The sequence below is a fragment of the Anolis sagrei genome, chromosome 8, assembly GCF_037176765.1.
Source record: "Anolis sagrei isolate rAnoSag1 chromosome 8, rAnoSag1.mat, whole genome shotgun sequence".
NCBI lineage: Eukaryota > Metazoa > Chordata > Lepidosauria > Squamata > Dactyloidae > Anolis > Anolis sagrei.
The window spans coordinates 7923232-8036623 of NC_090028.1; the positions used below are offsets into that span (position 1 = coordinate 7923232).

At 42.7% G+C, this 113392-nt stretch overlaps 1 protein-coding gene across 1 annotated transcript; it reads left to right on the top strand.

The window, feature by feature from the left end:
- The first annotated feature begins 4082 nt into the window (after nucleotides 1-4082).
- On the top strand, nucleotides 4083-80887 carry MBTPS1 (membrane bound transcription factor peptidase, site 1). Its single transcript, XM_067471017.1, has 23 exons — nucleotides 4083-4233; nucleotides 12388-12933; nucleotides 16236-16493; nucleotides 18089-18292; nucleotides 23268-23378; nucleotides 23628-23737; nucleotides 25436-25552; nucleotides 28119-28186; nucleotides 30891-30993; nucleotides 32639-32790; nucleotides 34059-34220; nucleotides 36425-36569; nucleotides 38572-38760; nucleotides 43501-43673; nucleotides 46713-46828; nucleotides 49655-49811; nucleotides 52317-52441; nucleotides 55317-55394; nucleotides 58575-58715; nucleotides 69001-69132; nucleotides 70866-70992; nucleotides 75480-75610; nucleotides 80100-80887. Exons 2-23 carry the CDS (start codon nucleotides 12747-12749, stop codon nucleotides 80291-80293), a joined length of 3180 nt encoding a protein of 1059 aa, XP_067327118.1. The 5' UTR covers nucleotides 4083-4233; nucleotides 12388-12746; the 3' UTR covers nucleotides 80294-80887.
- Nucleotides 80888-113392: the final 32505 nt, after the last annotated feature.

The following is a 113392-nucleotide window of genomic DNA, read 5'->3' on the forward strand; positions in this document are numbered from 1 at the left end:
ATTCTGGTGTTTTTAAATACTGGTAACCAGATTGGATAGCCTTGCAATTTCAAAGCCTGGCTCTTCCTGCCTGAGGGGATCCTTTGTTGGGAAGTGTTAGCTGGCCCTTATTGTTTCCTATCTGGAATTCAACCTGGACATCATATTATGTGAGAACACAGAAATGCTGGACCACCCTCACAACCACCATGTCAGGCGATGCAGAGAAGCCACTGAAATCCACAAACATGTGGACAATTTCAACAGAAAGGAGGAAACCATGAAAATGAACAGAATCTGTCTACTGGTATTTAAAAAGCATCAGAATCGAGACAGTAAATAGAGAGCAACACTTAAAAAACAGGGGAATTCCAGAACAGGAAACAATCAGGGCCAGCTAACATTTGTATTACATTTTTAACAAAAACAAACAAACAAAACACAGAATTTGCAATCTTGGTAGTTGATTAAATGTCCTTTGACCAGTATCTGGCCCCTTGGAGTGCCTCTGGTGTTGCCGCAAGAAGGTCCTCCATGGTGCATGTGGCAGGGCTCAGGGTGCATTGCAGCAGGTGGTCAGTGGTTTGTTCTTCTCTGCACTCGCATGTCGTGGATTCCACTTTGTGGCCCCATTTCTGAAGGTTGGCTCTGCATCTCGTGGTGCCAGAGCGCAGTCTGTTCAGCGCCTTCCAAGTCGCCCAGTCTTCTGTGTGCCCAGGGGGGAGTCTCTCATTGGGTATCAGCCATTGATTGAGGTGCTGGGTTTGAGCCTGCCACTTTTGGACTATCACTTGCTGAGGTGTTCCAGCGAGTGTCTCTGTAGATCTTAGAAAACTATTTCTTGATTTAAGTCGTTGACGTGCTGGCTGATACCCAAACAGGGATGAGCTGGAGATGTCTCTGCCTTGGTCCTTTCACTATTGGCTGCTACTTCCCGGTGGATGTCAGGTGGTGCAATGCCGGCTAAGCAGTGTAATTTCTCAAGTGGTGTAGGGCGCAGATACCCCGTGATAATGCGGCATGTCTCGTTAAGAGCCACATCCACTGTTTTAGTGTGGTGAGATGTGTTCCACACTGGGCATGCATACTCAGCAGCAGAGTAGCATAACGCAAGGGCAGATGTCTTCACTGTGTCTGGTTGTGATCCCCAGGTTGTGCCAGTCAGCTTCCGTATGATGTTGTTTCTAGCACTCACTTTTTGCTTAATATTCAGGCAGTGCTTCTTGTAGGTCAGAGCACGGTCCAGGTATTTGGGTGCACTGCAATTCTCCAGTGGGATTCCTTCCCAGGTGATCCTCAGAGCTCGTGATGCCTGTCTGTTCTTAAGGTGAAAAGCACATGTCTGTGTTTTAGATGGGTTAGGGATCAGCTGGTTTTCCCTGTAATAGGCAGTAAGAGCACATAGAGCAGTGGTTCTCAACCTGGGGGTCAGGACCCCTGAAGGGGTCGCAAGGGGGTGTCAGAGGGGTCACCAAAGACCATCACAGACAGTATTTTCTGTTGGTCATGGGAGTTCTGTGTGGGAAGTTTGGCCTAATTCTATCGTTGGTGGGCTTCAGAATGCTCTTTGGTAGTAGGTGAACTATAAATCCCAGCAACTACAACTCCCAAATGTCAAGGTCTATTTTCCCCGAACTTCACCAGTGTTCACATTTGGGCATATTGAATATTCGTGCCAAATTTGATCCAGATCCATCATTGTTTGAGTCCACAGTGCTCTCTGGATATAGGCGAACTACAACTCTAAAACCCAAGGTCAATGCCCACCAAACCCTTCCAGTATTTTCTGTTGGACATGGGAGTTCTGTGTGCGAAGTTTGGTTCAAGTCCATTGTTGGTGTAGTTCAGAATGCTCTTTGAATGTAGGAGAACTATAAATCCCAGCAACTACATCTCTCAAATGACAGAATCAATCCTCCCATTCCAACCCCACCAGTATTCAAATCTGGGCATATTGGGTATTTGTGCCAAATTTGGTCCAGTGAATGAGAATACATCCTGCATATCAGATATTTACATAATGATTCATAACAGTAGCAAAATTACAATTATGAAGTAGCAACGAAAATAATATGGTTGGGGGTCACCACAACATGAGGAACTGTATTAAGGGGTCGCGGCATTAGGAATGTTGAGAACCACTGACATAGAGCTTCGGAGAGCTTCTGTTCTACCATCTCAAAGCTCCCTGCTTGAGCGGTGATGGCATGATCATCAGCATAGATGAAGCTCTCCATCCCTTCTGGCAGTGGCTGGTCATTTGTGTAGATGTTGAACATGGATGGAGCAAGCACGTTCATGGATGGAGCAAGCACGAGACAGGCCGTTCTTCTGTTTCCGCCATCTGCTTCTCTGGCCCTGGAACTCAACAAAAAAGCTCCTGTTTTGTAGCAGGTTTCCTATGAGGCAGGTGAGGTGGTAGTCTGTGTTTTAGATGGATTCATTCAACCTGGGCAGTGCTAAAGGTCTTCTGCGGCAATGCCAAAATACACTCATAAGAGAACATTGCACAGAGCCTTCTGGTTTTTTTCTCCTACGGATTACTATCCGTAGTTGGACTTTGCTCCAGAAATCAATAAAAAAGCCTGATGGGAATGAGTTCTAGAACAGCCTTTATTTATTTCCTGCCGGATGTGATTGAGAGAATTGCTTTCCCTTTCGCAACGTGCCTTAATGCAGAACTATAGTGTTTGGCAATTCAGCTGAAACTTATTGTATATTGTATTTCAATCCTAGTTTTCAGACAATTGCAGGCTCCTTTTAAATATATATATATATATTTAAAAGGAGGCTTCTTTTCTGCTGCCTTGAAGACTAGGATTCGGAGCAATGGGTTCAAATGATGGGAAAGGGGATTCCAATGAACATTAGGAAGAACTTCTTGACCATAAGGAGAATGTTCAGCAGTGGAACTCTCTGCCTCAGAGGCTTTTAGGCTGGGTGGTCATCTGTCAGGGGTGCTTTGATTGTGCTTTTCCTGCTTGGCAGAGGGTGGGTTGGGACTGAGTCTAAACTACGACAAGACTCGTATAACCCAGTTCAAATGTGGATTATCATCTTTGATTATCTGGATTATATGAGTCTGCTGGGGAAAATGGAAGGAAAAAGGAAGAGGGGGCGACCAAGGGCAAGATGGATGAATGGGATCCTTGAAGTGACTGGCTTGACCTTGAAGGAGCTGGGGGTGGTGACGGCCGACAGGGAGCTCTGGCGGAGGCTGGTCCATGAAGTCACGAAGGCTCGGAAACTACTAAACTAATGAACAACAACATGAGTCTACACTGCCATATAATCCAGATTATCAATGTGATAATCCACATTATCTGATTTGAACTGGATATTAGTCTACACTGCCTTATAACCCAGATTATCAAATCCGATAATCCACATTTTCTGCTTTGAATTGGATTATATGCGTCTACACATTGCCATATAATCCAGATTATCAAAGGCGATAATCCACATTATCTGATTTGAACTGGATGATATGCGTCTACACATTGCCATATAATCCAGATTATCAATGTGATGATCCACATTATCTGATTTGAACTGGATGATATTAGTCTACACATCATCATATAATCCAGATTATTAAAGGTGATAATCTACATTACTGATTTGAACTGGATTATGAGTCTACACCACCACATAATCCAGATTATCAAAGGTGATAATCCACATTATCTTATTTGAATTGGATTATATGCATCTACACATCACCATATAATCCAGATTATCAAAGCATACACTCCACATTATCTGCTTTGAACTGGATTATATGAGTCTACACTGCAGATAATCTGGATTTTATATGGCAGTGTAGAAGGGGCCAGTTCAAAGCAGATCATCTGTATTCAGGAGATGGATTATATGGCCATTCAAGCCACTTGCTTTTCCCTTCTGGCTCGCTCTCCCCACTGCACACAATCCCCTTTCCCTATGTTGACAAAAAAACAATAAGTCTTCGCGAATTGAGTCCTGGCGGTTGCCGTATTTTCGTTCGACTCGCGACAAAAACAGCTGCGCCGAAATGCCGCCTGGGAAACCGAGTCCCCCTGCCGGCCACTTCCGCGGAGAGGGAGCTCTCAAAGACTACGACTCCCAGCACGCCTCGCGCTGAATCGTCGCCTGTTAGGGGAAAGCGGCTTCTCTTCAGCGAAGCAGGCCGGAGAGGCGAAGAGCGACCTGAGGCGCCTGCCGAGGAGGAAGGCTGGCAGCTGGCCGGTCGGGGAGAAGCTTGGAGGCTTCTAGGTGAGGCCTACTCTGGTTTGCCGGCCTCGGGGTTTATTTATTTTGTGGGGGAGGAGATGAAGGAACGGGGCCTTCCCCGCTGGCCTCTTCCCTTCAGGCCTGTTGGAAGTGAAGGCATTAAAGAGTGTGTATACCCGTGGAATAATGTCCAAGTGTGACTGCTGCAATGAGCCAGCTTGATTGGCATTGAGAAGCCTTGCAGCTGCAAAGTCAATCAGTGAGGGTGTCTGCCTAGAGGTAGCCTGGCTGTTCTTGCCTGGAGGCACCCTCTGGAATAATGCCCAGGGTGGGAGGAAGAAGCAAGTGTGAATGCTGCAATGAGCCAGCTTGATCGGCATTGAGAAAGCCTTGCAGCTGCAAAGTCAATCAGTGAGGATGTCTGCATAGAGGTAGCCTGGATGTTGTTGCCTGGAGGCACCCTCTGGAATAATGTCCAGGGTGGGAGGAAGAAGCAAGTGTGACAGCTGCAAAGTCAATCAGTGAGGGTGTCTGCATAGAGGTAGCCTGGCTGTTCTTGCCAGGAGGCACCCTCTGGAATAATGTCCAGGATGGGAGAAAGAAGTCAATCAGTGAGGGTGTCTGCATAGAGGTAGCCTGGCTGTTCTTGCCAGGAGGCACCCTCTGGAATAATGTCCAGGATGGGAGAAAGAAGTCAATCAGTGAGGGTGTCTGCATAGAGGTAGCCTGGCTGTTCTTGCCAGGAGGCACCCTCTGGAATAATGTCCAGGATGGGAGAAAGAAGTCAATCAGTGAGGGTGTCTGCATAGAGGTAGCTTGGCTGTTCTTTCCTGGAGGCACCCTCTGGAATAATGTCCAGGATGGGAGAAAGAAGTCAATCAGTGAGGGTGTCTGCATAGAGGTAGCCTGGCTGTTCTTTCCTGGAGGCACCCTCTGGAATAATGTCCAGGGTGGGAGGAAGAAGCAAGTGTGACTGCTGCAATGAGCCAGCTCGATTCGCATTGAGAAGCCTTGCAGCTGCAAAGTCAATCAGCGAGGTGGCCTGCATCAAGGCAGCCTGGCTGTTCTTGCCTGGAGGCACCCTCTGGAATAATGTCCAGGGTGGGAAAAAGAAGCAAGTGTGAATGCTGCAATGAGCCAGCTTGATTCGCATTGAGAAGCCTTGCAGCTGCAAAGTCAATGAGTGAGGGTGTCTGCATAGAGGTAGCCTGGCTGTTGTTGCCTGGAGGCACCCTCTGGAATAATGTCCAGGGTGGGAGAAAGAAGCAAGTGTGACTGCTGCAATGAGCCAGCTTGATTCGCATTGAGAAGCCTTGCAGCTGCAAAGTCAATCAGTGAGGGTGTCTGCATAGAAGTAGCCTGGCTGTTGTTCCCTGGAGGCACCTTCTGTGGAATAATGTCCAGGGTGGGAGGAAGAACCCATGTCCGTTTGAAGCAAGTGTGAATGTTGCTATTAGGTGGAGAGTGTTTTATTTTTTATTAATTAATAATTAATAATATCCCACTTTAGCTGTCCATACGGAGACTCAAAGCGGCTCACCATCAAAAACATTGCACCTTAAAATATACTAATATACAACAATAAAATAATATATCATTATATGATGTTATATATTATCAGTAGTACCATATATATGAAAATTTTAGTTACATACAATAACAATTTACAGTGTAAACAAAACACAAAACAGTGAACATTTTACAAACACATTGCCCCACCACCAAGGCCTGGACAAATATCCTTTCCTTCGCCATATATTCATAAATCAACCATTAATCAAATGTCATATCCAAAATTCCTGACCAACAAGGTTATATTGGGTTGTTGTAGGTTATTTCGGGCTATATGGCCATGTTCTAGAGGCATTCTCTCCTGACGTTTTGCCTGCATCTATGGCAAGCATCGTCAGAGGTAGTGAGGTTTGTTGGAACTAGGAAAAAGGGTTTATATATCTGTGGAATGACCAGGGTGGGACAAAGGACTCTTGTCTGCTGGAGCTAAGTGTGAATGTTTCAACTGACCACCTTGATTAGCATATAATGGCCTGACAGTGCCTAGAGCAAACTTTTGTTGAGAGGTGATTTTTTGTTTGTTTCCCCTCTGTTATTTTGCTGTTGTAATTTTAGTTTTTAAATACTGGTAGCCAGATTTTGTTTATTTTCATGGTTTCCCCCTTTCTGTTGAAATTGTCCACATGTTTGTGTATCTCAATGGCTTCTCTGTGTAGTCTGACATGGTGGTTGTTCGAGTGGTCCAGTATTTCTGTGTTCTCAAATAAAATGCTGTGTCCAGGTTTGTTCATCAGGTGCTCTGCTATGGCCGACTTCTCTGGTTGAAGTAGTCTGCAGTGCCTTTCATGTTCCTTGATTCATGTTTGGGCAATGCTGCGTTTGGTGGTCCCTGTGTAGACTTACAACATACAAACTATCTACAGATCCACCAAGGAAATCCAACATCTGCTACATTCAGCAAAGGACAAGAGGGATCCTCTCACTTCTGCAGGAGTCTACCGTCTACCATGCAGCTGTGGACAAGTCTACATAGGGACCACCAAACGCAGCATCGTCCAAACACGAATCAAGGAACATGAAAGGCGCTGCAGACTACTTTAACCAGAGAAGTCAGCCATAGCAGAGCACCTGATGAACCAACCTGGACACAACATATTATCTGAGAAAACAGAAATGCTGGACCACTCTCACAACCACCATGTCAGGCTACACAGAGAAGCCATTGAAATCCACAAGCATGTGGACAATTTCAACAGAAAGGAGGAAACCATGAAAATGAACAAAATCTGGCTACCAGTATTAAAAAACTCTAAAATCACAACAGCAAAACAACAGAGAGGAAACAAACAAGGACATCTAATCACCTCTCAACAAAAGTTTGCTCTAGGCACTGTCAGGCCATTATATGCTAATCAAGGTGGTCAGTTGAAACATTCACACCTAGCTCCAGCAGATAAGAGTCCTTTGTCCCACCCTGGTCATTCCACAGATATATAAACCCTTTTTCCTAGTTCCAAGAGACCTCACTATCTCTGAGGATGCTTGCCATAGATGCAGGCGAAACGTCAGGAGAGAATGCCTCTAGATCATGGCCATATAGCCCGAAAAAACCTACAACAACCCAGTGATTCCGGCCATGAAAGCCTTTGACAATACAAGATTATATTGTTTTCCATTTTCACTCACTAAAGCATATTTAATAAAGACAGACCAGTATGCCTCAAAATCTGATCTGTTAATTTCCCTCCTGAATACCATCATTTCCATTGTTAGTTTATCATTTAAGGCTACGCTCCATACCTCCCTATACTATGCTTCCGGTGTTAGATTAGTTACTATTTTCCAATTCCTTGCTATTATAATTCTTGCCACTGTGTGCTTGTGAGGCAGGTGGGATCAAGAGCAGGGCCTCCCCAAATGATCTTAAATTCCTGGAAGGTTCGTAAAGGGAGGCACATTCAGATAGGTAAGTTGGGCCGGAACCGTTTAGGGCTTTATAGGCTAAAGCCAACACTTTGAATAGTTACTTGTGTAATGAGGGTTTTTTAAAAATGGAAATAGGAAGGATGGAAGGTTCTTACTTCCACATGTGGTGGTTGTGCCAAAGAGTGAAAATATACTGGAAAAAAATCCATGAAGAGGTCCAAGAAATATTACATATAAGAATCCCATTTAATGTATTGTCGAAGGCTTTCATGGCCGGAATCACTGGGTAGTGACCTCACTACCTCTGAGGATGCTTGCCATAGATGTAGGCGAAACGTCAGGAGAAAAATTGCCTCCAGAACATGGCCATATAGCCCGGAAAAACCTACAACAACCCAATCCCATTTAAACCGGAGATATTTTTATTAGGCATAACAGATCTAAAAATAGATAAAAATACAGATAAACTTCTTTTCCTACTGAGTACAGCAGCAAGAATTTGCTACGCAAAACTTTGGAAGAAAGAAGACACTCCAGAAATTAAGGACTGGTCAGAAAAAAATATTGGACATTAGAAATATGGATAGATTAACATATCTGATTTCAAAAAATAAAGGAACCCCAATAAAAGAAACTGATTGGACTAAAATGATAAAAGGTCTGGAGAACAAGCCCTATGAGGAGCGGCTAAAGGAGCTGGGCATGTTTAGCCTGAAGAAGAGAAGGCAGAGAGAGGATATGATAGCCATGTATAAATATGTGAGAGGAAGCCACAGGGAGGAGGGAGCAAGCTTGTTTTCTGCCTCCTTGGAGACTAGGACGCGGAACAATGGCGTCAAACTACAAGAGAGGAGATTCCTGACTGTGAGAGCCGTTCAGCAGTGGAACTCTCTGCCCCAGAGTGTGGTGGAGGGTCCTTCTTTGGAAGCTTTTAAATAGAGGCTGGATGGCCATCTGTCAGGGGTGATTTGAATGCAATATTCCTGCTTGGCAGAATGGGGTTGGACTGGATGGCCCATGAGGTCTCTTCCAACTCTTTGATTCTATGATTCTATGAAATGTGACAAATTATTTAAACCAAAGAAATAGAAACACAGCAATATAAGTAGAAGAGAAAATAGAAAAAGAAAATACAGACAGAAGAAAGAAAAGGAAAACCCACTTTCCATCTGAACATGAGGAAGAACTTCCTGACTGTGAGAGCCGTTCAGCAGTGGAACTCTCTGCCCCGGAGTGTGGTGGAGGCTCCTTCTTTGGAAGCTTTTAAGCAGAGGCTGGGTGGCCATCTGTCAGGGGTGATTTGAATGCAATATTCCTGCTTCTTGGCAGGGGGTTGGACTGGATGGCCCATGAGGTCTCTTCCAACTCTTTGATTCTATGATTCTATGATTCTATGACTTGGAAGATACGAAGGAAGTCAACGAGGGAGATGCACACCATCTGTCTCCAGAGTCTTCTTTTTTAAACCTTTCACTGTCTCTATATTCTATTTCTTTCTTTTTCTTTCTTTCTCTTTCTTTCTCTATTTTCTTCTTTCTTTCTCTCTCTTGTCTTTTCTTTCTCATGTTATTATTTCATTTTATTATATTTTTCATTTTTTTCTCTTTTTTAAATTATATTTTCTCAATTCTTTCATATTATGTGTAACAAAAGGAAACTTTCAATAAAGATGATATTTTAAAAAATGGAAATAGATCAGAAACCAAACCTGTAATTGCACAGTGTGGTAATTACTTCAAGAAAACTATTTTCTTCTTTTATTGACTATTTATATCTCACCTTTCCCTAGAACGGGACATGAGATGGCTCACGACATGTTCTGTATGATTTTAACCCAAGTACAAACTGTTCCTTCAGATAAAGGCAAAAATACTTTAACAAAAATGTGGCCTAACTTGAATTTTTTTCTAGCAACTTCAAAGGATGTGTTGGTGCTGTGTTTTTTTTTACCCCAATCAGAAATACCTAGCTAGTTCAGGTTGTGATTTGTGACTCATTGCCGAAAGTGTCTATAATAATTTAACGAAGCAAGAGATATTGGTTAAAGGAAGACTTGCAAGTCTTGATCTCTATCTGGATAACTTTATAAGTAAACTTTATCTTTATAAAGACATGAAAAGAAGGACATAGGGATTGCATGGTAAATATCACCAAGGTATGTCACTTTCAGCTTTCTCTTTTCTTTAGCAGACTTAACTGGCCTGGCTGATACTATAGCATTTTTGGGGCATGCGGAGAGAAAAAAACAGATCTAATTTTCAAAATTGGATTATTATATTTATTTATTTACGACATTTATATGCCGCTCTTGTCACCCCGAAGGGGACTCGGAGCGGCTTACTATATATATATATATATATATATATATATATATATATATATAATATTATATTATTTGCATAGTGCAATATCAGTATTAAGTACTACTATATTGTATTATATCCGCCTAGTCAAAGCCATGGTATTCCCTGTAGTAACCTACGGATGTGAGAGCTGGACCTTGGGGAAGGCTGAGCGAAGGAAGATCGATGCTTTTGAACTGTGGTGTTGGAGGAAAGTTCTGAATGTGCCTTGGACTGCGAAAAGATCCAACCAGTCCATCCTCCAGGAAAGAAAGCCCGACTGCTCATTGGAGGGAAGGAGACTAGAGACAAAGCTGAAGTACTTTGGCCAAGAGACAGGGCCTTCTCAGTGGTGGCCCCTTGGCTGTGGAACGCCCTTCCTACAGAAATTAGATCGGCCCCCTCCCTAATGGGATTTCGGAGGAAAGTGAAGACCTGGTTGTTCGAGCAGGCAGTGAATGAACATAGGAATACGGAACAACGGATGATGAGATTGGATCTTGATTTTACTTGAGACGCTAATGAGATGTTATATTGATGTTTAACTGTTTATTATGTTATTATTTTAATAGTTTTTTAAACTGTATTTATGATGTTGAGCATTGAATTTTTGCTATTGTTAACCGCTTTGAGTTGCCCGTGGGCTGAGAAAAGCGGTATATAAATGAAGTAAATATATATATATACTAGCTGTGCCCTGCCACGCCTTGCTGTGGCCTATAGTAAAACTTATCAAAGTTGAGGTAGATATCTGGACTATTATGAAAGAGAGGTACCTACCTATTCCTTCCCCCTTTTCCTCCCCCTTTCTCTCCTTTCTTCCTTCTCTACCTCTTTCTTTCTTTCCTTCTTTCACTACTTGGTTTCATCCTTCTCTCTTTCCTTCATTCCCTCCCCCTTTCTTCCTTTGCCTTTCTTCCCTCCCTGTTTGCTTCCTTCTTTCACTTTTTATTTCCTTTTATTTCACCACCATCATAACAATAACAATAATGCAGTGCATTGCCTCTGGGACCTGACACCTCTCCCATTCCCCCTAAAAGGGTCTCATCGGAATAATAGCATAATAATAATAGAAATAACAACCTTTACCCGCCACGTGTTGCTGTGGCCAACCTCCCCTCTTTCTCTCCTTCTTTCCCTCCCTCCTTCCTTCCTTCTCTCCCATCTTTCCTTCTCCTCTTCCTTCTCGATCTCTTTCCTTCCTTCCCCCTTTTTCTTTCTCTTCTGATCTCTTTTCTTCCTTCTCTCTTTCCTTCTTTCCTTCCCTCCCTCTTTCTCTACATCTTCGCCCTTCCTTCACTCCCTCTTTCCTTCCTTCATGTTGCGTGTGTGTGTGCAGCGGCAGGGGGAGTGATGGAGCATGGGGTTGCGTGTGTGTGTGCGGCGGCGGGGGAGTGATGGAGTGTGGGGTTGCGTGTGTGTGTGCGGCGGCGGGGGGAGTGATGGAGCGTGGGGTTGTGTGTGTGCGTGTGGCAGGGTGTGTGTGTGTGTGCAGGAAGCGGCGCGGCGGGGCTTGGAGTGGGCATGGCTTCCCTGGAGGGAACGTTGGCCGGAAGGCTGTGTGCGCACCCAGGGAACTTGCGGCTGGGCGCCAATGCGCATGCTCAGTTGTTTTGCCGTATTGTGAGTGTGTTGTTGTGTTGTTTTTCATTTTGAGTAGATATGTTTGTACCTTGTGGGTTGTGTTATGGGCATGGGAATTTTGGTTAAGTTTCGTTGGGGGTTTTGAGGTTTGTTGTTTTGCCGTTTTGTGAGTGTGTTGTTGTGTTGTTTTTCATTTTGAGTAGATATGTTTGTACCTTGTGGGTTGTGTTATGGGCATGGGAATTTTGGTTAAGTTTCGTTGGGGGGGTTTTGAGGTTTGTTGTTTTGCCGTTTTGTGAGTGTGTTGTTGTGTTGTTTTTCATTTTGAGTAGATATGTTTGTACCTTGTGGGTTGTGTTATGGGCATGGGAATTTTGGTTAAGGTTCGTTGGTTTTTTTTAGTTTTGTTGTTTTGCCGTTTTGTGAGTGTGTTGTTGTGTTGTTTTTCATTTTGAGTAGATATGTTTGTACCTTGTGGGTTGTGTTATGGGCATGGGAATTTTGGTTAAGTTTCGTTGGGGGGTTGTGGAGTTTTGCTGTCCCGTTGAACCAACCTAACAGATTTATATATATAGATATATATATATATATACACACACGCACACATACATGTATGTATGTGTGTGTATGTGTATATATATATATAGAGAGAGAGAGAGAGAGAATACAAGTCATATAAGACCTATAGAACTCTTCCAAACTTCATATATAGGTTTTACTGCTTCTTATACCTATCTAGAGAACAGAATCACATTTTTGTTTAAATCATTTTGTTGTTTGTCCTTATACTGTAGTAGAACTAATTGATCGATGTAATTTGTATATTTTACAGGTTTTGTTGGACGACAGCAATCCAGCAGGAAAATGCTTCTTGCCTAATTTTATTGTGGATTTAATTTAATCTATCCAAAATGGAGTACAGGACTCAGCTGCTGAATCCTGAGTGACTGGATCTTTTAATCAAAAGATGGAGAAGAAACGTAGAAAGAAATGAGCCTGTTTCCGGGGCTTCATTGGAAAAGACAATGAAGGCACGGCTTTTATTTATCCTGGACAAAAACTTAAGACTATCTGCTTAGCACTTAAAAAGACGGTTTTCTGAAAGGAAAAAAAGAAAAAAGAAGAAGGAAAGTGAGACCTGATCCATGGCAAAGCAACATATTAATTAATTGAATCCATGCCATTTGGGAAATGAAACCGCATCCGTTCAGGACCATGAGGCTTGCAAACACCTGGTTGTTTTTGGCTGCGATCCTACTGTGTGGCAAACAGTACCTGACAACCAAACCTGGCAATTCTTCTCATGACAGTCACCTGTGTCCTGAATGCTCTCGTCTGACCCTGAAAGTGGAGTTCTCTTCTACAGTTGTGGAGCATGGTAAATATTCTTTTTTTTTTTTTTTGAGTGACATGTTTTACTGTAATCATTGGAAATTGCCAAAGTATTTATTTATTTACAATATTTTTACCCTGCCTTTCTCAAACCCAAAGATGACTCAAGGCAGCTTTACAATGCAGGCAGCTATTCGATGCCATTAAAACAATGTAAACATTACGACAAACATTTAAAACAGAATTATAAAATACATACATTAAAACCTTTAAAAACATATAAAACCACTAACTTCACTATTAGCCTCGTCGTCCAAAAATATCGTCTAAGCCGTTCTAGTATTCGATTTCACATAGTTCCGTGTTTATCTATTGTACTAGGTTTCCAAAGGCTTGCTCAAAAAGCCATGTTTTCACTGGGTTGTTGTATGTTTTTTGGGCTATATGGCCATGTTCTAAAGGCATTCTCTCCTGACGTTTCGCCTGCATCTATGGCAAGCATCCTCAGAGGTTGTGAGGATGCTTTCTATAGATGCAGGCGAAACGTCAGGAGAGAATGCCTCTAGAACATGGCCATATAACCCGAAAAAACATACAACAACCCAGTGATTCCGGCCATGAAAGCCTTCGACAATACATGTTTCACTTTTCTGCAGAAGGTCAGGAGGGAAGGAGCTGTTCTAATATCCCTAGGGAGAGAGTTCCACAGCCGAGGGGCCACCACTGAGAAGACCCTCAGTATTCCATCCTCCTTTTAAAAAGGAGTATAATAATTAAAATAATTGTAATATTATTATATAATAGCCCACCTGTCCAAATGTATCTCCTCCTATGAACCATTACGGTCATCTGGGGAGGCCCTGCTCTCAGTCCCACCATCCTCGTAAGCATGACTGATGGGGACAAGAGAAAGGGCCATCTCAGTGGTGGCCCCTCATCTGTGGAATTCCCTCCCCAATGAAATAAGAACAGCCTCCTCTATCCTGTCTTTCAGGAAAAAACTTAAGACATGGTTATGGGACCAAGCATTTGAGCAGTCACTATAGCAATTCAATACCTGAAATTTCTTAAAGTGATGGACTAATGGACCGATTCTGGACTACAATTTTGAACTTGCGTTATTTTAATTGCTATTTTAACAATTTATGTTTTACTAGCCATCTCCTGCCACGTGTTGCTGTGGCCCAGTCTGTGTATATGTGTTTTGTGTGTTTATGTATATGCATATATGTGGTTTTGCACATGCGTTGTAATTTATTTTTTTCTTGGCTTTTAAAGTCTCTTCCACTGTGTTTTTCAGTGTTTTTATGAGTGATGGTCACTTGTTGGCCTGATAGGTGTATTGTGTGCAAATTTTGTGTCAATTGCCCACTGGTTTTTGAGTTATGTTAATCCCATGAACTAACATTACATTTTTGTTTATATAGATTGCTGGTTTCAATTGTAATTGTCATTTTTTTGGAATCTATTTGTTTCTGGGCATCGAATTGTTGCTGGTTGTGAGGCCACCCTGCGTTCCCTTTGGGGTAAAAAGGGCAGGGTACAAGTGTGGGGAAAAAATAAATAATAACACTCATCCTTCATGTTAATGGGAGTAACAATCCAGCAATATCTGAAAGCAGGTTCCCTAAGCTTGCTATGAGTGCTAACTCTTATCAGTAGTCAAAATGGAAAGGTTTTCCCAGAAAATTAATTTCCATTTTTTCCTAGTTATTTTTCCCTAAACAGCTTATCAGATCATTACATTGGCCTCCATAGTTTTATTTCAATGGAAGCAGAGCAGTAGATTCGGAACTTGAATAATCCACAGTGAAGGTAGTCTGGTTCTGATCAATACTGACACCAAGAAAATACAGAGAAAAAAAATCAAACTAAATGAAAATGTGAATGTAAATACAATAACAACAACAACACTATTATATGGAAATTGTCCGATATGTGATCCAATACAAAAGCCAGCATAATGATCTTGTTTGCTGTGTACTAATCTTGTTGTGTATCAAATAATACTATTAAAAATAATATAACAATAATATTATGTAATACTAGCTGTCCCTTGCCACGCGTTGCTGTGGTCCAGTCTGTATATATGTACTTTGTGTGTGTGTATATGTGTGTTTGTGTATATATGTGTGGTTTTGCACATAAGTTGAAATGTATTTTTTATTTTTTTGGCTTTTTAAGTCTCTTCTGCTGTGTTTTTCAGTGTTTTTATGAGTGATGGTCACTCACTGGCCTGATACGTGTCTTGTGTCCAAATTTGATGTAAATTCGTCCAGTGGTTTCTGAGTTCTGTTAATCCCACAAACGAACATTACATTTTTATTTATATAGATTGGTACAGAATAATACAGGGTGTCCATAAAGTCTCTTTACTATTTGAAGTTTCTGTACCATTTAAATGGTAAAGAGACTTTATTAACCCTCTGTATAATTCTTAAGCTAAAACAGTCAGTCAATAAGTAAACAATGTAAACAAAGCTTTAAGGACTGTAATCCTTGTATTTCCTTTATATTTACTTTCTGACAATCATCTGCTCCTTTTGCAATGTTGTATATATTACATTCAGTTTCATAATGTAATTGTTGTATTGTACAACATGTGCTTTAGTTACATTGTTTACTTACTGACTTTGGCTGTTTAGTTCTCTTGAGTTTGTGTACAGTTCTTTTCATATTATTGTATTATGGGACATGAGAGAAGCCTCCCACAAGGATGATAAAAACATCATATCATCCGGGCGTCCCCTGGGCAACGTCCTTGCAGACGGCCAATTCTCTCACACCAGAAGCGACTTGCAGTTTCTCAAGTTGCTCCTGACACACACACACACACACACATTGTATTTATATTCACTTCTTTGGTTTGACTAACTTTTTCTCTCTTTCCTTTTTTTTTGGTCTTTTGAATCTTTTTGAGACTGGCCTGTATTTTTGTTGTATTAGTATCTGATCAGTGCCAGTCACCTGCAAGACTGATGTCAATTTTTCTGTGAATTGCCTCCATCCCATATGCAAGTTTCCTGTATTGTGTATCTCTGAGATATTTACCCTAAGCTAAGCTAAATATGGACCAATTGGATGATGAGATTGGATCTGGATTTTAACTATGAGACGATATGAGATGTTATATGATGTTTAATTTATTGTTATAATGCTATTTTTAATTGTTTTTAACTGTTTTATGATGTTTTAAGCATTGAATTTTGCTATTGTGAACTTCTCTGAATCGCCCAAGGGCTGATACAAATATAGTAAATAAATAAATAAATAAATAAATATTATTATTATATAATGCTATTTGTCTTGTTCTGTGTTTCATCTGGCTTTTCATCTATTTCCTTGCAGAATACATTGTGGCTTTCAATGGCTACTTTTCAGCCCAAGCAAGAAGCAAATTTATTTCAAGGGCACTGAGAAGCAGCGAAATTGAGAACTGGAGGATCGTGCCCCGTAACAACCCAGCCAGTGACTATCCCAGTGATTTTGAGGTGATCCAGATCAACGAGAAGCAGAAAGATGGCGTGCAGACTCTTGAAGACCATCCCAATATCAAACGAGTTACCCCCCAAAGAAAGGTCTTTCGCTCACTCAAGTACTCTGAAAGTAAGCATATCCATTCTTTCAGTGTCACAGACTGGAACAGTCATATAAAGTAAACCTTTCTGTTTTTAGATATTGAGTAAAATAATAAATGTACTAATTATAATAAATAGAGTAAAATAATACATGTAATAATAATAATAATAGAGTAAAATAATGGGTTAAAGCACTGAGCTGCTGAGCTTGTTGACCGAAAGGTCGCAGGTTCGATTCCGGGGAGCGGTGTGAGCTTCTGCTGTCAGCTCTAGCTTCTGCCAACCTAGCAGTTCAAAAACATGCAAATATGAGTAGATCAATAGGTACCGCTCTGGCGGGAAGGTAACGGCGCTCCATGCAGTCATGCCGGCCACATGACCTTGGAGGTGTCTATGGATAACGCCGGCTCTTCGGCTTAGAAATGGAGATGAGCACCACACCCCAGAGTCACACATGACTGGACTTAATGTCAGGCGACAACCTTTACCTTTTAACCTTTAATAATGGAGCTCCCGGTGGCGCAGTGGGTTAAACCCCTGTGCCGGCAGGACTGAAGACCGACAGGTTGCAGGTTCAAATCCAGGGAGAGGCAGTTGAGCTCCCTCTATCAGCTCCAGCTCCTCATGCGGGGACATGAAAGAAGCCTCCCACAAGGATGATAAAAACATCAATTCATCCGGGCGTCCCCTGGGCAACGTTCTTGCAGACAGCCAATTCTCTCACACCAGAAGCAGCTTGCAGTTTCCCAAGTCGCTCCTGACACAAAAAAAACCTTTAATAATTATAATAAATAGAGTAAAATAATAAATGTAATAATTATAATAACAAATAGAGTAAAATAATAAATGTAATAATTATAATAACAAATAGAGTAAAATAATAAATGTAATAATAATAATAATAACAACAGAGTAAAATAATAAATAACCTTGACTCAAGTATAAGGCAAGGGGGGCTTTTTCAGCCTAAAAAAGGGCTGAAAAACTCTGCTTATACTCGAGTATATACGGTATATTTTCCATATACTTGTGGGAGCTCTGACAAATTGTACACTGATTATATTTACAGAAATGTCTTATGAAAATTGCATTTTTCTTATTATGTTCGCTAAACAATATAATATTAAGCAATTTTTTATTGATTTGTATTTTTGTACTTCTGCAGTATCTAGCTTAGAGCTATGCTTTGGAATCAAAAACAATGACAGAGCAAATTAGATGAACAAAAAGGACACATTCAAGGAAACATGGTTCTCATTTATCTTTTACGTAAATTAAACCAACAAGGAAAACAGCTGCTGTAACCCATGAGTCTGTCCAGAAAGGATGTATGCATTAGAACAAATAATTACAAAGGGATTCACTTGCATTTCCAGACCATGAAAACATAGCTCCTGCCCTGTGTAAACATTGTTAGTGTATTTGTTTTCGTTCTACTTTTTGTCATGTTAATCTCTGTTCAATAAAAATAATGCTTAATTTAGGTTAGGGCTTATATTAAGAACCTCCTGAAAAACCTTGCTAGGGCTTATTTTGCAGTTAAGTCTGATTTTTGGGGAAACAAGATAGTAGAATACTTCTTTTCACGTCTAAAATGTATTTCTGTGACTTTCCTGACTCTAGCTGATCCGGCGTTCCCCTGCAATGATACCAGATGGACACAAAAATGGCAGTCATCTCGGCCTCTGAGAAGAGCAAGTTTGTCTTTGGGTTCTGGATTTTGGCATGCGACAGGCAGGCATTCGAGCAGGCGCTTGCTGAGAGCGATACCACGACAAGTTGCTCAGACACTTCAAGCGGATGTCCTCTGGCAAATGGGCTTCACAGGTAGTCTTTGGTTTGTGGAGCTTATTACCCATAATCATGGAAAAGATGCGGTTGATATATTTTTCCCAAAGTGGTAATTTTGTTACAAGAGTTCAGGAATTCAGTTTCAGTGGATGGTCTAGTATTATGGAAATGGTCCACGCTCTTGTTACATCCCGAATGGATTACTGCAATGCACTCTACGTGGGGTTGCCTTTGAAGACTGTTCGGAAACTTCAATTAGTCCAGCGGGTGACAGCCAGATTAGTCACTGGAGCGTCATACAGGGAGCATACCACCCCTCTGTTATGTCAGCTCCACTGGCTGCCGATCCAGTTCCGAGCACAATTCAGAGTGCTGGTCTTGACCTACAAAACCCTATACGCCTCCGGCCCAGCGTACCTGTCCAAACGCATCTCCCTCTACGTCCCACCTCGGAGTTTGAGATCTTCTGGGGAGGCCCTGCTCTTGACCCCACCTCTATCACAAGTGAGATTGGTGGGGACGAGGAGTAGGGCCTTCTCAGTGGTGGCCCCTCACCCGGGGAAATTAGGTCATCGACATCCCTCCTCTCTTTCAGAAGGAAATTAAAAACATGGTTGTGGGACCAGGCTTTCGGGCAATCTGGCGGTTAGATAAGGACAATGACGACCAGAATCGATAGTACTTGACAATGTGGAATGAATTTACGGACTCTGAGATGGCGAACGTTGAGCATTAGATTGTTTTTATCGTTTTATTGATTTTGATGTATAAACTGACTGTCTTAATTGTTATAATTGCTGTTTACATGTTTTATCCATTGTTATGTTTATGCTGGCATCGAATTGTGTCTTTGTAAGCCACCCTGAGCCCCCCCTCGGGGGTTGAGCAGGGCAGGGTAGAAATGCGCAAAATAAATAAAATAAATAAATGACGATAGTTCATAATGATAGGAAAGGGAATGACTTTATGTCAGGGATCCTCAAACTTTTTAAACAGAGGGCCAGATCACAGTCCCTCAAACTTGGAGGGCTGGATTATAATTTGAAAAAAAATTGAATGCATTCCTATGCACACTGCAATATCTTATTTGTAGTGCAAAAAACACTTTAAAACAATACAATAATTAAAATGAAGAACAATTTAAACAAATATAAACTTGTACCAGAAGCATTAGTGTGGGCCTGCTTTTGGCTGATGAGATGGGATTGTTGCTGTTGTTGCTGTGTTCTTTCAAGTCTTTTCAGACTTAGGTTGACCCTGAGCGAGGGCCGGGTAAATGACCTTGGAGGGCTGTATCCGGCCCCCGGGCCTTAGTTTGAGGAACCCTGCTTTATGTGCAGGTCTGGAGGTTGGGATAATCACTTGTAAATCTATATAAATAAAAATATAATGTTTGTTTGTGGGATTAACAAAACTCAAAAACCATTGGGCGAATTGACACCAAATTTGGACACAAGACACCTATCAGGCCGACAAGTGATCATCACTCATAAAAACACTGAAAAACACAGCAGAAAAGACTTAAAAGGCCAAAAACACAGCAGAAAAGACTTAAAAGGTCAAAAAACAAAGAAATACATTACAACACATGCGCAAAACCACACACACACACAAACATATATACAAACACAAATATACACAAATATAAACACACATATATACACGCACGAAACACATATACACAGACTGGACCATAGCAACGCATGGCAGGGAATGGCTAGTGTTAAATAAAAGCAAACAATTTGCTGGATATAAAGTAGAAGAAAAAATGATATATTTATACAGAAACTAATAAAAAAGAAGCTGGAAATCCAAAACGAATTTATGTATATGTTGGTATTTTTAGTTATTGGTAGGAGATGTATGCCTAATATGTTGTTGAAGGCTTTCATGGCTGGAATCACAGAGTTGCTGTGAGTTTTCCGGGCTGTATGGCCATGTACCAGAAGCATTCTCTCCTGACATTTCACCCACATCCTCAGAGGTTGAGGGGAACGTTGGAAGCTAGGCAAGTGGGTTCATATATCTGTGCAATGTCCAGGGTGGAAGAAAGGACTCTTGTCTGCTTGAGAGAACTGTAAATGTTGCAAATGGCAACCAGAGAAGAATCAGGGCCAGCTAATCACTTCCCAACAAAGGATTCCCCCATCCAGGAATCAGTCAGGCTTTGAAGCTGCAAGGCCATGAAATGGTAATCAAGGTAGCCAATTGCAACATTCACACTTGTCTCAAGAAGACAAGAGTTCTTTCTCCCACCTGGACAGATATATAAACCTCACTTGCCTCGTTTCCAACTGACTTCACTGTTGCACTCCAGGACATGAAAAGCCCTCTGACTTTAAACACCTCACGTTTAATAGGAAAACAATCCTTTTATTGGAGATAATTAAAAAAACAGCAAAGTAAAAAGCACTTTAAAGAAATAGGTAAATCCAATTAGGTAAGAAGATAAGCAGGAACAAAATAGTCCAGGGTAAAGCTCAGCAAAGTCCATGAAAATGAAGTCCATGCTTCTCTAACATAATCCAGAAAACCAGGAAACATTAATCTAATGCATGAGTATGTAGTCATAAAATTCAAGAATCAAAACAATGAAATAAAAAATACTTAAGCATGAATCTTCCAAGCTAGGGTTGCATGAAACAAGGACGAGAACTTAACTTGATTCCAAACGATGTTTCATCTGGCTACATTTCCCATATTTGGGACTTTTATCCCCTTGTTAAGCTATCCCAAGCACTCAGAAATTGGTTTAGATTTAATTGAGATTCCCTTATCTTTTTCTTTTGGAGCCTGGCAGAGCGCCGAAGCCACTGCTCGGCTTGTCTGTTTTGACTAATCTCCTGCTGTCTATTTGCTCATTAACTTCTGCAGGTGCCAAGTTGTTTTCAAGCCCCAAATCCTGGGAACTCTCTGGTAGCAATTCAGGGAGTGCACTACCAACCCCACACCCTTCAGGGATATTATCTTGGGAAACTACACTTTGAACAGGGATCTCCCGATCATTTTCTGCATCAGTATCATTGACCAAACCATTGCCATCTTGAAACTCATTGACATCACTCCCCACATCCAAAGAACCCTGATCCTGAAACACAATCACAGGCTGAGCTCCAACACTCACAACTTCTTAGGAAGCCTGCCATAGATGTGGGTGAAACGTTGGGAGATAATGCTTCTGGAACATGGCCATGCAGCCTGAAAAACTCACAGCAACCCAGTGATTCTGGCCATGAAGGCCTTCGACAACAAATATATAGCTTACATTAAAAGATGTTAGAGGAACAAAAGGGAGCTTGAATGTATTGTCAAAATATTATATTATTAGGTGAAAAAACTAGCCATCCCCTGCCACGCGTTGCTATGGCCCACATGGGGGTTATGTGTGGGAGGCTTGGCCCAATTCTATTGTTGGTGGGGTTCAGAATGCTCTGTGATTGTAGGTGAACTATAAATCCCAGCAACTACAACTCCCAAATGTCAAGATTCTATTTCCCCCAAACTTCACCAGTGTTCACATTTGGGCATATTGAGTATTCGTGGAGAGTTTGGTCCAGATCCATCATTGTTTGAGTGATCTCTGGATGTAGGTGAACTGCAACTCCAAAACCAAAGGACACTGCCCACCAAACCCTTCTAGTATTTTCTGTTGGTCATGGGAGAACTCTGGGTCAAGTTTGGTTCAATTCCATTGTTGATGGGGTTCAGAATGTTCTTTGATTATAGGTAAACTATAAATCCCAGCAAATACAACCCCCAAACGCCACCAGTGTTCACATTTGGGCATATTGAGTATCAGTGCCAAGTTTGGTCCAGATCCATCATTGTTTGAGTCCACAGTGATCTCTGGATGTAGGTGAACTACAACTCCAAAACCAAAGGGCACTGCCCACTAAACCCTCCCAGTATTTTCTGTTGGTCATGGGAGAATTCTGTGTCAAGTTTGGTTCAATTCCATCGTTGATGGGGTTCAGAATGTTCTTTGATTATAGGTAAACTATAAATCCCAGCAACTACAACTCCCAAATGACAAAATCATTTTTTTTTTGAGTGAAGGACATACATTGGGTTGTTAGGTGTCCAGTGGTTTTTGAGTTCTGTTAATCCCACAAACGAACGTTACATTTAGTTCTTGTGGGTTTTTTCGGGCTATATGGCCATGTTCTAGAGGCATTTCTCCTGACGTTTCGCCTGCATCTATGGCAAGCATCCTCAGACCGGACCTCACCTCTGAGGATGCCTGCCATAGATGCAGGAGAAATGTCAGGAGAAATGCCTCTAGAACATGGCCATATAGCCCAAAAAAACCCACAAGAACTGAGTGATTCCAGCCATGAAAGCCTTCGGCAATACATTGAACGTTACATTTTTATTTATATAGAATTATTTCCTATATTTATACCCTGCCCTTCTCCCCCCGAAAGGGGACTCATGCTTACATACTCCAAAAACCACTTTCAAAAAGACAGAAAATAGAATGTTTTCCTCATTTTAATTGGAACTATTTTATCTTCAGAAATGCTAAAACTATGCTTTATGTTCAGATTGTAACAATAAAAATGCATCCTGCATATCATTGTTTGAGTGATCTCTGGATGTAGGTGAACTACAACTCCAAAACCAAAGGACACTAGTGCCCACCAAACCCTTCCAGTATTTTCTGTTGGTCATGGGAGAACTGTGTGCCAAGTTTGGTTCAATTCCATCGTTGGTGGGATTCAGAATGCTCTTTGATTGTACGTGAACTATAAATCCCAGCAACTACAACTCCCAAATGACAAAATCAATTTTTTTTTGGAGTGAAGGACATACATTGGGTTGTTAGGTGTCTTGTGTCCAAATGTGGTGTCAATTCGTCCAGTGGTTTTTGAGTTCTGTTAATCCCACAAACGAACATTACATTTTTTATTTATATAGATAAGTAAACAAAGTATAATATTAATAATTATTTATTTATTAGCCTTCTCTCCTAAGTAACCGCATTGTCTGTTTACCATGTGATTTCATATAGGAGCTGGGGTGAAAGTGGCTGTCTTTGACACTGGGCTGAGCGAGAAACATCCTCACTTCAAAAATGTAAAAGAGAGAACAAACTGGACAAATGAGAGAACATTGGATGACGGTGAGTTTCATTATTTAGTTTGCGTCGCTCAAAATGAAGTATAGTATTATGATTTAATGATGAGTGGGTGAAGGAAGAATCACAGTATCTCTTCTTCTACAAAGTTGGTCTCGTACAAGACCTTGAATGCTCTCAAAAGTTAAGTAAACACGTCTGTAAATCTCTTAAAATGTTAGTTGGCACTAGCAATTGGCTGCAAGCCACCGTGTTGAGCTTTTGTTGTAATCTGCTTTATATTATGTTCAATAGGTCTGGGTCATGGGACTTTTGTAGCAGGTGTGATCGCAAGTATGAGAGAATGCCAAGGTTTTGCTCCAGACTCAGAGCTGCACATATTTCGCGTTTTCACCAACAATCAGGTATACTGCATATGTTCCCCTCAATAAAAATCTTATGAAATGAGAGATACAATTGGATTTGACTCTCTAGAGCAGTGTTTCTCAACCTGGGGGTCGGGACCCCTGGGGGGGTCGCAAGAGGGTGTCCTAGGGGTTGCCAAAGACCATCAGAAAACATAGTATTTTCTCTTGTCATCTGGGTTACGTGTGGAAAGTTAGGTCCAATTTTATTGTTGGTGGGGTTCAGAATGCTCTTTGATTGTAGGTGAACTATAAATCCCAGTAACTACAACTCCCAAATGCCAAGGTCTATATCCCCCAAACTCCATTAGTGTTCACATTTGGGCATATTGAGTATTTGTGCCAAATTTGGTCCTGATCCATCGTTGTTTGAGTTCACAGGTGTAGGTGAACTACAACTCCCAAACTCAAGATCCATGCCCACCAAATCCTGCTAGTGTTTTATGTTGGTCATGGGAGTCCTGTGTGCCAAGATTGGTTCAGTTCCATCATTGGTGGAGATCAGAATGCTCTTTGATTGTAGATGAACTATAAATCCCAGCAAGTACAGCTCTCAAATAATAAAACCATTCCCTCATAGAATCATAGAATCAAAGAGTTGGAAGAGACCTCATGGGCCATCCAGTCCAACCCCATTCTGCCAAGAAGCAGGAATATTGCATTCAAATCACCCCTGACAGATGGCCATCCAGCCTCTGTTTAAAAGCCTCCAAAGAAGGAGCCTCCACCACACTCCGGGGCAGAGAGTTCCACTGCTGAACGGCTCTCACAGTCAGGAAGTTCTTCCTTATGTTCAGATGGAATCTCCTCTCTTGTAGTTTGAAGCCATTGTTCCACGTCCTAGTCTCCAGGGAAGCAGAAAACAAGCTTGCTCCCTCCTCCCTGTGGCTTCCTCTCACATATTTATACATGGCTATCATATCCCCTCTCAGCCTTCTCTTCTTCAGGCTAAACATGCCCAGCTCCTTAAGCCGCTCCTCATAGGGCTTGTTCTCCAGACCCTTTATCATTTTAGTCGCCCTCCCCCAACCCCACTAGTATCCAAATTTGGGCATATTGGGTATTTGTGCTAAATTTGGTCCAGTGAATGAAAATACATCCTGCATATCGGATATTGACATTATGATTCATAACAGTAGCAAAATTACATTTATGAAGTAACAATGAAAATAATTTTATGGTTGGGGGTCACCACAACACGAGGAACTGTATTAAGGGGTTGTGGCATTAGGAAGGTTGAGAACCACTGCTCTAGAGAATCTTTCTGGGATTTTCAGATTCATGTTTTGAAAATGTCTGTATTTTGCAATTTTCAAATAATAATAATAATAATAATAATAATAATAATAAATTGTTTATACCCCGCTTTTTCTTATAAAAAAGAGACTGATACAATACTGGTACAATGCAATGTAAAACCCAAAAAACATACAAGCATTAAAATAGAATTAAATATTACTAGTATTAAAAATAAACAGTTAAAGCAATCAAATGAGATGCTCTTTCTTAACATACAGTTTGAAATATTTACTCCAAAAGCCCTATTTGGAAATGTAAAATTTATGATCAGGATATATATATTGCCTCAATTGAAACATTCTTTTGTGAGGTGGAGAGGTGGACGTTATGTGTATAGTTTTTTTTAATGTTTTCCTCCTTAAATATTAATCAGTATTAACATGATTCTGCCTCATATAGGTCTCATACACCTCTTGGTTTCTGGATGCCTTTAACTATGCCATTTTGAAGAAAATAGATGTATTAAACCTTAGTATTGGAGGGCCCGACTTCATGGACCATCCCTTTGTTGACAAGGTCAATATAATTATTTGTTGTATGTCAACCTGTTCAGTGTGTGATTGTGTCTGATGTTTCTGATGTTCATGATGGGAATGGGGATGTTGTTCCTGATGGTGGCCCGGGGCCTGTTGTCTTTGGGGACGAGGGTTCACTGGGTCCTGAGTTAAGTTCAGATGAGAGACCCGAGCTGTCTCAGGAAGACTCACAAGGCCACATTCTGGGGAAGGGCCCTTCACAGCTTTTCTCAGAGCAACTGTCTGAAGATGATTGATTTACTATATTTGTATACTGCTCTTCTCAGCCCTGGGGCGATTTGTCAGGTGCAGAAGCTAATGAGAGAGAAGATAATGAAAGCTTAGATACAAAGCAGAGTTTTAATAAACAGAGGCAGAGTCTTCAGAGACTGAGACGATCCGTTCATCTACAGCAAAAGAGAGATAACAAACATTTATCTGGTGGGAAGGTCAAGAGAAGTGCTTTCCTTTATAATGTTTCATGGGAGATAAATGCCTCAAGTCAGGTCAACGTTGGAATTTGATCTTGCTTCCAAATGCTCTTAGTTTCATGTACCAAGTTTTTGCCAAGTTTAAGATTTGTCTATGAGATTTTTCATGCTGTCTTGTTCCATGGATTCAAGTGCTAGTTTCATGGATTTTTATGTACTTATGTTTTCCCTTGAAGTTTATGGGCTATTTTAGTTTACTAAGCTGATGTGGTGTTTAAGGTCCTGCTTTGGTGTACGACATTATATTTGATAGATTACTTATCACAGGTGGTAAAGGTCTTCATACTAGTTGATTTTATGTTGATATGCTGCTTTGGGAACACAGCAGAAATACAATGCTGAACTTGATAGATCAGTACATCTCGCCTTGTATCTCTAAGGTTTTTGTAAATGTACTAGCGGTCCCCTGCCACGCGTTGCTGTGGCCCAGTCTGGTGATCTGGAAAATAAAGTAACAAGAAAGTGTTGGTTTCTAATATATGTAATGTCTTTATGCTTGTGGGTAAACAGTATTTCTTGCTGTTTCTTTGCCAGTGTTGATGTGGAGATTGCCTGTTTTGCCTACTCTGGAACATGCCACATATCATTGTCCTTCTTTAGGGGTCCCTTTCAAATCTTTGATACTGCATCTGTCATATACGTATATGTTTGTGTGTGAATGGCTGGATGGCCCTTTGTCAGGAGGGCTTTGATTATGTTTTCTTGCCCTGGTGAAGGGAGTTGGACTGGATGGCCTTAAGGCAGCATTTCTCAACCTGGGGTTTGGGACCCCTGGACGGTTGCAAGGGGGGTCAGAAGGGTCACCAAAGGCCACCAGAAAACACAATATTTTCTGTTGGTCATGAGGGTTCTGTGTGGGAAGTTAGCCCCAATTCTGTCGTTGGTGGGGTTCAGAATGCTCCTTGATTGTAGGTGAACTATAAATCCCAGTAACTACAACTCCCAAATGCCAAGGTCTATTTCCCCCAAACTCCATCTGTGTTTATATTTGGACATATTGAGTATTTGTGCCAAGTTTGGTCCAGATTCATCATTGTTTGAGTCCACAGTGCTCTCTAGATGTAGGTGAACTACTACTCCAAAACCCAAGGTCAATGCCCACCAAACCCTTCTAGTGTTTTCTGTTGGTCAGAGGAGTCCTGTGTGCCAAGGTTGGTTCAATTCCATCGTTGGTGGAGTTCGGAATGCTCTTTGATTATAGGTGATCTATAAATCCCAGCAACTACAACTCCCAAATGACAAAATCATAATTTTTGAGTGATGGTCACTCCTTGTGTAGTGAGACGTTTTGTTGCCAAATGTGGTGTGATTTCCTTCATTGGTTCTTTTGTTTTTAAGGTACTCATTATGCACAGAGCATTTATATACAGATAGATAGATAGATAGATAGATAGATAGATAGATAGATAGATGTGGGAGCCCCCTGTGGCACAGTGGGTTAAAGCACGGAGCTGCTGAGCTTGTTGATCGAAAGGTCGCAGGTTCGATTCCGGGGAGCGGCATGAGCTTCCGCTGTCAGCCCTAGCTTCTGCCAACCTAGCAGTTCAAAAACATACAAATGTGAGTAGATCAATAGGTACCGCTCCGGCAGGAAGGTAATGGTGCTTCATGCAGTCATGCCGGCCACATGACCTTGGAGGTGTCTACGGACAATGCTGGCTCTTCGGCTTAGAAATGGAGATGAGCACCACACCCCAGAGTCAGACATGACTGGACTTAATGTCAGGGGACTACCTTTACCTTTTTAGATAGATGTGTTGCCTTTTATATATTCAATGCATAATGCTTATGCAAAATCAGACCATTAAGACAATTACTTAAATTGTGCCTTTCCTTTTCATAAATCGTAGGGTTCTTTCTATTCACCTGCCTGTTTGAAGAAACTCTGAAAACTTAGATGAAAGCTAAAATATAATATTGCTATGTTTAGGTTATTTGGTTTGGAAAAAAGAAAAGTTACGGGGGGGGGGGGGGGTTATTATCAAAGTGTATAAAATGTGGAGAAAGAGGAGAAATACTCTTCTCTCCTACTAGTAGAACTAGAAATCATTCAGTAAAGCAGTTCTAATTTTCTAGGTGTGGGAACTGACAGCCAACAATGTGATCATGGTTTCTGCTATTGGGAACGACGGCCCTTTATATGGGTAAGTCCCTCTGTAACCTTCTGCTAATGATGTGCCCCTGCGGAGTAACTTCCATTGATTACATATTTTTTTCTTGTTCATAAATAATGTAAGAAGACCTCCTCCTCCCCTCAAATAACACTAATGGTGGCAAGAGTGCCTTCCCTCTAAGTAAATTGGTACTTTGACTTCTCTTCAGGAATATTGATCCTTCAGATGTGAGCTTAAACTGCAGCATGGATAATTATTAATTAATTAAACTGTTCAACGGAGAAAAAGTTTCGGGCCTGAAAATAGCTGTTCTTTTATGATTTTGGGGTGCTGAAAACGAAAATGACATTTAAAAATGTATATTGGCTCTAGTTTTTATGATATAAGCAATCACGTGATCACGTACGGTTGAAAAAATGCACTTTGCGACTTACACTATGGAAGATTCTAGAATACTCTAGAAAGTTTGATTAGTGCCGTGTGCAAAAGCCAGAAAGCCCTGTCTAAGGCCAGACTTTTGAATGGTGAGGGTCAGTCAGTTGAAGACTGAGACAGTATCGTTAAACATCGTTTTACATTGTTCTTTCTATTGTAGTTATGCCTCGCACGTGTGTAAATAAAGCACTATGGAAAAAAGATATCAAGGCAAATGGACTCCGTCAATGCTGTCAGACTCCTGCTGGAGCATTGGAAGAGGGAATCCTTTCCTTGAATACAAAAGAAAAGTCAAGAGAAGCAAACAGGATAGAAACTAAAGTCATGATTAAAGCGACATTTAAACTTTCAGACTTTTCAACTGCATTGTTGTTGTTCATTCGTTCAGTCGTCTCCGACTCTTCGTGACCTCATGGACCAGCCCACGCCAGAGCTCCCTGTCGGCCGTCACCACCCCCAGCTCCTTCAAGGTCAGTCCAGTCACTTCAAGGATCCCATCCATCCATCTTGCCCTTGGTCGGCCCCTCTTCCTTTTGCCTTCCACTTTCCCCAGCATCATTCCCTTCTCTAGGCTTTGCTGTCTCCTCATGATGTGGCCAAAGGACTTCAACTTTGTCTCTAGTCTCCTTCCCTCCAATGAGCAGTCAGGCTTTATTTCCTGGAGGATGGACTGGTTGGATCTTCTCTCAGTCCAAGGCACTCTCAGCACTTTCCTCCAACACCACCGCTCAAAAGCATCTCTCTTCCTTCGCTCAGCCTTCCCTAAGGTCCAGCTCTCACATCCATAGGTGACTACAGGGAAGACCATGGCTTTGACTAGGCAATGGATCTTGGTTGCCAGTCTGATGTCTCTACTCTTTACTATTTTATTGAGACTGGACCTTGCTCTCCTCCCAAGAAGGAAGCGTCTCCTGATTTCCTGGCCACAGTCTGCATCTGCAGTCATCTTTGTGCCTAGAAATACAAAGTCTGTCACGGCCTCCACATTTTCTCCCTCTATTTCCCAGTTGTCAATCATTCTTGTTGCCATAATCTTGGTTTTTTTGACGTTTAGCTGCAACCCAGCTTTTGTGCTTTCTTCTTTCACCTTGATTAGAAGGCTCCTCAGCTCCTCCTCGCTTTCGGCCATCAGGGTGGTGTCATCTGCATATCTGAGGTTGTTAATGTTTCTTCCAGCAATTTTCACCCCAGCTTGGCATTCATCCAGCCCCGCACATCCTCGCATGATGTGTTCTGCATACACGTTAAAAAGGTTGGGTGAGAGGATGCAGCCTTGCCGTACGCCTTTCCCAATCTTGAACCAGTCTGTTGTTCCGTGGTCAGTTCTGACTGTTGCTACGTGGTCCTTGTACAGATTCCTCAGGAGAGAGGGAAGGGGGCTTGGGATGCCCATCCCACCAAGAACTTGCCACAATTTATTATGATCCACACAGTCAAAGGCTTTAGAACAGTCAATGAAGCAGAAATAGATGTTTTTCTGAACCTCCCGGCCTTTCTCCATTATCTAGCGGATATTGGCAATCTGGTCTCTCGTTCCTCTGCCTTTTCTAAACCCAGCTTGAACATCTGGCAACTCTCGCTCCATGTATTGCTGGAGTCTTCCTTGCAGGATCTTGAGCATTCCCTTCCTGGCATGAGAAATAAGGACCACTGTACGGAAGTTTGAGCAGTCTTTCACATTTCCCTTTTTTGGTATGGGGATATAAGTTGATTTTTTCCAGTCTGATGGCCATTCTTGTGTTTTCCATATTTGCTGCAACTGCATTAGGCCTACTAATATAGTTTCTTGCTGCACAAACAATAGACTAATTAAATAAATAGTTCTCATGTATAAACTATCGGCAATATAATTTGACTAAAATTTTGTAAATATTCACGGTTTATATACATGCAGTAAGGTTAGGCGCATTATCATAATATTAACGAATTACCTATTGTGGAGAAAATGGAAATAGCTGTTGCATAAAAACCAGAGCCAATTAACACATTTAATTATTATATTTGAATTCAGCATGTTAAATTTATTAAGAAACGGCACATTTCGTTTCCGTAACTGAGAAAAACTGAAAATTTGTAGAACAGTGAATTGGAAATGTTTGCCAAAAGAATTAGTTATCTTGCTTTAGCTGTGTGCGCGCCTCCTATCTCATCTCACATCACAATCTTAAGGGTTAAAGAAAAAGGTTAGGATGGGGTGGGGGTGAGGGTGAGAATTTTGAATGTTGTCCTCATCTCCTTGCAGAAGTACAGACAGAGATATGATAAATAAATAAACAGCAAATATAACTACTTATTTCAGCACACTCAATAATCCTGCTGACCAAATGGATGTGATTGGTGTGGGCGGCATTGACTTTGAGGATAACATTGCCCGGTTCTCATCAAGGGGAATGACCACCTGGGTAAGCATTTCCACAAAACCGTTTTTTTTTTTTTTTTTTGCACCAAGCTACTGTGTAGGTCAGAAGTGATACGTACAACACAATAGCTCACTTGTACACATAAAGAAAAATAAATCAGTTCAGCCAATAATGTGACTGGTGACACTTATTATACAGTTCCAAATCATAGCATTCACTAAATAATATTATATGCGTTTGGTACAGTCACTCAAAAAAGTATCAACACTGTATGTTCTTGTGTTGCATTGAACTTAAATCCGTAGTCCACGACCGGTTTTGGCCTCACTCCAGGCCTTCCTCTGGTGGACTAAAATTATATATATACGAGCCGTCCCCTGCCACGCGTTGCTGTGGCCCACATGGGGGTTCTGTGTGGGAGGTTTGGCCCAATTCTGTCGTTTGTGGGGTTCAGAATGCTCTTTGATTGTAGGTGAACTATAAATCCCAGCAACTACAACTCCCAAATGACAAAATCCTATTTTCCCCAAACTCCACCAGTGTTCACATTTGGGCATATTGAGTATTCGTGGAGAGTTTGACCCAGATCCATAATTATTTGAGTTCATAGTGTTCTCTGGATGTAGCTGAACTACAACTCCAAAACCAAACGACAGTGCCCACCAAACCCTTCCAGTATTTTCTGTTGGTCATGGGAAAACTGTGTGCCCAGTTTGTTTCAATTCTATCGTTGGTGGAGTTTAGAATGCTCTTTGATTATAGGTGAACTATAAATCCCAGCAACTACAACTCCCAAATGACAAAATCATTTTTTTTTTGAGTGAAAGACATACATTGGGTTGTTAGGTGTCTTGTGTCCAAATTTGGTGTCAATTCGTCCAGTGGTTTGTCCAAAACCAAAGGACACTGCCCACCAAACCCTTCCAGTGTTTCTCAACCTGGGGTCGGGACTCCTGGGGGGGTTACGAGGGGGTGTCGGAGGGGTCGCCAAAGACCATCAGGATACACAGTATTTTCTGCTGGTTATGGGAGTTCTGTGTGGGAGGTCTTGCCCAATTGTATCATTGGTGGGGTTCAGAATGCTCTCTGATTGTAGGTGAACTATAAATCCCAGCAACTACAACTCCCAAATGTCAAGGTCTATTTTCCCCAAACTCCACCAGTGTTCCCATTTGGACATATTGAGTATTCTTGCCAAGTTTACTCCAGATCTATCATTGTTTGAGTCCACAGTGCTTTCTGGAGATAGGTGAACTACAACTCCCAAGCTCAAGGCCAATGCTCACCTAACCCTTTCATTATTTTGTGCTGGTCATGGGAGTTCTGTGTGCCAAGTATGGGTCAATTCCATTGTAGGAGGAGTTCAGAATGCCGTTTGATTGTAGGTGAACTATAAATCCCAGCAACTACAACTCCCAAGGTCCAGAGAATGAAAATACATCCTGCCTATCAGATATTTACATGACGATTCATAACAGTAGCAAAATTCCAGTTATGAAGTCGCAACGAAAATAATTTTAGTGTTGGGGGGTCAACACAACATGAGGAACTGTATGAAGGGGTCGCGGCGTTAGGAAGGTTGAGAACCACTATTAGAGCATTTTGAGTTAAGAGCTTGGTTACAGAATTAAGCTCTTAACTCAAGATATCACTGTAGCTGACTTTCCTGCATGGTTTTCTCCTCAAGGAACTGCCGGGAGGTTATGGCAGAGTTAAGCCGGACATCGTGACCTATGGCTCTGGAGTGAGAGGTTCTGGCATGAAAGGCGGGTGCCGTTCACTCTCTGGTACCAGCGTGGCCTCCCCTGTGGTGGCCGGGGCGGTCACGCTTCTGGTGAGGTAAGGAATCGGTGAAAATTTTTCCTTGTATAGTGATATACATAAGCCAAGCCTGTGAAATATGATCGGAGTTGGGAGTCCAACAACATTGGGAGGATCTTATCTCCCTTTTGCCTGGATTATTTATTTATTTACAACATTTATATGCCGCCCTTCTCACCCCAAAGGGGACTCAGAGCGGCTTACAAGATATATATACATACAATATATTATATTATTAGCATAGTACAATATCAGTATTAAATATTACTATATTGTACTATACCATTTTATTGTAATATTGTTAGTAATATTACATGTAATATAAATATATAATTATATCATATTATTATTAGTATTATATTGTATTACATTATAATATTATAAATATTATATGTATATACAATATATGATATGATATATTATATTCCCTGGCACGCGTTGCTGTGGCCTACATGGACGTTCCGTGTGGGAGGTTTGGCCCAATTCTATCGTTGGTGGGGTCCAGAATGCTCTTTGATTGTAGGTGAACTATAAATCCCAGCGACTACAACTCCCAAATGACAAGATCCTATTTTCCCCAAACTCCACCAGTGTTCACATTTGGGCATATTGAGTATTCGTGGAGATATTGGTCCAGATCCATCATTGTTTGAGTCCACAGTGATCTCGGGATGTCAGTGAACTACAACTCCAAAACCAAAGGACACTGCCCACTAAACCCTTCCAGTATTTTCCGTTGGTCATGGGAAAACTGTGTGCCAAATTTGTTTCAATTCCATCATTTGTGGTGTTCAGAATGCTCTTTGATTGTAGGTGAACTATAAATCCCAGCAACTTCAACTCCCAAATGGCAAAATCATTTTTTTTTTAGTGAAGGACATACATTGGGTTGTTATGTGTCTTGTGTCCAAATTTGGTGTCAATTTGTCCAGTGGTTTTTGAGTTCTGTTAATCCCACAAACGAACATTACATTTTTTTATATAGATATTATATTATATTATATTATGTTATATTATATTATATTATATTATTGTATTGTATTGTATTGTATTGTATTGTATTGTATTATATGGTCTTACTTATAATAATTTACACATTTTTAACAAGCTTTTGAGACAGGCGTATTCGCTTCCTTCTTTTCTCTTCCTCTTGTTGTTTCGACAAGTGTGGTCAAAGATTTGGAGCAGCTGCTGTTTATCTTGTTTTTTCCAGAAATAAAATCAATTATTTAAACCAGACAATGATTTTACTGTGATCGTAATACTATAATGGTTGTCATTTTTAGCACAGTTCAGAAGCGTGAAATGGTGAACCCGGCTAGCATGAAACAAGCCCTGATTGCCTCGGCCCGCCGGCTTCCGGGAGTCAACATGTTTGAGCAAGGCCATGGCAAACTGGATCTTCTCAGAGCCTATCAGATTCTCAACAGTTACAAACCACAGGCCAGGTGAGGCTTTTTCAAAAACAAACTCGGAATAAGCCCTTGCGTTGAGATGTCTTTCGTTCAAGAAGGCATCTGTGGTAACAATAAAGGAAATCGGCTTTCTGCTTTTTCCAGTTCTGGTTTAGTTCGTAATTAAAAAGGGTGTTGCTAGGATCTAAAGCAGAGACATCTGAAAGCTTTGAGAATGAAAACACAAAATGACATCTTTGGTTGTTAACACGAGAAGATAGTGGGAAGGACCTATTATATTTTTTATTATTCAGCACATCAAATCATAGAATCATAGAATCAAAGAGTTGGAAGAGTCCTCATGGGCTATCCAGTCCAACCCCATTCTGCCAAGAAGCAGGAATATTGCATTCAAATCACCCCTGACAGATGGCCATCCAGCCTCTGTTTAAAAGCTTCCAAAGAAGGAGCCTCCACCACACTCCGCGGCAGAGAGTTCCACTGCTGAACGGCTGTCACAGTCAGGAAGTTCTTCCTCGTGTTCAGATGGAATCTCCTCTCTTGTAGTTTGAAGCCATTGTTCCGCGTCCTAGTCTCCAAGGAAGCATTTTGATATCTTGACAATGATAAATGTTTGGAAAAACACTAAAAGCAAATTATTTTTTAAATTAGATTGTATAAGTAGAGTATGGAGGACTCTATAAGGGGAGTACTAAACATAATATTTTTTTTAAAAAAGATATAATGTCTAGCAAATGCTCCCACCCTTCCTCCAGATTCTCTTCCCTTTAAATTTCCTTCTACCGTATATACTCGAGTATCGGCCAACCTGTATATAAGCCGAGGCACCTAATTTTACCACAAAAAACTGGGAAAACGTATTGACTCAAGTTTAAGCCAAGGGTTGGAAATGCAGCAGCTACTGGTAAATTTCAAAATAAAAATAGATACCAACAAAATTACATGTGTAGGTTAAACATTTTTTGAATATTTACATAAAACTGTAATTTAAGATAAGACTGTCCAGTGCTGATTAAACCATTATTCTAACCTTCTTCAATGTAAATGTGCTTACGTATCCTTACAATAATAACAAAGAGAGTAAAATAATAAATATAATAATAATAATATTAATAGTAATAGAGTAAAATAATGTAAATGCAACAATAACAATAAATAGAGTAAAATAATAAATGCAAAAAATAATATTAGAGGAAAATAATGTAAATGTAATAATAATAGAGTAAATAATAAATATAATAACAATAATAAACAGTAAAATAATAAATGTAATAATACTAATAAATAGAGTAAAATAGTGTAAGTGTAATAACAACAATAATAGAGTAAAATTATAAATGTAATAATAATAGAGTTAAAATAACAAATGTAATTATAATAGAGTAAAATAATGAAATGTAATAAAATAATGTAATAATGTAATGTAATAATGTAATAAAATAGTAAAATAATGAATGTAATAAAAATAATAAAATAATAAAAATAAAAATAATAAAAAATTATACAGTAAAATAATGTAAATGTAATAATAATAGAGTAAAATAACAAATGTAATAATAATAGAGTAAAATAATGAATGTAATAAAATAATAAAAAATTATAGAGTAAGATAATGTAAATGTAATAATAATAGAGTAAAATAATAATTTTACTATTTTAAATTGTAAGTCGCTCGGAGCACTTTGGTGGAGAGCGACTAATTAAGAAATAAAGTGATGATGATGATAATAGAGCAAAATAATAAATAACTTTGACTCCACTATAAGCTGAGGGGAGTTTTTTCAGCCTTAAAAAAGAGTTGAAAAACACGGCTTATACTCAAATATGTATGGTAACTTGACTCCAGTGTCGCATCTCAATTTGGCTGAACAATTGTTGGGGCCAATTGCTGATGTTAATAGCTACCAAATCCTCTGCTTCTGTTGAGTTTGGTTATCATATTTGGATTTGATCTTTCCCTTGACATTTAATATTCTTCATGTTAACTCTTCCCATTACTTTATAGATATACAATAGCACTAGTTTAAAACTTAGCCATTTGTTTACTCATTTTAACATGCTAAATTAACATATAATCTGCCTGGTTGTATTTTATGTTGTTTTGACATCTAAGACATTTCGTTTGAGGCCCCACGTGCATTCATATTATTCCTAGGAAGACAATCATTCCTTTGTGTATGTTTTGCCTGCCCTAATCTTTTAATGGCTGCATGTTCCTATTTTTCCTGATTGTTTAGTTTGAGTCCAAGCTACATCGACTTGACGGAATGCCCTTACATGTGGCCTTACTGCTCCCAGCCTATTTACTATGGAGGCATGCCAACCATTGTGAACGTTACTATCCTTAATGGAATGGGAGTCACCGGAAGAATTGTGGATAAGGTACGCTTTGAAAGGTTGAGCAATTGAAGGCTATCCGTTGTGTTTTCCAATCTCAAGTATATTAATGGACTAGATTTTTTTTAAAGGGGTGTGCTTGCCAAACTTTTCTTCCATCCTGTCGTCCTGCCCTCTAAATAAATAAGGATATAGAAAACAACAGTGAATGGAGCAGAAAGATATGCATCAGAGCAGATCAAGGCTTCCCAGCAATGAGAATTGAGTGATGCAGCAGCACAAACCCAATTAGAAATGCATTGCAAAGGTGCTGCAGATCTTTTCTGTCTTTATTTTTATCCTGTCTTTATTATTTATTTATTTAAAACCTTTGTATTCTGCCCTTCTCACCCCGAAGGGGACTCAGGGCGGAGCACAGCATATACACAGCAAACATTCAATGTTGGGGCACAGATTCACATACAATACATAAACATTAAAAACAATTATCAAAATATTAAAATACACTATTTAAAACCATTCTAGTCTTCCGCGCCAAATCTCATTGGCCTGGTCATCTTTCCTATTGCTGCTTTATTGCCCTGTCCCGAAAGCTTGGTCCCACAGCCAAGTTTTTACCATCCTTCTAAAGGACAGGAGGGAGGGGGCCGACCTGATCTCACCAGGAAGGGAGTTCCATAGCTGGGGAGAAATCACCGAGAAGGCCCTGTCTCTCGTCCCCACCATTCGTGCCTGTGACAATGGCGGGACGGAAAGCAGGGTCTCCCCAGAGGATCTTAATAGCGGTACATAGCGGGAGATGCATTTGGACAGGTACTTTGGGCCGAGGCCTTTTAGGGCTTTATAGGCCAAAGCCAGCACTTTGAATTGTGCCCGGTAGCAAACTGGCAGCCAGTGGAGCTGGCGTAACATGGGAGTTGTATGCTCCCTGTATGCCACCCCAGTTATTAACCTGGCTGCCTCTCGTTGGATTATTTGAAGCTTCCGAGCAGTCTTCAAAGGCAACCCCATGTAGAGTGCGTTGCAGTAGTCTATCCTAGATGTAACGAGAGCGTGGACCACCGTGGCCAAGTCTGGCGCACAAGTTTTAATTGTGCGAACGCTCCCCTGGCCACCACTGCAACCTGGGATTCCAGGCTCAGTGATGAATCCAGGAGAACTCCCAAGCTGTGAACCTGGGCCTTCAAGGGGAGTGTGACCCCATCCAGCACAGGTTGTGACCCTATACCCTGTTTGGCCTTGCGACTGACCAGGAGGACCTCTGTCTTGTCTGGATTCAACTTCAATTTGCTAGCCCTCATCCAGACCGTTACAGCAGCCAGGGACCGGTTCAGTACTTGGACATCCTCCTTAGCCTCTGGTGGAAATGAGTGATAGAGTTGGATGTCATCTGCGTACAGATGGCATCGAACTCCAAAACTCCGGATGATCTCTTCCCATAAGGACTCAAGCCGACTCATATTTGATCCTCAGAAGGGAAAATCAAATAATGCTGGTCCTCTGTCCTCTGTAAAAAAAAAACAAAAAAAAAAACCAATCAGGCACATTTAAGAGATGTTCCTTTGAGAGAAAAGAATTGTGTTTCCACAGAAGATACGAGGGGCATTCATTAAAGATTTCCCCTGACCCACTTCTATTTATCACAGGATGCAGAAATTGCGCATGTGTAATGATATAAATCTCTATAGGTTATGTGCCAATTTACATTCACACCTAGCTCCAGCAGACAAGAGTTCTTTGTCCCACCCTGGTCATTCCACAAATATATAAGCCCTTTTCCCTAGTTTTCCCTCACTACCTTTGAGGATGCCTGCCATAGATGCAGGCAAAACATCAGGAGAGAATGTCTCTAGAACATGGCCATATAGCCTGAAAAAACCTACAACAACCCGGACTGAATATTATTTCTACTTTAAGTGGTATACACAAAAAATGGGTAGACGGTGCCACTGCAATTTCCACTGTCCCCCTGTTTCTAGCCCTGCTCTCCGTTTTAAATATTTGCCCATTAGTGAACTAACCTGAGTTCTGTTTTTGTTCTGCACAGCCTGAATGGCAGCCATATTTGCCCCAGAACGGAGATTACATCGAGGTGGCTTTCTCTTACTCCTCGGTCCTGTGGCCCTGGTCGGGATACCTTGCCATTTCCATCTCCGTTGCAAAGAAAGCGGCTTCTTGGGAAGGCATTGCGCATGGACACGTCATGATCACCATCTCCTCTCCATCAGAAAATGAGGTGAGTTTACCTCTTTTCCCCCCACTGCTCAATAAAACCTTCAGTCGATGGTGTTTTTTGGGCACAGCTCTAATGTGGGCCATGCTGCCTTTGGAAGTCAAGCCTTTATGATTTGTGCACGGCAAGATATTTATTTATTTAGTGTCAAAAGCATTGCATCAATAAGTATAAAACTGATAAAAATAGCAGGAGCACAAGCGGTTAAATAATTTTTGACTAAAACAGGCAACAGCGACCACATTATTTTTATTTTTATTTTATTTCGAACACTTTTACCCCACCCTTCTCAACCCCTAGGGCAGCGTTTCTCAACCTGGGGGTCGGGACCCCTGGAGGGGTCACGCGGAGGTGTCAGAGGGGTCGCCAAAGACACAGTATGTTCTGTTAGTCATGGGGGTTCTGTGTGGGAAGTTTGGCCCAATTCTAACCTTGGTGGGGTTCAGAATGCTCTTTGATTGTAGGTGAACTATAAATCCCAGTAACTACAACTCCCAATGTCAAGGTCTATTTTCCCCAAACTCCAGCAGAGTATACATTTGGGCATATTGATTTTCATGTCAAATTTGGTCTAGATTCATTACTGTTTGAGTCCATAGTGCTCTCGGGATGTAGGTGAACTACCACTCCAAAACTCCAGTGCGCATCACACCCTTCCAGTATTTTATGTTGGTAATGGGAATTCTGTGTGCCAAGTTTGGTTCAATTCCATCATTGGTGGAGTTTGAAATGCTCTTTGATTATAGGTGAACTATAAATGCCAGTAACTACAACTCCCAATGTCAAGGTCTATTTTCCCCAAACTCCAGCAGAGTTCACATTTGGGCATATTGATTTTCATGTCAAGATTCATTATTGTTTGAGTCCACAGTGCTCTCGGGATGTAGGTGAACTACAACTCCAAAACTCCAGTGCGCATCACACCCTTCCAGTATTTTCTGTTAGTAGTGGGAATTCTGTGTGCCAAGTTTGGTTCAATTCCATCATTGGTGGAGTTTGAAATGCTCTCTGATTGTAGGTGAACTATAAATCCCAGCAACGACAACTCCCAAATGACAAAATCAATCCTCCACCCAACGCCAGCAGTGTTCAAATTTCGGTGTATCGGATATTTGTGCCAAATTTGGTCCAGTGAATGAAAATACATCCTGCATTTCAGATATTTATATTATGCTTCATAGCTGGAGCAAAATTACAGTTGTGAAGTTGTCATGAAAATAATTTGCTGGTTCGGGGTCACCACAACATGAGGAACTATGTTAAGGGGTCGTGGCATTAGGAAGGTTGAGAACCACTGCCCTAGAGGAACTCAGGGCGGCTTCCAATTGGCAATAGTTCAATGTCGCATATAAAATACAAACAGCAATTTTAACAGTTAAAAACACAAACATTAAGACATAAAAATTAAAACAGTATACTTACAGTCCATTAAGCTATTGCCAGTCTGGTGGCTGTTTATCTAGCCATATACTATTGAGTACTCCGTTTAACTTATCCAAATCCATTTCCAAGCCATAGCAATTGTCCCTTAACCTAATTGCCCGAAGGCCTGGTCCCACATCCATGTTTTGACCTTCTTTCTAAAGGTGAAGAGGGATGATGATGACCTTATTTCCCCGGGAAGTGAATTCCACAGGCGGGGGGCCACCACCGAGAAGGCCCTGTCCCTCGTCCCAGCCAAACATGTTTGAGACAAAGGCAGGGCCGAGAGCAGGGCCTCCCTAGAAAATCTTAAACTCTGAGGTGGGACATAGAAGGAGATACGTTCGGACAGGTACGCTGGACCAAAACTGTATAGGGTTTTATAGGTCAAAACCAGCAGTTTGAATTGTGCTCAGAATTGGATTGGCAGCTGACACAACAGGGGGGTGGTATGCTCCCTGTATGACACTCCGGTAAGTAACCTAGCTGCTGCCCGTTGGACCATTTTCAGTTTCTGAACATTGTCTGTAGCTTTAAACAATTCTTCCTCTGTGCATGAGGCAGGGCATTGTGGACAAGCATACAGATACGAAGCTGTTTGTTCTGCTCCACAGTTGCACAAGGTGGAGGATTCTTCTAGGTCAGCATTTCTGAACCTGGGGATCAGGACCCCTGGGGGGGGGGCGCAAGGGGGGTAGCAGAGGGGTCACCAAAGACCATCGGAAAACACTGTATTTTCTGTTGGTCATGGGAGTTCTGCGTGGGAAGTTTGGCCAAATTCTATTGTTGGTGAGGTTTAGAATACTCTTTCATTGTAGATGACCTATAAATCCCGGAGCCTGGTGGTGCAGTGGGTTAAAGCCCTGTGCTGGCAGACTGAAGACCGACAGGTCGCAGGTTCGAATCCGGGGAGAGGTGGATGAGCTCCCTCTATCAGCTCTAGCTCCTCATGTGGGGACATGAGAGAAGCCTCCCACAAGGATGATAAAACATCAAAAATCATCCAGGCGTCCCCTGGGCAATGTCCTTGCAGACGGCCAATTCTCTCACAACAGGATGCTCCTGACACGACAAAAAAACAAAAAACAAAACCACTATAAATCCCAACAACTACACCTCTCCCCGGATTCGAATTCCCAAATGTCAAGGGCTATTTTCCCCAAACTCCACCAGTGTTCACGTTTGGGCATATTGAGTATCCATGCCAAGTATGGTCCAGATCCATCATTGTTTGAGTCCACAGTGCTCACTAGATGTAGGTGAACTACAACTCCAAAACTCAAGGTCAATGCCCACCAAACCCTTCCAGTATTTTCTCTTGCTCATGGGAGTTCTGTGTGCCTAGTCTGGCTGAATTCCTTCATTGGTGGAGTTCAGAATGCTCTTTGATTGTAGGCGAACTATAAATCCCAGCAACTACAACTCCCAGATGACAAAATCAACCCTCCCCCCAACCCCACCAGTATTCAGATTTGGGCATATTGTGTATTTGTGCTGAATTTGGTCCAGTGAATAAAAATACATCCTGCAGATCAGATATTGACATTACAATTCCTAACAGTAGCAAAATTACATTTACGAAGTAACAACGAAAATAATTTTATGGTTGGGGGTCACCATAATATGAGTAACTGTATTAAGGGGTCGCAGCATTAGGAAGGTTGAGAAACACTGTTCTAGGTAGTGCCATTTTGCCAGGTTGTCTTTTGATCTGCCCACTCCACTTCTGATTTTTGTTCCTGGGTTATCATTGTCATTGCCAGTTTTTATAATACAATTGGTTGTATTATAAAAACTTGAAAAAAGTTTATTAAACTGCCCAAACCTTGATTTTGCGGGAGGGACATCTTGCAGCACATTTCGCTAGTTTTTCAATAAATCTCATCGAATCTCAACTAAGCAACAAAATAAAGTTTCTGGAGCAGAACAACTACTTTCAAAATAAGTACAATGCTGCACAATTAAACAGAAAATAATATTTTCAAACGAGGAATAATAATAATAAATGTTACCTAGTGTTATCAACATAGTCTTGGGCAAAATACTCCGGAGTTTTGGAGTTGGGTGCCATCTCTATGCAGATGACACACAACTCTACTACTCTTTTCCACCTAATTCCAAGGAGGCCCCTCGGGTGCTGGACGAGTGCCTGGCCCTGTGTCTATCTGGATGAGGACGAACAAGCTGAAGATCAATCCCGACAAGACAGAGGTCCTCCTGGTTGATCGCAAACCAGGTGGCAACCTGTGTTGGACGGGGTTACACTCCCCCTGAAACCACAGGTCCGCAGTTTGGGAGTCCTCCTGGATTCATCGCTCACGCTTGAGGCTCAGGCGTCGGCGGTGACCGGGGGGGCTTTTGCACAACTGAGACTTGTGCGCCAGCTGCGCCCGTACCTCGCGAAGGCTGATCTGGCTGGGGTGGTCCATGCTTTAGTCACCTCTAGACTGGACTACTGCAATGCGCTCTACGTAGGGCTGCCCTTAAAAACGGCTCGGAAATTCCAACTGGTCCAACGGGCAGCAGCCAGGATGCTAACGGGGGCCCCTTACAGAGAGAGGTCAACCCTCCTGTTCAAGGAGCTCCACTGGCTGCCATTTATCTTCCGAGCCCAATTTAAGGTGCAGGTGCTTACCTACAAAGCCCTGAACGGTTTGGGACCATCCTACCTACGAGACCGCATCACAGTCTACGAACCCACACGCTCGCTCCGGTCATCAGGAGAGGCCCTGCTTGTGATCCCACCCGCCTCACAGGCGCGTTTGGTGGGGACGCGGGACAGGGCTTTCTCTGTGGTGGCCCCCCGCCTCTGGAATGCCCTCCCGAAAGATCTCAGACAGGCCCCCACCTTGGCGGTCTTTAGAAAAAACCTGAAAACCTGGCTATTCCAACGTGCCTTCTCAGATTAGGAATCCCCACTACCAAAGCCAGAAGCACTTTAGTAGAGCCAAGATCACTCTCAACGCACACCGCACTTATACTTTAATCTTATATCCCTCCGACACTTTTTTCAGCACTTTTAACCCTGTACCCCACCTCAGCCGGCTCAGTTTTTAATAACGTCCTGTTGTATTGTTATTGCTATTGTTTTTCTGCTTTAACTGTTTTATTTTGCTATGTATTGTATTGTTGTATTGTGTTGTGCTGGGCTTCGGCCTGTTGTAAGCCGCATCGAATCCCTTGGGAGATGCTAGCGGGGTACAAATAAAGTTTAATAATAATAATAATAATAATAATAATAATAATAATAATAATAATGGGTTCTCTTTGGGGGAAAAAATCCCAATAGACTTAATTTTTTGTTTCCTTTTTTTTTCTCAGTCAAAAGCTGGCGTTGAACAGACTTCCACCGTGAAACTCCCCATCAAAGTGAAGGTGATCCCGACTCCCCCTCGCAGCAAGCGCGTCCTGTGGGATCAATATCACAATCTCCGCTACCCACCGGGATATTTCCCGAGGGATAATTTAAGGATGAAGAATGACCCCTTAGACTGGTGGGTTTATTTCTAAGAAATGAATAGCGACAAATTATGCGTAATTGGCAAAATAGAAAGTACAGTACGACCCCTGCACCACCTGCAGGAAATGCTTTCCAGGACTTTGTGTTGATATGTGAAGCCATGGGAAATATTTATTATTTTATTAAACAGGCTGCCATAGAGTCATGCTGGAGTAGGAGGACACTTTTTCTAGACATCTCTTGAGTTGTCTATTGTGATTCAATGGTCCATTTAATGGATGGCTTTCACAGTATTCAACCTTATTTCTCTCACAGTTAGCAGCAACTTCTCGTTGCACATGGGGCGGGGGGGGGGGGGCGGTCAATGCCAGCTAGCTTATCATTTATTTTTTTATTTACTAGCTGATCCATCATTGTTTGAGTCCACAGTGCTCTCTGGATGTAGGTGAACTGTGATTCCCAAACTCAAGGTCAATGCCCACCAAACCCTTCCAGTGTGTTCTGTTGGTCATGGAAGTCCTGTATGCTATGTTTGGTTGAATTCCATCATTGGTGGAGTTCAGAATACTCTTTGATTGTAGGTGAACTATAAATCCCAGCAACTACAACTCCCAAATGTCAAGGTCTATTTCCCTTAAACTCCATGTTCATATTTGGGCATATGGAATATTCATGCCAAGTTTGGTCCAGATCCATCATTGTTTGAGTCCACAGTGCTGTCTGGATGTGGGTGAACTATAATTCCCAAACTCAAGGTCAATGTCCACCAAACCTTTCCAGTTTTTTCTGTTGGTCATGGGAGCCCTGTGTGCTAGGTTTGGCCCAATTCCATCATTGGTGGAGTTCAGAATGCTCTTTGATTGTAGGTAAACTATAAATCCCAGCAATGACAATTCCCAAATGACAAAATCAATTTTTTTGAGTGGAGGACATAAATTGGACTGTTAGGTGTCTTGTGTCCAAATTTGGCGTCAATTCCCCCAGTGGTTTTTGAGTTCTGATGGTAGCATGAACTACATTACATTTTTATTTATATAGATTTATTTGGCCAGCCATATGACCATTTTAAAATGCAACAGACCTAAAGAAAAGAGCACATTTCCTGAAAGAAGGAAAATAATAATAATAATAATAATAACAACAACATTTTATTTATTTGAGCAGTCATATGATCATTTCAAAATACAACAGACCTCAAGAAAAGAGCACATTTCCTGAAATAAGAACCAGGAAAATAATAATAATAATAATAATAATAATAATAATAATAATAGTAATAGTAATGATAACAACAACATTTTATTTATTTGAGCAGTCATATGATCATTTCAAAATACAACAGACCTTAAGAAAAGAGCACATTTCCTGAAAGAAGAACCAGGAAAATAATAATGATAATAATAATAATAATAATAATATCATTTTATTTATTTGAGCAGTCATATGACCATTTCAAAATGCAACAGACCTCAAGAAAAGAGCACATTTCCTGAAAGAAGAACCAGGATAATAATAATAATAATAATAATAATAATAATAATAATAATAATAATAATAATATCATTTTATTTATTTGAGCAGTCATATGATCATTTCAAAATACAACAGACCTCAAGAAAAGAGCACATTTCCTGAAGGAAAAACCAGGATAATAATAACAACAACAACAACAACAACAACATTTTATTTATTTGAGCAGTCATATGATCATTTCAAAATACATCAGACCTCAAGAAAAGAGCACATTTCCTGAAATAAGAACCAGGAAAATAATAATAATAATAATAATAGTAATAGTAATAGTAATAGTAATGATAACAACAACATTTTATTTATTTGAGCAGTCATGTGATCATTTCAAAATACAACAGACCGCAAGAAAAGAGCACATTTCCTGAAATAAGAACCAGGAAAATAATAATAATAATAACAACAACAACAACAACAACAATAAAAACAACTTATTTGAGCAATCATATTACCAGTATTAAAAAAACTCTAAAATTACAATAGCAAAACAGCAGAGAGGAAACAACCAGGCACATCTTAACACCTCTCAACAAAACATTCCCCCAGGCTCAACCAGGCCTTCAAATGCTAATGAAGGTGGTCAGTTGAAACATTCCCACCCAGCTCCAGCAGAAAAGAGCTCTTTGCCCCACCCAGTCATTCCACAGATATATAAACCCATTTTCCTAATTTCAACAGACCTCACTACCTCTGAGGATGCTTGCCATAGATGCAGGCGAAACGTCAGGAGAAAATGTCTCTAGAACATGGCCATATATGCCCCGAAAAAACCCACAAGAACCTAGTCATATTATCATTTCAAAATACAGCAGGCCTCAAGAAAAGAGCACATTTCCTGAAATAAGAACCAGGATATTTGTGCCAAATGTGATCCAGTGAATGAAAACACATCCTGCATATCAGATAGTTACATGACGATTCATAACAGAAGCAAAATTAGTTATGAAGTAGCAACAAAAATAATGCTATGGTTGGGGGTCACCACAACATGAGGAACTGTATTAAGGGATCACGGCATTAGGAAGCTTGAGAAACACTGGTCTAGATAATATGCAAAGTATTCACTTGAGTAATAAACATGTTTTCGTAGTTCCTGACTTTCCACAAGCATTTAATGTGCGTGTTTTGTTTTGGAATTAATTGGTCATGGAGGCAAACATGGGTTGAGTTTGCAAATCTAATTGCTGACATATGAGTATAGAAACCCTGCTGTGAGATGGCAATCTAGTTAAGGCAAGGGAATTCTCATTTGATGTTTTCCTTGATCTATGTTGTCACAAATAATGCACTTGAAAGGCTCTGTAGGCCTTGCCTCTTCTTATTTTTTGGCAGTTTATAAGCCAGGGATAACATTTCTGTATTGACACTGCACTGTAGTTGTATTTGCATATAGATAGCACAATTGCATCTCTTTTCCTCCCAGTGTTGGTGGGCTTACATGGGATGCGTGTGATAGGATTAGTCTGGAATCATTCCCAGAGCATATTTCGTATATTAATTGAAAGCAATCTGATAGAAACATAAATTCTATATTTCCTCTTAGGAATGGTGATCACATTCACACCAACTTCAGGGATATGTACCAACACCTGAGAAGCATGGGGTATTTTGTTGAAGTCCTGGGTTCACCGTTTACCTGTTTCGACGCTAGTCAGTATGGTAAGTAATTGGAAACCTCCTTGTCTTGACTCAGCTCAAAGTACATCTTCATTGTTTTGGGCTGCAAAGCTTAGAAGACTTGAGAAATGTCAAAATAGACTCTGATTTTGATTGAGTTCATCTGTAGGAACCAATACCTTCCTACAAGGTGTGGCTGATGGGTGTTGCAGTTCAGCTTTTCATTTGGATCACTGAAGTTTGCCCACTGTTGTTGTGTGGAATTGAAGTGAATACACACAGTTGTGAAATACGTAGGCTTCAAATATCTCATATTAATTCCTGCTTTCAAATCCACCTTTCATTTGTTTTGGACATGAAAGTATATCAGGGAATTATTTTGTATTAGCTGTACCAACCATGCATTGCTGTGGCCAACCTTCCCTCCCTTTTCCCTCCTTCGCTCCCTCCTTCGCTCCTTCCTTCCTTCCTTCCTTCCTTCCTTCCTTCCTTCCTTCCTTCCTTCCTTCCTTCCTTCCTTCCCTCCCTCCCTCCCTCCCTCCCTCCCTCCCTCCCTCCCTCCCTCCCTTTTCTTCTTTCCTTCTCCCTTCCTTCTCGACCTCTTTCCCTCCTCCCTTTTCCTTCCCTTGCTCTCCTTTCTTCCTTCTCTGCCTCTTTCCTTCCTTCCTTCACTTTTTGCTTCCATCCTTCCGTCTTTCCTTCCCTCCCTCTTTCTCTCCTTTCTTCCTTCTCTACCGCTTTCCCTCCTTCCTTTGCTCCCTCTTTCCTTCCTTTCATTTTTCTTTCCTTCTCTACCTCTTCCTTTCCTTCCCTTTTTTTCTTTTCCTCTTTCTCTTTCCTTCTCTACCTCTTTCTTTCCTTCCTTTGCTTTTTGCTTCCATCCTTCCTTCTGACTTTCCTTCCCTCCCTCTTTCTCCCTTTCTTTCTCTTTTTTCCTTTGCTCCCTCTTTCCCTCCTTTCCTTTTTTCTTTCCTTCTCTCCTTCCTTCTTTCTCTACCCCTTTCTTTCCATCCCTTTTCTTTTCCTCTTTCTCTTCTTCCTTCTTTACCTCTTTCCTTCCTTCCTTCGCTCTTTGCTTCCATGCTTCTTTCTTTCTTTCTTTCTTTCTTTCTTTTTCTTTCCTTCATTCTTTCTCCCCTTCCTTCCCTTCCTCTTTCTGCCTTTCTTTCTCTTTTTTCCTTTGCTCCCTCTTTCCCTCCTTTCCTTTTTTCTTTGCTCCCTCTTTCCCTCCTGTCCTTTTTTCTTTCCTTTTCTTTTCCTCTTTCTATCCTTTCTTCCTTCTTTACTTCTTTCCTTCCTTCCTTCGCTCTTTGCTTCCATGCTTCCATGCTTCTTTCTTTCTTTCTTTCTTTTTCTTTCTTTCCTTCATTCTTTCTTCCTTCTCTCCCTCTTTCTCCCTTTCTCTTTTTCCTTTGCTCCCTCTTTCCCCCCTTTCCTTTTTTCTTTCCTTTTCTTTTCCTCTTTCTATCCTTTCTTCCTTCTTTACCTCTTTCCTTCCTTCCTTCGCTCTTTGCTTCCATGCTTCTTTCTTTCTTTCTTTCTTTCTTTTTCTTTCTTTCCTTCATTCTTTCTCCCTCTTCCATCCCTCCCTCTTTCTCCCTTTCTTTCTCTTTTTCCTTTGCTCCCTCTTTCCCCCTTTCCTTTTTTCTTTCCTTCTCTCCTTCCTTCTTTCTTTACCCTTTCTTTCCATCCCTTTTCTTTCCCTCTTTCACGCCTTTCTTCCTTTTTTACCTCTTTCCTTCCTTCCCTCTCTCTTTGCTTCCATTCTTCATTCATTCATTCACTCATTCATTCATTCTTTCTTTTCTTTCTTTCCTTCTTCTTTCTTTCTCCCCTTTCTTTCCTCCCTCTTCCATTTTTTTCCTGTATTGTCATTTAGCTTTTCCTTATTTAGCTTTTGCGGGTTTAAAGTCCTTTCCACTGTTTTTTTTTTTTTGGGGGGGGGGGGTTCTGAGTGATGGTCACACACTAAGTGAAGGTGACACACAGGGCTCCCATGACCAACAGAAAACACTAGAAGGGTTTGGTGGGCATTTACCTTGAGTTTGGGAGTTGTAGTTCACCTACATCCAGAGAGCACTGTGGACTCAAACAATGATGGATCTGGACCAAACTTGGCACAAGCACTCAATATGCCCAAATATGAACACAGATGGAGTTTGGGGGAAATAGACCTTGACATTTGGGAGTTCTAGTCACTGGGATTCACGGTTCACCTACAATCAAAGAGCATTCTGAACCTCACAAACGACAGAATCGGGGCAAACTTTCCACACAGAACCCCCATGACCAACAGAAAATACTTAAGGTCATCCAATCCAACTCCCTTCATGATGGCAAGAAAACGTAATCAAAGTCCTCCTGACAAAGAGCCATCCAGCCATAGATAGATAGATAGAGATAGATAGATAGATAGAGATAGATAGATAGATATAGATATAGATAGATATGATTCACACACACACACACAGATTTAGTATCATAGATTTGAAAGGGACCCCTAAAGAAGGACGATTATATGTCGCATGTTCCAGAGCAGGCAAACCAGACAATCTCCACATCAACACTGACATAGAAACAACAAGGAATACTGTTTACCCACAAGCAGAAAGTAATTATATATATTAGAAACCATTACTTTATTTTCCAGATCACCAGACTGGGCCACAGCAACGCATGGCAGGGGATGGCTAGTAAAAGAATATATGGTCAAATGGGCCAGAAACATTGGAAAACCGATAAATTTAAGGGAATGGGACCAAATATGGAAAGTGAAATTAAAATACACATAGGCAACTTTACTGAAAGAGAGAACTGGTACAAGATGTGCTTGAGGATTCTGAATGCCTTTCCCTCATTTATACACAGGGACCCTGCTAATGGTGGACAGCGAAGAAGAGTATTTTCCCGAAGAGATCACGAAACTGAGGAGGGATGTGGACAATGGCCTGTCTCTCATAGTATTCAGCGATTGGTACAACACTTCGGTGATGAGGAAAGTCAAATTTTACGATGAAAACACAAGGTATGGAGTTTGGGAAGCCGTGCAAGCTGTTTGCATTTTGGAGACAATTTATTTTCTGGCAATTTTGGGACTAGTAAACCAAGCAGAACACTAAAGGAATGAATCCCTATAGTGCTATCTACATTTCTGAGAAGGAATGCACCTCTAATTGGCTTTGATGAATCAATTTAAAAAGCACTGTGACTATAATCAATGCCTCCAGGCAGTTTTAAAAATATTAATTATTGTATAATTCATATCAATTTGCAAAAACCGAAGATGGGAAGTTGTCTTCAAGAAGAGGCATTTTTTTTCCTGTGCAAAAGCAGGGTGAATATTTCTTCTAAAATGATGGTCTTGTTCAGACTGTGAGAGCCGTTCAGCAGTGGAACTCTCTGCCCCGGAGTGTGGTGGAGGCTCCTTCTTTGGAAGCTTTTAAGCAGAGGCTGGATGGCCATTTGTCAGGGGTGATTTGAATGCAATATTCCTGCTTCTTAGCAGGGGGTTGGACTGGATGGCCCATGAGGTCTCTTCCAACTCTTTGATTCTATGATTCTATGATTCTATGATTCTATGATTCTAGATGTGGCCACAGACCAACAAATTACATTAATCCCACAAACAAACATTGCATTTATTTATATATATATATATATATATATATATATATATATATATATATAAGCTGTCCCCTGCTACGCGTTGCTGTGGCCCAGTCTGGTGATCTGGAAAATAAAGTAATGAGAAAGTGTTGGTTTCTAATATATGTAATTCCTTTCTGCTTGTGAGTAAACAGCATTTCTTGTTGTTTCTTTGTCAGTGTTGATGTGGAGAGTGCCTGGTTTGCCTACTCTGGAATATGCAACATATCATAGTCCTTCTTTAAGGGTCTTTTTCAAATCTATGATACTATATCTCTCTCTCTGTGTGATAATCATATCTATCTATCTATCTATCTATCTATCTATATTTATGACTGGATGGCTCTCTGTCAGGAGAGCTCTGATTACATTTTCTTGCCCTGGTGAAGAGAGTTGGACTGGGTGGCTTTAAGTATTTTCTGTTGGTCATGGGGGTTCTGTGTGGGAAGTTTGCCCCATTTCTGTCGTTTGTGGGTTTCAGAATGCTCTTTAATTGTAGTGAACTATAAATCCCAGTAACTACAAATCCCAAATGTCAAGGTTTATTTCCTCCAAACTCCATCTGTGTTCATATTTAGGTATATGGAATATTTGTGTCAAGTTTGGTCCAGATCCATCGTTGTTTGTGTCCACAGTGCTCTCTGGATGTAGGTGAACTACAACTCCCAAACTCAAAGTCAATGCCCACCAAACCCTTCCAGTTTTTTCAGTTGGTCATGGGAGCCCTGTGTGCTAAGTTTGGCCCAATTCCATCATTGGTGGAGTTCAGAATGCTCTTTGATTGTAGGTAAACTATAAATCCCAGCAACGACAATTCCCAAATGACAAAATCAATTTTTTTGAGTGGAGGACATAAATTGGACTGTTAGGTGACTTGTGTCCAAATTTCGTGTCAATTCCCCCAGTGGTTTTTGAGTTCTGATGGTAGCACGAACTAACATTACATTTTTATTTATATAGATTTGTGCATATGTGTATATATTTGTACACATATGCACAAATATATTCACACACATATACGCATACACACACAAAACACATATACACAGACTGGGCCGCAGCAACATGTGGCAGAGGATGTCTAGTCATGAATCTGAATGTGATGTTCTTGATAGTGGCTGAGGGCTTGGGTAACAACGGAAAAATTTGTTTCTAAACTCGTTTCGTTTTTAGGGGGTCCATTGCGTTTTGTTTTTTTAAAAGAATTCCGAATTTTTTCTTTAAAAAATTTCGAAATTTACGAAATTTTATAAATTTCGAATTGATTCGTTAATGGCGGACGCGATTGCGCAATATGCTAAAAAAATCTCCAAATGGGACAGGGGGAACTTCTGAAGCTTCCCTCTCCCTCTGTTGTTGACTGTTGGTGTGATAAAACAAACAACAACTATATTATATTATTATATATTATTATATTATTATAATATTATTAGATTATATATTATTATATTATATTATATTATATTATATATATTATATTATATTATATATTATTATTATATTATTATATTATATTATTGTATATTATATTATTATAATATATTGTATTATATATTATATATTATTATATTATATTATATTATATTATATTACGAAAATAATTACGAAATAATTACGAAAATTGGAAAAATTGTTTCGATTCTTAATTACTCCTCACACTATTCCTGCATGGCTCAATATCGGATCGTAAGCTAATTTAAATACGAATTAATAACGAATTACGAAATTAACGAACGAAACCGCCCAAGCCTAAGTGGCTCTCTTGGCCATGGATATTGAGTGATGGAATGAATCTGATTTGGCATGAGAAAAATTGTGGGCTTTTCAGGACTAGAAAGTGGTGATGTGTTATGGATTCTCCCCTTTATTTCTCCTTTTTTTACAGGCAATGGTGGATGCCTGATACCGGGGGAGCCAATATTCCGGCCTTGAACGATCTTCTCTCCGTCTGGGGCATGGCTTTCAGTGATGGGCTTTACGAAGGGGATTTTACCATGGCGAGCCATGAAAGTAAGTAAAAAGAAGGCTTTGTGTTTATTTCACAACAATGGCTGATCATGTGGTTAAGAATTCATTTTGGAATGATAACATTTTGCCAAATTGAAGATGGGAAATTTATTTATTTTATTTATTTCCTAAAAAAGAAATATAAAAAAACAAAAAAAAATTAAAATTAAAAATTAAAAAAAGAAGGGGGAAATGTAGTGCTTGTCTTATGTATAAACTTTTTTCAGAGGTATAACACCCCCATTTATTTATTTATTTATTTGATGCATTTATTAACCGCCATTCTCAGCCCTTTAGGGCGACTCATGGCGGTGTACACACACATAAAAGACACTTTACAAAGAGGCAATTACAACAACATATAAACTACACAACAATTACAAAGCTACACTAAAAATCCGCTTCGTCTTATAGTGGAATCATAGCCAATCTCATATTCCTTGTTCCATTCCAGTCATCTTTACCACATTATTATAGCACTTAATTAAATGCCTTCTCGAACAGCCATGTCTTAAGGCTTTTTCAGAAGGACATAAGGGAGGGCGCCTGTCTGATGTCTGCAGGGAGAGTGTTCCACAGCCGGGGGGCCACCACCGAGAAGGCCCTCTCCCTCGTCCCCGCCAGACGTGCCTGTGAGGCAGGCGGGATCGAGAGAAGGACCTCCCCAGACGATCTCAAGGTTCTCGTGGGCTCGTAGGCCAAGATGCGGTCCGAAAGGTATTTTGGGCCGGAACCGTTTAGGGCTTTGTAGGCCAAAACCAGCACCTTAAATTGGGTCCGGTAGCAAATCGGCAGCCAATGGAGCTGGGACAACAAGGGCGTTGTGTGCTCCCTGCTACCCGCTCCAGTTAGTATCTTGTTCATGCCCAGCATTATTTTTTAGACTTCAATTACATTTGGCCCAGCCATAGATTTTAAATGTGCACTGTATTTTGTTTAATGTTTATGCTATTTGTGTATGAAATTTATTTTAATTGCTTTGTATTGTGTCCGTTATTGCTTGTATTGATGTATTGTGGGCTCGGCCTCATGTAAGCCACACCGAGTCCCTTGGGGAGATGGTTTGCCTTAAGGAGGCATGTTCTAGTATTGGAGGGAAAGCTAGAAGGCTAGGATTGGTTAGGAAGATGGGGGCAGAACCTAAGTGATCTGAAGGAAAAAAGTGACTTTTAAACTGAGGCTTGAGTTCTCCGTTTGCCAGTTTAGAGTTGGAGCTTGGAACGGGTGTTAGTGAGCAGTTTGAGGTTTTGAAGAAAAACTTTGTGTCAGGCTTTAGTTTAGTATTCAGAGTAGTTATAGAGAAGTATAGCTAGAATACTGTGTGGAGCAGAACCCTGCCAGTGGTCTGTTCTTTTCCTAAGGAAGGCTAGTTCAGGTTTTGGCTAGATTCCTAAAGGGGATTTTTGTGGGAGTTACTTTCAGAGATTCACTTCCTGAAGTAATCTTCTGTGTTGTAACTTTTAAGACTTGCAACCCAGAAGTTTTTAAGATCTCTTCTCAAACGTAACCACAAGCTTTGTATGCCAGAATTTTACTGAAACCAATAAGCATTTGTACCTGAATTATTCAAGCCTGTTCAATAAAAGTTCTTGTTATTTTTATCAACTTATACCAGCCTCAGTGTGAATACCTTTGTGGTCAAAGTGTTATTCAAGTCAGCTCTTAACAGCCTCAAAGAAAACTCTAGTGACACAGAGTGGGTCACAGAACAACCTCTCAATAATACCTCAGCCTGTTTATTAGTAATATGGTGGCAGCGGAAATCTTTTAAAGAATCATTTTAAAGTCTCTTAGTTCCAGTGGTTCCCAATACCTAACTTTTAAATATTCAGTTGGTCCAACAACCATACTCCCTTTATAGTTTGGTGAGCTAGTCTGTAGTGGTGGTGTCATCGTTATAATTTGGTAGGCTGCTGTGTGGTCATTATAATTTGGATGAGCAGCGGTGTGATCGTTATAATTTGGTGAGCAGCGGTGTGATTCTTTAAAATTTGGTGAAGCAGTGTTGGGATTCTTAGTATTGAATAAAGTAACCTACTTTTCCCCATGGTTCGTTATATACATCTTCAAAGTAATGATATGTATGCGCAGGGAGCATACAACTCCTCTGCTGTACCAGCTCCACTGGCTACCGATTAGCTACCGAGCCCAATTCAAAGTGCTGGCTTTGACCTTTAAAGCCCTAAACGGTTCTGGCCCTACATACCTATCCGAACGTATCTCGGCCTATCAGCCCACCAGGACCCTAAGATCTTCAGGAGAAGCCCTTCTCTCCATCCCGCCTGCTTCACAAGTGCGGCTTGCGGGAACGAGAGATAGGGCCTTTTCTGTGGTGGCCCCCCGGCTTTGGAATGCCCTCCCTACTGAAATAAGATCAGCCACCTCGCTAATGGCATTTCGGAAAAAACTGAAAACTTGGATGTTCGAGCAAGTTTTCAACTAATTCCGATGTGATGATGTTTTGATCATGGACTAGCAATCAAGGATAACGAATTGGATTACGACTTTAACTATGAGATGTTCCGGTCTGTATTGGTGGCCCAATACTATGTATGTATATGTATGTATTTTTATATTTTATTTTATATTTTTAAAGTGAATATTGTATTTTTAAATATGTTGTAAACCGTAATGAGTCGCCGCACAGGCTGAGATATTAGCGGTATACAAGTGTACTAAATAAATAAATAAATAAATATGTCCTGCCTAGGAAACTGGAAGTCAACAGAGCAGACTGGGGGAGGGGGGGGGGAGCAAAGGCACCATTACATTGCATCATATCTTGACCAAAATATGTGACATCTGCAATGCAGTTGTGGGAAAATACAATTTAAAAAATGCAATCAGAACCAGTGAAACTCCTCTCTTTGTTTCCCAGTGAACTACGCCTCAGGATGCAGTATTGCGAAGTTTCCAGAAGATGGCATTGTAATTGCGCAGACTTTTAAGGATCAAGGTACAGAATGCCTGCATTTCATTTTATATCCTTCTAGGTATGAGTATACTTCTCGATTTGCCACTACTGCTAGAGAAGGAAAACAGATAGAAATCCTTGAAATGTATGTACGGTTCAGGCCCATTCAATTAATTCATTATTCTGTGGTGTAGCTAAATCTATAGCTCTTGTTGACAGAGGCAGCCATGGCTGTCTTCCATATGTACAGAACAAAGGAACCGACTTTCTCACTTTCTATTTGACATCTGCTCTGGCCGTTGTAGACTTTGTGGTAGAGCGTTCTGAACTCCACCAGTGATGGAATTAAACCAGACTTGGCACACAGAACTCCCATGACCAACAGAAAATTACTCTAAAGGTCTGGTGAGCATTTCCCTTGAGTTTGGGAGTTGTAGTTCACCTGCATCCAGAGAGCACTGTAAATTCAAACAATGATAGATCTGGCCCAAACTTGGTGTGAATACTCAATATGCCCAAATGTGAACATTGGTGAAGTTTGGGGGAAATAGACCTTGACGTTTGGGAGTTGTAGTTACTGGGACTTGTAGTTCACCTACAATCAAAGAGCAGTCTGAACCCCACCAATGATAGAATTGGGCCAGACTTCCAACACTGAACCCCCATAACCAACAGAAAATACTGTGTTTTCTGATGGTCTTTGGCGACCCCTCTGACCCCTCCTTGTGACCCCCCTCCCCCCACAACTGTTCATCATTTAGTTGAGAGTGACCAGATGTGGCCTGCTTTTCTCCATTTCTTCCTTCTAGATATGTGGAAGGAAAAATCTTTTTGGTTGCCTTTGCTTTAGTCAGCTTCACAACCCACTGAACTGTCTTTATAAAAGCATTGTGGTTCCTTTTAATTCACAGTCTGCAGCAGGGATCCTCAAACTGTTTAAGCAGAGGGCCAGGTCACAGTCCCTCAAACTGTTGGAGGGCCGGATTATAATTTGAATATACCATGAATGAATGCCTATGCACACTGCACATATCTTATTTGTAGTGCAAAAAACCCCACTTAAAAACAATACAATAATTAAAATGAAGAACAATTTTAACAAATATAAACTTAGTAGTATTTCAATGGCAAGCGTGGGCCTGCTTTTGGCTGATGAGATAGGATTGTTGTTGTTGTGTGCTTTCAAGTCATTTCAGATTTAGGTTGACCCTGAGCAAGGGCCGGGTAAACGACCTTGGAGGGCCGTCTCCAATCCCCGGGCCTTAGGTTGAGGACTTCTGGTGTACAGGTTTGGACCAACAACAACCAGTTTTAAAGGGAAACAGATGCTTTGGATTTCTTTTTCTAGGACCAGAGAAGGGAGTGGGAAGGATGCAAGCCCAAAAGGAGGATAGTGCTGTTAGTCATCCGGCAACTTCTGATTGCACAATATTATTGGCAATCGACTGAAACGGGCCGTGGTTCGCCCACTCCTGACAAAGGTCTCCCTTGACTCCACGGTGCTGAACAATTTCAGACCAATCTCCCTTTTTTGGGTAAGGTGCTGTAGTGGGTGGTTGCCTCCCAGCTTTCAAGATGACAACAACTACCTAGATCAGTCACAGTCTAGTTTCAGGCCTGGCCATGGCACCAAGACGGCCTTGGTCGCCTTGGTGGATGACCTCCGTAGAGAGCTGGACAGGGGGAGTGTGGCCCTGTTGGTTCTCTTGGACATCTCAGCGGCTTTCGATACCATCGATCATGGTATCCTTCTGGGTCGACTCTCTGGGATGGGTCTCGGGGGCACGGTTTTGTCGTGGCTCCGGTCCTTCCTGGAGGGACGATCCCAGATGGTGAAGCTGGGAGATGCCTGCTCGGACCCCTGGCTTTTGACCTGTGGAGTCCCGCAATGCTCTATTCTGTCTCCCATGTTTTTTAACATCTACATGAAACCGCTGGGAGAGGTCATCCGGAGTTTTGGAGTTAGGTGCCACCTCTATGCAGATGACACACAACTCTAGTACTCATTTCCACCCAACTCCAAGGAGGCCTCTCGGGTGCTGGACGAGTGCCTGGCCGCTGTGTCTATCTGGATGAGGAGGAACAAGCTGAAGATCAGTCCCGACAAGACAGAGGTCCTCCTGGTCGATCGCAAATCTGATCAGGGTATAGGGTGGCAACCCGTGTTGGACGGGGTTACACTCCCCCTGAAGCCACAGGTCCACAGTTTGGGAGTCCTCTTGGATTCATCGCTTACATTTGAGGCTCAGGCGGTGTCTGGGAGGGCTTTTGCACAATTGAGACTTGTGTGCCAACTGCGACCGTACCTCGCAAAGGCTGATCTGGCCGATGTGGTCCATGCCTTAGTCACCTCTAGATTGGACTACTGTAATGCGCTCTACGTGGGGCCGCCCTTGAAAACGGCTCAGAAATTTCAACTGGTCCAACGGGCAGCGGCCAGGATGTTAACTGGTGCCCCTTACAGAGAGAGCTCAACCCTCCTGTTCGAGGAGCCTTTGGGGCGAATGCCGAGCCTCAAGGAATTGTGGGAGTTGAAGTCCACCACACCTGGAGGGCCGAAGGTTCCTGACCCCTGCCCTAAACGGTTTGGGACCATCCTACCTGCATGACCGCATCTCCGTTTATGAACCTACGCGCTCACTTCGTTCATCCGTAGAGGCCCTGCTCGTGATTCCCCCTGCGTCGCAGGCACATCTGGTGGGGACGTGAGACAGAGCCTTTTCTGTGGTGGCCCCCCGACTCTGGAATACCCTCCCCAGAGATCTTAGACAGGCCCCTACGTTGGCAGTCTTTAGAGAGAACTTGAAGACCTGGCTATTCCGATGTGCCTTTCCAGAATAGGAAAACTCCAACAACAAGTCCCAGAAGCACTTTAGTAGAAATTAAGATTGATAGCACACTGCACTTACCCTATAATCCTACATATCACCTGTCACATCAGCACTTTTAATCTGTACCCATTACTCTGGCCCGGCCCAGTTTTATTGTGTCTTGGTGTATTGTTTTATTGCTTGTTGTTTTATATTGCTTTAACTGTTTTTGATTTGCTTTAGGTTGTGTATTGTTACGCTGTTTTTTTGAGACCTTGGCCTTTGTAAGCCCCATCGAGTCCTTCGGGAAATGCTAGCGGGGTACAAATAAAGATAATAATAATAATAATAATAATAATAATAATAATAATAATAATGTTGATATAGAACCTACTTCCTCCTCTTCTTGTAGGCCTTGAAGTTCTGAAGCAGGAAACGGCAATCATCGAGAACGTCCCCATTTTGGGCCTTTTCCAAGTTCCTTCGGAAGGGGGAGGCAGAATAGTTTTGTATGGCGACTCAAACTGCTTGGATGACAGTCACAGGCAAAAAGGTATGTGTGTAATGTGCAAAGCGGACTCTCAACACACTATGTAACATGATTTTTGTTACTGGGTTTTAAATATCGCTTTGCACATTTAAAACTGGACAACGTTTTTAACAAGGAGACACTATGAATTTATATTTATTGATTTGTTTAGTTTTTATTATATGTTATGCTTTTAATTACCGTATATACTCGAGTATAAGTCGACCCGAATATAAGCCGATGCACCCAATTTTACCACAAAAAAACTGGGAAAACTGTTTGACAGTTGATAGTAATAATAATAGAGTAAAATAATAAATGTATAATAATAATAATAATAATAGAGTAAAATAATGGAAACATAATAACAACAGTAATAATAGAGTAAAATAATAAATCTATATCTATAAATTTCCTCCTGGCGTCCAACGAGGAAACAAAACTCTAAAACCCCTCCACAAAACTCTACCAAAATTGCCATGCCCCAAGAACAACCCACTAGGTACAAACTAATCCACTCAGAAAACAAAACCGCACAACAACAACCACAAAAAACGGCAGAACAACTGAGCATGCGCACTGGCGCAAACTCCCCGGCGCGCGCGCACACACATGGCCCCTCACACACACCCCCGCGCGGCACACACGCGCGCGCGCGCGCCCTGTCCTCCACTCAAAAAAACCCCCAAAGAAACAGCAGACACCCCAAAAATCCACACAAGGGAAGAGCTACCCTTACAGCATTGAGAGCCAAGTGCGTGCGAGCTTCCTCCCTCACGGCAGCATACTCGGGAGCCTATCCCGCACACATGGCCACACACATACACACAACTTCGCCTTCCCCTTGCTCTTTGCTTTTTTCTTTTAAAGGTGAGGCAAGCAGGCGCAAAAGAGGCATTTCTTCCTGACGGTTGTGTGTGAGTGAGAGAGGGGGGAAGGAAACTCCCTGCAAGGCTTGCAAGCCCTCCTCCTTTCTCCCTTCAGGCAGCTTCCTCTCCTTCTCATTCCTCCTCCTCCTGCCTCTTTCCTTCTCTCCCTCGCTCCTTCCCCTTGAACTTCCCAGGCGATCTCCATGGCGCCATGACCCCTTTCCCTTCACCTTCCTCCTTGCATGCTGTGGCAACGGAGGAAAGAGAGAAAGGAAGAAGGGGGGAAAGAAAGAAGGAAGCATGGGAAAGGGGAGAGCGCGCCTTGCACAGCCCGGGGGGGTAGAGAGAGAGAGGGAGAGGGAGAGGTAGAGAGAGAGGTAGAGAGAGGGGGAGAGGTAGAGAGAGAGAGAGGTAGAGAGAGAGGTAGAGAGAGAGAGGTAGAGAGAGAGAGAGAGAGGTAGAGAAAGAGAGGTAGAGAGAGAGAGGTGGGGGGGTGGGGGGAGAGAGACGGCGTTTTCCATAGACACCTCCAAAGTCATGTGGCCACTGGCATGACTGCATGGAGCGCCCTTACCTTCCTGCCAGAGTGGTATCTATTGCTCTACTCACATTTGCATGTTTTTGAACTGCTGTATGAATTGAAAATCATTCTATCTATCTATCTTTTACAACTTGGCAACATACACATGTTGGCAGAGCAACAGTGGCCGCATATGGGTGTGTGGAGTTGTGAAAATATAGTGGAATTAATGCACATGCAAGATCATCCCCACAATAACCCCTCAAGACATGCACTCCACCAGAGCCACTTATTTCCCACGTGACTGTGTGTATTTGAGGGGAGAGTTGAGGAAATATAGTAAAATTAACATCCATGTAGGTATTCTCCACAACTTCCTTTCAACATAGACATTGCCATATTATCCACACCCATATGTGTATGCGCGTGTGTGTGCATGCACTATATCTCCTCCCAAAGAAAGGAGACAAAGAGGGAGGGAAGGTTGGCCACAACAACGCGTGGCGGGTACAGCTAGTGTAATAATAATAGTATAAGCTGAGGGTGGGAAATGCAGCAGCTACAGGTAAATTTCAAAATTTCAATATAGATATAAATAAAATTACATTAATTGAGGCATCAGGAGGTTAAATGTTTTTGAATATTTACACTGAATATTTATTTTGAATATTTAAACTGAAATGTAAGACTCCCCAACTCTGATTAAACCATTATTCTAACCTTCTTCAATGTAAATGTGCTTAAGTATCCTTTCAATAATAATAGAGGAAAATCATAAATGTTATAATAATAGTAATAATAATAATAATAATAATAATAGAGTAAAATAATGGAAACATAATAAGAACAGTAATAATAGAGTACAATGATAAATGTAGTAATAATAATAGAGTAAAATAATAAATGTATAATAATAATAATAGAGTAAAATAATGGAAACATAATAAGAACAGTAATAATAGAGTAAAATAATAAATGTAATAATAATAATAATAATAATAGAGTAAAATAATAAATGTATAATAATAATAATAATAGAATAAAATAATGGAAACATAATAAGAACAGTAATAATAGAGTACAATGATAAATGTAGTAATAATAATAAAGTAAAATAATAAATGTATAATAATAATAATAATAATAATAGAGTAAAATAATGGAAACATAATAAGAACAGTAATAATAGAGTAAAATAATAAATGTATAATAATAATAATAATAATAGGGTAAAATAATGGAAACATAATAACAACAATAATAATAGAGTAAAATAATAATTGTAATAATAATAATAATAATAATAGAGTACAATGATAAATGTAGTAATAATAATAGAGTAAAATAATAAATATATAATAATAATAGTAATAATAATAAAAACAACAATGAGTAAAATAATAAATAACCTTGACTCGAGTATAAGCCAAGGCGGACTTTTTCAGCCTACAAAAAGGGATGAAAATCTAGGCTTATACTCGAGTATATACAGTATATTTATGATATTGTAAACATTGAATGTTACCCTATTAACTGCCTTCAATCGCCTACGGGCTGAGAAAAGGGGTATACAAATACAGTAAATAAAATAAAATAAATAAAATGTCATTTCCTAATTGGTTCTATCTTAAAAGCATGGGAAAAGTTTATTAAACTGGAAAAACCTGGTTTTTGCGGTCTGCACAAAGGTTTAAAATGGCTTATTTACATTAAGGAAAATTACAAACAGTGCCTAGACTGAAGGAAATATAGACTACTGTCAGCCACAAAAACCAAGTTTCTGGAGGGGAATTCCAGACAAGAATCAATCAAGGCCAGCTAAAACCTCCAAACAAAGGATTCCCCCAGGCAGCAATCAGCCAGGCTTTGAAGCTGCAAGGTTATTCAATGCTAATTAAGGTGGCCATTTGCAGCATTCACACTTGCTTCAAGCAGACAAGAGTTCTCCCACCCAGGATATGACTCCACAGACATACTCCATTTGCCTAGTTTCCAACAGACCTCACAATCTCTGAGGATGCCTGCCATAGATGCAGGCGAAACGTCAGGAGAGAATGCTTCTGGAACTTGGCCATACAGCCCGGAAAACTCACAGCAACCTAGTGATTTCTGAAGCTTTAGAGAGTAACGTTTCATCTCTTCTTTAATTGTTCTGCCTTACTTCTCTTTGAGCACAAATGTGCTAAAGAGAACATTTAATATGGCTGCTGGAAAATCCATTTTAATATTCCGTTCATTTCATTTCCTAATACCTTTCTCTAGATCGGTGGTTATAAAATCTCTGTCTGTAAAGACTATTTTGTTTTAACTTGATCCCTTGGCTTTGTAATGTGTGTAATTTTGCTCCCTGTTAAGTAGGTATAGGCTATAATTCAGTTTAACCACAGTTATAATTTGGGTATGCGTGACACAATTGTAGGCTGACCGATTGCTGTGTATTTATGTGAAAGCATAACTCGGTCATAATGTCAGCGCACAGCTGGACCTTGAAGATCGGTGATTTCACTGACTTTAGTAATCCTTCACCAGTAGAAAGTACCATATATACTCGAGTATAAGCCGACCCGAATATAAGCCGAGGCACCTAATTTTACCGCAAAAAACTGGGAAAATGGATTGACTCGAGAATAAGCCGAGGGTGGAAAATGCAGCAGCTACTAGTAAATTTCAAAATAAAAATAGATACCAATAAAATTGTATTAATTTAAGCATTAGTAGGTTAAATGTTTTTGAATATTTACATAAAACTGTAATTCAAGATAAGACCGTCCAACTCTGATTAAACCATTATTCTAACCTGCTTCAATGTAAATATGCTTACATGTCCTCCAATAATAATAAACAGAGTAAAATAATAATAATAATAGAGTAAATTAATAAATGTGCCAATAACAATAATAAATAGAGTAAAATGATAAATGTAACAACAAGAGAGAGAATTTACCAAATTTGAAGAAATGATTAGCCAAAGGGGGAGTAAAGAAGGAAAAGAAAGAACAAAAGGTATAACAAGTGATATCTACAAAATGCTGTTGGAAGGGGTCCAGGAGGAGGACCACCTTAAAAGAATGTGGGAGTTAGATTGTAATAAAGTAATACACCCACAAAACTGGAAAGGAATGTGGAATATGCGTATATTAAAAAATATGTCAATAAGAATAAAAGAGAACTATTACAAAGTGGTGTGGAGATGGTACCTCACACCAATCAGATTAAATCAAATGGACAAGAAACATTCTAAGCAGTGCTGGAGGGGCTGTCAAGAAACTGGCACATATATACACATGTGGTGGTCTTGCAAATATGTTCAAAAATTTTGGGAAAATGTATTTCAAGAAATAAGAAGAATCACCCAAATAGAGAAAACAGGAACACCGGAGATAGCACTGCTTTCATTTATTGACAATGTTAAAATACCAAAAGAACTAAAAGAATTAATTGCCAATCTGGTAACAGCAGCAAGATTATTAATAGCTAAAAAATGGAAAGAAGGAGGGGAGTGCCAATTGGAAGAGTGGTATAGGGAGATTTGAGACATCGCAATAAACGATAAACTGATAGGAAACATTCAGGTTAAAAGAGGATTATCAAAAAAAGATGATTTTGGGAAGATTTGGGGGAAATTGATAGAATATGTATATATAGAAGGTAAGGGGACCAAACCTGTAATAGAAACAACTGATTTTTGGAAATAAGTATTGTAATTGGCTGGTCGGGGGTGAAGGGTTAGCACTGGGTGATTGGATGTAATGAAGCAGGAGAATGAAATATTATAGGTATCAAGACACATGTTCTGTACAATTGTTAATGGAAAGTGATAAGTATAAGAATGTTTAAATACCGAATATGTTAAAGCTACAATAAAAAAACATTATTACAAAAAAGTAGTACAGTTGGCTCCCCTGTATCCATGGATTCAATTTTCTATGGCCTGCAAATATTACAAAAATAAAATCTTAAAAGTAAAAAAAACAACAACAACAACAATAATAATAGAGTAAAATAATAAATGTAATAATAACAAAAATAATAAATAATAAATTTAATAATAATAGAGTAAAATAATAAATGTAACGATAACAATAATAAATAGAGTAAAATAATAAATGTAATAACAACAGTAATAAAATAATAAATATAATAATAGAGTAAAATAATAAATGTAACAATAAAAATAATAAATAGAGTAAAATAATAAATGTAATAATAACAACAATAATAAAATAATCAATATAATAATAGAGTAAAATAATAAATGTAATAATAACAATAATAAATAGAGTAAAATAATAAATGTAATCTTCTTCAATGTAAATATGCTTACATGTCCTCCAATAATAATAAATAGAGTAAAATAATAATAATAATAATAGAGTAAAATAATAAATGTAACAATAATAATAATAAATAGAGTAAAATAATAAATATAATAATAACAACAATAATAAAATAATAAATATAATAATAATAGAGTAAAATAATAAATGTAACAATAATAAATAGAATAAAATAATAAATATAATAATAACAATAATAAAATAATTAATATAATAATAGAGTAAAAGAATAAATGTAATAATAATAATAATAATAAATAGAATAAAATAATAAATGTGATAATAACAACAATAATAAAATAATATATGTAATAATAATAATAATAATAATAACAACAACAACAACAAAGTAAAATAATAAATAATTTTGACTCGAGTATAAGCCAGGGGAGACTTTTTCAGTTTAAAAAAAGGACTGAAAAACTAGGCTTATACTCGAGTATATAGACTATTTCTTTATGGAGACATAGTGATTGTGGTATCCTTCTCTGTATTTGGATAATTTGTACTTGGATAACAAATAACACAGTCTATGGTTTAATCTGTTCACACTAAGCAACCAGAAGTATTGGGTTGCTGTTTCATCTGGCTCGATGAAACACTGTCAGGGACGCTTGAAAGTTTGTTCCAAATTGAATCCTGAGATTATTTTTTTAATGTGAATAACTTCTATTTTTCACTAATTTCCATTTTATGGAAATATATATAGATATGTGGGCAAAATATATAGATCTGTGTTTTTTCAGCAAGTACAATGTTGTATTGCAAGGAGAGGCAGAAAATACATTTATTGTTATTGTTATTATTATTAGTACTCAAGATACCATGTTATAACTTAGCACGGAAAGTCTCTCTTTTTCTAGAAAGTATCATCTTCCAATGCAACTGCTGCAAATAATAATAATAATAATAATAATAGTTATTATTTTACTGGCACAAAAACACAGTATGTCACAGCAAATGAGATCTATATGCTGGATTTCATATCACAAAATCACAGGTCGAACACTTCCCAAAGTCTAGGACTGTGTGATGTATTTTCGAATGATGCGCAGATCCAAGTCAGGTGGCCTTTTGCAGTTGACAGATCGTGATTTTGTCAATATTTATGGTTTTCAAATGCTGGCTGAGATCTTTTGGCACGGCACCCAGTGTGCCAATGACCACTGGGACCACCTGGACTGGTTTATGCCAGAGCCTTTGCAGTTTGATTTTGAGGTCCTGATAATGGCTGAGTTTTTCCTGTTGTTTTTCCTCAATGCGACTGTCACCTGATATGTCACCTGGTATAGTTATTATTATTATTATTATTATTATTATTATTATTATTGACACAAAAGCACAGTATGTCACAGCAAATGAGATCTATATGCTGGATTTCGTATCACAAAATCACAAGTTGAACACTTCCCAAGCGTCTAGGACTGATTATCATTATTATTATTATTATTATCTATATATATAAATCTGTTAGGTTGGTTCAACCGGACAGCAAAACTCCACAACCCCCCTACGAAACTTAACCAAAATTCCCATGCCCATAACACAACCCACAAGGTACAAACATATCTCCTCAAAATGAAAAACAACACAACAACACACTCACAAAACGGCAAAACAACTGAGCATGCGCATTGGTGCCCAGCCGCAAGTTCCCTGCGGCGCGCACACAGCCTTCCGACCAACGTTCCCTCCTCAGAAGCCATGCCCACTCCAAGCCCCGCTGCGCCGCTTCCTGCACACACACACCCCCTGCCGCACGCACACACACAACCCCACGCTCCATCACTCCCCCCGCCACCGCACACACACACGCAACCCCACGCTCCATCACTCCCCTCGCCGCCGCACACACACACGCAACCCCACGCTCCATCACTCCCCCCGCCGCCGCACACACACAACCCCATGCTCCATCACTCCCCCCGCCACCGCACACACACACGCAACCCCACTCCCCACACCACCGCACACACACATGCAACCCCAGGCTCCATCATTCCCCCCGCTGCCACACACACACACACAACCCCACACTCCATCACTCCCCCCACCACCACACACACACACGCAACCCCACGCTCTATCACTCCCCCCGCCGCCGCACACACACACGCAACCCCACGCTCCATCACTCCCTCCGCCGCCACACACACGCAACCTCACTCCCCCCCACCGCCGCACACACACACGCAACCCCACGCTCCATCACTCCCCCTGCCGCCGCACACACACGCGCAACCCCACGCTCCATCACTCCCCCGCCGCCGCACACACACACACGCAACCCCACTCCCCCCACCGCCGCACACACACATGCAACCCCAGGCTCCATCATTCCCCCCGCCGCCGCACACACACACGCACACACACAACCCCACGCTACATCACTCCCCCGCCGCCACACACACACACGCAACCCCACGCTCCATCACTCCCTCCGCCGCCACACACGCGCAACCCCACTCCCCCCACCGCCGCACACACAAATGCAACCCCACGTTCCATCACTCCCCCCGCCGCCGCACACACACACGCAACCCCACTCCCCCCGCCACCGCACGCACACATGCAACCCCAGGCTCCATCATTCCCCCCGCCGCTGCACACACATAATAGTCCAGATATCTACCTCAACTTTGATAAGTTTTACTATAGGCCACAGCAACGCGTGGCAGGGCACAGCTAGTTATATATAAAATCTTCCAGTCAAATAGAAGCCCTCGTTGGTAGAAATGGTTAAATCATTGTGCCGGCAGGACTGCTGTCTGACAGGTCAGCGGTTCGAATCTGCTGAGAGCGGGTTGAGCTCCCTCTGTCAGCTCCAGCTCCCTATGCAGGGACATTAGAGAAGCCTTCCACAAGGATGGTAAAACATCAAACATCCAGGCGTCCCCTGGGCAACAGCCTTGCAGACAACCAATTCTCTCACAACAGAAGCGACTTGCAGTTTCTCAAGTCACTCCTGACATGAAAAAAAGCTAAATAAAAGACAAGACATGGCAGAGGAGACTGTGCTGGGCCGTTGTGTAAAGGTAGTTTTTTGTCAGAGGATTAACTGAAATATTTCTGTAACTACAACTTGCTTTTGAAACCTTCAAAAAGCTACTTGCATCGAGGTTTTGCCAGTATGCAATTTAAATCCAATGCAACTACTCAAATATAAATTCTTTAATTGACTCATATGACTCATAAGTACATATTGAGATGGACACATGTTCTAAGTATTGTGGAGATCAAAATGTCTTTTGCCTCTAGAGAAAAATGGTGCATTTTTGGGTTTTTCAAAAAAAGTAACAGTCAAATAGGACAGCTTTGATTGTTCCATCAGATTGGATTTCTCGGTCCAAAATGGACACGTTGCCTCCTCCTGCTGTGGCATCGGTGGGCTTAGCTGTGTTTAAAATTCCTCACATATATGATTTATAAATCCTAAAAATGTGTCTGACCTCTGTGCAAAAAAATCAAAGGTGAGTCTTTCGGTGACATTGGGATTATAGAGATTAACTCCCATTCCCAGCCCACAGAACCATGCTGTCTGGGAATGGGAAGAAAATGTCTTTGAACTGTGTTTTAGAGAATAATGCGACAGCAGAAGCCTTGTTCCAGAAACAGAGGTTACGTTCAGATCTGACTTGTTTACCTAGGGGGAAATATGAACGCGCCCGTATATAATTATACCTAAAGCATTCCATCTGAACATTAGGAAGAACTTCCTGACAGTGAGATTTGTTCAGCAGTGGAACTCTCTGCCCAGGAGTGAGAACAAGCCCTATGAGGAGCGGCTTAGGGAACTGGGCATGTTTAGCCTGAAGAAGAGAAGGCTGAGAGGAGATATGATAGCCATGTATAAATATGTGAGAGGAAGCCACAGGGAGGAGGGAGCAAGCTTGTTTTCTGCTTCCCTGGAGACTAGGACGCGGAACAATGGCTTCAAACTACAAGAGAGGAGATTCCATCTGAACATGAGGAAGAACTTCCTGACTGTGAGAGCCGTTCAGCAGTGGAACTCTCTGCCCCGGAGTGTGGTGGAGGCTCCTTCTTTGGAAGCTTTTAAGCAGAGGCTGGATGGCCATTTGTCAGGGGTGATTTGAATGCAACATTCCTGCTTCTTGGCAGAATGGGGTTGGACTGGATGGCCCATGAGGTCTCTTCCAACTCTTTGATTCTATGATTCCATGAAACTACAAGAGAGGAGATTCCATCTGAACACGAGGAAGAACTTCCTGACTGTGAGAGCCGTTCAGCAGTGGAACTCTCTGCCCCGGAGTGTGGTGGAGGCTCCTTCTTTGGAAGCTTTTAAGCAGAGGCTGGATGGCCATTTGTCAGGGGTGATTTGAATGCAATATTCCTGCTTCTTGGCAGAATGGGGTTGGACTGGATGGCCCATGAGGTCTCTTCCAACTCTTTGATTCTATGATTCTATGATTCTATGATTCTATGATTCTATGATTCTATGATTCTATGATTCTATGATTCTATGATTCTATGATTCTATGATTCTATGAATGGGGTTGGACTGGATGGCCCATGAGGTCTCTTCCAACACAGTGATTCTAACTCCTTTTGGCTTAAATCCTTAGATTGCTTTTGGCTGCTTGATGCCCTCCTTCAATACACATCCTACGGTGTGATGCCTCCGAGTCTCAGCCATTCGGAAAACAGACAACGGCCTCCGACGGGGGCAGGCTATACTCTTCCGGAGCGAATGGAAGGTGATTTTAATTCACTATTATAATTGTGGTCATAGATGGTAAGGCGGTGGGAATGACCTCCATTAGATGGGTTGATGGTTACGTAAGTGAGAAAGAGAAGGCTTTAGTGGCCGGAATCACTAGGGCGTTGTCTATGGCCATGTTCTAGCACAGTGGTTCTCAACCTTCCTAATGCCATGACCCCTTAATACAGTTCCTCATGTTGTGGTGACCCCCAACCATAAAATTATTTTTGTTGCTACTTCATAACTGTGACTTTGCTCCTCTTATGAGTCGTCATGTAAATACCACATATGCAGGATGTATTTTATTCACTGGACGAAATTTGGCACAAAAACCCAAAACACCGAAATTTGAATACTGGTGGGGTGGGGGGTTGATTTTGTCATTTGGGAGTTATAGTTTATAGTTATAGTTGCTGGGATTTATAGTTTACCTAGAATCAAGGAGCATTCTGAACTCCACCAACGATGGCATTGAACCAAACTTGGCACACAGAACTCCCATGACTAACAGAAAATACTGGAAGGGTTTGGTGGGCGTTGACCTTGAGTTTTGAAGTTGTAGTTCACCTACACCCAGAGAGCACTGTAGACTCAATGATGGATCTGGACCAAACTTGGCACTCTTCCCTGTGGCTTCCTCTCACATATTTATACATGGCTATCATATCTCCTCTCAGCCTTCTCTTCTTCAGGCTAAACATGCCCAGCTCCTTAAGCCGCTCCTCATAGGACTTGTTCTCCAGACCCTTGATCATTTTAATCCCTCCTCTGGACACATTCCAGCTTGTCAATATCTCTCTAATTGTGGTGCCCAGAATTGGACACAATCTTCCAGGTGTGGTCTAACTAAAGCAGAATAGAGGGGTAGTATTACTTCCCTAGATCTAGACACTATGATGCAGGCCAAAATCCCATTGGCTTTTTTTGCCGCCACATCACATTGTTGGCTCATGTTGGCTCACTTGCCTCAAGCAGACAAGAGTTCTTTCTCCCACCCTGGTCATTATTCCACAGATATCTAAACTCCATTTGCCTAGGTCCAAGAGACTTCTAAACCTCTGAGGATGCCTGCCATAGATGTGGGTGAAATGTCAGGAGAGAATGCTTCTGGAATATAGCTATACAGCCCAGAAAACTCACAGCAATCCATCACCAATTGCCACTCCGGGCTAGAGTGAAGAGAGAGGGAGCCAGGGGACAGTTCCGCCTTGTCTCCTGTGCTATATTAATAATATAACGTAATATAATATATTGTATATACATATAATATTTATAATATTACTTATCATAATTAATTAATTATAATACAAATATATGGCATGAAATATTACTAATAATATTACAATATAATGACATAATACAATATAGTAATATTTAATACTGATATTTTACTATGCTAATAATATAATACATTGTATGTATATATATCCTGTAAGCTGCTCAGAGTCCCCTTTGGAGTGAGAAGGGCGGCATATAAATGTCATAAATGGTTCACCTCTGAATCAATCCCCTCAACCAGTTCTATTTCCAAAGTCTTGAAACGTGATGTCTGGATTTTGGAATGGACATGTGTTATTGATTTATCAGTTAGTACCTCGATTGGGAAATCTGGGGGAAGGAGGCCAAAGCCTTTGCAGTTTTGCTTTAACAAAGGCCACGAGTGATAGGTGAGAATGTGCTATCTGTTTTGATTGTTTTTCTTCCTTTGTTTCTGTTGTGACATGGCAGGTAACCATCTTCACCGATACTCCAAGGTCCTTGAGGCTCACCTGCGAGACCCCAAGCCCCGCTCCCTTCCGGCGTGTCCTCACCTGTCCTGGGCAAAACCACAGCCTCTGAATGAAACCGCACCCAGGTTGTCATTTTTTTAAATTTTGCCAAATATCCCAGGAATTTTATTTATTGTGTCAGGCAACCGAACAGTTGTATTACATTTTTGACAGAACAAACAAAAAAAACATACAAAAGACACAGAGTTTGGTAGTTGATTAAATGTCCTTTGACCAGTATCTGGCCACTTGGAGTGCTTCTGGTGTTGCCGCAAGAAGGTCCTCCATTGTGCATGTGGCAGGGCTCAGGTTGCATTGCAGCAGGTGGTCTGTAGTTTGCTCTTCTCCACACTCACATGTCGTGGATTCCACTTTGTAGCCCCATTTCTCAAGGTTGGCTCTGCATCTCGTGGTGCCAGAGCACCTTCCAAGTTGCCCAGTTTTCTCTGTGCCCAGGGCAGAGTCCCTCATTTGGTATCAGCCATTCATTGAGGCTCTGAGTTTGAGCCTGCCACTTTTGGACTCTTGCTTGCTGAGATGTTCCAGCGAGTATCTCTGTAGATCTTAGAAAACTATTTCTTGATTCAAGTCGTTTACGTGCTGGCTGATACCCAAACAGGGGATGAGCTGGAGATGTCTCTGCCTTGGTCCTTTCACTATTGGCTGCCACTTCCCGGCGGATGTCAGGTGGTGCAATATCGGCTAAACCATGTAATTTCTCCAGTGGTATAGGGCACAGGCACCCCGTGATAATGCGGCATGTCTCATTAAGAGCGACATCCAAACCCATTTTTCCTACTTCCAACAGACCTCACTACCTCTGAGGATGCTTGCCATATATGCAGGCGAAACGCCAGGAGATAAATTGCCTGCAGAACATGGCCATATAGCCCGGAAAAACCCACAACAACCCAGTGATTCCGGCCATGAAAGCCTTCGACAATACAGCCACATCCACCTTTTAGTGTGGTGAGATGTGTTCCACACTGGGCATGCATACTCAGCAGCAGAGTAGCACAGCGCAAGGGCAGATGTCTTCACTGTGTCTGGTTGTGATCCCCAGGTTGTGCCAGTAGACTTTCGTATCTTCCCAGGAAGATATTGCATGAATTCGCTAGGGACCTGAATAGAAAAAATAATAGAAAGACTAACAAATAATGATAGTGTTTTTTCAGTATGTCTTTCATATGAAATTCATTAAATATTTTGAGGGCTCACAGGCAGTTTCATAGATAAGTAGCAATTAGTTTAATTTCCCTGGATTAAAAACGAAAATCAAAAGCTCTCTAAGCTCTTTTGCTTGCATCCTGTGGGGATTCTTCCATATATATATGTATCCACAATACTCTTGAGAATCGAGTCGCTGCTTTATGTAACTTTCAAAAACTTCATTGCTCTTACTGTTGCAGACTTAAACATGAAAAGATAATATTTTGCAAGACCCAGATTTCTGATTCTATTATTTATTTATTTTTGTGTCAAAAAGCATTGCATAAATAACTAAGTACTGTATATTCCGGGGTGCTAGACGACTTTTTAGGTCCCCTCCTCCTCCGCCTCCTCCTCCTCTGCTGCCTTGGCTCATGGCGGCCTCCCAGGCAGGCTCCCCGTCCTTCCTCTCTTCCTGGCTGCCTTCCTTGCTCATGCCCAGGCCTCTCCCTTGTTAGCGCCTGGGCTCTTGGCTGCTTCCCGCGCTGCTCAGGCCGCTCTCCTTCTTCCTGGCCAGGCCTCGCGAGAAACGCCTCTTCTCTCGTGAGACAACTTTGCTCTTCTCCACACTCCCATGTTGTGGATTCTGCTTTGTAGCCCCATTTCTTAAGGTTGGCTCTGCATCTCGTGGTGTCAGTCTGTTCAGCGCCTTCCAAGTCGCCCAGTTTTCTGTGTGCCTGGCTGGATGAGGAAGAACAAGCTGAAGTTTAATCCTGACAAGACAGAGGTCCTCCTGGTCGATCGTAAACCAGATCGAGGTATAGGGTGGCAACATGTGCTGGACGGGGTTACACTCCCCCTGAAGTCACAGGTCCGCAGTTTGGGTATCCTCCTGGATTCATCACTTACGCATGAAGCTCAGGCGTCGCCGGTGGCCGGGAGGGTCTTTGCACAATTGAGACTCGTGTGCCAACTGCGACCGTACCTCGTGAAGGTGGGTCTGGTCAGGGTGGTCCATACCTTAGTCACCTCCAGATTGGACTACTGTAACGCACACTACGTGGGGATGCCCTTGAAAACAGCCCAGAAATTTCAGTTTGTTCAACGGTCGGTGGCCAGGTTAACTGGTGCTCCTTACAGGGAGAGGTCAACCCTCCTGTTCAAGGAGCTCCGTTGGCTGCCGTTCATTTTCCAGGCTCAATTCAAAGTGCAAAGCCCTAAACGGTTTGGGACCCACCTACCTGCGTGACCGCATTTCCGTATACGAACCCACACGATCTCTTCGTTCATCTGGAGAGGCCCTGCTCACGATCCCACCAGCATCGCAAGTGCGATTGGTGGGAACAAGGGACAGGGCCTTCTCGGTGGTGGCCCCATGACTCTGGAACTCCCTTCCCAAGGACATCAGGCACTCCCCAACATTGGCAGTCTTCAGAAGGAGCTTGAAAACATGGATGTTCCAGTGTGCCTTTCCAGATTAAGGAATCCCAAGCAATATGTCCCAAATGCACTTTATGAGAGTGTTAGAATTGTCTGCACACTCTCTTATTCCCAAAATATCCATCCTACCTCACCTGGACACGCCCAGCATTTTTAAGAATTTTAATCATTACATTTGGCCCTGCCACGGGTTTTTTAATGTGCTGGCTGCAGTCTGCGTCTGCAGTTATCTTTGCACCTAGAAATACAAAGTCTGCCACTGCCTCCACGTCTTCTCCCTCTATTTCTCAGTTGTCAATCATTTTTGTTGCCATCATCTTGGTTGTTTTGATGTTTCACTGCAACCCAGCTTTTGCGCTTTTTTCTTTCACCTTGATTAGAAGGCTCCTCAGCTCCTCCTCGCTTTCGGCCATCAGAGTGGTGTCATCTGCATATCTGAGGTTGTTAATGTTTCTTCCAGCAATTTTCACCCCAGCTTTGCATTCCTCAAGCCCCGCACATCCTCGCATGATGTGTTCTGCATACAAGTTAAAAAGGTTGGGTGAGAGTATGCAGCCTTGCCGTACGCCTTTCCCAATCTTGAACCAGTCTGTTGCTCCTTGGTCCTTGTACAGATTCCTCAGGAGAGAGACAAGGTGGCTTGGTATGCCCATCCCACCAAGAACTTGCCACAATTTATTATGATCCACACAGTCAAAGGCTTTAGAATAGACAATGAAGCAGAAATAGATGTTTTTCTGGAACTCCCTGCCTCTCTCCATTATCCAGCATCCGGATATTGGCAATTATTTATTTATTTATTTATTTATTTATTTACTTTGCTTCTATACCGCTGTATCTCAAGCCCGAAGGCGACTCACGGCGGTTCACAAACAGTAAAAACAGTAGAAACAGCAGTGGTTCCATACAACATATAACAATTGACTTAACACATTATCCATAAATTACCAATAAGCAATTACAATGCACAATTATTACAAAAAACAACCGTACCCAATCTTCTCATCATCCAAGCGTAGTCCAGGTTCGTCGTCCATTGTTCCATTCCTATGTTCCATTACCAGATTGCACTAAATTACTCAAACGCCTGCACAAACATCCAGGTCTTCACCTTTTTGCGGAATACCATTAGAGATGGTGCTAGTCTAATGTCCGTAGGAAGGGCGTTCCACAGCCGAGGAGCCACCACCGAGAAGGCCCTATCTCTCGTCCCCGCCAGCCGAGCTTGAGAAGCAGGCGGGATCGAGAGCAGGGTCTCCCCGGAAGATCTCAAACTCCTGGTGGGTTCATAGGCAGAGATGCGGTCAGATAGGTAGCTTGGGCCGGAACCGTTTAGGGCTTTAAAGGCCAACACCAGCACTTTGAATTCAGCCCGGTAGCAGATCGGTAGCCAGTGGAGTTGGCGCAACAGGGGGGTTGTATGCTCCCTGCGCTCCGCTCCTGTTAAAATCATGGCTGCCGAGCGTTGGACTAGTTGGAGCTTCCGAGCTGTCTTCAAAGGCAACCCCACGTAGAGAGCGTTGCAGTAGTCTAAACGGGATGTAACCAGAGCGTGGACTACCGTGGCCAAGTCAGACTTCCCAAGGTATGGGCGCAGGTGGCGCACAAGCTTTAGCTGTGCAAATGCTCCCCTGGTCACTCATTCCTCTGCCTAAGTTATGTGAAGGCAAAAATGAACCAGTGCCAGTAAGAACAAGTCTCCCAGTTGCTTTTCCGATCAGCAAACAATCCCGATCCAAAGCTCTAATGAAGGTTGGAGAGTTTTCATTCTGACCTGTTGGTATAAAGAAGCTCTTTTGAAGCTTTCTCTTGCCACTCTCATCAGAAAAGGCTGGATCTGCCTGACCTCCCCCAGGTTTAAGAGCAATGCAGCATTATTACTTTTATATCTTTTAAAGCTCTTCGGTGATTGTTTTTTTTGATACTCTGGCTTGAGAGCAGTTGTACAAATAGTATCTAATGCTTTCATTTCTTTCATTTCCAGCAACCTTTGGAAACATCAAAAGTTATTATCAATTGACCTGGATAAAGTGGCATTACCGAGTTTCCGCCAAAGTCGACCGCAAGTAAGGCCTTTGTCGCCGGGAGAAAGTGGAGCATGGGATATTCCGGGAGGTAGGTACCAGAAAGATGGGAGCCTTCTTACATTGAGCCCAGTATTTTGATTTTTTCTGCATAGTCTAGACAAGCTTTGGATCATGTTTTACTTCTTATGGAAGCCTCACAAAATGGCGAGGTGTGTAGTCAAGATGTGGGGAAAGAATAGAAATTGATAAAAAAAATTCTTGCCAGGAGTGACTTGAGAAACTGCAAGTCGCTTCTGGTGTGAGAGAATTGCAAGGACGTTGCCCAGAGGACGCCCTAATGTTTTACCATCCCGTGAGAGGCTTTTCTCATTTCCCCACATAAAAAGCTGGAGTTTACAGTCAAATTATTAATTGGAAAAGGTGACTATAAGATATAAGTTATCCAGTCGGAAGGCTGAGAGGAAATTATATTTTAAAGGGAAGGAAGTTGTCTAACCAAGTTGACACAAGTTAAACTTTTCTGAAAATTATATAATATCAGTTTTAGTTATTCTCAAGAGTAAAAGACAGATGTAACAATATCCAAGTGGAACTGAAGTAGAGTACTGTGTAACAAATACGTTTTATTTGCACAAGAATTCATAAATAAACATTTCTTTGTTTCAACTAATATATTAAAGTCTTGTGTCAAGTTACAGGACTGAAGTTACATTTCTGAAAGTCTCCTAGAGATTATATTGATGTAACCTCTGAGGAGAAGTTAGAAGCTACATGCTGACTACAGTATTGAGTTATACATTAAATATATATATATATATAGAGAGAGAGAGAGAGACATTTAAAATCAAATCCTGTTACAAACACATAAAGAAAGGTGACACAGAGGCGGAGATTGCGTATTTCAAGGTGTGAGCCGCAAGTGGCTGAGTGTCTGCCAAAAAATAGGTTTTTGGTTTTGCATTGCCCTATTCCTGAAACAGACAAAAAGCTTCCACAACCAGCAGTTATCCAGTTGGAAGGCTGAGGAGAAATTATATTTGAAAGGAAAGCAAGTTGCCTAACCAAGTTGACACAATTTAAACTTTTCTGAAAATTATATAATATCAATTTTACGTATTCTCAAGAGTAAAAGACAGATGTAACAATATCCAAGTGGAACTGAAGTAAAGTACTGTGTAACAAATATGTTTTATTTGCACAAGAATTCATAAATAAATATTTCTTTGTTTCAGCTAATATATTAAAGTCTTGTGTCAAGTTATAGGACTGAAGTTACATTTCTGAAAGTCTCCTAGAGATTATATTGATGCAACCTCTGAGGAGAAGTTAGAAGCTATGTACTGACTACAGTATTGAGTTACACATCAGAGGCATATACAAACATTTAAAATCAAATCCTGTAACAAACACATAAAGAAAGGTGACACAGAGACAAAGATTGCGTATTTCAAGGTGTGAGCCGCAAGTGGCTGAGTGTCTGCCAGAGAATATTATTATTATTAATTATTATTAAACTTTATTTGTACCTCGCTAGCATCTCCCGAAGGATTCGATGCGGCTTACACAGGCCGAGGCCTCAACACACAACACAACAATACAATCTAAGCAAATCAAACAATTAAAAACAGAATAAAGCAAAATAAACAACAGGCACAATACACTAAACGCAATAAAACTGGGCCGGGCCAGAGCAATGGGTACAAGATTAAAAGTGCTGATGTGACAGGAGGTGTATATAGGGCTTCCAGGGCAAGTGCGATGTGCGATGTGCAGCAATCATTGCTTCTGATAAAGAATAGGTTTTTGGTTTCTCATTGCCCTATTCCTGAAACAGACAAAAAGCTTCCACAACCAGCAGTTATCCAGTCGAAAGGCTGAGGAGAAATTATATTTGAAAGGGAAGGAAGTTGCCTAACCAAGTTGACACAATTTAAACTTTTCTGAAAATTGTATAATATCAGTTTTACGTATTCTCAAGAGTAAAAGACAGATGTAACAATATCCAAGTGGAACTGAAGTAAAGTACTGTGTAACAAATAAGTTTTATTTGCACAAGAATTCATAAATAAACATTTCTTTGTTTCAACTAATATATTAAAGTCTTGTGTCAAGTTACAGGGCTCAATTTACATTTCTAAAAGTTTCCTGGAGATTATATTGATGTGACCTCTGAGGAGAAGTTGGAAGCTACATACTGACTACAGTATTGAGTTACACATCAAAGAGGCATATACAGACATTTAAAATCAAACCCTTTTACAAACATATAAAGAAAGGTGACACAGAGACAGAGATTGTGTATTTCAAGGTGTGAGCCGCAAGTGGCTGAGTGTCTGCCAGATTCCTGAAACAGACAAAAAGCTTCCATAACCAGGAGTTATCTAGTTGGAAGGCTGAGGAGAAATTATATTTGAAAGGAAAGGAAGTTTCCTAACCAAGTTGACACAATTTAAACTTTTCTGAAAATTATATAATATCAGTTTTACGTATTCTCAAGAGTAAAAGACAGATGTAACAATATCCAAATGGAACTGAAGTAAAGTACTGTGTAACAAATATATTTTATTTGCACAAGAATTCATAAATAAATCTTTCTTTGTGTCAACTAATATATTAAAGTGGCTGAGTGTCTGCCAGAGAATAGGTTTTTGGCTTTGCACTGTCCTATTCCTGAAACAGACAAAAAGCTTCCACAACCAGCAGTTATCCAGTCGGAAGGCTGAGGAGAAATTATATTTGAAAGGGAAGAAAGTTGCCTTTCAAATTATATTTGAAAGGGAAGGAAGGGCAACTAAAATGATCAAGGGCTTGGGAACAAGCCCTATGAGGAGCGGCTTAAGGAGCTGGGCATGTTTAGCCTGAAGAAGAGAAGGCTAAGAGGAGATATGATAGCCATGTATAAATATGTGAGAGGAAGCCACAGGGAGGAGGGAGCAAGCTTGTTTTCTGCTTCCTTGGAGACTAGGACGCGAAACAATGGCTTCAAACTACAAGAGAGGAGATTCCATCTGAACATGAGGAAGAACTTCCTGACTGTGAGAGCTGTTCAGCAGTGGAACTCTCTGCCCCGGAGTGTGGTGGAGGCTCCTTCTTTGGAAGCTTTTAAACAGAGGCTGGATGGCCATCTGTCAGGGGTGATTTGAATGCAATATTCCTGCTTCTTGGCAGAATAGGGTTGGACTGGATGGCCCATGATGTCTCTTCCAACTCTTTGATTCTATGATTCTAACCAAGTTGACACAAGTTAAATTTTTCTGAAAATTATATAATATCAATTTTACGTATTCTCAAGAGTAAAAGACAGATGTAACAATATCCAAGTGGAACTGAAGTAAAGTACTGTGTAACAAATATGTTTTATTTTCACAAGAATTCATAAATCAATCTTTCTTTGTTTCAACGAATATATTAAAGTGGTTGAGTGTCTGCCAGAGAGTAGGTTTTTGGCTTCGCATTGCCCCATTCCTGAAACAGACAAAAAGCTTCCACAACCAGCAGTTGTCCAGTCAGAAGGCTGAGGAGAAATTATATTTGAAAGGAAAGGAAGTTGCCTAACCAAGTTGACACAATTTAAACCTTTCTGAAAATTATATAATATCAATTTTACATATTCTCAAGAGTATTTATTTGTCGTGTCAGGGCAACCAGTCACTTATATTACATTTCTAACAGAACAAAGCAAACAGACAAAATACAAAATACAACATTTGTGAGTTTGGTAGTTGATTAAATGCCCTTTGTCTAGTAGCTGGCCACTTGGAGTGCTTCTGGTGTTGCTGTAAGAAGGTCCTCCATTGTGCGTGTGGCAGGGCTCAGGGTGCATTGCAGCAGATGGTCAGTGGTTTGCTCTTCTCCACACTTGCATGTTGTGGATTCCATTTTGTAGCCCCATTTTTTGAGGTTGGCTCTGCATCTCGTGGTGCCAGAGCGCAGTCTGTTCAGCGCCTTCCGAGTCGCCCAGTCCTATTCTCAAGAGTAAAAGACAGATGTAACAATATCCAAGTGGAACTGAAGTAAAGTACTGTGTAACAAATATGTTTTATTTGCACAAGAATTCATAAATAAATCTTTATTTGTTTCAACTAATATATTAAAGTGGCTGAGTGTCTGCCAGAGAATAGGTTTTTGGCTTTGCATTGCCCTATTCCTGAAACAGACAAAAAGCTTCCACAACCAGCAGTTATCCTGTCGGAAGGCTGAGGAGAAATTATATTTGAAAGAGAAGGAAGTTGCCTAACCAAGTTGACACAAGTTAAAATTATATAATATCAATTTTACATATTCTCAAGAGTAAAAGATTGATGTAACAATATCCAAGTGGAACTGAAGTAAAGTACTGTGTAACAAATATGATTTATTTGCACAAGAATTCATAAATAAATCTTTCTTTGTTTCAACTAATATATTAAAGTAGCTGAGTGTCTGCCAGAGAGTAGTTTTTTGGCTTTGCATTGCCCTATTCCTGAAACAGACAAAAAGCTCCCACAACCAGTGGTTAATCTTGCTTTCTTTGTAGTTAGTTCTGTGTTTGCTTTTCCAGCTCATGTCTCTTCCTTGCCCCCCTTTTCTCAATGCAGGGATCATGCCTGGACGCTACAACCAGGACGTGGGCGGGACCATCCCCGTCTTTGCCTTCCTCGGAGCCATGGTGGTCTTGGCCTTCTTTGTGGTGCAGATCAAATCGAAGAGCCGGCCGAAGAGGCGCAAACCCCGCGTGAAGCGGCCCCAGATCATCCAACAGAGCCACCCACCCAAAACGCCGTCCGTTTGACCGCCGTTGACTTTTCCACATTGACTGTTAACGAAGACTGGCTGCGGCTGGCGTTTGGTGACTCCTGCACACAACTTCTCCTTTTTGTTTTCCGACACCCAAATTACTCAGCGAATCATGCATCTCCAAATAAGGACAACCGTTTGCGTTTTCCCAGTAGCTGAACTCACCAAAGGCTCTCGAGCACTATATTTTTTAAAAATAGACAGAACGGATTGCTTGATCTTTCTCCCCGAAAGGGATGAAAAAGGAGCTCTTTTTTAAAATTCTAAAACTGACCAAAACCTTTCATTAGGGGCTATTTTCTATATTTATTTTAGAAGAGACTGAAAGGCGATCGCAGAACTTTTTTTTTTTCCTGAACGGAACGCTATTATTGCTGAGTCTTTCACAGAGAAACTGACGCTTTGAGGGATCCGGAAAAAGAAAAAACGAAATGAAATCATGTCGGTGTAATCCTTCCATTTATTTTTATAAAGCAACTTACCATGATGTTGTTGGTTTTTTTTGTAATTTTTTTCAGCATGATTTCACCATTGTTGGTGGAGAAAAAAAAATCAATAAATACGTTACCTATATTGAAGCTGAGACAAAGCTGCACCCGTCGGGTTTTGTTTACATACTTCCCGTTCCAAAGTCCTGAGGAGTTACTTACTTACTTCGGCGATCCCTCGTTGGACGAGTAAGATGGTCTTCCATTATTGGTTTCCTTGTGGATTCGTAGGTGGCTGTGGAGCCCTATTCTTGACCCGCATCTTCTCCCACAGTGAAGGCATTGCTTCCCAGGTGGAAGGAGGTTGGCTTGACGCGCCTTCCTCCTGGCATGTTTCTCTCTTTCACCCTCCATTCCTGCCTCTTCACATTCTGCAGCACTGCTGGTCACAGCTGACCTCCAGCTGGAGCGGTCAAGGGCCAAGGCTTCCCAGTTCTCAGTGTCTATGCCGGAGCTTTTAAGATTGGCTTTGAGCCCATCTTTAAATCTCATTTCCTGTCCACCAACATCCCGTTTTCCGCTCTTAAGTTCAGAGTAGAGCAACTGCTTTGGGAGATGGTGGTCGGGCATCCGGACAACGTGGCCAGTCCAGCAGAGTTGATGTTGGAGGGCCATCGCTTCAGTGCTGGTGGTCTTTGCTTCTTCCAGCACACTGACATTTGTCTGCTTGTCTTCCCAAGAGATTTGCAGGATTTTCCGGAGGCAGCGCTGGTGGAATCATTCCAGGAGTTGCATGTGACGTCTGTAGACAGTCCACGTTTTGCAGGCATAGAGCAGGGTTGGGAGGACAATAGCTTTATAGACAAGCACCTTGGTATCTAGGTTCTTGTGGGTTTTTTTGGGCTATAGGGCCATGTTCTAGAGGCATTTCTCCTGACATTTCGCCTGCATCTATGGCAAGCATCCTCAGAGGTAGTGAGGTCTGTTGGAATTAGGACAATGGGTTTATATATCTGTGAAATGGCTGGGGTGGGGCAAGGAGCTCTTCCCTGCTGCAGTTAGGTGTGAATGTTTCAACTGATCACCTTCATTAGCATTTGAAGGCCTGGCTGAGCATGGGAAAATCCCCTGTTGAGAGGTGTTAAGATGTGCCTGGTTGTTTCCTCTCTGCTGTTTTGCTGTTGTAATTTTAGAGTTTTTTTAATACTGGTAGCCAGATTTTGTTCATTTTCATTCACACCTGGCTCCAGGAGGGAAGAGCTCCTTGCCCCACCCCAGCCATTCCACAGATATATACCAATTTGTGTAGCTTGCTGTCGACCTTTGCAACCCGAAAGACAGTTGCATCTGTCAAGTAGGAAATGTAGGTACCGCTTATGCGGGGAGGCTAATTTACAATGCCATAAAAATCTCCAGCAAGCATGCAAAGAATGAGGGAGCACTTCACTAGTGTCACAAGTGAAGTGACAGCTCCCCTGGTGGCCAGAATACCCTCATGAAAAAGCTGGAATGTTAAATAGCCTCTGTGTGTCTGTCTATATATGTTGTGTGTCTATGGCATTGAATGATTGCCATGTATATGTACATTGTAATTTATGACACCATAAAAATCTCCAGCAAGCATGCAATGAATGAGGAAGTACTTCATCAGTGTCACAAATGGACGGTGAAGCGACAGCTCCCCTGGTGACCATAATACCCTCATGAAAAAGCTGGAATGTTAAATAGCCTCTGTGTGTCTGTCTATATATGTTGCGTGTCTATGGCATTGAATGTTTGCCATGTATATGTATATTGTAATCCGCCCTGAGTCCCCTGCGGGGTGAGAAGGGCGGAATATAAATACTGTAAATAAATAAATAAACAAACAAATAAATAAATAAAACCTTCCAACAAAGGACCCCTCAGGCAGGAAGCAGCCAGGCTTTGAAGCTGCAAGGCCATTCGATGCTAATCAAGGTGGCCAATCGCACCATTCACACTTGCCTCCAACAGACAAGAGACATGATCTCACAGATATATATATATATATATATATATATATATATATATATATATATATAAACCTCACTTGCCTAGTTTCTAACAGACCTCACAACCTCTGAGGATGCCTGCCATGGATGTGGGTGAAATGTCAGGAGAGAATGCTTCTGAGAGAAATTTTTGCTTTTCGGCCGGAAAAATCAATGGTTCTTGGGTAGAGTGGCTGCTTCTTAGCTTAATCGGATTGAATGCAGGAAAAGTTGCCAAGCACTGAAAGCTTTTTCCACCTTTTCCTTTTTTCACCTGGAACCATTGCTGTGGGTTTTTTGGCATGATTTCTGGGTTTCGAATCAGCTGCTTAGAGAGATTCAGGAATTCAGTTGGCCAAGCGTTCCCAGTGCTGCCTCTTATGTCCTGGGAACAGGCAATTGGTGCCAACTTTCTGCTTGGCACATGCTTTAAGACAGTGTTTCTCAACCTTCCTAATGCCGCGACCCCTTAATACACCTCCTCGTGTTGTGGTGACCCCCCAACCAGAAAATTATTTTCGTTACTAGTTCATAACTCTGATTTTACTACTGTTATGAATTGTTATGTAAATATCTGATATGCAAAATGTATTTTCATTCACTGGCACAAATACCCGATACACCCAAATTTGAATACTGGGAGGGAGACAACTGATTTTGTCATTTGGGACTTGTAGTTGCTGGGATTTATAGTTCACCTACAATCAAAGAGCATTCTGAACTTCATCAATGATGGAATTGAACCAAACTTGGCACACAGAACTCCCATGACCAACTACAACTCCCAAATTCAAGGTCAATGCCCACCAGACCCTTCCCAAATTTGAATACTGGTGAGGTTGGGGAGATTGATGTTGTCATTTGGGAATTGTTGTTGCTGGGATTTATAGTTCTAAATCCAGAGAATACTGTGGACGCAAACAATGATGGATCTGGACCAACCTTTGCACAAATACTCAGTATGCCAAAATGTGAACACTGGTGGAGTTTGGGGAAAATAAGCATTGACATTTGGGAGTTGTAGTTGCTGGGATTTATAGTTCACCTGCAATTAAAGAGCTTTCTGAACCCCCAAAGAAGGAAAGAGGTAGAGAAGGAAGGAAGGAGAAAAGGAAAGAAGAAAAGGGAAAGAAGGAAAAGAGGGAGCGAAGGAAGGAGAGAAAGATGGAGAGAAGGAAATAAGGAAAGAAGGAAAGAAGGATGGAAGCAAAAAGCGAAGGAAGGAAGGAAAGAGGTAGAGAAGGAAGGAAGAAAAGGGAAGGAAGAAAAGTGGGAGCGAAGGAAGAAGAGAAAGAGGGAGAGAAGGAAATAAAGAGAGAAAGATGGATGGAAGCAAAAAGCGAAGGAAGGGAGGAAAGCGGTAGAGAAGGAAGGAAGGAGAGAAGGAAGGAAGAAAAGGGAAGGAAGCAAAGAGGGAGCGAAGGAAGGAGAGAAAGAGGGAGAGAAGGAAATAAGGAAAGAGAGAAAGAAGGATGGAAGCAAAAAGCGAAGGAAGGAAGGAAGGAAAGAGGTAGAGAAGGAAGGAAGAAAAGGGAAGGAAGAAAAGAGGGAGCGAAGGAAGGAGAGAAAGGGAGAGAAGGAAATAAGGAAAGAGAAAGAAGGATGGAAGCAAAAAGCGAAGGAAGGAAGGAGAGAAGTAGAAAAGGAAGGAAGGAGAGAAGGAATGAAGAAAAAGGAAGGAAGGAGAGAAAGAGGTAGAGAAAGAAATAAGGAAAGAGAGAAAGAAGGATGGAAGCAAAAAGCGAAGGAAGGAAGGAAAGAGGTAGAGAAAGAAGGAAGGAGAGAAGGAAAGAAAAAAGGGAAGAAAAGGAGGAGTGAAGGAAGGAGAGAAAGAGGGAGAGAAGGAAATAGGGAAAGAGAAAGAAGGATGGAAGCAAAAAGCGAAGGAAGGAAGGAAAGAGGTAGAGAAGGAAGGAGGGAGAGAAGGAAAAAAGAAAAAGGAAGGAAGGAAAAGAGGGAGCGAAAGAAGGAGAGAAAGATGGAGAGAAGGAAATAAGGAAAGAGAAAGAAGGATGGAAGCAAAAAAGTGAAGGAAGGAAGGAAAGAGGTAGAGAACGAAGGAAGAAAAGGGAAGGAAGAAAAGTGGGAGCGAAGGAAGGAGAGAAAGAGGGAGAGAAGGAAATAAGGAAAGAGAGAAAGAAGGATGGAAGCAAAAAGCGAATGAAGGAAGGAAAGTGGTAGAGAAAGAAGGAGAGAAGGAAAAAAAGAAAGGGAAGGAAGGAAAAGAGGGAACGAAGGAAGGAGGGATTGAGATAGGGGCTTTTAAAAAATACCTTTTCTACTCACAGTAAGAGATAGCAACTGCCTGCTTATCTGATGAGTGTTCTAGGAGCATGACTCAAGATGGGCAGTATCTGCCTCTCATACCACATGTAAGACGCAATGATGCATCGCCTTCTCTAATTGATATAAGGCTGTATTTAGAAATCCCCCCAAAGGGTGATAATTAGGAAGATAATGAGGAAAAAGAGCCTTTTTACCTTTCACAGCTCCCAAAAGCCACACCTGATGCAGTTTGCTCTTTCATGACCAGCTGGAAGCTCTCCTGCAAGGAAAGGGGGAAAGGCACATTACTTGCAAAACTTTTTCCTTGGGGTCAAAACTCATTGCACCAGATATCCAGAGGAATTATATTCAAAAGGTAAGTATTTCTGTGGTTCTTTAACATAGTTCCTTTAGTATGCCTTTGGTCACTCCAAAGTTTTTCTCAAAGCCAAGGAGTAAGTTAATGCTAAATTTCTGGATGGGAAGGCAAAGCATTTTGCAAAATATTTTGCTCATTTCTTTAGTTCTGACTGCTAATACGTATTATTATTATTATTATTATTATTATTATTATTAATAATAATAATAATAATCCGTTTTATCTCACCCAAAGGAAACTCAAAGCAGCTTAACATAAAAACATTAGCATACAATTTAAAATATACAAATATGCAAACATTAAAACAGAATTAAATATAACCAGTATTACACACACACACACACTTATACTTACTTACTTACTTAGGCGATCCCTTGTAGTCCAAGGATGATGGTCCTCCAGGTTCGGTGTCCTGGGGGTGGATTCGTAGGTGGCTGTGGAGCCCTATTCTTGACCTGCATCTTCTCCCGCAGTGAGGGCATTGGTTTCCAGGTGGGAGGCGGCCTCTGTTGGGGTTGGTTTGATGCGCCTTCCTCTTGGCATGTTTCTCTCTTTTGCCCTCCATTCGTGCCTCTTCAAATTCTGCAGCACTGCTGGTCACAGCTGACCTCTAGCTGGAGCGCTCAAGGGCCAGGGCTTCCCAGTTCTCAGTGTCTATGCCAGAGTTTTTAAGGTTGGCTTTGAGCCCATCTTTCAATCTCTTTTCCTGCCCACCAACATTCCGTTTTCCGTTCTTGAGTTCGGAGTAGAGATGGTGGTCGGGCGTTCGGACAACGTGGCCAGTCCAGCAGAGTTGATGGCGGAGGACCATGGCTTCAATGCTGGTGGTCTTTGCTTCTTCCAGCATGCTGACGTTTGTCCGCCTGTCTTCCCAAGAGGTTTGCAGGATTTTCCAGAGGCAGCGCTGATGGAATTGTTCCAGGAGTTGCATGTGACGCCTGTAGACAGTCCACGGTTCGCAGGCGTAGAGCACGGTTGGGAGGACAATAGCTCTATAAACAAGCACCTTGGTATCCCTACGGATGTCCCAGTCCTCAAACTCTGCTTCATTTGGAAAAACGCTGCACTTGCAGAGCTCAGGCGGTGTTGTATTTCGGTGTCGATGTTGACTTTGGTGGAGAGGTGGCTGCCAAGGGAGCGGAAATGGTCAACATTTTCTAATGTTACACCATGAAGCTGTATCACTGGCATTGGGGAGGGATGGGCTGGTGTCACACTTATAAGTGGTGACACACTTATATTATATAAGGGTAGGGATGTATGTTTGTTTGGATTTGGTTGCTGTGCAACTCTTGCGCTTTTGCCACAACTAATTCTTTGTTATTATTGACTGAATTGTTTTATTGCTGTTTGGAACTAATTTTGGGATATGTATTGCAAGTTTGAGGTGAGACTGAAAAAATAATTTATCTGCATATATTTTATTTATTTATTTATTTATTTATTTGGTGCATTTGTTAACCCCCATTCTCAGCCCTTTAGGGCGACTCATGGCGGTGTACAACATATAAAAGGCAATTTACAAAAAGGCAATTACAAAACAACATATTAGCAATACAACAATTACAAAGTTACACTAAATAATCCGCTTTGTCTCATAGTGGAATCATAACCAATCTCATATTCCTTGTTCCATTCCAGTCATCTTTACCACATTATTATAGCACTTAATTAAATGCCTTCTCGAACAGCCATGTCTTAAGGCTTTTTCGGAAGGACATAAGGGAGGGCGCCTGTCTGATGTCTGCAGGGAGAGTGTTCCACAGCCGGGGGGCCACCACCGAGAAGGCCCTCTCCCTCGTCCCCGCCAGACGTGCCTGTGAGGCAGGCGGGATCGAGAGAAGGGCCTCCCCAGACGATCTCAAGGCCCTCGTGGGCTCGTAGGCCAAGATGCGGTCCGAAAGGTATTTTGGGCCGGAACCGTTTAGGGCTTTGTAGGCCAAAACCAGCACCTTAAATTGGGTCCGGTAGCAAATCGGCAGCCAGTGGAGCTGGGACAACAAGGGCGTTGTGTGCTCCCTGCATCCCGCTCCAGTTAGTAACATGGCTGCCGCGCGCTGAACCAGCTGAAGCTTCCGGGCCGTCTTCAAGGGCAGCCCCACGTAGAGAGCGTTGCAGTAGTCAAGGCGGGATGTGACCAGAGCGTGTACCACCGTGGCCAAGTCAGGCTTCCCGAGATACGGGCGCAGCTGGCGCACGAGCCTGAGCTGTGCAAATGCTCCCCTGGTCACCGTTGAAACCTGGGGATCCAGGCTCAACGATGAGTCCAGGGTCACACCCAAGCTGCGAACCTGCGCCTTCAAGGGGAGTGCGACCCCATCCAGCACAGGCATATTTTAGAAACACATTCATTTCAATGTCCATACTTGAAGTACATGTCCCAAGTTTTTTTTTTCTTCTGTGGAAAGGACCTTGATATGACGTTGCAACTGCAATTTGGGGTTTCCTTTGTTTGGTCGGTGGGATGATAGATAGATAGATAGATAGATAGATAGATAGATAGACAGGCAGGCAGGCAGGCAGGCAGGCAGGCAGGCAGGCAGGCAGGCACGCAGCAGAGAATTTGTCTTTTAGCCCTATTGCTCTTTCTTCTCTTCATGTTATTATGACAGGGTAAGGAGAGAAGTCCAAACACCCCCCAAATACTGAAAGCGGTGTTGGTTTTTGCAGTTTATAAAAGTTAAAATAGTATGAAGGGAAAGTTTACATCAAAGGTAAGAAAATGTATCTGGAGACCTCAAAAATATACGAGACATTCCCGACACAAATCAGAGAATTATAAAGTTGGGAGGGCTTACAAAGGTCATCTAGTCCAGCCCCTTAAATACAGCAATAGACAACTAACAAGTTTCTGAAAGACACCCACCCAACCTCTGTTTATTTTACTTTGCTTAGGCGATCCCTTGTAGCTCGAGGATGATTGTCTTCCAGATGTGTGTTGGTGGTGGGTCCATAGGTGGTTGAGGAACCCTAGTCTTGATCCGCATGTTCTCCTGCAGTGAGGGCATTCGTTTCCAGACGGAAGGCAGTCCCGGTCAGGGTTGGCTTGATGTTCCTTTCTCTTGCTATGTCTCTCCCTTTCATCCTCCTTTTGTGCCTCTTCAAATTCCGCAGCACTGCTGGTCACAGCTGATCTCCACTTAGAGTGTTCAAGGGCCAGGGCTTCCCAGTTCTTGGTGTCTATGCCACAGTTTTAAAGGTTGGCTTTGATCCCATCTTTAATTCACTTTTCCTGTCCTCCAACAATCAGAGTTGGTTTGACACGCCTTCCCTCTTGGCACGTTTCTCCCTTTTGCCCTTTTTTTTGTGCCTCTTCAAATTCTGCAGCACTGCTGGTCACAGCAGACCTCCAGCTACAGTGCTCAAGGGCCAGGACTTCCAGTTTTCGGCGTCTATGCAACTGTTTTTGAGGTTGGCTTTAAGCCCATCTTTAAATCTCTTTTCCTGTCCATCCCATTTTCCGTTCTTGAGTTTGGAGTAGAGTAACTGCTTTGGGAGACGGCAGTCGGTCATCCGGACAACGTGGCCGGTCCAGCAGAGTTGATGCCGGAGGAGCATCGCTTCAATGCTGGTGGTCTTTGCTTCTTCCAGCACGCTGTAGGTGAACTATACATCCCAATAACTACAACTCGCATATGTCAAGGTCTCTTTTCCCCCCAAGAGTGCCTCAAGAGCGCCCCTGGACAAAATCAACTATACTGCAAAGGAAGAAAAGAGGGAGCGAAGGAATGGGTTGAGCTGCCACTGCCTACGGATGTCCCGGTCCTCAAACACTCTCTGCTTCATTTGGAAGAATGCTGCACTCGCAGAGCTCAGACGGTGTTGTATTTCTGTTTACCTTTGTTTAAAGGCCTCCAAAGAAGGAGAATCCACCACCTTCTGAAGCACTCTTGAATAGCTCTTGATGCTCTCCCTAATATTCAGGTGGAATCTCTTTTCCTGCTATTTGAATCAATTCCTCAATTGCATCCTAGTCTCCAGAGCAGAAGAAAACAAAAATCCAGCCCTTTTTAATGTGATTTTTCAAATATTTAAACATAGTGTTCATGCCCCCTTTAAATGTCCTTAGTGGGGCCCAGCACATGTAGACCTTGGACTGTTTTGATCACCCTTCTCAGGACACGTTCCCAGAACCGGACATAGTGTTCCAGGTGATGTCAGACCAACGCAAACAGACTGACATGACTATTTCCTCTTTTTCCACCCAATAGTTGTGTTCTTGTAGCCTAGAATGGCATTGGGTTTCCTTTTTTGGCTGTTGTGTTGATTGGTTGACTCACTGCCAAAATCTTCAAAGTTCTTATCTCATCGCTAACATTGCCGTAGAAGTGTTTGTCCCTTATTAAGATTGTTTTGTGTTTAAAACGACTTTACAGGGTGTCGCAAATTAAACACCAGTCACTGTCGCATCAAAAAAGAATCCAATTAATTCTCTTGATGATAAGCCGCAACACTACTGGTAAATTAACATGATCCCTCAGTTCTTGTGGGTTTTTTCGAGCTATATGGCCATGTTCTAGAGGCATTTCTCCTGACGTTTCGCCTGCATCTATGGCAAGCTTCCTCAGAGGGTGACCTCACCCTCTGAGGAAGCTTGCCATAGATGCAGGTGAAACGTCAGGAGAAATGCCTCTAGAACATGGCCATATAGCCCGAAAAAACCCACAAGAACTGAGTGATTCCGGCCATGAAAGCCTTCGACAATACAATTAACATGATGCTCGGCCATAACATGTGGATTATCTAGTCTGTTGCGCAAAGCGTGTATTAGTTAAGTTCCATGCAAAAGACACACAAACAAGAGGAAAAAAGGAACAGAAAAACTTTACTCTTATCAGCAGGGGCAAAACATAAACTTGCAGTGTTGCATACAAAATCAAACAGTGCAACAAACTTACATAGTCTTTGTAAGTAATACAGAGTAAGGCTTCTTCATCTTCATTAAAACTCAACAAAAATCACAAAGGACGACCACCTCGCCCGCCTCATAGGAAACCTGCTACAAAACAGGAGCTTTTTTGTTGAGTTCCAGGGCCAGAGAAGCAGATGGCGGAAACAGAAGAACGGCCTGCCTCAGGGGAGTGTGCTTGCTCCATCCATGTTCAACATCTACACAAATGACCAGCCACTGCCAGAAGGGACAGAAAGTTTCATCTATGCTGATGATCGTGCCATCACCGCTCAAGCAGGGAGCTTTGAGATGGTTGAACAGAAGCTCTCTGGAGCTTTAGGTGCTCTTACTGCCTATTACAGGGAAAACCAGCTGATCCCTAATCCATCTAAAACACAGACATGTGCTTTCCATCTCAAGAACAGACAAGCATCCCGAGCTCTGAGGATTACCTGGGAAGGAATCCCACTGGAGCATTGCAGCGCACCCAAATACCTGGGAGTCACTCTGGATCGTGCTCTGACCTACAAGAAGCACTGCCTGAACATCAAGCAAAAAGTGGCTTCTCTCATGTCCCCGCATGAGGAGCTGGAGCTGATAGGGGGAGCTCATCCGCCTCTCCCCGGATTCGAACCTGTGACCTGTCGGTCTTCAATCCTGCCGGCACAGGGGTTTAACCCACTGCGCTACCGGGGGCTCCGATTGTTGGATTATCAAATGTCTAGATGTCATCGGGGTATGTGAAAAGAATAGAAAGTTCACTGAAAATGCAATGAAACAATGGAAAACTGAGTTGTTCGTGGGCAACGAAAGCTATGGAACTGCTAACATCAAGAGAGGGGTCTGGAGAACAAGCCCTATGACAGTGTTTCTCAACCTGGGAATTAGGACCCCATGGGGGGGTTGCAAGGAGGTGTCAGAGAGGTCGCCAAAGATAATCAAAAAACACAGTATTTTCTGCTGGTCATGGGGGTTCTGTATGGGAAGGGTTAGCCCAATTCTCTCATTGGTGGGGTTCAGAATGCTCTTTGATTGTAAGTAAACTATAAATAGTAATAATAATAATAATAATATTTATTTATAACCAGGGGCGGCTCGTCCATTACGCGAAGTAAGCGGTCGCAGCACACTTTTTTTTGCTAGGGGCGCATAGGCGCCTCTGTAAATGCCCCTCGACTGCCACTTGAGGAGCGCCCCCTCAGCTCACAACAGCCCTAGCAGTCCGGGGGGAGCCTCGGCTTTCTTGCCTCGCTGCCGGGCGATCCTCTTCCCAAAGGGGCCGGGCCCTTGAGCCTCGCCTAGCCCCTCTTGTTCCTGCTCCACCCGGCCACCGGGTGTGCGAGCAGAGCCGGCGCTCAATCGTTCTCCGCGTTCGATCCCTTCCCCGTGACTGGCTCCTTTTCCCGACCCCCCGGTGCTCCACCCGCCTCCTCTCCTATTTATTTATTTATTTATTTATTACTGCGCTTGTATACCGCTATTTCTCAGCCTAAATCGGCGACTCAACGCGGTTTACAACACTACAAAAATCAACAATATTCAGTTTAAAAGCATAAAAAACACATATACAATACAAATTATTGGGCCACCAATAACAATCCAAATGCATCTCGTAACTAGAATCGCAATCCAAATTCATCGTCCATGATTACCAGTCCTTTAATCATCAAAATTCATTGCACCGGGTTAACCGAATGCTTGTTCAAACATCCATGTCTTCAATCTTTTTCGAAACACCATCAGCGAGGGGGCTGATCTTACCTCTATGGGGAGGGTGTTCCAAAGCCGAGGGGCCACCACAGAAAAGGCCCTGTCTCTCGTCCCTGCCAGCCGCACCTGTGAGGCCGGCGGGATAGAGAGCAGGGCCTCCCCAGAAGATCTTAGGGTCCTGGTGGGCTGATAGGCCGAGATACGTTCAGATAGATAAGTTGGGCCAGAACCGTTTAGGGCTTTAAAGGCCAACGCCAGCACTTTGAATTGAGCCCAGTAGCAAATCGGCAGCCAGTGGAGCTGGTGCAGCAGAAGAGTTGTATGCTCCCTGCGCTCCGCTCCTGTTAGTATCATGGCTGCCGCCCGTTGGACTAATTGGAGCTTCCGGGATGTCTTCAAAGGAAACCCCACGTAGAGAGCGTTGCAGTAGTCAAGAAGGGATGTAACCAGAGCGTGGACTCTCCTCTCCCCAGTTCGCGGGTGGGCCAAGGGGTGGAGCCGCCGCGTTTGGCCCACTTCGGGTCCAGAGGCGTGTCTGAAGACCCCAGCATGCGCACCAAAAGTTGCCTCTTCTCCTGACTTTCTCTTCAGCCATTGGGACCAAGAGAGAGAAAGAGAGAGAGAGAGAGAGAGAGCCCCTCCAGCTGGAGGTATCTCCCACCTCCGCTCCCTCCTTTGTTTTTGCACCTACCTTTAGGAAAGATGGGCATCTCCACCTCTCTCTCTCTCTCTCTCTCTCTCAGTCCCAATGGCTGAGGAGAAAGTCAGGAGAAGAGGTGACTTTTGGTGCACACGCCGGGGTCTTCAGGCACGCCTCTGGACCCAAAGCGGGCCAGGCAAGGGAGCAAGTGCGGCAAGTGTAGTTACTGGGATGTATAGTTCACTTACAATCAAAGATCATTCTGAACTCCACCAATGATGGAATTGAACCAAATATGGCACACACAACTCCCACGATGAACAGAAAATATATATCAATGATTGGGGGGGGGGCGCCAAAATACTGTTTGCTTACCATTGAAAATTACCTAGGGCCGCCTCTGGAGACAGGAAAGCCTAGAGAAGACAATGATGCTGGGGAAAGTGGAAGGCAAAAGGAAGAGGGGCCGACCAAGGGCAAGATGGATGGATGGCATCCTTGAAGTGACTGGACTGACCTTGAAGGAGCTGGGGGTGGTGACGGCAAACAGGGAGCTCTGGCGTGGGCTGGTCCATGAGGTCACGAAGAGTCGGAGACGACTGAACGAATGAACAACAACAACATGATATGTTGCATGTTCCAGAGTAGGCAAACCAGACACTCTCCACATCAACACTGGCAAAGAAACAACAAGAAATACTGTTTACTCACAAGCAGAAAGGAATTATGTAGATTAGAAACCAACACTTTCTCATTACTTTATTTTCCAGATCAACAGACTGGGCCACAGCAAAGCCTGGCAGGGGACGGCTAGTAATAATAAAAATAATAATCTTTATTTATAACTTGTCACTAGGCCTGGGTAACAACGCAAAAATTTGTTTCTAAAATCGATTTGTATTTGGGGTTTTTTTTTTGTTTCGATATTTAAAATAATTACAAAATTTTCCCTTAAAAAAGTTCGGTATTTACGAAATTTCGTTAATATTTACAAAACATTTTGTAAAGATGGCGCCCTTTTTTTCCCAATATTTTTTCAATATTTTTTTTAATTTAATTATTAATTTAGTAGAATAGGGAGGAGAAATTATTATTAAGGAGGGAAGGCAGGCACTCAAGCGCTGCCGCCGAGTCGGGCCCGGCTCCTCCGAAGCTAAGGTTTCAGTGCGGAATTGGGAGAAGGGGGTCCCCAAAGGCCATCTAGTCCAGCCCTCTGCTAAGGTTTGAATGCGGAATTGGAGGAAGGGGCTCCCCAAAGGCCATCTAGTCCAGCCCTCTGCTAAGGTTTGAATGCGGAATTGGAGGAAGGGGCTCCCCAAAGGCCATCTAGTCCAGCCCCCTCTTAAGGTTTCAATGCGGAATTGGGAGAAGGGGCTCCCCAAAGGCCATCTAGTCCCGCCCTCTGCCATGGTCTCAATGCGAAATTGGGAGAAGGACTCCCCAAAGGTCATCTAGCCCAGCCCTCCGCTAAGGTTTCAGTGCGGAATTGGGAGAACGAAGCACACCCACCGCAAAGGTGAGGAAGGAGGGACGGGCCGCCTTCCCGCTGAGGGTCGCTCGCCCTCTCGCTCGCTTGCTTAGCCGGCGCCTTCCCCGCCCTCTCCTCCTCCTCCTCCTCCTCCTCCTCCTCCTCTTTCAGGCCATCTAGTCCCGCCCTCTGCTATGGTCTCAATGCGAAATTGGGAGAAGGGCTCCCCAAAGGCCATCTAGCCCAGCCCCCTCCTAAGGTTTCAATGCGGAATTGGGAGAAGGGGCTCCCCAAAGGCCATACATTCCAGCCCTCTGCTAAAGTTTCAATGTGGAATTGGGAGAAGGGGCTCCCCAAAGGCCATCTAGTCCCGCCCTCTGCTATGGTCTCAATGCGAAATTGGGAGAAGGGCTCCCCAAAGGCCATCTAGCCCAGCCCTCCGCTAAGGTTTCAGTGCGGAATTGGGAGAACGAAGCACACCCACCGCAAAGGTGAGGAAGGAGGGACGGGCCGCCTTCCCGCTGAGGGTCGCTTGCTCAGCCGGCGCCTTCCCCGCCCTCTCCTCCTCCTCCTCCTCCTCCTCCTCTTTCAGGCTCTGACTGGCCAAGGAGAGGAGAGAGAGGAGAGCTCCCAGCAAGCATCTAGCCATCTTACGTATTTCCGAAATGGACGGAAATACAAAAATATTTGGCGCATGCTGTTTCGATATTTAAAAACACTTCCGGGTTTAAAAATAAGTTTTGTAATCGTTTTGTAATTGCTAAAATTAACGAATATTTAACGAATTACAAAATTAACGAACGAAACCGCCCAGGCCTACTTGTCACCATCTCCCTGGAGGGGACTCGGGGCGGCTAACATGAGGCCAAGCCCAAAATAATACAACATAATTGACCACACAATAACAAAAAATACAGAACTTTGTCTAGAATCTGGACCAACTTCAAGGCACAACGAAGTCCAATCGGAGCTTCTCTCTCCTTTGGAAGAAGGCCATCCTCTCCCGAAACCTCCAAGGCAGCTTAGTGGGAAGAGCCGGTCCTTGCCACACTCTCTCCTTTCATCTCCCAGTGTCAGCCCTGCAAGGAATGGAGATCAAGTAATTCGAGGGATTAAGCTGGCAAACGGATCCGGCTGGTCCTTGTTAAACTCTAGGTAGACCTCAGGGTCCACAAACCGAACATGAAAAGAGGGAGGGGAGAAGCGAAAGGAAGAGATCGGATTCCCATTGGAGCAAGACAGCTCTTTCCCCCTCTCCCTGGACTCAATCAAAATCCAAGAGAGAGGGTCCGATTAACCCCTCGGCCCCATTAGCCCCTTCCCCAAATACCTCTCTATGCTGGGACCGGCCTTGAAGATCCATCTCTCCTTGAATGGTGTTGGCAAAGGACATCTCCCAAGCTTTGGAGGCATCAGCATGGGTAGAGTTGACTCTCTTTTGTGTTATCTGAATGCTGGATGATAATGTCGTGCATCTTCTGGAATGTTGTGTTTTCTGGGTTGTTGGTTTTTTCGGGCTATATGGCCATGTTCTAGAGGCATTCTCTCCTGACGTTTCGCCTGCATCTGTGGCAAGCATCCTCAGAGGTTGTGAGGTCATGTGTTTTTATTTTCTCTTTGGGAAAATGTTTTTGGAGAAGTTAGTTGAGGAAGGATGGGATTAATGTATTGTTGAAGACTTTCATTGCTGGAATCGCTGGGTGGTTGTAGGTTTTTCGGGCTGTATGGCCATGTTCTAGAGGCATTCTCTCCTGACGTTTCGCCTGCATCTATGGCAAGCATCCTCAGAGGTTGTGAGGTCATGTGTTTTTATTTTCTCTTTGGGAAAATGTATTTGGAAATGTTAGTTGAGGAAGGACAGGATTAATGTATTGTCGAAGGCTTTCATGGCTGGAATCACTGGGTGGTTGTAGGTTTTTCGGGCTGTATGGCCATATTCTAGAAGCATTCTCTTCTGACGTTTCACCTGCATCTATGGCAGGCATCCTCAGAGGTTGTGAGGTCTGTTGGAACTAGGAAAATTGGGTTTATATATCTGTGGAATTTCCATGGTGGAAGAAAGAACTCTTATCTGTTGGAGGTAGGTGTGAATAGGAGGGAGGGAAGGAAGGAAAGGTAAAAGGGAAGGAAGGATGAAGAAGAAAGAGGGAGAGAGGGAAGGAAGGATGAAAGGGTGGAAGTGAAGGAAAGAGAAGAGTGAGAAAGAGGGAAAAGCAAGGAGGGAGTAGAAGGGAATGGAGGGAGGAAGAAAGAGGGAGGAAGGAAAGGAAGGATAAAAAGGAAGGAAGGAAGAAGAAAGAGGGAGAGAGGGAAGGAAGGATGAAAGGGTAGAAGAGAATTAAGGGAGGGAGAAAGAGGGGGAAGGAAGAATAAAAAGGAAGGAAGAAGAAAGAGGGAGAGGTGTTAGGAAGGATGAAAGGGTGGAATTGAAGGAAAGAGAGAGGGCAAAAGAGGGAAAGGAAGGGAGGAAAGGAAAAAGGAAAGAGAGAAGGAAGGAAGGATTAAAGGATAGAAGGGAATGGAGGGAGAAAGAAAGAGGGAGGAAGGGAAGGAAGGAAAGATAAAAGGGAAGAAGAAAGAGAGAGAGGGATGGAAGGAAGGATGAAAGGGTGGAAGTGAAGGAAAGAGAGAGGGAGAAAGAGGGAAAGGAAGGAAGGGAAGGAGGAAGGAAAGAGAGAAGGAAGGAAGGACGAAAGGGTAGAAGGGAATGGAGGGAGAAAGAAAGAGGGAGAAAGGGAAGATAAAGGGGAAGGAAGGAAGAAGAAAGAGAGAGAGAGGAAGGAAGGATGAAAGGGTGGAAGTGATGGAAAAAGAGGGAGAAAGAGGGAAAGGAAGGGAGGGAAAGAGCAAGAAAAGAGAGAAGGGAGGAAGGATGAAAGGGTAGAAGGGAATGGACAGAAGAAGAAAGAGAGAGGGAGGGAAGGAAAGGTAAAAGGGAAGGAAGGAAGAAGAATGAGAGAGAGGGAAGGAAGGATGAAAGGGTAGAAGGGAATGGGGGGAGAAAGAAAAAGGGAGGAAGGGAAGATAAAGGGGAAGGAAGGAAGAAGAAAGAGAGGGGAAGGAAGGATGAAAGGGGTGGAAGTGAAGGAAAGAGAGGGAGAAAGAGGGAAAGTAGGGGAAGGAAGAGGAAGGAGAGAAGAAAGGAAGTGAAGGAAAGAGAGAGGGAGAAAGAGAAAAAGGAAGGGAAGGAAAGAGAGAAGGAAGGACGAAATAGTAGAAGGGAATGGAGGGAGAAAGAAAGAGGGAGAAAGGGAAAATAAAGGGGAAGGAAGAAGAAAGAGGGAGAGAGGAAGAAAGGATGAAAGGGTGGAAAGGAAGGAGAGAGAGAGGGAGAAAGAGGGAAAGGAAGGGAAGGAAAGAGAGAAGAAAGGAAGGACGAAAGGGTAGAAGGGAATGGAGGGAGAAAGAAAGAGGGAGGAAGGGAAAATAAAGGGGAAGGAAGGAAGAAGAAAGAGGGAGAGAGGAAGAAAGGATGAAAGGGTGGAAGGGAAGGAAAGAGAGAGGGAGAAAGAGGGAAAAGAAGGAAAAGAGGAAGGAAAGAGAGAAGGAAGGAAGGATGAAAGGGTAAAAGAGAATGGAGGGAGAAAGAAAGAGGAAGGAAGGGAAGGAAAGATAAAAGGGAAGGAAGGAAGGAAGGAAAGAAGGAAGGAAGGAAGGAAGGAAGAAGAAAGGGGGAGAGAGGGAAGGGAAGAAGGATGGCATTGTTTCCTGGATGCCCACTTGCAATGGGGATGAGCTGGAAGTCAGGGAAGACTTTGACCCATAGGAGGGATGTTGAGTAGTCATAGCCAGGCAGGGATATTTCCTTTGGTTTTGGGTTCATCTTACGGTGGATTCACCGTTGTATGGTTACGGAACAATGCTTTGCTGCTGAGATGTCACCGTGGGCAAAGTCTTCTTTTGAGGGGATATCTCAGAAGATGGGACAGATCTTCTTGGATGTCAGAGTTGCAATCTCCTGCAATTGGAGCCATTGAGTGTCCCAACCGGCAGGAAGAAAACCCATCTCTACAATGCAAGCACTTTGAAGAAAAGGTGTCTATTCTTCTCTGGATAGTTTTTTTTTCAGTTTCTTAGGATTCTCCTAAGTGCTGCTTAGGAGAATCCAAAATACGTTGCTTCCTGAAGCAAAGAACAACATGTGCAATAAGTTCTTGTATGTGGCTGTGTTTTGGTTGGCAATTAAAATGTTCTTGAAGTTTGAAACCTCAAATCCACGGATGTTCATGATCCATTATATACAGCAGACATAGGCAAACTTTCTAACTTGGGGGTTGCATGATAGCATTCCCTGCTAAGAGGACTGTCTACCCAGTGATGGATGGAAGGAAGGAAATAGAGAAGGAAGGAAGGGATGGAAAGAGAAAGGGAGAGGTAAGTAAGGAAGGAGGGGAGGAAAGGAGGAAGGAAAGAGAGAAGAAAGGAAAGACAAAGGGAAGGGAAGGAAGTGAGGAAGGAAGGACGAAAGGATGGAAGGGAAGGAGGAAGGAAAGAGAAAGGTGAGGGAGGGAAGTAGAGAAGGATAGAAAGGAGGAAGGAAAGAGAGAAGTGAGGGAGGGAAGAAGAGAAGAATAGAAAGGAGGAAGGAAAGAGAGAGAGAAGGAAGGACAAAAGGGTAGAAGGGAAAGGAGGGAGGAACAAAGAGGGAGGGAGGGAAGGAAGGATGAAAGGGTGGAAGGAAGGAAGGAAGGAAGGAAGGAAGGAAGGAAGGAAGGAAGGAGGAAGGGAGAAAGAGGGAAAGGAAGGGAGGGAAGGAGTGAGGAAAGAGAGAAGGAAGGAAGGATGAAAGTGAGGAAGGGAAGGATGGAAAGAGAAAGGGAGAGGTAAGGAAGGGAAGGAGGGAGGAAGGGAAGAAGGAAGGAAAGAGAGAAGGAAGGAAGTAAAGTAGGACGAAAGGGTGGACGGGAAGAGAGAAGGGAGGGAAGATAGGAGGAAGGGAGGATGGAATGGGAGGAAGGAAAGAGAGAAGGAAGGAAGGATGAAAAGGTAGAAGGGAATGGAGGAAGGAACAAAGAGGGAAGGAGGGAAGGAAGAAGAAATGGAGAAAGGGAAGGAAGGGCAAAAGGGTGGAAGTGAAGGAAGGAGGGAGGGTGAAAGAGGGAAAGGAAGGGAGGGAAGGAGGAAGGAAAGAGAGAAGGAAAGACAAAGGGGAGAAAAGGAAGTAAGGAAGGACAAAGGGATGGAAGGGAAGGAGGAAGGAAAGAGAGAAGTGAGGGAGGGAGGGAGGAAGGAAGGGAAGGATAGAAAGGAGGAAGGAAAGGGAGAAGGGAGGACAAAAGAGTAGAAGGGAATGGGGGGAGGAACAAAGAGAGAGAGAGGGAAGGAAGGAAGGATGAAAGGGTGGAAGTGAAGGAAGGAGGAAGGGAGAAAGAGGGAAAGGAAGGGAAGAAAGGAGGGAGGAATGAGGGAAGGAAGGAAGGAAGGATGAAAGTGAAGAAAGGAAGGCAGGAAAGATAAAGGGAGAAGTAAGGAAGTAAGGAGGAAGGAAAGAGAAGGAAGGAAAGAGAAAGGGGAGGGGAGGAAGTAAGTAAAGTAGGATGAAAGGGTGGAAGGGAAGGAAAGAGAATGGAGGGAAGATAGGAGGAAGGGAGGATGGAATGGGAGGAAGGAAAGAGAGAAGGAAAGAAGGACGAAAGGGTAGAAGGGATGGAGGAAGGAACAAAGAGGGAAGGAAGAAGAAAGGGAGAGAGGGAAGGAAGGAAGAGCAAAAGGGTGGAAGTGAAGGAAGGAGGGAGGGTGAAAGAGGGAACGGAAGGGAGGGAAGGAGGTAGGAAAGAGAGAAGGAAGGAAAGACAAAGGGGAGGGAAGTAAGTAAGGAAGGATGAAAGGATGGAAGGGAAGGAGGAAGGAATGAGAGAAGTGAGGGAGGAAGGGAAGGATAGAAAGGAGGAAGGAAAGAGAGAAGGAAGGACAAACGAGTAGAAGGGAATGGAGGGAGGAACAAAGAGGCAGAAAGAGGGAAAGGAAGGGAGGGAAGGACAAAAGGGTGGAAGTGAAGGAAGGAGGGAGGGAGAAAGAGGGAAGGGAGGGAAGGTGGAAGGAAAGAGAGAAGGATAGGATGGTGTGAGAAAGGAGGGCCTGAGAAAAGAGTCCAAGGGGCCGCATCCGGCTCCTGGGCCTGGGTTTGCCCATACCTGATACACAGCCTTATATTTTGGAATATTTTCAAGTTGCGGATGGTGGAAGCTGTGGATTTGGTGGTCCATCTGTAACATATACCTGTGAATAATGCAGACATTCGATTATTCGGCGCCGTTTTCTCCAATACTTGGCTGTTATCTTCCATCTTTGGCTGGATGAAGCAATTGCTTTGTTCTTCCTGAAGATAGGCTTTGGGTTCAGGATAAGGTAAATCCAGAATTCTGGAAATCCCAGAGCTCCTAAACCTTTAATACTTGTGTCACCGAGGCAGGTGTGACTTGAGATGCCAGCCACACCCACCGGGTACACAATTATTAAAGGTGCAGGAACCCTGCCTTCTTTAGCATCCAGCCACCTAAAAGTATACTCATCTCATCTCATCTTTAATTACTTATTAATCGCCCTCCATCTGAGATGCTCCAGGCGATTTACATTGCAGAAATTATACAGGATAAAACACATACATACAAATATTAAAATTAACATGCATCAAATGCTCTAGTAAAAAGCCAGGTCTTAAGAGCTAGGATAAAATGCCCCAAGTCGCGCATGGCTCTCAAATAGGGAGGCAAGGAATGCCATAAGGCAGGGGCAGAAACAGAGAAGGCTGGTGCTTTCCAAGTGCCCTAGTACCTGGTATATAGAGCAAATCGCATTGGGATGGTCATGGCGACCTCCGCTGATGGTAGAAGGAGAGACGGTCTCTAAGATACAATGGACCCTGGCCATATAAAGTTTTAAAGGTCAGGACCAGCATCTTATACAAACCACGACACTCAATTGGGAGCCAGTGTAGATGCCGCAGCACTGGTGTTCTATGGCATTTCATGGGCGTTCTTGTGAGTAACCTGGCTGCAGCATTCTGGACAATACGGAGCTTTCGGGTCGTAGAAATAGGAAGGCCAACATACAAGGTGTTGCAATAGTCCAGCCTAGATGTGACCGTGGCATGGATGACTGTTGCCAAAGCCTCATCCGACAGGTAAGGTGCCAGTTGCCTCGCTTGCCGTAGATGGAAAAAGGCCTGTTTGCTGGCAGCAGCGACCTGAGCCTCCATCGTCAGCTGCGAATCCAAAACGACACCAAGGCTCTTAACGGTAGGCGATGGCGATAGAGCAGCGCCATCAAAGGAAGGTAACAGATGGGTCGGACCTATCGGGCGGCCATGCCACAGGATCTCAGTCTTTGCTGGATTCACTTTCAGTCTGCTAGCACGTAGCCAGTTCGACAAAGCCTCCAGGCATAAGGTGAAATTGTCAGGTATTGACGTTACGCCAGGCTCCAAGCGCAACAGGAGTTGGGTGTCGTCCGCATATTGATAGCAGTCCAGGTCGAATCTCCGAGCCAAACTGGCAAGGGTCTAACGTAGATGTTGAAAAGAAGAGGGGAGAGAATTGCACCTTGGGGTACCCCGCATAGGAGGGGGGGAACTTTCGGAGACTTGGTCCATATATTCCACACACTGACTCCGGTTTCGGAGGAATGAATTGAACCAATTGAGGGCCTGACCGCGAACTCCGGACATGGCGAGGCAATGGATCATTAAATTGTAGTCAACGGTGTCAAACGCTGCAAGATCGAGAAGTACCAGAAGCGCCGATCCGCCGCTATCAGACTGACAACGAAGTTCATCTGTAATAGCAACCAGGACCGTCTCCGTCCCATGACCTGGGCGAAAACCTGACTGGAAAGGGTCCAGGCCGGCTGTGTCATCCAAAAATTGCTGCAATTGTCCCAATACAGCCCGCTCTATTACCTTACTAAAGAATGGAAGATTAGAGATGGGGCGATAATTGGCAAGGGTCATAGGGTCCAGGTTGGGCTTCTTCAACAAGGGATGGACCTTGTTATATACTAAATATAACACGCTACTTCATCACACTAGAGAAAAAATCCACTTAAAATCTGGTTTCTGCCTCCTGCAGAATTCTGGAATTTGTAGTTTAGGGAGACTGTTAAAGGTTCCTCCCTAAACTACAAAACCCAGAATTCTGCAGGAGGCAGAAACCAGATTTTAAGTGGATTTTTTCTCTAGTGTGATGAAGTACTAATCTAATGTACTAAGTATATATAACTAAGTATAATTTACGTTAGGATCTTGGCACACCCTAAAACAGTGTTCCCCAACTTTCCAAATGCCTGGACCGCTTAATACAGTTCCTCATGTTGTGATGATCCCCAACCATAAAGTTCATAATTGTAATGTTGCTGAATCGTAACGTAAATATCTGATATGCAGGATGTATTTTCATTCACTGGACCAAATTTGGCACAAATACCCTATATGCCCAAATTTGAATACTGGTGGCATTGGGGGGATTGATTTTGTCATTTGGGAGTTGTAGTTGCTGGGATATATAGTTCACCTACAATCCAAGATCATTCTGAACTCTACCAACGATGGTGAAATCATGGAGGAATTTAAAAGGGTCTGGCCCTGAAGGAGAGACCCTGCAGACCCACCGAAAAGGGCTCGCTACAATGGTGAGCCAAGAGAAGCCCAATTTGAAAGGTTTTTCCTAAGTTCCCAAAAGAAATCTCACCAAAGTTGAAGGAAGCGCTACCGAGATGGTTTTATTGCGATTCAGCTGAAAAGGATGCAAAGCAGCAATATTTCGCCAAGCTGAGCATAACATGTGTACAAATAAAAGCCTTTTTTGTACAGAAACAGAATTGCCAGGTTTGAATCTCCCATTCCCTGCCCCTCTGCTGGCTCGACGATGATTGGCTGGCGCTTGGACGCCTCCTGAGCACCTGGGCCAATCGCTGGGCTTCTGTTGCCTTGGCGTCCTGATGAATTAGGAGAGAGGGAGGCGGGATGAGAGGGAAACAATGGATTCTTGAGAGGATCATGGAAGTAGGAAATGTCCAAGTAGCTAGCGAGTCCCGGGGGGGGGGGGGGGGCGGGGGCTGCGAGCCAGTCTTTGCTATTGTCTTTCAGTGGCTGCAATAAACATTGATGGCTGTCAAACCTGCCATAATACAGATTTTTCCAGTGCTCAGAGACAGGAACAATGAGAGAATTTTGGCTGTGGTTTCAGTGGATGAAAGTTGAATTGGTAACAGATTAGGATGAGGTGTGGCTTTTCGAAAGCTTCCTTTGTCCTATTGAGATATGATCATAAATGCCCTCTGGGGGGCCAACTCTGAGGCCAGAGGTCACAATCCTTTGTTATTGTCCATGCAAATAGTGTCTTTTGATAAGGGTCTTTTCCAACTGAGGATTTCCTCCTTTCCAGGATCACAGGGGTGGCTTCTTATATTTTTATACATTTTTTCAATAAAGGGGAATTGGGCAAGAGGGTCAGGCAAAGGTCAGATACACAGGGAGGAATATAGAAATACAAAAAACATACCCACTTATCCCTCCCACCAGAGTCCCATAGAAGTTCAAGAGAGCGCATAAGTGTAAAGGGAGGTGGTTTCTCAGTAGTAAATGTGCTACCTTCTGCTATATATGAAACCTAGGGCATAAACCCTGATTAAATGTACACACTATCTAACATGGGAAGGGTCCTTGTTGTTGTTGCTGTTGTTGTTGTTGTTGTTGTTAGTGTCTTGGCAAATTGACCAAGGCTTAACCCTTATTATCCAGTCTGATGTCCTTGTCCTTAGAATCATAGAATCAAAGAGTTGGAAGAGACCTCCTGGGCCATCCAGTCCAACCCCATTCTGCCAAGAAGCAGGAATATTGCATTCAAATCACCCCTGACAGATGGCCATCCAGCCTCTGTTTAAAAGCTTCCAAAGAAGGAGCCTCCACCACACTTCAGGGCAGAGAGTTCCACTGCTGAACGGCTCTCACAGTCAGGAAGTTCTTCCTCATGTTTAGATAGAATCTCCTCTCTTGTAGTTTGAAGCCATTGTTCTGCGTCCTAGTCTCCAAGGAAGCAGAAAACTAGCTTGCTCCCTCCTCCCTGTGGCTTCCTCTCACATATTTATACATGGCTATCATATCTCCTCTCATCCTTCTCTTCTTCAGGCTAAACATGCCCAGCTCCTTAAGCCGCTCCTCATAGGGCTAGTTCTCCAGACCCTTGATCATTTTAGTCCTCTGGATACATTCCAGCTTGTCTGTATCTCTCTTGAATTGTGGTGCCCAGAATTGGACACAATATTCCAGGTGTGGTCTAACCAAAGCAGAATAGAGGGGTAGCATTACTTCCCTAGATCTAGACACTATGCTCCTATTGATGCAGACCAAAATCCCATTGGCTTTTTTTGCCGCCACATCACATTGTTGGCTCATGTTTAACTTGTTGTCCACGAGGACTCCAAGATCCTTTTCACACGTACTGCTCTCGAGCCAGACATTGTCCCCCATTCTGTATCTTTGCATTTCATTTTTTCTGCCAAAGTGGAGTATCTTGCATTTGTCACTGTTGAACTTCATTTTGTTAGTTTTTGCCATTCATCTCTCTAATCTGTCAAGATCGTTTTGAATTCTGCTCCTGTCCTCTGGAGTATTGGCTCTCCCTCCCAATTTAGTGTCGTCTGCAAACTTGATGATCCTGCCTTCTAGCCCTTCATCTAAGTCGTTAATAAAGATGTTGAACAGGACCGGGCCCAGGACGGAACCCTGCGGCACTCCACTTGTCACTTCTTTCCAGGATGAAGAGGAAGCATTGGGGAGAATCACCCTCTGTGTTCGTCCACTTAACCAATTACAGATCCACCTCACCGTAGTTTTGCTTAGCCCACATTGGACTAGTTTCCTTGCCAGAAGGTCATGGGGGACCTTGTCGAAGAAGGCCTTCCTGAAATCCAGGTACGCTCCATCCACGGCATTCCCCGCATCTACCCAGCTTGTAACTCTATCGAAGAAAGAGATCAGATGAGTCTGGCATGACTTGTTTTTGATAAATCCGTGTTGACTATTAGCGATGAATGCATTTGTTTCTAAGTGTTTGCAGACCGCTTCCTTAACAATCTTTTCCAGAATCTTGCCCGGTCTCGACGTGAGGCTGACCGGACGGTAGTTGTTTGGGTCATCCTTTTTTCCCTTCTTGAAGATTGGGACCACATTGGCCCTCCTCCAATCTGCTGGAACTTCTCCCGTTCTCCAAGAACTCTCAAAGATGGTTGCCAATGGTTCCGAAATGACTTCCGCTAGGTCCTTCAGTACTCTTGGGTGTAGTTGATCTGGCCCTGAAAGGGGACTTGAACTCGTTAAGAGCGGCCAGGTATTCCTGGACGACTTCTTTCCCAATTTGGGGTTGGATGTCCTCCAATCCCTCATCCACTCCATCTTGCTGAGGTTGAAGACTCTCTTTTTGTGAGAAGACCGAGGCAAAGAAGGCATTAAGTAGTTCTGCCTTTTCCCTATCCCCTGTCAGCATTGCCCCATCTTCTCCTCGAAGAGGTCCTATCGCCTCCTTGTTTTTCCTTTTTCTACTGACATAAGAATAGAAGCCCTTTTTATTGTTTTTAATGTCCCTGGCAAGTCTGAGCTCGTTTTTTGCTTTAGCCTTGCGGACCTTTTCCCTACAGGTGTTGGCTATTTGTTTGAATTCTTCTTTGGTGATTTCTCCCTTTTTCCACTTCTTGTGCATATCTCTTCTTGTGCAAGTGGCCAGATACTGGTCAAAGGACATTTAATCAACTACCAAGCTTGTAAACTTTGTGTTTTGTTTGTTTGTTTGTTAAAAATGCAATACAACTGTTTGGTTTGCTCCTGACACAATAAATAAATAGTTGGGCCAGAACCGTTTAGGTTCCGAACTCAACATGGAGGCAACTGACTCTCAACAGGCGAGCGCAAAATAGATTTATGAATTCTTAGCTTAGAGAATGCAGTCATGCCGGCTTTGAAGGTGTCTGCGGACAACGCCAACTCTTCAGCTTAGGAATGGAGATGCGCACCAACCCCTAGAGTCGGACACAACTAAACTTAATGTCAGGGGAAAACTTTTAACTTTAAGCTAGCTTAGAGAATCGTTCTCCTCCAATGTGCCCCCCCCCCCCAATTCCTCCCAGTGAAGATGGGGGTCTTCTTAGCCCATTTTCCAAGGCTCGGCAGGGTCAAGGGAGCTGACAAAGGTTGCCCACCGAGTCAGTGCCTCGGCCAGGATTACCGCAAAGGTTAAATAGCTTAATGGAGGCAAAAAAGGAGATCTGATGAGATAATCTTTAATCGGCTTGACATCTTGCATACCAAAGTTTGCCTCGGTGCAATTAGAAATAAGGTACATAGATGAGCGGTTTCAAAAGGACACCCCCCCCGTCCCCCCCGATTGTGCAAATGGTGTACAGTTGAAAGAGTTGCCCATAGTTGGAAGCAATGCATGCCACCCTCCGCCTCCTTTTCCTTCTCTTCTCCAGCCCATTGCAAGCATGACCAGCCATTGCGTTGGATCGGCTCCAGCACCTGAGAATGTCTAGATCAGGCATGGGCAAACTTGGGCCCTCCAGGTGTTTTGGACTACAACTCCCACAATTCCTAACAGCCTACCGGCTGAGAATGTCTAGACCAGGCATGGGCAAACTTGGGCCCTCCAGGTGTTTTGGACTACAACTCCCACAATTCCTAACAGCCTACCGGCTGAGAATGTCTAGATCAGGCATGGGCAAACTTGGGTCCTCCAGGTGTTTTGGACTACAACTCCCACAATTCCTAACAGCCTACCGGCTGAGAATGTCTAGATCAGGCATGGGCAAACTTGGGCCCTCCAGGTGTTTTGGACTACAACTCCCACAATTACTAACAGCCTACCGGATGAGAATGTCTAGATCAGGCATGGGCAAACTTGGGTCCTCCAGGTGTTTTGGACTACAACTCCCACAATTCCTAACAGCCTACCGGCTGAGAATGTCTAGATCAGGCATGGGCAAACTTGGGCCCTCCAGGTGTTTTGGACTACAACTCCCACAATTCCTAACAGCCTACCGGATGAGAATGTCTAGATCAGGCATGGGCAAACTTGGGCCCTCCAGGTGTTTTGGACTACAACTCCCACAATTCCTAACAGCCTACCGGCCGAGAATGTCTAGATCAGGCATGGGCAAACTTGGGCCCTCCAGGTGTTTTGGACTACAACTCCCACAATTCCTAACAGCCTACTGGCTGAGAATGTCTAGACCAGGCATGGGCAAACTTGGGCCCTCCAGGTGTTTTGGACTACAACTCCCACAATTCCTAACAGCCTACCGGCCGAGAATGTCTAGATCAGGCATGGGCAAACTTGGGCCCTCCAGGTGTTTTGGACTACAACTCCCACAATTCCTAACAGCCTACTGGCCGAGAATGTCTAGATCAGGCATGGGCAAACTTGGGCCCTCCAGGTGTTTTGGACTACAACTCCCACAATTCCTAACAGCCTACCGGCCGAGAATGTCTAGATCAGGCATGGGCAAACTTGGGCCCTCCAGGTGTTTTGGACTACAACTCCCACAATTCCTAACAGCCGGTAGGCTGTTAGGAATTGTGGGAGTTGTAGTCCAAAACACCTGGAGGACCCAAGTTTGCCCATGCCTGATCTAGACATTCTCATCCGGTAGGCTGTTAGTAATTGTGGGAGTTGTAGTCCAAAACACCTGGAGGGCCCAAGTTTGCCCATGCCTGGTCTAGATAGAGCAGAGCTAGCATTTCCTTGTAACAATCTATATACATAAAAATGTAGTGCTCGTTCGTGGTGGACGAATTGACACCAAATTTGGACACAAGACCCCTAACAACCCAATGTATGTCCTTCACTCAAAACAAATTGATTTTGTCATTTGGGAGTTGTAGTTGCTGGGATTTATAGTTCACCTACAATCAAAGAGCGTTCCGAACACCACCAATGATGGAATTCAACCAAACATGGCATACAGGACTTCCATGACCAACAGAACATACTGGAAGGGTTTGGTGGGCATTGAACTTGAGTTTGGGAGTTGTAGTACACCCACATCCAGAGAGCACTGTGGACTCAAACAATGATGGATCTGGACCAAACTTGGCATGAATATTCCATATGCCCATGGAGTTTAATGGAAATAGAGCTTGACATTAGGGATTTGTAGTTGCTGGGATTTATAGTTCACCTACAATCAAAGAGCATTCTGAACTCCACCAATGATGGAATTCAACCAAACATAGCATACTGGACTTCCATGACCAACAGAACACACTGGAAGGGTTTGGTGGGCACTGACCTTGAGTTTGGGAGTTGTAGTTCACCTACATCCGGAGAGCCCTGTGGACTCAAATAATGATGGATCTGGACCAAAATTGGCACAAAGACTCAATATGCCCAAATGTGACCACTGGTGGAGTTTGGGGAAAATAGAATCTTGACATTTGGGAGTTGTATTTGCTGGGATTTGTAGTTCACCTACAATCACAGAGCATTCTGAGCCCCACCAACGATAGAATTGGGCCAAAGCGCCCACACAGAACCTCCATGGGCCACAGCAATGCATGGTAGGGATGGCTAGTAATATAATAATTGGAACTCTCTGCCCAAAATGTGGTGGAGGCTCCTTAGAATCATAGAATCAAAGAGTTGGAAGAGACCTCATGGGCCATCCAGTCCAACCCCATTCTGCCATGAAGCAGGAAAATCGCATTCAAAGCACTCCTAACAGATGGCCATCCAGCCTCTGCTTAAAAGCCTCCAAAGAAGGAGTCTCCACCACACTCCGGGGCAGAGAGTTCCACTGCTGAACAGCTCTCACAGTCAGGAAGTTCTTCCTCGTGTTCAGATGGAATCTCCTTTCCTATAGTTTGAAGCCGTTGTTCCACGTCCTAGTCTCCAAGGAAGCAGAAAACAAGCTTGCTCCCTCCTCCCTGTGGCTTCCCCTCACATATTTATACATGGCTATCATATCTCCTCTCAGCCTTCTCTTCTTCAGGCTAAACATGCCCAGCTCTTCAAGCCACTCTTCATAGGGCTTGTTCTCCAGACCCTTGATCATTTTAGTCGCCCTCCTCTGGACACATTCCAGCTTGTCAATATCTCTCTTGAATTGTGGTGCCCAGAATTGGACACAATATTCCAGGTGTGGTCTAACCAAAGCAGAATAGAGAGGTAGCATGACTTCCCTAGATCTAGACACTATGCTCCTCTTGATGCAGGCCAAAATCCCATTGGCTTTTTTTGCCGCCACATCACATTGTTGGCTCATGTTGAACTTGTTGTCCACGAGGACTCCAAGATCTTTTTTCACACGTACTGCTCTCGAGCCAGGCATTGTCCCCCATTCTGTATCTTTGCATTTCATTTTTTCTGCCTGAGTAGAGTATCTTACATTTGTCACTATCGAACTTCATTTTGTTAGTTTTGGCCCATCTTCTTTGGAGGACCTTCTTTGGAGGCTTTTAAACAGAGGCTGGATGGCCATCTGTCGGGGGTGCTTTGAATGCAATTTTCCTGCTTCTTGTTGGGGGAGTTGGACTGGATGACCCATGAGATCTCTTCCAACTCTATGATTCTATAATAAAACTTTATTTATATCCCACCACCATCTCCCGGAAGGAACTTAGGGCAGCATACACAAGCACTTAGTAGTGCAACAAAAATACACAAAACACAATAAAGTGCCCCTGGTGGCACAGTTCGTCGCAGCTTCAAATCCGGGGACAGGATGAGCTCCTGCTGTCAGCCCCAGCTTCTGCCAACCTAGCAGTTTGAAAACATGCAAATGTGAGTAGATCAATAGGTACCATTCTGGCAGGAAGGTAATGGCGCTTCATGCAGTCATGCTGGCCACATGATCTTGGAGGTATCTATGGGCAACGCTGGCTCTTTGTGTTAGAAATGGAGATGAGCACCAACTCCAAGTTATGATATCGAGCCGCTTTTAGGAGGACCTCCCCAGCTGAGGAGATCCCGAGGACCGCACCAAAGAGAGTCCTTGGACCTTGGTGAGGGCAGTGAAGGCAATTCCAGCAGCAGAAAGTATTAAAATAATAAATCCTCACCAAAGTGGAAGAAGATGGCGACCGAGGTATTTTTATTAGCGATTCAGCTGAGATTGGATGCATTGTAGGAATAGTTCCACCACAAGCATACCAATACAGAATTTACAGGCATTTTTATAGGCAAAATACAGGAAAACATTTCAAATTTTTCCGCCCACCCCTCTCCACCTGGCTTCTTGCTGATTGGTTAGGCATTGTTTTGGCCAGCAAAGGTTGATTTCATTAAGAAAGGTTTTCCTGCCTTAGATCAGATAAGGAGTGTCCTTGATGGGCTTTGGCAAAAGAAATAAACAGAGCCAGGACAGGGGACCCCGGGGGTCGTCCTTGTCCCTTTGTGATTCAATCAAAGTGTCCAAAGAAACTTCCTTTGCCTGCCAGACAAAACTCAGAAAGCAAACAAAGGGTATTTCAACTTGTTATTGCCCATGCTGATGTTTGGTGGTAAGGTTGGTTTCGGGGAGAGATAATGACTCTCCCTCAGGCACTAAACAGTCTCTGGTCACACTTTTTATGGGGCAAAGAGCATGAGGAAAGGCAGGAGGGCAAAGAATATTTCATAGCAAGATACATACATTCAAATCATAAGCATTTCATAGCAACAAAACCCTATCTTTGTCCCACATTCCAAGTATATTGAATAAGAGGATTAATTTTCATGAAGAAGCCTGAAGTCCAATGTTTTAAAAGGTCTATGAGGAAAGTTCATGAGGGAGATAGTATGTACTGAAGTCCAAGACATGCAGGCAGAGAGTCCATGATCATTGGGAAGGCTGGCAGATGAAACCCCAGCTGTGCTGCAACTGATTCACGCTTTGGTCCTTGGGAAACTACAACTCTCACGAAAGGCAGAAGTCCCAAGATCCAGCCATTTCCCAAAAGCTTTGTGGGGCCCTTGTTGTTGTCAGTGCCTTGGCAATGTGACCAAGACTTAACCCCTATTGCGCAGTCTGGTACCTTTGTCCTTTGCAGAACTATAAGTCACTATCCCTTATTTTGGGGGGGGGGTGCTCGACATGAGTTAGACAAGACAAATAATCAGGTCCTCAAGTTTTAACTTGGAAGTTCTAATCCTCACAACCTCTGAGGATGCCTGCCATAGATGCAGGCAAAACGTCAGGAGAGAATGCTTCTGGAACATGGCCATACAGCCCAAAAAACCTACAGTGTCACAGATGGACGATCAGTGTCGCAGATGGACGGTGAAAGCGACAGCTCCCCTGGCGGCCAGAAAAAGTTAAATAGCCTCTGTCTATGTCTGTATATGTACTTTGTATGTCAAAAATTGGCATTGAATGTTTGCCATATATGTGTACACTGTAATCCGCCCTGAGTCCCCTGCGGGGTGAGAAGGGCGGAATATAAAAATTGTAAATAAATAAATAAATAAATAAATAAATAAATAAATAATACAGCAACCCAGTTCTAATCCTGTTTGAAGTCCTGTCATGCCACCCACATGACTTTGGAGGTGTCTATGGACAATGCTGGCTCTTCGGCTTAGAAATGGAGATGAGCACCACCACCCAGAGTCAACCACGACTAGACTTAGTGGTCTCCGAGTGCACCTGCCTGCCCTGAGACTTTCTCATTGGCGCTCTCGCCTTTCTTTCTTTCTTTCTTTCTTTCTTTCTTTCTTTCTTTCACAGCCCAATGGCTAATTCCTCAATCGCCCGAGCCAATTACGGCCGCATTCTTTGGCGATGAAGGAGGCTGGAAAGGACAGGCTCGAAGGGTTAGGAACACCTCAGGCCGCAGAGATGTATCCGGCATGACAGACACAATTAGCCATTCATAATTCCTTATAGCAGCTGATTAAAGTCTCTTTATCCCGCTTACCCAGATCAAAAGGTCACATGGCTGGGAAATAAAAAATGAATTAAGTTGCTTGAGCTGCTCGGGGGAGATCGCCTTTAATAGAAGTCGATGGCTTTCCTTTGCAACGCTTTCAAGTCTATTTTTATAACCGAGAGAACGTAACATCGAAGCACGGGCAGCCCCTGAGTTACAAACCTCCGACTCAGAGTTAAGAACAGGGGCGAGACCAGAGGCGGCCCTTGGTAATTTTCATTGATAAGCAAACAGTATTTTGGTGCCCCCCCCCCCCCCCAACCAATCACTGATATATATTTTCTGTTTGTCATGGGAGTTCTTTGTGCCATATTTGGTTCAATTCCATTATTGGTGGAGTTCAGAATGCTCTTTGATTGTAGGTGAACTATACATCCCAGTAACTACAACTTGCATATGTCAAGGTCTATTTTCCCCCAAGAGTGCCTCAAGAGCACCCCTGGGCAAAATCAACTATACTGCGAATGCTTACTTTGCGTAATGGTTGAGCCGCCCCTGTACCCTGGAGACTAGGACACAATGGAACAACGGCTTCTGTGTGGGAAGTTTGGCCCAATTCTATCGTCGATGGAGTTCAGATTGCTCTTTGAGGGGGTGTCAAAGGGGTCGCCAAAGACCATCTGAAAACAGTATTTTCTGTTGGTCATGTGGATTCTGTGTGGGAATTTTGACCCAATTCTATTGTTGGTCGAGTTCAGAATGTTCTTTGAGTGTAGGTGAACTATAAATCCAAGAAACTACAACTCCCAAGTGTCAAGGTCTATTTTCCCCAGACTCCACCAGTGTTCACATTTGGGCATATTGAGTATTCGTGCCAAGTTTGGTCCAGATCCATCATTGCATGAATCCACAGTGCTCCTCTGGATATAGGTGAACTACAACTCCCAATCTCAAGGTCAATGCCCACCAAACCCTTCCAGTGTTTTCTGTTGGTTGTGGGAGTACTGTGTGCCAAGTTCGGTTCAAATTTATTGCTGGTGGAGTCCAGAATGCTCTTTGATTATAAGTGAACTATAAATCCCAGCAACTACAACTCCCAAATTACAAACTCAATCCTCTCCCAACCACACTAGCATTCACATTTGAGCATATTGGGTCAATTTGGTCCAGTGGATGAAAATACATCCTGCATATTGGATATTTACAACTTATAACAGTATTTTCTGTTGGTCATGTGGCTTCTGTGTGGGAATTTTGACCCAATTCTATTGTTGGTCGAGTTCAGAATGTTCTTTGATTGTAGGTGAACTATAAATCCCAGAAGCTACAACTTCCAAATGTAAGGTGTATTTTCCTCAAACTCTGTGCAATTTCGGCATATGGAGTATTTGTGCCAAGTTTGGTCCTGATCCATCATTGTTTGAGTCCAAAGTGGCCTCTGGATGTAGGTGAACTACAACTCCCAAAT

Coding starts and splice junctions, on each gene's coding strand:
- MBTPS1 (XM_067471017.1), top strand. CDS start 12,747: ATGAAACCGCATCCGTTCAGGACCATGAGGCTTGCAAACACCTGGTTG. Junction 38,761..43,500: donor CCTCTCCATCAGAAAATGAG/GTGAGTTTACCT, acceptor TTTTTTTCTCAG/TCAAAAGCTGGCGTTGAACA. Junction 58,716..69,000: donor TGACAGTCACAGGCAAAAAG/GTATGTGTGTAA, acceptor TTAAATCCTTAG/ATTGCTTTTGGCTGCTTGAT.